Below are 144179 nucleotides of genomic sequence, written 5' to 3'. Positions count from 1 at the left end.
AATACGCATGACAAGTAGATTGCAATACTGCTAAACGTGTGATGTATAATTTATTTACTCCCACTAGTGGCTAGATGCAGCAAAATTGTACAATAAAAAGACCTGGATCCCTTCACAAGAGGGGTGATAATAGGGTGCAGGAAACACTTAACGGTATGACTGAGTATAAATGGCAACTCATTTTAATGGCTATATCATTTTTTTTTTTTTTTTTTTTATGTAAACCACAAACACGAGAGGTATTAGAACCTATAGTACTTAGTACCGTGCTTGGGTTGGAAGTTGAGAAGACGAAAAAAGATATTTGTTGACACCGGACTTTGAATTTCTGTAGACTGTAATTTTCAAGAAATACGTATGAAGGAAGGTTGTTCCAGAAAACGGCAATTGAATGAATAAACGAAGAAGATGAGAAGTTGGTTCTGTGAGTTTGGAGTTGGACAGTAAATGGATGTTGGCTGGCAGCGGCACGTCTTTGGACTGTTTTGAAAGAGAGAGTGGGAATTATAGAAGCCAATTCAGAAGAACAGTGCCCATGGAAGTATCTGTAGAAGAGGCATGCAGTAGAAACAGTACATCTATGAGACAGCAAGTGGAGAGACTCTGTTAGAGATGAATCATTAATTAACCTAACTGCCCTCTTCTGAATGGAATCAAGAAGCCTGAGAGAGGTTTTGGGGGCACCGCCCCAGATGTGGGAACAATATTCCATGACAGGGCGGATTTGCTATTTATACAGAGTGAGCAGCTGTTTGGAAGAAAAGTAATGCCGAGAGCGAAAGGGAAAACCAAGTTTTTTAGATGCAGAGGAAGCAATATTTGTAATGTGCTTGTGCCAAGAGAGATTAGAAGTCAGGGTAATCCCCAAAAGAGATATATCATTTGGCCTAGAAATCGGAGTGTCACTAAAGATAAGCATAGGAGCAGAAGAATCCTTTTTGCGAGATATAAGACAAGACTGAGTTTTAGAAGGGTTGAAATCAACTAAGTTGTCTTTACCCCACTGGAGAATTACCTGAAGATCGGCATTTAAGGAATTGGCAGCAGATTTTCGAGAAGTTGAAGCTGATTCAGCAGGACAAGGTTTCTCAAAATGGAAAGTGGAATGCAATGTGCTATCATCAGCAAAACTATGGATAGAATTTCCAGTAAATGGAAGAAGGTCATTAATATACAAGAGGAAAAGAGTGGGGGGAAAGAACTAAACCTTGGGGGACACTGGCATTAGTGGAGAAGTTAAAAGAAAGACAGAGAGCCATCTGCCATCACCCTCAGTGAAGGATCAGAGAGAAAACTGGATAACCAATTATTAAAAACAGTTGGCAAACCATAAGATGGAAGCTTGTTTAGAAGACCTTTATGCCAAACACGATCGAAAGCCTTTGAGATGTCAAGAGCAACTACTTGTGTTTCACTGAACCTTTCCATTGAATTAGTCCATAAATGGGTAACATAAGTCAGAATATCACCAGTGGATTGACACTGACGGAATCCATACTGGCGGTCGTTGATCAGATGGAAGGTTTCTAGGTAGTTTAAGAGTTGGCGGTTAATTGATTACTCCATTACTTTAGAAAGAGTAGAAGTAATTGCAATGGGACGATAATTGGATGGGAGGGATTTGTCACCCTTTTTAGGAACTGGCTGGATATGAGCAAATTTCCAAGCAGAAGGAAAAACACCTTTGGAATAAGAAAGTGAAAAAAGGCGGCAAAGAATAGGAGTAAGTTCAGGAGCACAGGTTTTGAGAACAAGTGGAGAAATACCATCGGGACCTGGAGCTTTCTTAGCATCAAGATTCTTCAGAATCCTTCTGACATCCTTTTGACAGAAGACTACAAGAGGCATTGAATGGATGTGTTGGGAATGGTGGGAGGTGTTTTACCAAGATCATTAATACATCAGTTGGAAGAAAAATGGGATGCTAGCAGGTCAGCTTTATCCTTGGCTGAAGTGACGACAGAACCATCTGGTTTGGACAGAGGTGAGAGCAGAGATGGGCAAAAGTTGCGGCCAATATTTATATAATGTGATGAAAGTATAGAGAACTGTCATACAAACTAAACTTTAAAAAAATACTGCAACAAAAATATGAAAAATTGTAATCTGATATATCGAAAGATATATATATATATAAGAATGTCCACTGAAGGTAAAAAAAAAAAGAAAACTAAGTAAAACCCATTATAAAATGGATAACGGTGGTGGGGAAGAGAAAGAGCAGTAAACAAAGATGACACAGATCAGGTCAGTACAATGCTAGTGTGTATACAACTTAAATAACTAGGGATAAAATTTAAACACTGAATTTAGAGAAGGGATGTACATACTAACACTGTGGAAAGAAGCAATAACTAAATGTAGTTAGAATATATAATATACAATTAATATTAAGTAGAAAGTGAAGATAAAAGCTGATATACCATAGTAAAGATCAACATTAAATATATGCATGAAGAATTGGGAGTGAACCAAAAGACTTGGACAGATAGTAATGTGCAATCCTGGAAATGAATCAGATCAGTCCACTTGATATCGATGGTTCAACTGTTGATGATCCTGTTCAGGTAGCTAACAAACTAAATGAATATTGTGCATCGACATTCACACAAGAGGAGTTATTCAGCGAGGGGAATGCCAGAGGTGTATTCAACTCTGGCAGTAAGCTAGATAATCTTGCAATAACTGAGAGTAAAGTGGAGGAGAAATTGTTGAAGATAAACACAAGAAAGGCACTTGGGGTGGATGTGATCTATCCAGTTATATTAAAGGAGGCAGCAAAGGAAGTAAGCAAACCCTTGGCCATAATTATGAGAGCTTCCTTAGACTCAGGGGAGGTACCCATAGACTGGAGATGTGCAAATGTGACCCCAATTCACAAAGGAGGATCAAAGGCTGACACAAGTAATTATAGACCTGTGAGTTTAACTTCTGTTCCAGGAAAATTAATGGAGGCACTGGTTAAAGAAGCACTGCAGGATCATCTACACAAGACTTCAGTTATAGCTCAGACACAGCATGGTTTTGTTAAGGGGAAGTCTTGCCTGACCAATTTGATTGGATACTATGATGCAGTCACAAAAGAACTGGATGCAGGGAATAACTTTGATATTATATACTTGGATCTTAGAAAGGCTTTTGATACTGTTGCACATGGAAGACTGCTGCACAAATTGGAGCAGTGTGGCATTGGAGGCAAATTGCTGCTATGGATAAAGGGATGGTTGAGTGGGAGAAGACAGAGAGTGGTAATCAATGGACACTGCTCTCCGTGGACTAATGTTATTAGTGGTGTCCCTCAAGGTTCGGTTTTGGGCCCATTGTTGTTTTATATCAGGCATAATGTTTAAGTTTACAGACAATATGAAGGTTGGCTGGGTTGTTAATAACACTAATGACAGTAATGGCTGCAACAGGATCTAGAAAAGTTGAGCAGATGGGCTGAGAGGTGGCAATTGAAGTTTAACATTGACAAATGTAAAGTACTGCATATGGGTAGCAGTAATCCCAGAGTAACATATCAACTCTGTGGTACTACACTGACAGTGGTAGAGAACGAAGAGGATAATTGTTCAGTCAGATATGAAGTTTTCTTAGCAGTGCAGACAGTCTGCAAGAGTAGATAGTGGTATCGTGTCAATGATATACAGGAATTTTTCTAGCAGGGATTGTTGTTGTTGTTTTGGTTTTTAGGAGCATTAGCAACTAAGGCCATATTGCTCCGTGAATATGCGGTGGTCATTCACTGACCTTTCCGCATCCTCCGTATTTGGTGGTGACGGGCTCGAACCCCAGTCTAATCAAGAAGCATATGCTACGCACTGCTGCTCCTTCCCACCTGGCTACGGAGGCGCCTTCCTTCTAGCAGGGATAAGGAGGTGATTATCCCCTTGTATAAAGTCAATGGTCAGACCACACCTTGAGTACTGTATACAGGTCTGGAAGCCTCATTTTAGGAAGAATGTAGACCCTGGAACGAGTATAGAGAAAAAGGCAACAAGATAAGTGAATGGAACAGATGGTTGCTCTTATGAAGAAAGGCTTAAGTTTTGCAAATTACAGTGTCTTTTGACCAGGCACCTGCAAAGTGATCTGATTGATGTGTATAAAGCCTTGAATGGTTTGAGCAATCTCCGTGCTGGTGGAATTCTTCCTCTTGCCCAGATTAATTTCCTGAGGGGACATTAATTCAAATTGAGGAAAGACAGTTGTAAAATAGATGTGGAGAAATTTCCCTTTAGCCAGTGAGTGGCTGATTGCTGGAACAAAAACTTCCATCTTTCATAGAAGTTGACAGCTTAAATAAATTCAAGGCAGAACTAGACAAACATTTATTTTTATTATTATTATTATCAACATTAGCCATATGGTGCAAGGAAGCCTGAAGCTTATGCTGCACCAGCCAAAAAAAAAAAAAATCTGAATTACTCAGAGAGAGAGAAAGAGAGCAAGAAAGAGTCAGAAGTAGAAGGGAATTATCAAGAAAGAGAAGAATGATGATATGCAGCTCAGGATCCTGGATGTGCCAAGCCCATACTCACCAGATGTGAGTACATTTGGAGCGAATGGATGGGTGAAATGGGAATGTTTTTTTTTTTTTTTTTTGTGGCTGATGCTATATAAGCTTGCTTTCTTGCATCATATGCCTCTGCTAATGCTAACTTAATTGTCTTTTTTGTGAAATTTTAGGTTCCATCATTCATTGGTCTAGTAGCTTTTCAAGGAATATAAGACTTGGTGGCTGACTTTTGTATATTTTCGTTGTGTACTTTATTTGCATTCTGGCTGGCTTACAGTCTTGGTTTATACCAGTGGTCTTTGACCTTCTGACGTTAAAAACGTGAGAAGGTCAAACTTAAACCCAAATTACATGGCATGCCTGGAATGTTGTTGCAGCACCCTAGGATGCTGCGGAACCCCCGATTTAAAACCACTGGTTTATACTGTTGAATTGCTATTTAATATTTCCTATATTTTGGACCTGGCTGGGCTGCTAAATTTTAATTCTTATATGCATTTGGCCTATAATTTAATATGTGGTATCATTTAATTAAGATCCATAGTTACATTATTATTAGTTGTACAAAACTACTACTACTTCTTCATATGTATTTTCAACTCTGATCTTTGTTTCAGTATTTTAGCTTTTGATCTCTATCTTCAGATATCCAATGAATTTGCAAAATGCAAATGCTGTAATTACTGCATATTCAATTGTATTAACTTAGAAGGTCAAAAGTTTTTGTGGAGCAGCACAAATCTTAGTTTCCAGTGTGCTTGTTCCATACACAGCAGTTCAGTGGGACTAAATACATTGAATACAGAGGCCACTCTTCAGCATAATAAGGCACTATGTTGATGGAAATAGATTCTACCAACATTGTTGCTTTGCTGCTCTTGCCTCATGATAGAGCACCAAGTCTTGTTAGTAGCTCTAGTTTTCATTTTTGAAGACTGGTATTCTTCTTGGATTGGTGATAAACAGTGCCATTTTGCCACTTGTTGCCACTCCTACCCAAACTGACCGAAGTTGGTTTCAACAACCAGTTTCTAAGATTTTCTGACAGTATTCTCTCATTTTGGAGTAAAAGACTCCTGTCTTTAAAAAATGAAGTTGATTTGTGGATATTTGAATAAATACATTTATACTTTTTAGAGGTTGTAAGGCTTCATCCTGAGCCTTATAACCACTAACTGTTTCTCAGCTTATACTGATATTTTTCTAGATTTACTAGTGATTGTTGAGGATTTCAGATTGATGTTTGATTTTGCAGGGTTATTGAACTGCGTTTACCAAAGAGAAAAGTTTCAAAATTTTTAAACAGAAAGAAGTTTCAAAATTTTTAAGCAGACTAATTGATGAAGAGAAAGTCACTAAAATTAAAGATTTGTTCAATAAATGTTGCAGATCATGTTAAGTATTTTGTATTGTTTTCTGTTTCTCACAACTCTACCTTGAAGTCAATTTAAAGAAATTATTTTAAAGGCCATTTAACTTTGTTACTATTGTGTCAATGTGTAATTTATTTAATGAAAACAATAATGAACATTGACAGATTGAATAGCTGTGTATTCTGTCATCATTGTACAACTTTTTAAGTTTGGAAAACATAAGGTTTTGTTTTTAGTTATCATTGAAGTCAGCTCTCTGAGAATTATAAATGAAAGAGTACATTTTGAACTAATATTGAACTTGAAAGTATTAGGGAAATAGTTTTTTCCCTAATGTTGTATGTTATCAGAGCGTTCAGCACAAAATGAAAGACTGATATTTGTTTATTTTTTATTTAGCATTGAAATGATTGTATCAAATTTTTTGTGCATGGCTTTACAATATATCCTTTACAGTTAGGGGTATAATAGGGGATTCCGTAGTCGATGTTCCCACGGCTAACACTATACGTTTACTATCTGTGTGGTTTAAGTGGAGGTTTAGTGTAGAATTTGTGAAGGGGAATTGCTGCTGACTTCACTAATAACCATGCACAGATATTTTGGTAGGGTCTCTATAAGAGAAAAAAGATGTTGACAATTTATAATACTTATCCTAATACACTAACTTATAATCATCAGCCATTGTTTTCAACCCACTACAGAATGAAGGCCATCCATTTACTGCCCACAAACCCTTGAATTTTATCTCTCCATCCAGGTTTTTTTTTTAGCTCCCCTTGGGTACCATTCTGTTATTTTCTTAGTCCATCTGTCATCATGTCTTCAAGCTGTGTGTCTTGCCTAGGTCCATTTCAATTCAGTTTTGATAAGAATGCCCTTTACTTGAATTTTCTGCCTAATCCAGTGTTTCTCTTCTTATCCAACTTATAATACTTGTGCCTAATACACTTCCATCTGGGACTCCTATAGGATTACCTCTAGTTAGAGAAGTAATCAAGGTGGTTTTCTAGTCCACTGGTGTCTTATCGTTAGCCTTATGTTGTGAGGGATCCACTGGTGTCTGATCATTAGCCTTAAGTTGTGGGAGGGGGGATTAGACTACTGGGTGAAACACTTAATTGAGATAAGGCAAGTGACATAAATGTGATTATTATTGTGTAATGCAAAATAGTTACAGAACTATTCATCTTTGTACTATCTTTATATGATTTTCATTAGCCATTTCATGAGCAAACAGATATTTTTACAAAAATGGATTACTGATTGTCATTGTTGAGATTGCACGCTGTTGGTAGAAGTGGTAGGTTGGTCAGAATTTTGTCATAGACTCGTGCCTGTTCATGGACAATCATTTGGAGATTGGTTGCACAGTTTATATTCAGTATTGTCATTTTTGGGTTTTTTTTTTTTTTTTTTATTAGATATTGTAGCCATGTAGTATGCATCTTGATATAATTGTGTAGAACAGTGTGATTTGTTTCTTTGAATATTAGAATATTTCTTCTAAAAGTAGATTAGATTTTTTTTTTGCATGCTTCATTAATAAGTTGATAATATTATTATTATAAGAGAAATTATCTTGTTTGTTGTACTGGTCTTAGACCTTAACCCTAGATCTTTTGTATGTCATGGTGTTCTCTGCATTTCTTGAGGAATATTAATTGTCAAAAATCTTATTTACAAAGAATTTTATTTTTTAAAGATCTTTCATCATCTGGACTACATTTCACAATTTCATAGTAAATTCATTTCATACAGCAAATAGTTCTCTGTAAAAACAGAGGTAGTGTTATTCAGAACTACACTGAAATAATGATTATATTACAGAATTTAATAAATATCAGTTATCTAATTTAATTTTTCAAAAAAATCCTTGTTTACAATAAATAATTTTATCATTCTAAAATCATTAAGGTTCCAAAAAATCCCGATCTGGGACCTGATTCTGCAAAAGTACAGAAAGAAGAACAGCAGAAAATAGATGATGGAGAACCTCTCTCAGAAGAAGAATGCTATGAGAAGGAGAAACTTCTGACAGAGGTATTTATATCATGAATTTTTCAGTAATTCAAAATGTTATTTAAGCAATTGTGGCTTCACTATATGGGAAATACTATAACTATTACTATGTATTATTTATGTGATACTGGAAATTAAGTTACAATTTCAGTATTTATTTCACTTGTGACATGATAGGGACATAATTTTGGTATTTTTGGAATCGACAGATCAATTGCCTTTAGAATCTTCAACTTTTGCCCCGGGAAAATAAATTACTTATTTCTTTTTGTTGGCCAATGTAATCAAAGCAGAAAATCTTTATATCAATAATAATACTAATTTTGACAAAAAATAGTTTGTATAACAATTAAACACAAAACAGAGAAACTAATTTCCGTAGCAGATCCCTGTGCTGCATGTAAGCCAATGTTCCAATTTCTGTCTAACTATGCTTATGAGCTACATGTTGTTTATAATACTCTGAAATCAAAAATAGCATATCAACTAACAGAATGTTTACTTAAGCAAGTTAGAGAGGTTACTGGTGGGTAATCTTGCTTAGAACAGTGATAAGAACAGAACCTGTCATATTTCTTTTATTTTTTTAATTTCAAGTAAACAATTTTTTTTTGTTTTCAACCATCTTGAAAAGAAGTTAGACTACATTTCAGAAGGTAGGAGGGAAAAAATTCAGATTTTTAATCATTAGTAGAGGCATTTGATGCAAGAAAGCAAGCTTATGCAGCATCAGCCAAAAAAAAATAAATAAATAAATAAAAAAATTACCACTTCCACTTCACCCCTCTGTTCGTTCGAAATACCTGTCCAGCTGAGCCTTAAACTTATTTAGGCTATCAACTTCCACGACAAGGGATGGAAGTCTATTCCACCAACCAACCACCCGCTGGCTAAAGGCAAATTTCCTCACGTCTATCCTACATCCGTCTTTTCTCAATTCAAATTTATGCCCTCTCAGGTGATTATTCTGAGCAAGAGGAAGAATTCCATCAGCATTGAGCATGCTCAAACCATTCAAGGCTTTATACACCTCTATCAGCTCACCTCGCCGGTGCCTAGTCTCCAGACACTGTAATTTGCAAAACTTAAGCCTTTCTTCGTAAGAGCACCCCTTTGTTCCATTCACTAATCTTGTTGCCCTTCTCTGTACTCGTTCCAGCATCTCTACATCCTTCTTGAAATGAGGCCTCCAGACCTGTATACAGTACTCTAGGTGTGGTCTGACCATTGCCTTATACAATGGAATAATCACCTCCTTATCCCTGCTAGAAAAATTCCTATATATCATCGACAATACACCATGAGCTACTCTTGCAGCCCATCTGCACTGCTCAGAAAACTTCATATCTGCCTGCACAACCACCCCCAGGTCCCTTTCATTCTCTACCACTGTCAGTACCACAGAGTTGATACGTTGCTCTGGGGTTGCTGTTTCCCATATATAGTACTTTACATTTTTTATGTTAAACTTCATTTGCCACCTCTCAGCCCATCTGCTCAACCTTTCCAGATCCTGTTGCAGTAGCATAGTGTCAGTAGTGTCCTTGACAACCATGCCAACCTTCGTATCGTCTGCAAACTTGGACATTAAGCTTGATATACCATCATCGATATCATTTATAAATACAGTAATACCCCGACTTACGCGAACTCGGAGTTACGCGGTTCTTGATTTTTTTGTTTGGCAACACTGCCGCCCACTATCTTCAAGGTCGTTTTTCATATTTTATCGATATACGGTGCGACGGCGGAGAGTGAGAGCGAAAGATGAACAAAATTCAACTTCAAATTCTTGTATATGTGTGAATGAGCTGCACACATATACAAGAATTTGTATTCCAACTGTCATATTTATATGTGTGCATTCGAATTCGTGCTCAACGTTTGTCGGAAATTACATCGTTTTCACGAGAGAAATGGATCGCGTCGGTCGAACCGTATACAGTCAGTCCTCATATAACACGTGTTTACACTACACGAATTTGATCATACACTATTTATAAATACGGTAATGATATCTTATAATATAACACTAACCGAATTGGCTTATGCATGATTCGCCTTTGTGTTTACAAGAAATAGCAGTCGAACGCAGAATCACCCCAACCGAACGCAACACGATAGGAATGAAGAGAAGATTCTGAAAATGTATTTGTTTTAGGGGAAACACATTTCACCATAATAACGTAAAAACCAACACAATTCCAGCTATCGGTATGCAATTAGATCGAGTTTACTACCAGTTTATAACAGATTCCACTAGCAGAAACGCAACTGGATTTTTATTGTTTTATGGTAGTAACCCCTAGAAATGTGAGGTGTTAATAGTGTATCTCTGCCTTTATGGTGTTGTTTATTCAGTTGCTACATGCGCGCAGCTTTGTTTATGCGCATCAAGCGTGCCTCCTCGTTTTGTAATTGTGCTTTGTTCCCTAAAAATGAGTAAAATACTTAAAAGGTGTGAAAAGGAAGCGTACTGGTGAAGACACTGCAGATTCAGAGAGAAAAAGAAAAGCAATTATCGATAAACAGAGGCGGACTGGGTCAAAAATTTATAGTGGCGTCATACTATGGTTTATGGCCAAAATCACACAGGCCCACCGGGGTTTCCCCAGTAAGGCTTATGGCCAGTCCACCTCTGTCGATAGAGAATAAATATGAAATTGTGAAACGCTCTGAGTGAAATGAAAGACCATGTGATATTGCACATGCTACAGGCCTAAATGAGGCAACGGCGAAAAGCACATGACAATTGCAAACTTGACAGAAGGTCTTAGCTCAATTGAAAAGGGCTTAAAAATTTTAGAAAACATAGACTACAACGAAGAACACGTTATAGCTACAAAGCAAGGAATAAAAAAATTATTAGCTTGCTAAGAAGAAATTCTGCGTGAAAAAAAGAAGTCTCTGTGTCTTCAGAAGAATTTGTTAGATTTTATGAAGCCATCGACATCGAAATAACTTTTTTACGTAACTCATTTATTTTTTTAATACATATTTTTTATTAATATGTATAAAGAACTGCAATTTTATTAATATTTTTCTTCTAAACTAGTGTTTTTGTTAGTCCTTGGTCCCAATTAAACAAAATTTACATGTATTTATATGCAAAGTTGTACCCCGACTTACGCGAATTCGACTTAAGCAATTTTCGTCGGACCCACCTATCGCGTAACTTCGGGGTATTACTGTACAGAAAACAATAATGGACCCAATACTGAACCCTGAGGGACTCCACTAATAATATTAGTCCACAATGAGCAGTGTCCATTGATTACCATGTGACCTTATTGTGTAGCATTATACAAAAGTGAAAGAAATAGGGCTTGGAGATGAGTGATTTTATTTGTTTAGTTAACGTGCTTTCATGCAGTCATTGTGCATTAGTTGTTGATTATTGCACCACTAATAGCTTCACTTATTGCACCAGTGACATTGGGAGGTTTTGGGGGGGTGGAGAGATGGAGTGAGAGAAAAAGAAAGAGAAAGAAAGTGTGAGAGATTCTCCATGTATTAATTTTTACTAGGATTAAACATTATTTTCATGTTAAATGGTATTTCACATAAACTGTTGTGCATTAAGTGAATAAATATACTTTGAAAATTACAGGCAGTGGAAAGGACCCAGTGCATGTTATGGGTTGAATGGGACCTAAAATGCAACCTAAGCTTTGCTTCCTTGCATAGTTCCACCACTTTAATTGCTAAACACTAATAAACATAAATGCTGATATTACTGAGAACTGAGTAAGAATTTGCCATTTCTCTTGTTTAATTATTTATTCACTTCTCTTTTAGGGCTTTACAAATTGGACCAGAAGAGATTTTAATCAGTTTATTAAAGCAAATGAAAAGTATGGTAGGGATGATACAGAAAATATTGCTAGAGAAGTTGAAGGAAAGACGCCAGAAGAGGTAACATAGTGGTGGTTTTATTTTTTTAAATACATTTTTCACAAAATATGCTTTATTTGTTTTAAGAAATCAAATTATTTATATATTATTTATATGAAAATAATATAAATCCCACGACATATTGTCCTATATACATTGTACAGGATTTTTATATTATTTTCATTTATATGACACTAATAAGGATATCTTTTGACTGATCAACAAGGTTTAGTAATGTTAAGGGAATTTTTAAATGTATTGTTTTATGTTAATTCACTCTGACACACGAATCCACAGCACATTGCAGTTGTGAGGGGAAGGAAAGCTTTGCTTACTGAATGAAGGTGAATTATAGAAGTAAAGGCAATTACTTGTAATCACGAGTTCTGTTAAGGGAGAGAACCTGCAATAATAGGTTTGTTTTTATAAGTAAATAGTTGTTACTTGTGCACTTTTGAGGCCATTTGTCTTTTATCATGTTATTTATTTATTTTTTTTTAAAATAAACTTTAAACAAAGTTGTTTTTTTCTGACAGTGAATAATGAAACTGGTTGAAAGGAATTTAGGAAAGCACCAATGAAAATTCACTTATATCTTATAGCACAGCAAATATTCTTGCACCCCAAATATTTAAGTATGTCGCATCCCTGTAAAAGCAGCGTACCTGTTAAGAATCACAGACCATGCTGAGAAAAATTCTACCCCACGAGCCTTGTGCAATCTCTCCAGGGCTAAATTGATTGACAAAGCTCTCAACACATACTCCCTCCTATCATGTCTGAGCAGAATTGAAGACACTTTCAAATTTAATCCTAACTAGCAACTTTTTCCCAACTTTGTCCTGCACTTATTATATAAGTCCATCCTGAGATGTACTCTTAATAACATTAGTGCCTACATGTATAACGATATCATTTTGTGCTCATAAAAGTTATCTGCTCTACAGCGTCGTCTACTCTGACATACCTTGGTCCTATTCCACCTATTCTTTTTGAACAATATATTTCCCATTTTCTTGACAATAGAATTACCAGTGAGACCAGCAATTCTGCTTTGGGGAGGCCACTGTGTTGCCTGATGCACTAGTGTAAGCACTGATGTTGAGTTGGGCAGCGAGAGCTTGATGAGTCCTCCATTTTAATTCTTTCGAAGCATCCACCCCTTTTCTTCAAGCTCTCATAAAGTTTGTGCCTAATTTTCTTACACTCTTTGCACCGAACACAGTCATCCCGCCTTCACTGTACAATGTTCTGTTACAGATGGGTCCGCAAATGTTGCACAATAAGTGCGTTTTGTAAGGCTGTGATTTGTATGAGAACAGTCCCCTTCAATTCTTCCCCAAACCACAGCACTCCCAATATTTTGAGGCGCCTCCATAGCCAGGTGGGCAGGAGCAGCAGTGCGTAGCACATGCTTCTTGATTAGTCCAGGGTTCGAGCCCATGACCACCAAATACGGAGGATGCAGAAAGGTCAGGGAATAACCACCACATATCCCTGGAGCAATATGGCCTTAGTTGCTAATGCTCCTAAAAAAAACCAAATAACCAATATTTTGAGCTCATTGCTTTGATTTGTTAAATTTAATTAAATTAAATTAAATATACCTAAATGTAGTAATATGTATTACGTTATATGTATTACACTCTATACTGTTACTTTTGTATAGTTTTAAATTAATGGAAATCGGTGAAATAATCACTTCAGCGTATGGAGTATAATCTGCCTTTAATTTCTTAAAGAATTACAGTACCACTTCTTCAGTGATAAAATTCTTTAAGAAATTAAAAAGGCAGATTACACTCCACACAGGTTGAGGTTCTCGTTATTTCACCAATTTCTATTTCTTGATATACCTGCGCACCACATACAAATACAGCACTATCCAAATTATAAGGCATGAAAATGCAGTCTCCAAACTCACCAACACAAAGAAATAACTAATTGTCCTAATAGCTTGCAGAAACAAGTACCTAAAGAGCCAGTCAGTGCAGTGTCTGAACTACCGTGAGATCACTCACTTAGCATCAAAAAACTTCTGAAGGTAAATCGAGTACAACAGGAATAGAGTTAACAGCTTATACAGAAAAGTCAAATCTTTGGAAGCAATGCTCAAGAATATCTCGATCACAAAGACTTTAGTTCTCTTATGAAAGTGCAAGATAAGTACAGTCGATTCTGCTATAATCCAATGTGTGTGTTATTAAAAATCTCCGTATTATGGTATTTCGCACATTAAAAACAACATGGCTTATGGAAAAAATAAGGATATATTTTCCATTTCCAGAGCACTCAAAAAAAAAAAAAAAAAAAAAAAAAAAGGTTCAGTCTGATAATTAAAATTAAAACACTAAAAGCAATTAGAAACCCAATAAAATTGCTAACACAGGTGTAATCATTTTAAATTTTTAATAAATAAATAAATAAATATAGTAAATATAGCACTTTACCTTGACAAGATACCTTGTATAGGTCACAGACTATGAATCTTATGTACATAGCTTAATTAATACTGTAATGTATAAATACTAATTGATATTTCTGATACTTTTTTTTTTCTTTTTTGGATTGTAAAATTCAAAACGTAAAAAAAATAAGCAATCAGTAACAACGACGAACACGGAACGCACATGTATCTCTTTATCTCACTTGTGAATGCAAGTGAGATATGGAGTAACGAGTTTATGAAGCTTAAAAAATAGGAATGAAGAGAAGATTCTGAAAATTTATTTTAAGTTTTTTTATGACTGCAGATTTCGTGGAAGAGGAAACACATTTCACCAAATAAGCAATCAATAACGTAAAAACCCACAGAATTCCAACTATCGGTATTATGGCAAATGCAATTAGATCAGGTTTACTACCTGTTTATAATAGATTGCACCTGTGTTTTTTTTTTTTTTTTTGGGTGGTACGCAACTGTACGGCATACCAGCACCGTTATTAACAGTGACATTTGGATGCAGTACACTTCGAAATTTAATATTGTGTAAATTTTTTTCACGTGTTTACCTACTATTCAAATAAGCTTAAAGTTATTTAACTAAATTTGCATTTTTCACTCTCTATTGTTAAGATATTTTCTATATAAAACTTTAAACCCTTTTTAGAATTCTAAATTACTCAGTTGGACCTCTGTGTTAAGCAGAGGTTTAACACAGTGGTAGCCCAATGGTTCCTTTTATAGCGAATTTTTTTTTTTTTTTTTTTTTAATTCCCATTGGAAATTATATTTAAAATAGTTTCCATTGAGCGAAAAAAGTTTTCATATGACGAAACGGCTTAGGAGAGACTTAATTGGGTATGCACTTCTGGCCTTCAGTCAACTTAGGAAATTAGTGCTGCTGCTAAGAATGAATTGAGAGAGCTAATGGGATTACCATTCTACAACTCAGTGGTACCTGGTAAGACCTATCCGACCACCTGTCCCATATACGGAGAAGTTGCACTGGTCAACAGTGAGCAGATCAAGGGTTATTCCCAATGGGCTCTGGTCCACCTTCTACTGGAGTAGTGTCCAACATTTTTCCGTACAGGGGCCACATTTAAAGTTAGATTTGAAATTATAAAAATATTACTTTCTTTTGTTTTTCAAAAAAATACCTTACTTTTGCCTTTAAATGCTCACTTTAGAGAGAATAACTCCTCATGTGTGAATGTAGATACAAAATACTCATTTAGTTAGGCAGCTATCTGAGAATGATCATCTACAGTCAAACCATTGATATCAAGTGGACCAATCTGATTCATCCCTTTCCTTTTGGAGTTTATATAAGGAATAGTAATCAGTTTACACAAAAAAGGCTCCAGTAATAACCCTAATAACTACAGATAACACTGCTGTCAACTGCTGCAAAGCTATACTCTAATATACTAAAGAATAAACTTAATAAATACAGTGAACAATTCTCAGAAGAAGAACAATGTGGGTTCAGGAAAGGGAGAAGCACAATAGATGCCATTTTCCCACTACAACAAATTTTGGAGAAAAGGAGAGAATTCAGTCTACCAACATTTCTGCTCTTTATTGATTATGAAAACGCATATGACAATGTAAACCGGGAAAAACTTTGGCAGATTCTACGTGAATAAAATATCCCAACCCAACTCCAGAAAGTGATCCAAAGCCTATGTGAAAACTCAAAAGTGTGTATAAAATATTCTAATGGCCAACTATCAGACCCAATTAACACCAATAAAGGAGTGAAACAAGGATGTGGACTATCACCAAATTTATTTAATATCTACATCAATAAAATTCTTAAAGAATGGAAACAAACAATTAACAACGGAATACAGTTGAACAACAGAAATAAAATCCAAACTATATTATATGCTGATGATCAAGTTATAATTGCAAAATCCAAAGATGAACTACAGATAGCAGCAAATGAACTTAATAAAATAGGTAAAAAGTACAAGATGAAAATCTCCACCTCAAAAACAAAATCAATGGGATTATGTGGAAAAAACATACAAAGAGTCAAAATTGTTATTGATGATAAAATAATAGAACAAATATCTGACTTCACCTATTTGGGAAATTTTAATATCAAATGAAGGGAAAGACATCCACGCTAAATTAAGACCATTATTAGACTTTACAAGACTAGACCACCAAAGAAATTTAGATATCCACGAGAAATTAAAAGTAGATAACAGTAAATGACATAAGGTGGTATCAGGAAAAATGGATCAGCCACATAGAAAGAATGAACCCAGACCGGATCCCAAAATTAGCCTTTCACTACAAACCTACAGGCAAGAGAGAGAGAGATGTTGATCGAACAAGACAATGATGGCGAGATCCAAGAGCTGCAACGGAACAGGTCTTAAAAGACCTAAGCCAGACCAAGTTCATGATGATGATGATGATAAGTAAAGAAGTCTTTGCTGTTTTTCTTTGTCCTTTGCCAAAGATTTTTCATAATCTGCCTTCGCTTGCCTAACCTCATTTTTGACATGATTACAGACCAGCTTGTATCTGCAATAGGCTTCTGTGTCGCCTGACAATTTATGTGCATCCCATGCATTTTTCTTCTCTGCCATGAGTCTCATTAGTTCATCTAACATTCATTTGGTGTGACATAAGCACTGGGAAAGGAAAAATGAGAGTAGGTGTGTGTTATAGGCCTAATGAGTATAATTAGCAATTGTGCAGAGAAATAGAGTGGGCCAGTAAATCAGAGTGGCTTATAATGGGAGATTTTAATTTCCCAGAGATTGGCTGGAATTAGTGAGTTGGTCACACACACACACACACACACACACACACACACACACACACACACACACACACACACACACACACACACTAGCAAGGCTTTTGTGGATTTATTGGATGATTGTTTTCTACAGCAGCATGTTTGGGAGGCAACTAGAGGGAGTAATACTCTTGATCTGATTATCAGTAGTGATTCTTCATGCATTAAGAATCTGCAGATAAAAGAACCTCTAGGTGGCAGTGATCACAGTGTGCTGAAGTGGGATTTACTCAAAGAGGTAACTACCATCAAGGGTAAAGGGGATTGTTTTTGCTTTCGTAAAGATGACTACGGTGGTCTGAGACAGTATTTAAATTCTATACAGTGGGACCAATTGATGATGTTACCAACAGCAAATTCGAAATGGGAAGCATTCAAAGAATTAATCTTGGAAGCTACTAGGCTTTTCATACCAACTAAGAAATATTGTTCAAGGTTTAGGCCTAAATGGATGTCAGATGAACTAATGAGATATGTGGCAGAGAAGAAAAATGCATGGGATAAATTTTTATAATAACAGGTGACACAGAAGCCTATGATAGATATAAGCTGGTCTGTCACAAAGGAGGTTAGGCAGGCGAAGGCAGATTACGAGAAATCTTTGGCAAGGGATGCAAAGAAAAACAGCAGAGTTCTTTACTTATGTAAACTCTAGAAGGAAGGGGATGAATCAGATTGGTCCACTTAACATACATAGATGGTTTGACTATTGATGATCCTGCTGAAGTAGCTGATAAACTGAATGAGTATTTTGCATCTACATTCAGCATGAGGAGTTATTCAAGGAAGGGAATGCCAGAAGTTTATAAAACTCTAACACAGAGTAAAGTGGAGGAGAAATTGTTGATGATAAACATAACAAAGGCACCTGGCATGTATGGAATCTATCCAGTTATATTATAGGAGACGGCAAGGTAAGTAAGCAAACCCTTAGCCATAATTATGAGAGCTTCCTTAGACTCAGGGGAGGTACCCATGGACTGGAGATGTGCAAATGTGACCCCAATCCACAAAAAAAGAGGATCAAAGGGAGACACTGGAAATTACAGACCTGTTTAGTTTAACTTCTGTTCCAGGGAAATTAATGGAGGCACTGGTTAAAGAAGCATTGCAGGATCATCTAGACTAGACTTCAGTTATAGCTCGGATACAGCATTGGTTTGTTAAGGTGAAGTCTTGTCTGACCAATTTGATTGGATACTATGATGTAGTAACAAAGGAACTGGACGCAAAGAATAATTTTGATATCATATATTTGGATCTTAGAAAGGCCTTTGATACTGTTGCACATGGAAGACTGCTGCACAAATTGGAGCAGTGTGGCGTTGGAGGCAAATTGCTCCTATGGATAAAGGGATGGTTGAGTGGGAGAAGACAGAGTGATAATTAATGGACTAATGTTATTAGTGGGGTCCCTCAGGGTTCAGTGTTGGGTCCATTGTTGTTTTCTGTATTTATAAATTATATTATATGATGATGGTATATCAAGCTTAATGTCCAAGTTTGCAGACAATACAAAGGTTGGCAGGGTTGTTAAGGACAGTATGCTGCTGCTGCAGCAGGATCGGGAAAGGTTGGGCAGATGGGCTGAGAAGTGGCAACTGAAGTTTAACATTGGCAAATGTAAAGTGCTGCATACGGGAAGCAGTAACCCCAGAGTAACGTACGTATCAACTCTGTGGTACTACACTGACAATGGTAGAGAATGAAAAGCACCTGGGGGTAATTGTGCAGGCAGATATAAAGTTTTTTAAGCAGTGCAGATGGTCTGCAAGAGTAGCTCATGGTGTCTTGTCAGTGATACACAGGAATTTTTCTAGCAGAGATAAAGTGATTATCGCCTTGTATAATGCAATGGTGAGGCCACACCGTGAGTACTGTATACAGGTCTGGAGGCCTCATTTTAAGAATGATGTAGAGCTGTTGGAAGAAGTACAGACAAGAGCAACAAGATTAGTGAACAAAGGTTGCTCTTACGAAGAAAGACTTAAGTTTTGCAAATTACAGTGTCTGGAGAGACTAGGCACCTGAGAGGTGATCTGATTGAGGTGTATAAAGTCTTGAATGGCTTGAGCATGCTCAATGCTGATGGGATTCTTTCTCTTGCTCAGAATAATTGCCTGAGAGGGCATAAATTCAAATTGAGGAAAGATGGTTGTAGGATAGATATGCGGAAGTTTGCCTTTAGCCAGTAGGTGGTTGTTTACTGGAACAAACTTCCATCTGTCATTGTATCAGTTGATAGCCTAAATAGATTCAAGGCAGAACTTCACATACATTTGGAGCGAGTGGATGGGTGAAATAAGGGTTTTTTTTTTTTATTTTGGCTGATGCTATATAAACTTCATTTCTTGCACATGTGCCTTTGCTAATGCTAAACCTAGAGTAGTATTTCTTAGTTGGTAAGAAAAGCCTAGTGGCTTTCAAAATTAATTCCTTGAATGCTTCCCATTTGGAATTTGCTGTTGGTAACATCGTCAGTTGGTCCCACTTTATAGAACATAAAAAATCTCTGAGAACACTGTAGTTGCCCTTACGAAAGCAAACATTTTGGTTAATTGTTAAACAATTAACCAAAATTAACAAAACAGAACAGCACTTACTTGAAAGAGATTCAAAAGCTGCATCTATACATACCAAAATTTCATGGAAATCCATAGTCAACACAAGATAAAAAAATTTTTTTTTTTTTAAATTGAGCTCTTCTTACTATTGCCTGCCATCCCTGCAGCCTCTCCGGACATAGTGTTGTTTGACTAGTGGCACAGGTGGATATCCACAACTCCATGTTTGTTTCTCCATGAAGCACATAGAACTCTGTGGAAGCCAGAATGTGTGTATGGTCTGGTTTGTGTAAGTGGTGTTTGGGTGATGGTTTGTGTTGTTCTTCTGGCCACTTTAGCTGTGGGTCCTTGGAAAGCAACATTGTGCACCAGATGGAATGAAATTTCTCTACATTCTGGCAAGAATGGCCTGGTAGACCAGGCTTCCGCACCATAAGTAACTATGGGTGAGACGACTGCCTTGTAGAGTAGGACTCCATCCCAGAGGCCTAATCAACACAAGTGATGTGTCCGATGAGAGCAGTATACTTTTGATTTTTGTACTCAGGTAAAGGGGGTTTGGTTGAAAGGTCAAATTGCTGTCAATAATTATTCCAAGATAGCTAACTTCAGCTACCAGTCCAATAGGAAAAGAAGAGTCAGTCTTGATGATTGTAGGTCTTTGAATATTGAGCTTGCCCTTAAGAAAGATTGCTTTTATCTTGTTCTGGGAAATCTTGAGCATACATTCTCTGACCTGGCTGGATAACTGGGTAATGGCAGAGCACACCCTATCCTCAAAGAGAGCTCTTGTATTGGCAGGGACTGTCAAAACTAAATCATTGGAAAAGGCAATGCACTCAGTTATCCACCTGGCTCAGATTCATAGAGAAGAACTCATCAAGGTCACAGGAACAGTCCGATGATGGAGCCCTGTGGGCAACCTCTAGAAATAGAGCATAAGACTTTCTGGAAAGCTGCGATCACACAGATATTTCTATTGCATACGTATCTGTTAAGATACGAGTAAGGGGTTCTTGGAAGCATCTGCATGATGCAGACATCTGAGGATAGAAGGCCACTAGAGATTGTTATTGAATGTCCCGCAGAAGTCCATGGTAATGGCAAGGAGATAACTTCTCCGGAGTGGAGGTAGTAGTTTGAATAAGTTGAAGAATGGCATCAGTAATACAACCCTTGAAACTATACTGTCTTGGTGAGTCAAAGTTCTTTACAGTGTAGTGAGTAGAGATGCGAAAGAGGAGTCACTCCAGAAGTTTCCCAAGACAGAAAGTAAAGTGATGGGGCAATAAGATCTGGGTGGGCTTCTCCAGATTTTTCTAGAGTAGTCTTATATTAGCAGGCTTCTATGCATCAGGGAAATGGGAGCCTCCGTAGCCAGGTGGGAAGGGGCAGCAGTGCGTAGCACACGCTTCTTGATTAGACCAGGGTTCGAGCCCATCACCACCAAATACGGAGGATGCGGAAAGGTCAGGGAATGACCACCGCATATTTCCGGAGCAATATGGCCTTAGTTGCTAATGCTCCTAAAAACCAAATAACAACAACATCAGGGAAATATTCTTCCACAAGGCATTTGTTATAGAGGGCCAGCAATGTATTACAGTGGATGGATTCCAGTTTCTTGAATATCTCAAGATCAAGACCCAGGCATTTTCATGCCATAGCAAAGTTGTTGTTGTGGCATTCATGATTCTGATGACAAGTTTTGATTTGGGAATCTGTAGTAGACTGGTATAATCTGGGAACATGGAATCTAGGAGGTTGCGAACTGGTCAGACCAGGTGCAGGTCATGGTGTCATCAGGAGCATGACATGTGATGTGTTGTGTCTTATGTATGGAAGCACCTAAACTTTAGTTCAACTACGCCATGGTACACTATGATGAATACAGAGCTCTGTGAAGTGTATTTCTTGTTCTGTTGTATCTGGCTACTTTGTAGCTAACTACTAGGGAGCAGCAATCACCAGGATTGATGCCTCCACACCACAAGGAGGCAGGCCACAACAACAGTATGTGTAATGTCAACGAAAGTGACAAGGTGAGAATCCTGCATCCACTGGAGGAAAAACAGTTCCAGTAGATGCCAGCAGATCCTGTACCACTTGGAGCCCAAACCGGTGGTACCATAAGTAAGATAAAAACACAACACAACATTAACCAATAAATTCTGTTCGGAGGCTAGAAATTATATCATAAGAAATTACAATTGAGTTATAATGCAGTTATCCTGATAGTAGGGAAGCCGTTTAGCTGGTGCTGTCTGTTAAAAATTTCTTGGAAGATTTCAAAAGTTTCCTTATTTGCAATTAAATCGTGTTCGTTTCCATGAACAAAGTGATGAGAGGTAGTTGAGATCAGTTGCCAAAGGTCTTGGTAAATTGGGCAAGAATAAATCATGTGTTGCCAGTCCTCGATGCCACCGCATAAGCAAGAATCTGTAAAGGTGAGATTAAACTGTAAAGAGCTTCACATTCAGTGATCCATGACCTGTTACTAAGTATGATGTGCAAAGATGAAGGAAGAACCATTTCTGTATAGTGTTGGAACAGAGCTTCACATTCAGTGATCTATGACCTGTTACTAAGTATGATGTGTAAAGATGAAGGAACAACCATTTTTGTAGTGTTGGAACAGATAAATATAAACGACTTAGTAATGATACCTTAGTAAACAAGGACCACCTGGATTGCCAACAGTTGGTGAGAAGATTCCAGCATTTCTCTTTTTCTTTCTTTGGGTCAGCAGTTAGATCAACAGTAATCGGTATCCTTTCCTAATATAATGGCAGAAACCTTTATAAATAACAAGGTCATAGGATAAAGTGCTTGTAGCACCGGTGTGGAGACTATATGTCATGTTCAAAGCAGTGCCAGGAGAAAAGACCTTTGTATAGTTTCCAATTGGAATTTTACAGTAAGAAGGCTGGCCCTTTGAAACCAAATCAGGAGGCATATGATAAAATTGGGATAAAGACATATGATAAAATTGGGATACAAGATACGGAGAGTAGTTTTTTAGTCCCCATTATTTCCTAAAAATTGATGTAAAGTTAATCTTTTTAGAGAGATGCTGTAAGTGTGAAAAGAAGGCTAGATGGTCATATAGGAGAACTCCAAGTGTTTGTGTGTAGACATTAGAGGAAGTAAATTTCCTTGATATTTTATTGCTGGAGGCCTACCATAATTTAGCCTTCCCTTAAATATCATCATTTTTATTTTTGCCACTGAAACTGTGAGCTTGTTTTTAGTGGATAATGTGGAAAGAATATTATTTGCAGAAGTTTTTAGATCCCTTCTGGAATTTCCGTGGACAAGAATGATAAGTCATCAGCGTAAGCTATTGTATTTATATTTGTCAGGTCATCATTGAGGAGAAGCCAATCATTTAGGACTAAGTTCTACACTAGGGGTCCAAGAATAAAACACTGGGGGGCAGCAACAAGTAATATGTCTGGATACAGATTGGTATTTAGTTTATATCAAGACAGAGCAATTACTAAAATAGTCTTTTATGTGAAGGTATAATAACTGAGGGCAATTTGCAACTCCTCTGACCTAGTGGCAGAGAAGACAGCGAAGGACACACCCCCACCATAGTGTATTGAAAGCACCTTCGAAATCTATAAAGAAAATTAGAGTATATATAAATGTAGATTCATCTGTGAGCTTTTTCATTTGAAACATTGCATCTTCACAGCCCCAGCCTGGTGTAAAGCCATATTGAAGGGGTGAATTTAAATTGGCCTCTGCAAGCAGTGAATTAATTCTGAGACTGATTAAACGTTCAAGTAGTTTTCCTAAGTGAGAAAGCAAGGAAATCGGTCTTTAAAATTTTGGGTCGTGCTGAGTTTGATCTGGTTTTGGTAAAATTTTAAGTAAAGCTGACTTCCAGATAACAGGAAAGGTATTAAATTCTAAGCACTTGTTAAAGAGGAAAAGCATGTGATTTGGTCATAGCTCATAGAAATGTTTAAGAAAAATACATTCAGTACATCTAGTCCAGAACATTTGTCCTTTTTCATGACATTTGTCCTTTTTGAATTTACTGCAGATTTTAATTCATTTAAATTTCTGATTTCAGCCTGCACAGGGGAGTCAAGAGTTGGATTGTCCTGCGGGAAGAGTGTGTTTAGTATTTGTCTAGCTTAAAAAGTCTTCAGTATTTGCAACTCCTCTGACCTAATAACTGTACTAAGGATATCTCCTGAATTTATTTTGTTTCTGCAGATTTTTAATTCAAACCCCGTGGATCCTTGTTACCAGCAGTTTTTACCAAATTCTGCCAGGATTCCAACTTTTTGTTTTTTGATGGTTTTGACATATGGTTTCTTAGTATTTTTAAATTCTTGGTTGTAGCCTTGAGAGTTCTGATGGTAAAATATTGTTGTTTCTTTGGCCTTTGTGAAAGGTTTTTCTAGCTCGATGAACTTTACGTCTTAGTATTGTGAGTTCCTGTGACCACCAAGGTGTGGTTTTGGTGGTTAAGAACTTCTTCCTTGTTGTCTGTCTTTTGAATGAGAAGTGCTAATGAGAATTCTTCAGGATTATAGTCAGACACAGCTTTAATATCATCTGAAGTAAAATCCTGGATTATTGATTTTTCAAAGTTACTCCAACGAATATTACAAAGCAAATATCTCACAAGGTCCCTTGGCGGTTGCCTTGAAACTGTAGCTGTTTTTTTCTAATAGGAAAGAGGTGACCCTATGGTCAGATGTAGTCAGATCAGTTTTTACCTCCCAGTTATGAATAAATAAGAGTAGGTTTTTAGTTACCAATATAATGTCTATATTTGATTGTCCTAAGGAGTTGGAAAAGGTATAAGGCTGGCCTGGAAGATTAATCACATTGAGTTGAGATAAAATGAGGTGCTGTAAAAGGCCTAATTATATATCTGTGGATTTGCTGTGACAAAGAGAAGATTTAGAATTTGCATCCATTAAAACTAGCAGAGGCTCTGGGTTAATAGCATGAAGCGGCTAGTTTAAATAATGAAGATGAGGAGCAATATCTGTAAATGGCAAGCAATACAGTGAAATAACATAAAATGAAAGTGTTGCTGTAGTAACATTAATGCACATTGCAAATTGTGTACAGAGACTGGAGGGGTGCCTCCGTAGCCAGGTGGGCAGGAGCAGCAGTGCATAGCACACGCTTCTTGATTAGACCAGGGTTCGAGCCCATGACCACCGCATATTCCCGGAGCAATATGGCCTTAGTTGCTAATGCTCCTAAAAACCAAATAACAACAACATCTGTAGCCAGGTGGGCAGGAGCAGCAGTGCGTAGCATATGCTTCTTGATTAGACCAGGGTTCGAGCCCGTCACCACCAAATACGGAGGATGTGGAAAGGTCAGGGAATGACCATCGCATATCCCCGGAGCAATATGGCCTTAGTTGCTAATGCTCCTAAAAACCAAATAACAAACAAACAAACAGAGACTGGAAACTGACAATATCAAGGTTTTATTGAAGATAATTATTGCAGATTTCAGATCCTCATGATTGGTTGAATTATTCTTGAAGTCATGGGGGTAACCCATAACTTTATCACGGGGAATGAAATGGCTCCTGTAGGCAAATCAGATCAAAAGGTGATTCGTCTACTAAATGGTGAACCTCATCGGCAACCAATCTTGCCCATTGAGCATTTAACTGTAGTATACATACTTTAGATACCAAAAGAAGTGATGCTGGTAAAGTATCACTTTGTGATTCCTTCCATTTCGGAGTGAATGGTTTGTGAGTGTACAGTTTCTGAAGCTCGTAAGTATTCTGGGCAAGAAGTATCGCGAATGGAATGCTTGTGATCCTTATTTTTGTATTTGCAATTTTAGCAGATGGGTGGTTCAAGGACATTCATTAAATATATGTCCTTGACGAGCACAGTACCTGCATGTAGGCACATCCTGCTTGCATGTGTTTGATGTGTGACTGACATCATCATCAGCCATTTTCAATCCACTGCAGGATGAAGGCCTCTCCAGCAACTTTCCAGTTCCTTCTGTTTTGAGCACTGGCCATCCATTTACTACTCAAAAACTCATGAATTTCATCTATCCATCTCCGCCTTTGTCTTCCAGGTTTTCTTCTAGCTCCTCTTGGGTACCATTCTGTTATTTTCTTAGTCCATCTGTCATCATGTCTTCGAGCTATGTGTCCTGCCCAAGACCATTTTAGTTCTTTAGTTTTGATAAGAATGTCCTTTACTTGAGTTTGCTGCCTAATCCATGTGTTTCTCTTCTTATCTAACAGTCTGATTCCCAATATAATTTGTTCCATTCTTCGCTGTGTAGTTCTTAGCTTCTCTTCCATTCTTTTGGTGAGTGCCCAAGTTTCACTTCCATAAGTCATGGTGGGGAGTATACATTGATTCATTATTTTACGTTTCAGACAAACTGGGATATTGCTCTTCAGTATGTGACTATATTTCCTGAATGCTATCCATCCTAAATTTATTCTTCTCTTGACTTCCAGCCATTTATCATTATTACAGCTAATAACTTGTCCCAGATAAGTATATGACTCCACCTTTTCAATTGCTGCTCCTTCAATCATTATTTCCCTTTCCGTGGCATACTTCTTCATCATTACTTTTGTTTTAGCCATATTCATCTTTAGTCCAAAATCCTTACTAACTGTGCATAACTGATTAAGATTTTCCTCTAATTCTTTGGGATCATGGCTTATGACCACAATGTCATCTGCAAATCGTAAATGGTTTAGGTACTCTCCGTTCACATTGACTCCTTTCTGCGACCAGTCTAATCTTCTGAAAGCTTCCTCAAGGGCAGCAGTAAACAGCTTCGGAGATATTGTGTCTCCTTGTCGAACTCCTTTCTCGATTTTAAGTTTCCTACTGTCTTTGTCTAGTCTAATAAAGGATGTAGCACTCTCATATATTTTCTTCAAAATCATAATATATGGAGTATCTATGCCTTGTCTTTCCAGTGCCCGAAACATTGCCTTATGCTGTATGGAGTCAAATGCCTTTTCATAATCCACAAATGCCAGGCATAATGGTGTTTTATATTCATTTGCTTTCTCCATTAGCTGTGATATTACGTGAAGGTGATCCATAGTTGAGAATCCTGTCCTAAAGCCAGCTTGCTCTTTCGGTTGATTCTCATCAAGTATTCTTTCTAATCTGTTAGTAATGACCCTTGTGAACAACTTGTAGATATGGGATAACAAGCTAATTGGTCTATAATTTCCAATTTCTGATTTATCTCCTTTCTTATGCAGCAAAACTATGATTGCATTATTCCACTGCTTAGGCATCACACCTTTTCTAATGCACTTTGTGAAGAGCCTTGCCAGTTTTTGTGTTATGTCTCTTCCTCCCAATATTAACAACTCTACAGTAACTTCATCTTCCCCCGGGGCTTTCCGATTCTTCATTTTCTTCAATGCATGTTCTACCTCATCAGGAAGAATATCGGGTATGTCGTATGTGTTGCTACTTTGCAATCCATCTTCCCCACTGCTGGTATCATTCCCTTGCTCCTTGTATAATTCTCTATAGTAGTCTTCTGCTATTTGAATTATGCCTTCTCTGCTGTTTATAAGTACACCATCGCTATTCTTCAGTTTCAGTATCATTTGTCTTTCTGTATTACTGCTCATGGCTGCTGATTTAAATCCTTTGTTTTCCCTTAATGCTTGTTCTACTTTCCTTGTGTTAAATCTTCTTATGTCCTCTCTGAGTCTCTTTCTAATGGCTTTGCATAACTCAGTATACTCAATTTTCTCCCTGTCAGTGTTTTTCTTGCTCTTCATTTGTCGTCTTTGGTTCATCATGACAAGTGTTTCTTGACTAATTTTTTCTTCTTTGGATTTCTGTTTCCCTATAGGTTTCTTGGGCTTTATCACTTTCAGAAAGTTGTAATATTCCTCATCGATATCTTTGTCCTGAGCAGTCTGCAGAAGCTCAAACTTGTTCTTAAGTTCCAGTACATATTGTGACTGGCATCAGACAGCAAAAACACTTTGTCACGACAGTGAAATTTTTAATGTTATGGGATGGGATGACCATCCAAGGAGATAATTGCTTTTGCCTTAAAATGAAAGCTAATTTCTTTTCCTATTTCTTATCTCATGATAGTAAAGTCTTTTAGATTTTTATGAAAGATGTCATCCAGAATTTCTTCTTTACTTAAATCGTTGCCTATATCAAAAATTAGGATTGTTGTGTTTAGTTCTTTTGGTGGCCCAGCCTCAGAGAGGAGTTTAAACCATCTTTTGAACTCGTTTCAATGATAACTCCATTGTTTTTAATTGTACAAAAAGCTTTTACTTTTACCTTCTTTAGGTTCTTTTTCAGTGTACTAATAACTTTTTGTCTTTCACTTCCGTGCTAGTTGAGCTTTGTGTTGCATCAGAAGCTCTAACTATAAGCAAATTTTGTTCCTTTTTCTGGATGGTTGTTTTAGTAGGAACATCCTGCTGTTCAACAAGAGCGGTCTGTGTCAGTTTCTTTTAATTCTTCAATATGGACTTGTTGCAAATCCACTTTAACCTTAAGCCTTTCATTTTCTATCAATAGAGCATTTGCCAGTTTCTCTAATCCACACCATGATCTCAGAATCATTTCTGTAGCTGACTTGGTAATATTATTATGTTCTTTGAAAATGTATCCTTCCAATTCTTTTCGAAGGAGGATCACCGTGTCCTGCTTGGCTAAGTCTTATGGAGCAGGAGCAAGAGTTGAATTTAGGACTTCACTTCTCAGGAGCTTGTCAGTCACTATGAGATAGACAAGACTCCAGGAATCAGCGGGGATCAGGCTATGCCAGGATTCCTTTTTTCTAGTTCTGATTAAGTTGGTATATCGGCTGCATAGTGTTCCATATGTTTCCCTGTAGGCATTGATTTCGGACCACAGGAGGGTTACCCTGGCATGTTGAAAATCATTTCTGAAGATTGGACTACTTTGTGAAGTTGCTCCAATTCAGGCCACTATTACAGAACAGCATTAGTAAATGGTTTCCTTTTCCTAAGCCCCAGAGTGCAGGCATACTCATTTGTTTTAGCTAGGAGGTTCAGGTGCTCAGTTGCAGAGAAATGGGCATAGGTATCTGGATTGTCATTGGGGAGGTGAGAAAAGATGGAGGCAGTGGACAATATTGTGGAACTGGGTCCACGGACCAGCAGAGAGAAAAAGTAGTCTGAGGTGGTCAAAGCCTCTTGGGTGTCATTTTTGGAAGGAGCGTAAGATGGCTTTAAGATGCCAAGGTGATATAGAGCTCTCCTAGAGAGAGAGAGAGAGAGAGAGAGAGAGAGAGAGAGAGAGAGAGAGAGCGCTGCTGAATGTAGGGAAATTACCAGGTTGGTTGAGTATATCCAGGTTGTTAGTGAAAAGAAAATCTCTAGGTAGCTGTCTGCAGTGGAAGCCAGCCCTGTCAGAGGTGGAGCTGTGCCACAAGGCAGAACAGCAATTCGCATCAATATCAATAAGCAGTCTAGCAGGAGAGAGAAATATTAAGGCAAACGGCAGATGTTGGATTGAGGTGGAGCATGCTCAGCTAAAGAAATTTGTGCAAAGATACCAAGTGGATTGCATCAGGTTTTTTTTTTTTTTTTTCCTAGGAGCATTAGCAACTAAGGCCATATTGCTCTGTGAATATGCGGTGGTCATTCCCAGACCTTTCCGCATCCTCCGTATTTGGTGGTGACGGGCTCGAACCCCGGTCTAATCGAGAAGCGTGTGCTACGCACTGCTGCTCCTTCCCACTTGGCTACGGAGGCGCCCAATTGCATCAGGGGTTAATCTTTGTGACTGTAAGATGAATATTGCATACAATAATAGCAACCATGGGAGTAACCAAAGAGCATTCAATTACTATAACTCCTGGGGGTAACCCTGGACTTTAGCAGAATTATTTCAACGTCTTGTTTCTCTGCAATAAGCTTAATTCGGTCTACAACAACTAGATCTTTGAGCAATAATTTATAGAAACTTGATCGTTGGGTGGTACTTGGGTTTATTGTGTACGACCATACTTGATTTTCTTTTGGAGGAAACTCTGTTTCAAGTATGCAGGACATGTAGAATCTGTGATGGAGTGCAAGCACTCCTCCAGCTTGGCGGCCTTGCAGTTTATGCAAACAGTGTCCTGGCTGTGATTTGAACATTTTGTATTAATGTCCCTTCTGCACACATTGGTCACAGGTGGGAAGGGTCTGAGCACAAGTATGAGTGGTGTGCCCAAATTTGAAGCACTTTGGGACTGGGAAATTCTCCCCAAATCTGTGGCTGCTCCACCACAAGTAAACTCTGTTCCGAACTTTGAGGATATTCCAGACTTTGGGTGAAAGTTTCAGGATCCAACTGCAGTAGGTTCCAGATTTGGTCTTTGTAGAATACTTGGGTATTATGTTCTCTAGGTGATCCTTATGGGCAGGATGCCCTATGAGGTTATGCTGATTATAATTCTTCAAGAAGATCATTAAAAGTAAGGGTCTTTTTTGATGTCAAAAACAATAATGGAGGGTCCCTTAAGCCTAGGGGCCTCTGCTCTGAGCCCAATGTTTGAGACTTCTGGACTGTTGAGGACATGCTGGGCCTCCTCTCTGGTTACTGTTTTAATAACTATCCCAGGGTTCAAACGTATACGCAAAACAAGGATGTCTTCCTTGTTTTGTGTTATACTTTTGATCCGCAGTGATTTCATTTGAGCTTTCAGTTTGCTGGTGATAGCATCTTTGACCTGCCTCACTAGTTTCCATGGAAGTATGCTCTGAGGGCCTGATAATAACCAGATTCTGAGGCCTGGAGGGAATAGTGGCTGATGGAGGTCAAGTTGTTCTGCTGGCGTCATCAACGAATGAGCAAGGGGTGCTGTGGCATTTGACTTGTCCTCCACTCATCCATAGATCTATTTGAACCTTGAATCATTCGTCATCAATGTAGAGATTAAGCAATGCAGTCTGTATAGTGATGATTTTGCAACAGTAATTCAATTAGATATGGGAAACAAATTCCTCAAGTTCACTTCTTATTTGCATCACCTGGGTGATGGGCACACCATCAGAGTTGTTATTATCCAGACAGATCTCTTCTGTAGTGCGAACTGAGGCCTTGTCCAAGTCCTCAGTTTGGACAGAAGCTTAATTTCCACAGTGGGTAGCATCATAAAGTTCGGAATCCACAGACTTAATATCACTGTCAGACATTATGGTTGAAGTTTGGTAGAATTTTGGTTTACCGAAAATATCCAGGGTAAGTGATCACCAAAAGTTACCAGGGTTACCATAGACAATAGCAATAGGTAGAAAACAATAAGATACTTGCTGGAGAGACCTAAAAGCACAAAACTGTGCTTACTGATAGAATCCATATGCTGTAATTATCCAATTACAGCATATGGATTACCCATAATATAGCCACAAAATACAGGAGCTAAAAATAATGTACCCGCCATGAAATCAACAGCCAAAATGGCAGTCTCCAGAGAGAGGGGACATCTAATTAAATTTTTTATGTATTGTATTAAATAAAAAATAAATAATTTCCCTTCCCTCTGGTGATCACTAGTAAGTCCGCTAAACAAAGGCAAGTTAAGAGAGCTTCCTGTACAGAAAACATGCTGTCATCAATTCCACAAAGCTAAATTACATTACTATTTCAGAAAGGATGCATAACATGTAAGTCTAGAACAGCATTGTGTAATAGTAGAATAAATAATTGCAAAGGGATTGATATAACCTTTTATAATTTGTCTTTTAGTTTCATTTATAATATGTGTTCAAGTTGTCCTCTAGTGCCTGCACTGTATTTTTATTTTAAAATACAGCATTATTAAAAAGATATTACAGTAACAGTGCAGTTGTCATTTGAAACCTTTAATCCATTTTGTCCACTGACAGCAAAATAATAAAATTAAAAGGGGGAGAAAATGTGCAAATTATGTTGCCTATATAAAAACTCTTGCTTAATAGGTTGTCTTTTATTGTATATTTGTGTTGGAAAATGAAATGGAGAAAGAACCTGGTTAAATTTCATTTTCAGCTATAATGGTGCTTTGCTTATATCAAGGGTGTTAAGTTGTCCCATCACTACTATGTTATATTGGTGTTGCACTGTATTAAGAATATATTGTCCAGTGTATTGATATTTGTTTTTATGTAGTTGGCTTTTTTCTAGGTAATGGAATACTCTATGGTGTTTTGGGAACGTTGCCATGAATTGCAAGATATTGAGCGAATAATGGCGCAGATCGAAAGAGGTGAAGCTCGTATACAGCGAAGAGCAAGTATAAAGAAAGCACTTGATGCCAAGGTATTTTTGTCAGCTTAAGTTTTGAAATAGAATTCTATCTTGAATTTTTTATTGATTATTTGCTGATTAGACGTTTCCTTTTATAGATTCTTTTGCTTTGTTATAGATGGCACGTTATCGTGCCCCATTCCATCAACTGCGTATTGCATATGGAACAAACAAAGGTAAAAATTACACAGAAGAAGAAGATCGTTTTCTGGTGTGTATGCTTCACAAATTAGGCTTTGACAAAGAGAATGTTTATGATGAATTACGTGCTGCCATAAGACAAGCTCCACAATTTAGGTTTGACTGGTTCATCAAGTCTCGCACAGCAGCTGTAAGTTTGTCATTTGTTTTTCACATAAAATGTTAGTTTGCATTCCATAGGGAACATAGGTTAATATTGAGATGCTTACTGGTGTGTTATATAATTTCTGATTAAAACATTTAAGGCTTTTAAAATATATTACCCTTGAAAAATTGCAAAAAGTTACCTTTAGTATTTAAAATTGCACCTTATTACTTCACTGTATAAACTGTATATTTTTGTAAAATTCTTTTAGAACTACTAATTAGCATTAGCTTTAATTGAGGCATATGATGCAAGAAAGCAAGCTTGTAGAGCATCAGCCAGAAAAAAAAAAAAAAAAAAACCTTCCCATTTCTTGCATCACATGCCGCTACTACTGCTACCCATCCGATCACTCCAAATGTTTGTGTAGTTCAGCATTAAGTTTATTTAAGCTATCAACTTCCATAACAACAGATGGAAGTCTGTTCCAGCAATCAACTACCCGCTGGCTAAAGGCAAACTTCTGCTCATCTATTCTACAACTGTCTTTTTACAATGTGAATCTGTGCTCTCTCAGGTTCTTAATCTGAGCAAGCCGAAGTCCTCTGTCAGCATTGAGCCTGCTCAAACCATTCAAGGCCTTGTACACCTCAATCAGATCACCTCGCAGGTGCCTAGTCTCCAGATGCTGCAACTTGCAGATTTTAAGCCTTTCTTGGTAAGTGCACCCCTTTGTTCCTCTCACCAATCTTGTTGCCATTCTCTGTACTCGTTTTAGCAACTCTACATTGTTCCTGAAATGAGGCTTCCAGACCTGTACACAGTACTCAAAGGCCAAGGTGTGGCCTGACGATTGTCTTATACAAAGGAATAATCACCTTATCTCTGCTAGCAAAATTCCTATATATCATTGACAAGACCCCATGATCGGCTCTGGCAGCCCATCTGACTGCTCAGAGAACTTCATATCTGACTACACAATTATCCCCAGGTCTTTTTCATTCTCCACCTCCCTGAGTGAGTACTACACAGTTGGTACGTTTCTGTTGGGTTACTGCTACCCATATGCAGTACTTTGCATTTGTCAATGTTAAACTTCAGTTGCCACTACTCAGCACATCTTTAACCACTGACTCCATTATTTTTCTTAGAACAGAAGTTAAACTAACAGGTCTATAATTATTTATGTCACCCTTTGCACCCTCTTTGGTGAATTGGGGATACATTTGCACATGTCCAGTCCATGGGGACCTCCCCTGACTCTAAGGATGCCCCCATAATTATGGCTAAGGGTTTGCTTACTTCCTTGCTGCCTCCTTCAATATAACTGGATAGATTCCATCTGTCCCAGATGCCTTTTTTATATTTAACTTCAACAATTTCTCCTCCACTTTCCTCTGAGTTGTTACAAAATCATTAAGCACCCTGTTAGAGTTTGATAAACTTCTGGCATTTTACTCCCTTAATAACTCCTTGTGAATGTAGATGCAAAATATTCATTGTTTATCAGCTACTTGAGCAGGATCATGAATAGTCAAACCACTTATGTTAAGTGGACCAATCTGATTCATACCCTTCCTTCTAGTATTTACATTAAGTAAAGAACTCTTTGCTGTTTTTCTTTGCATCCTTTGCCAAAGATTTCTCATAATCTTCCTTTGCTTGCCTAATCTCTTTTGTGACTTGATTACAGACTAGCTTATATCTGCTGTAGGCTTCTGTGTCACCTGATAATTTATATGCATCCCATGCATTTTTCTTTTCTGCCACAAGTCTTATTAGTTCATCCAACATCCATTTATGCCTAAACCTTGAACAGTTGGTATGAAAAGCCTAGTAGCCTCCAAGATCAAGTCCCTGAAGGCTTCCCATTTAGAATTCACCATTGGTAACATCATCAGTTGATCCCACTGTGTAGAATTTAAAACTGATAAGACCACTGTAGTCACCTTTACGAAAACAAAAAAGCCTTCCTTTTACCCTTAATGGTAGTTACATCTTTAAGTAAATCCCACATCAGTACACTGTGATCACTGTCACCCAGTGGTTCCTTTATCTGAAAATTCTTTATACATGAATAATCACTGCTGATAATCAGATCAAGAGTGTTAATCATTCTTGTTGCATCCGGAACATGTTGCTGTAGAAAACAATCCTCCAATAAATCACAAATATCTTGCTAGCGTGTGAGTGACCAACACACAAGTTCCAATTAATATCTGGAAAGTTAAAACCCCATTACAAGACATTCTGATTTACTGGCCCACTCTTTTTCTCTGAACAGCTGGTCTTTGTACTCATCAGAGTCATTAGGCCTGTAACACCCTCCTACTCTCATTTTCCCTTTCCCGGTGTTTATGTCACACCAAACAGATTGAACATTGCAGTGTTTTCTTAATTAACAGTACGACACCTCCTCCCTTCCTATCCTGTCTATCCTTTCTGTACACATTGTACTTCCCAAATTCCAATTCTGCATTATTAATATCAGTGTGACACCACGTCTCTGATATCCCAACAATATCCGCCTTTGATGTCTTGATTAGCACTTCAAATTCATCAAATTTATCTACTATACTTCTAGCATTGGTATACATGCAAGCATACATGCACCTATTCCTAGTTACCCTGACACAGCCCATATATTTACTTGTTCCATGATGATTCCCAGCAGCTCTTGAAATCCCCATCAACTTGCTCTCTAGGCTGCTGCTCTTTATGATAGAAGCAGTGCACGAATCCCTTTCGCCTCTGCCTACGGCTACTGTTAATCTTTTAGTCTGTGAATCCCCCATCTCCAAGCTAGCAGTTTTCTGACCCACCTAACACTGCCTCGATAGCATCAGCAAATATTCTTGCACCCCTTTTTATTTAAGTGTATCCCATCTCTGTAGAAGCAGTCTCTCCTTTTAGCAAGCACAGACCACGCTGAAAAAAATTCTGTCCCGTGAGCCTTGCACAATCTCTCCACAGCCGAATTGATTGACAAGGCTCTCATCATATGCTCCCTCCTATCGTATCTGAACAGAATTACAGACACTTTCAAATTCAACCCTAGCTTGCGATTTTTTTTCAGCATTAACCTGTATTTAAGTAAATCTGCAGATCTCTTACTCTTACTCTTACGGCCATTAGTGCCAACGTGTTTAACAGTTAATTTTTGTGCCCTTAAAAGATGATATCTGCCCTACAACATCATTAACTTTTGCCCCTGGCAGACATGCCCTAGTCCTGTTCCACCTATCCTTTTTACATAATATATTCCCCGTCTCCCTGACAATAGTCACCAACAATAACTACTTCCTGTGGGACCAGCGCATTCTGCCTTGGAGATTGCTGCTGTGTTGCCTGATATACAGGAGTGAGCTCTGGCATTGAGTTTGGCAGCCAAGAGCTTGATGGGCTCTCATATTAATTTCTTCGAGGGCATCTACCCTCCACCTCAAACTCTCATAGACATCCATCAGAATGCTGAGTTGGCACCTAATTTCTTCACAATCTCTGCACCTAGCACACACACACACACACACACACACACACACACACACACACACACACAAAGACGCTATTCCATATTGTATAACAATGGTCGCAAGTTACAAATGGTAAGAGCTATGGACACTAAGTATTAACTTTTAAAATTACTATCTAAATTGAAATAAACCAAGGAGCTTGACTAGGTCTATACCCACATGACCACTAAATAAAACTACTTATAGAAAATAATTTAGTATAACAATTAAGTCAATAAAACAACTAAATATATATAAAAACTTAGCATTTGCTAGAGCCTCGTACCCTTCTTCAATGGGTGTTTTTTCAAATGAATCAAAAAAATCACTTGGTGACAAATCGGAATCTAGTGTAGAAGGCGGAAGAGGGTGGGGGATATATGTCAGTGGTCTGTTGATGCAAAGATGATGCATTTAATTAAATCAAACAGGACTATAGTTGCATGAACAGTGGAATAGCAGACATTTGAGTTGACCATGGTTTGGGCCCATATGACTACTAAATAAGGCACGCAGTCATATGTATTGACATAGAAAAAGCCTTTGATATAACTTGGCGATATGAGATTCTTCATAAATCACACCTTTGGGGTCATCTCCCGAAATTTATTCAGACTTTCTAGGTAACAGATCTTTTCAAGTCCAGTTCCATCCCTCATTGTCTCGAGCATATATTTAAGAAGAAGAAGAAGTTCCCCAAGGCTGTACCACTCTTTTTTGCCATCAGGATTTGCTCTATAACCAAGTATATACTTGACACAGTTGATGCCTGCCTGTATGCTGACGATTATGCCATCTCATATCATTCTCAAAATATGTGTCTAATCGAAATAAAACTGCAAGGCACCATTAACTGAATAGTCCCTTGGGCCAAAAACAATGGATATCAACTTCCTAGACCAAAAACAACTGCAGAACACTTTTTTGTAAACATACTTTATATCCTGATCCAGACCGATAGTTAGATTCTCGTCTTATTACTTTCTGGCCTAGTATTAGATTTCTTGGTTTAATACTTGATAAAAAAAATTAAACTTCCTACAACATATAAAAGATATTTGTACCAGTTGTCTTAGGAAACTAAATCTTCTTGGAGTAATTTCCTCAGTGTCATGGGGAGTGCAGATTGTTAATATGTTGTTGTTTATGTACCATTCACTAATCAGATCCCAGTTAAGACGATTCTCCTGTATATGCCTCAGCCAGACCAATTGTATTAAAATGGCTGGCTCCTATACATCATGGTGCACCCTACAAGTGGCTCTGAGTGCCAAGCGAATGATCATAGGAATTTCCAAAGTGATGTGAAAAAAACATCTTCTCTCCAATCGACTGATTGAAGAGATTATTAGTCTTTTAATTTCCAAAGTTATTTCTTTTTGGCTCCTTCCACATAAAGAAGTAAGCTTTATTTTTATACCAAGAAAGAAAAGAACCTTTCTTTTTGTATATAAAACTAACTTCTCTAACACACTAACCTCTTATTGCTTGGTCATTGGTGGCACCGCTCCTGCCTCCCTTTAGCAGGGCAAGTAACCTAGGTATAAATCCAATACGCTGGGCAAAAAGGAAAAAACATGGACCTCTTAAACTTACCAACTGTGGAGCCTATAAGCTCCACAGTTGGTAAGTTTAAGAGGTCCATGACCATAAATCAACTCAACCAAAAAAGAAATGAAAAAAGATGATTCTTCAACAGACCTACCTGTTTTCCTAATCGTAACGTTCAATATCAACAAAACCTGATAGCAGCTTATCACTATTTCTTGTGCAGAAGAGCATAAAAGCTATAGCAAGTACTACTAAAATAGTCAAAAAACTCTGCCCAGGCAATCTTCCTTTTCCAATGTCTGAAACATCTCATCCAAACCATTCACGAAGAAGAAAAGAACTTAAACGTGCTAAAGAACTTAAAGTACTTAATGTGTCATCAGTGCCAACAGAATAATGACCAAACAGGATGGTGTTATTACCCCCCCCCCCACACACACAGGGAACATTATTCTAACATTCAGCACTCCAAATCTCCCTGCATCAGCTAAAGCTGGCTAATTGAGAGGGCGCTGACTCGCTTTAAAAATTACAGTTGCGAATTACAGGCTCCGAAAAGGCGATAAGTGTTTGCCTTTTTATTTACCTAATTGTTATTTTATATTGAACTTTATATGTACCCTTATAGTTACGCTGGTTATTTTTATTTTTAATTTAGATAAAGAGTTTTTGTAGATTACTACTTAATATACGTAAAACCATTATTTCATTTGAATCTTGCAGCCATTGTTTTTGTATAGAGTAGTAGGGAATTCAAATTTTTAATTGTGGTAACTAGGTAGCTCTAACGTTTAATTATATAACGTAACACATATCACTGCATTTAGGATTCTGTTAGATAGCGTAGTATTGACAATTACTTAATTAAATTTATTGATCCTATTAATTTAAAATATCATGCCCCAGACTAGAGCAGCAAAGCAACAGGCACAAAGTGGCAGGAGTGCTGTGACTCGGGGGAGAACTGAGGAGGACGATTCTCCAACGCACCACAGCCTAAAAAAAATGTGCAACTTGTGAAATGTTTGCCGAACTCTCTGGAACAGAACATGATCTAGCCAAGGAGGATGTCTTTGTGGGTGCCAGGTGCAGAGAGTGTCTAGAAATTAGGCATCAACTCAGCGTTTCTACTGGGCATCTATGAGATCTTGAGGTGTGGGGTAGATGCCCTCAAAGAAATTAATATGAGGGGCCCGTCAAGCTCTCAGCTGCCCAACTGAATGCCAGAGCTCACTCCTGGGCATCAGGCAGCACAGCGGCAATCTCCAAGGCAGAATGCACTGGTCCCAAAGGAACTAGTTATTGTTGGTGACTTTATTGTCAGGGAGACGGGGAATATATTGTGTAAAAAGGATAGATGGAACAGGACCAGGATATGTCTGCCAGGGGCAAAAGTTGATGACATTGTAAAGCATATATCATCTTTTAAGGGCACAAAAGGTGATATTGTTGTACACATTGGCACCAATGACATTAAGAGTAGGAGATCTGCAGATTTACTTTACAAATACAGGTCAATGTTACAAAAACGTTGTGAGTCAGGATTCAATTTGAAAGTGTCTGCAATTCTGCCCAGACATGATAGGAGGGAGTACATGATGAGAGCCTTGTCAGTCAATTCGGCCCTGGAGGGAATGTGCAAGGCTCAAGGAATAGAATGTTTTTCAGCATGGTCTGTGCTTGTTAACAGGAGAGACTGCTTCTACAGGGATGGGATACACTTAAATAGAAAGGGTGCAAGAATATTTGCTGATGCTATCGAGGCAGTGTTAGACGAGTCAGAAAACTGCTAGCTTGGGAGGGGGGATTCACAGACTAAAAGGTTAAAAGTAGCCGCAGGCAGAGGTGAAGGTGATACTTGCACAACTTCTATTAGAATAAGTAGCTACCTGGAGCGAGGGGTGCTGGGGGTTTCAGGGACTGATGGCAGTCATCGTGAAACAGGTGGGTATATGGGATGTGTCAGGGTGAATAGGAATAGGTGCATGTATGCTTGCATGTATAGCAATGCTAGAAGTATAGTAAATAAATTTGATGAATTTGAAGTGTTGGTCAAGACATCAAAGGCGGATATTGTTGGGATATCAGAGACGTGGTGTCACACTGATATTAATAATGCAGAATTGGAATTTGGGAAGTACAATGTGTACAGAAAGGATAGACAGGATAGGAAAGGAGGTGTCATGCTGTTAATTAAGAAAAACATAAAATCAAAAGAAGTGCATCCAGTTGATATTGATGAACAGTGCACTGTTGAGTCAGTTTGGTGTGACATAAGCACTGCGAAAGCAAAAATAAGAGTAGGAATGTATTATAGACCTAATGACTCAAATGAGTACAATGAACAATTGTACAGAGAAATAGAGTGGGCTAGTAAATTAGAATGTCTTATAATGGGGGATTTTAACTTCCCAGATATTGACTGGAACTTGTGGGTTGGTCACTCACACACATTAGTAAGACTTTTGTGGATTTATTTTTGTGACAGTGATCATTCGTGTATTAAGAATTTGCAGATAAAGGAACCATTAGGTGGCAGTGATCACAGTGTACTGATGTGGGATTTATTTAAAGATATAATTACCATCAGGGGTAAAGGAAAGGGGTTTTGCTTTTTAAAGTTGAGTACAGTGGTCTCAGAAAGTTTTTAAATTCTGTACATTGGGATCAACTGATGATGTTACCAACAGTAAATTCTAAGTGGGAAGCATTCAAGGAATTAATCGTGGAAGCTACTAAAAGTTTCATGCCTATTAAGAAATACTGTACAAGGTTTAGGCCTAAATGGTTATCAAATGAACTAATAAGACTCGGACAGAGAAGAAAAATGCATGGGATGCATATAAATTATCAAGCGACTCAGAAGCCTATGGCAGATATAAGCTAGTCTGTAATCAGGTGACAAAGGAGGTTAGGTAGGCGAAGGCAGATTATGAGAAATCTTTGGCAAAGGATGCTGAGAAAAAGAGCAAGAATTTCTTTACTTATATAAACTCTAAAAGGAAGGGGTTGAATCTGATTGGTCCACTTGATATCAGTGGTTCGACTGTTGACGATCCTGCTCAGATAGCAAACAAACTGAATGACTATTTTGCGTCTATATTCACATATGAGGAGTTATTAAGGTTTGAAAATGGCAGAAGGTTATCAAATTGTAGCAGGGTGCTTAATGATTTTGTAATAACTGAAAGCAAAGTGGAGGAGAAATTGTTGAAGTTAAACATAAGAAAGGCACCTGGGGTGGATGGGATCTATCCAGGTATATTAGAGGCGGCAGCAAAGCAACTAAGCAAACCCTTAGCCATAATTATGAGAGCATCGTGGGACTCAGGGGAGGTCCCCACGGACTGGAGATGTGCAAATGTATCTCCAATTCACAAAGGGGGGATCGAAGGGAGACACGAGTAATTATAGACCAGTTAGTTTAACTTCTGTTCCAGGTAAAATAATGGAGTCACTTGTTAAAGATGCATTGCAGGATCATCTAGACAAGACTGCAGCAATAATTCAGACACAGCATGGGTTTGTTAAGGGAAAGTCTTGTCTGACAAATTTGATAGGATATTATGATGTGGTTACAAAGGAACTGGATGCAAAAAATAATTTTGATATCATATATTTGGATTTCAGGAAAGTTTTTGACACTGTTGCACGTGGAAGACTATTGTACAAATTGGAGCAGAGTGGTATCAAGGGTAAGTTGCTACAATGGATAAAAGGATGGTTCAGTGGGAGAAGACAGAGGGTGGTAATCAATGGGTGCTGCTCTTCATGGACTAATGTTATTAGTGGAGTCCCACAGGGTTCGCTGTTGGGTCCACTGTTGTTTTGTATATTTATCAGTGATATTGATGAAGGTTTATCAGGCTTAGTGTCAATGTTTGCAGATGATACAAAGGTTGGCAGGGTTGTTAATGGCAGTAATGGCAGTGTGCTACTGCAACAGGATCTAGAAAATTTGGGCAGATGGGCTAAGAAGTGGCAACTGAAATTTAACCTTGACAAATGCAAAGTACTGCATACGGGTAGAAATAACCCCAGAGAAAAGTACAAACTGTGTGGTACTACAATTAAGGTGGTAGAAAATGAAAAAGACCTGGGAGTAATTGTGCAGTCAGATATGAAGTTTTCTGAGCAATGCTGCCAGGGCAGGTCATGGGGTTTTGTTAATGATATATAGGAATTTTGCTAGCAGGGAAAAGGAGGTGATTGTCCCTCTGTATAAGGCAGTGGTGAGGCCACGCCTTGAGTACTGCGTACAGGTCTGGAGGCCTCATTTTAGGAAGGATGTAGATTTGCTTGAGCGTGTACAGAGAAGGGCAACAGAATTGGTGAGGGGAATGAAGGGATCCTCTTACCAAGAGAGGCTTAAATTCTGCAAATTGCAGTGGCTGTAGACTAGGCACCTGCGTGGTGATCTGATTGAGTTGTATAAGGGCCTTGAATGGGTTGAGCATGCTGAATTCTGATGGGATCCTTCCACTTGTTCAGATTACGAGCCTAAGAGGCGCCTCAGTAGCCAGGTGGGCAGGAGCAGCAGTGCATAGCACACGCTTCTTGATTAGACCGGGGTTCGAGCCCGTGCCCACCAAATATGGAGCATGTGGAAAGGTCAGGGAATGACCACCACATATCCTCGGAGCAATATGGCCTTAGTTGCTAATGCTCCTAAAAATCAAATAACAAAAAAACGAGCCTAAGGGGGCATAAATTCAAATTAAGAAAAGTCAGATGTAGAATAGATGTGCGGAAATTTGCCTTTAGCCAGCGGGTGGTTAATTTCTGGAACAAACTTACATCTGTCGTTGTGGAAGTTGATAGGTTAAATAAATTTCAGGAGGAACTGGACAGGCATTTGGAGGGAATGGTGTGTTTTTTTTTTTTTTTTTTTTGGCTGATGCTTCATAAGCTCATACACTTGCTTTCTTGCATCACATTCCACTACTACTACTTTTCTTGCAAGATCTAGCCTTATATTTCAGAACCACTTAGATGCTTTGTCAGAAGTATGGGAGGCATTCCCAAAGAGTATGTCAAGATGAATCTATTTGCCGATCATGTGGCTCAAAAGACCACTCCCAATCTCAATTTACTGCTGCAAGACCACAAAGTCTGAATTGTCAGGGTGTTCATCCTGAATATTCCAAAGCTTGTAAATTATGGAAAACCAGTCCAAAAATTCTAAAGCATAAGGTAAAGAAAAATGTCTCACACCAAGCAGCACACAAACAGATATTAAACTTGATACCTTCCAAATCATATGCCAGTGCAGTCAAAAACACTAAAGAGTTTTTAAACATGCTGATATTACAATTTCTCCTAAAATATCTTTTTCTAAATGGGCAGATCTTTCCTCGTGGATGGTGAGACACTGAATGTAATGAATGCAAAGAATAATATCAAGTGGCTTTGTATTAGTAAAAATTCTAATACCAAGCCTGATAATACCCCCCCCCCCCCAATCAGAATCATCAATAAAGAAGAAAGACTGAAATCCTGCATGGAATAAACAATTAGATTGAAATATGGACATTGATAAGAAATCAGATAATGAGTTCTGCTACATGCCGATGATGAGGTGGATTTTGGTTAATTCTGTTTAAATTTATCTTGTTTCAGCAGTATTTTTGAAACAAAATAATACCCCTGATAATACTTTGCTCTATACCTCAATAATACCTCTATACTTTGCTCAGTGGTCAAAAAATACCATTCCATCAATTAACATCCGACAGCGAATGCCAGCCATGTTTCGGAACACACTGGAAAACTTGCCATCTGTATGGAAGGTTCTAAGTTATGTAGATGCTTTATTCCCATCGCTTCTCAAAATCCCTTCCAGTTGAGTACAGCATACGTTCTTTGCTAATATATTCTGAATTGGCCAGTTTGCCCCGTATGGCTATATTAGCCATACGGAGCAAACATCATTCTCATCATTCCCTCCCTCCTACAAGAAATTGGCATTCTAATCAACCTCTGTCAAAAAAATCACTCTGAAATAACTTTGTTGAATCCCAGGACTCCGGAATAGAAGGCACTGACAAAGCAGATAATGCAACAAAATCAGCATCACAACTACCAAAAAAAAACTAAAATAATTCCTTATGCTAGCTTAAGACTAATTATTAGTAGAGCAAGTGAAGACAAATGGGCCCAGTTTGGAGAAACCAAACCAACAATAAATTACATGAAATAAAACCTAATCCACAACTGTGGAACTGCAGCTTCAGAAAAAGTCATAGAGAAGTAATGCTTGCTAGACTGCAAATTGGCTACACACACATCTGTTAACTGATGAAAATAACACACTCTGTGCTCAATGCTAAGTTCAACTTTCAATAAAACACATTCTTTTGGCATGCACTCAGATCCCAGTTCCTTTGCTTTCAGAGTTTGTAACAATCATAATGCACTTAACCTTCAACAGATATTGGGTAACTCTGCAAATCTAGAACTATTTAATTTCATTCAGCAAATCTGCTTTGATAAATAAAACATGATTTACATTAAGAAACCTAGAAAGACACCTTTTGGCCTTTAATGCCCTTGTGTTGTAAACCCTTAAACAACAACAACAACACTATGAATTGTACTGAGGGAATTTCACACATCACAATTTTAAGTCTGCAGAAGGCTAAGAACCACCGCTACATCTTCAACAACGTTCTACTACTGAATTATGCAACCAAAATCAGCAGCCTTCCACATCATACCCATGTGGAAATATCTTTCATACCAAAATGGGAAACCTCTATCAACCTAAATCACACCTCAACAAACCATCTGGCATTAGGATTCAAATTCTAAACATAAGCTGGGACCTGAACATGACTAACACACTTTGAAATACTAGTGTGGAACCCAGCCATGGAAAATGCTCCCAATACATGTTGATGGACATTAGGCAGTTACATCTGGCCCACTCCGCTCGGTTTAGAAGTTTTGTTCAGCTGTATACAGATGGACTCCAACCCTGTGTTGGGCAGATTCTGTACATCCTAGACAGTATTATTCAGACTGAAACTGGGGAACATTCCCCCACCCAGCTAGACATTATAAAAGAAAACACTGAATATGACAATGCCAATATTGAACCTCTGTTTACTATACAAGACTTAGAAATAGCACTATCTAAAACCAAAAACAATAAATGCCCAGGTCTCTTAGAGGTTGAGATTATCAAAAAATTAGCAGAAAAATAGCACCAGAAAAATAAATAGCATTAGCATTAGTAGAGGCATTTGATGCAAGAAAGCAAGCTTATGCAGCATCAGCCAAAAAATAAAATAATAAATAAATAAAAAATAACCACTTCCACTTCACACCTCTGTTCGTTCGAAATACCTGTCCAGCTGAGCCTTAAACTTATTTAGGCTATCAACTTCCACGACAAGGGATGGAGGTCTGTTCCACTAACCAACAACCCGCTGGCTAAAGGCAAATTTCCTCACGTCTATCCTACATCTGTCTTCCCTCAATTTGAATTTATGCCCTCTCAGGTGATTATTCTGAGCAAGAGGAAGAATCCCATCAGCATTGAGCATGCTCAAACCATTCAAGGCTTTTTACATCTCTATCAGATCACCTCGCTGGTGCCTATTCTCCAGACACTGTAATTTGCAAAACTTAAGCCTTTCTTCGTAAGAGCACCCCTTTGTTCCATTCACCAATCTTGTTGCCCTTCTCTGTACTCGTTCCAGCATCTCTACATTCTTCTTGAAATGACGCCTCCAGACCTGTATACAGTACTCTAGGTGTGGCCTGACCACTGCCTTATACAAGGGAATAATCACCTCCTTATCCCTGCCAGAAAAATTCCTATATATCATCGACAATACACCATGAGCTACTCTTGCAGCCCGTCTGCACTGCTCAGAAAACTTCATATCTGCCTGCACAACCACCCCCAGGTCCCTTTCATTCTCTACCACTGTCAGTGTAGTACCACAGAGTTGATACGTTCTCTGGGGTTGCTGTTTCCCATATGTAGTACTTTACATTTGTCAGTGTTAAACTTCATTTGCCACCTCTCAGCCCATCTCCTCAACCTTTCCAGATCCTGTTGCAGTAGCATAGTGTCAGTAGTGTCCTTGACAAACCTTGACAACACTATAATAACTGTATGACAGAAGGTATATTCCCAAAAATATGGAAAAAAGCTGTGTTAAGATTAATTCTCAAAAACCCCAAGAAACAGCCTACTGATCCCAAATCATATAGACCAATAGCACTACTCCCTGTGCTAGGGAAAATACATGAAAGATTAATATATAGTAGATTAGCTCAGTACTACACGGAAGCAGGTTTACATTGTCACAATCAGTATGGTTTTAAGCAGGGCAACTCTGCGGAGGATGCCATGCACTACCTACTGACAACAGTTAAAAACTCAGAGGAAAAATATATACTGGCAATTTCTATTGACTTTGCTGGGGCATTTGACTCACTCTGGTGGCCTAGTGTCCTTAGGAGACTCCGCCAGGCAAATACACCACGAAACCTCTATAAGGTAATAAACAGCTACCTTACAGACAGAAGTGTCTCAGTACGCACAAGGTTCCAGGAATTGACATGCCCTGTGAATAAAGGCTGCCCGCAGGGTTCAATCCTTGGCCCTTTCTTCTGGAACATTGTTTTGAACGAATTTCTGGCCTTGGATCTGGGTCCCGTAGAAAGCCTGGCCTTTGCAGATGACATGGTTTTCCTTGTAAAAGGTAACATGCGAGTGGTTGTAGAGCAAAGATCAAATGCCACCCTCTTGCAGCTGCAGGAGTGGGCACAAATGCACATGCTCAAAATATCGCCTGATAAAACCAAATATTTTTAAAAGGCAATTTGGACATAAGAAGATATCCACAAATCAAAATTAACACAACCACTATAAAAATGGTAACAGAACTAAAATATCTTGGAGTGGTCTTTGATTCAAAATTAACTTTTTTACCCCCATTTGATCTACTTGGCGAAGAAAGTGAGAAATTATGCAGGTACGATTGCTAGCATCAGCCGAGCAGACTGGGGGCTCAAAAGAAAGATCCTGGCAATCATATACCGTGCAATGTTCCTACCTGTTATCACCTATGGAGCTGGTGCGGGGTTCACCCACTTGGCCATAGTAAGAAATAGAAATAAATTAGAATCAATACAAAGGACAATACTACTCACTATTATCAGAGCATGTTGCACAGTAAGCACACTTGCCCTACATTTGCTGGCCGGAGCTCTTCCACTTTACCTGGAAGTAGCCAAAAGAGGCTTATATTATAGATTTAAAAAGGGCATAGCCACAGAATTTCTGGGGATAGCCTTTGATACAACCAACACCTTCAATGATAAAAAAAAAAAGAATAGCCACAAAGCTCCATGAGCTATGGCAAACAAAGTGGGAGCAGGAAACCAGAGGACCAAGTTTCCCACCACACCCAGACGATGACTTAAAAACTGTCAGGATAGCAGTATTCTGCACCCTGACAGAAAACCTGACATGACAAACCTCCCCAGGACTACCCTCCCGTAAGTAACCACATAGGGGAGGGAGATGTAGAGGCAGCCAAGGAAGCAGACTAGCTGAAAAATATCAGTAAGCTAGTAGCAAAGGGATGCAATGTAGAGTGAATGAATGAATGAGAATGAAAGATAGATTGAACAGGCTGGGCACTGAGTGAACTAGGAATTATGGTAAAAGGGAATAAATGGCAGTTTTGGTGAAAGAAAGAGTGACTTGGCATGAGGGAAAGAGAGAGTGAATGGGAATGAGTGGAAGAGCAAATGTAATTGGCCGAAAGAATACAAAGTTAAAAATAACTTACACTACTTTATATTTACTAACAACACAAACACTATCACTGCATTCTCCCCTGGCCTGCAAAAATCTTGCGGCTAGGCCTGTACCACAACTGAAGAATAGCAGTAAGTTGAGATGCCCAGGGAGTGCATTGCATAAAGCAAGAGTTGAATAAATGAAATGAAAGTGTAATTGTGTGAGAAAAAGAACACAAACCATAAATTTTACAGTTAAGTACACACAAATCCTAGTTTTAATTAGTATTTAAATTTACATTACACGTCATTGCATCCCCCCCCCCCCCGATGTGTGAGGAAAAGATGAATGAGTGTAAGTAAAGATGAATGAGTGTAAGTGGGAAACAAGAAGGGAAAAAAGTGTGTGTGTGTGTGTGTGTACAGTGGATTCCGGTTATTTGGGCCACCGGTTAATCGGGGCAGCCGTTTATTTGGTGCAAATCTTAAAAAAACAGAAACCAATCGAGAAAATAGCCAGGGTCTACTTCGCTTAATTGGGGCAGGAGACCATGGCACTGGAGTTTACCCTACAATGTCTCCGATGGTACCATGTGGTTCGGTCGAAATTCTGGAGGTCACAACCATAAAAACAATAAAAACAATTAGCAGTCACCTGTTTATTGGGCTTTTCTGTTAGTGAAATCTATCATAAACGGACAGTAAACTCGATCTTACTGAATTTGCGATAATACCGACAGCTGGAATTCTGTGGGTTATTATGGTGAAATGTGTTTACACTTCCATGAAATCTTCAATCATATAAAAAAATTAATTTTCAGATCTTCTCTTCATTACTATTTTTAAATTAGTTACTCCAGTCTCGTTACTCCATTCTCACTTACGTGTTACTTACAATTTGTGTGTGCCGTGTTCTTTGTTATTGATTGCTTATCTTTTTACTGTTTTAAATTTTAACCCCTACCCACAAATATCAGTGAACAGAAATGCCAACTAGTTCATATGTACATATTAATTATTCCGATTTTCATGTATCATTTAATTTTTTAATTGGTAAGGTAATAAAGGGTAAATTTGTGCTTAATATATCTTTGTTTTTATAGCCTGTGGATAACATTCCTCCTACTTTCGCTAATTAGAATCGCTGTTTAATAGAATTAAAATTCAATTCAAAAATGTGATCACAATGACCGGCGCTTACTGCACATCATATAGTGAACGGTTCTTTACTATGGTGAGTTCGTCATAACGTGATTTGATTGTACAGTGAACAAATTGTAAAGGGGGAGTACATTGTATTTTTAACTATTTACGTGAAACTTCGGATAATTGGGGCAGCCGCTTAATCAGGCCAAAATGCACTAGTCCCGATGTGTTCCAAATAACCGGAATCGACTGTATATGAAACTTGAAAAAAAAGTAGAATGCAAGTAGAGTGAGAATGCAGATTATGAATGAAGTAAATGTGTGTCTCTCCCCACCCACTGCCAACTAACATATCCCATCCCCAGAGCGGGATGGGCAGCTTGACCATCCTACCGGATTTGATACTACTTTGCCAATGAAGACATTCTGCAGCTTTGCTGCCGACACACCATTGGCGATCTGAACTGGGTACTCTAACCCGGTTCTCTTTAAAACCCCATCCCCGGGCAGGGGAGGGAGGAGACAGGTCTCTGTCTCCTCTCCTCCCTGCCTACCCTATTGTCCCTATTCTTCTATCTGTTTTCCCCCTAGTCTTCAGTCTCCCCACCCCTCTCTCTCTAACTTACAATTACTAGGGTCCAAACCATTGTTAAATTGCTTGAGCCCTACACCCAAAAACTTTATAACATCTATTCGCATAAATAGTACTCCTTTTGGCTGAGATAGTACCCCTCATCTATAATGGGTTTTTTTTTTTTTTTTTTTAGGTCCTAGCCACTGAAATCTCAAGAAATTAGGTGGCAGGACCTGCCGGAGAAAATTACTATAATAGTGGTGTACCTGCCTCCACAAGGCGGAGTGTGGACAATGTTGGGTCCCATTAGGGGCCCAGCAGCTAAATGACCAGAGGAACAACGATACATGACATGTACAAAATCCATACACTTTTAAACTTCAGGCATTGACAGTGTTCTGTTTCACACCCACAATGGACTCACACTCACACCTACACGGAGATTGCGGAAGACCCTGGTGCCTTTTGACAATAAAAACACTCTACACTCCACTCTGTATACAGATGGATCAAGGACTGGCAGTAAAGTTGTATAGCTGTAGTCCTGCCAAATGCCATCATCTCCAAACAGCTCCCCTCAGAAATCTTTAACAAGAAGGCATTGAAAACTTTAACCAAAAAGACAAGAAGATGGAAAAATAGAATAGAAATAAAATTAGTGGAGCAAACATTAGTGGAATAGAAATAAAATTAATGGAGCAAACATTAGTGGCTGCTTAAAGAGCTATTTGCTATGCTACTGACATTTGTTTCATTTATTTTAATTTTAATTTATTTATACACACAGGAATTTTTCCAATATAGATGAAGAAATAATTATCCTGTACAAATCAACGATCAGACCATATCACAAATACCATTTATAGATCTGGAAATCTCATTTCAGGGAAGAACCTGACTTGAAAGGGTAAAAAAAGGGCAGCAAGACTAGTTGTAGATGCAAAGAAATATTCTTATACAAAGAGACTCCATTTCTGTAAAGCTTCCTTTGAAACTAAGCGTGTGCATGGGGATCTGATTTGACTTATTAACAGCTTTAAAGAGTTTGAGAAAAGTTAAGGGAATTATGTTATTTTTTTACACTGATACAAACAAGAGCATATACAGGTAACCCTCGTATAACACGGTAATTAGGTTCCTACAAAATCTTGTAGTGCGAAACCATGTCATGCGGGACTAAGAACCAGTACGAAAAGGGGAGTTACGTTCCAAAAGCTAACAAAAATACATATTTTTATAACTATCGGAAACTTAATTTTTATTAAAAATAGTAATAAGTGACAAACGCCTTACAAACTGTGATACATATATGTCAGATGTGATGTGCGTTCATTTTAATTTTCTTCCTTTTCATTGCACAGTATATTCACCTTTTGAACTTTCTTCTGCAGCATCTAGATTTCTTGTATCTTTTCTGCTCTCTTTAAAATATCAGTATTCTGGGATTATTTGCTTTTACTTGATAGATCTTTGTAAATTGCATGGAATGGAGCTAAGTATTTTTGAAGCTCCCTTTTGAACTTTGTGTTCCTTTCAGTCAAAGGATCTGCATTCAAAAAATAAGATTCTCATAGCTCGGTGAAGTTTATGTATGCTTTTTAGTGTAAAATTTGGAACTTCAAATTTTTATCTGTGCTATCATCTGAATTGATTTGGTTTACCTCTGATTCTATTTCCACCAAATACGCCTTGCCAGCCTCTTTTTCTACCAGTAATTCGTGAATGTCTTCTGTAGTGATATCATCAAAACTTTCTCCTCCTACCGACTCAGCAAGTTCTACTATTGCAATAGATTTTCTACCGGTAGAAAATAGATTCTACTATTTTCTGCCGGTTCCACCATATTTCCTGAATGAACTGACTCTGGCCATACATTTTTCTAACACACATGTAATGCTGATGGTTTTATTTCTTTGAGCGATAAAGCTATGATTCTGATACAGTAGTCCACAATTGAAAAATGTTCGGAATCAATTTTTTCCAAAATCCATTGTAATGTTTTTTTTATAAGTAGATATAATGCCTTGATCTAATGGCTGAATTAAAGTTGTATTAGATAGTAAGAACGTTACTTTAATATTTTGGATGACTTAAATCTTTGGATGGCCTGGTGTGTTATCCACTAGTAATAAAACTTTGAAATCTAGATTTTTTCCGCTTTAAATAGTTTTCCATAGCTGGCACAAAACAATTTGGAAATCATTCTTTAAATAAATCAGCTGTTACCCAAATTATGCCACAGTTCCTTAGCATAATTTAGGGCTGTAATTTAATTCACAATAAAGAAATTATTCCAAACATTCAACAGGGTTTTCACCACTCAAAAATACCATGTTGTGGGGGAATTGCCGTAATTTATCAATCATGTTAGAGCGAAACCGTGTTGTAGAAGTACTGTGTTATAAAGGGGTTGTCTGTATATTAAACGAGAGCTAATTGTAGAATGGGAGGAATGAAAATTTCCCTTTAGTCAACTGCTGTTGAAAGGTCACTACTTAGCCTGCAGAGCTGATAAGCATATGTAGATTTAAAGACCTATTAGAAAATGTGAGGGAAAGAATTTTTTTTTAACAATAGATTCTATATAAACTTTGCTTTCTTATGCTGTTGTTCCATTTCAGTACTAACAAACTTAGAATAAGGACAATTGAATAATGCCAAGTAACATTGGCATTATTCGAAATTTTTTTACAAAAATTCATGTGGGTTTTTTTTATTTATATATATATATATATATATATACACATTTTTATATACAGGAACTGCAGCGCCGTTGCAACACATTAATCACTTTAATAGAGAGAGAAAATCAAGAATTAGAAGAGAAAGAAAAGGCTGAAAGGAAGAAGCGAGGCCCAAAGCCTGGTCAACCTAAGGTAGTGTGTTTTATATCTTTTTGTTGTAACTGCTATTATTCATGGAGTAGAAATTTTTTTCAGTGTGGTCTATGCTTCCTAAGAGGAGAGATTGCTTCTACAGGGATAAGATACACTTAAATAGAAAAAGGGTGCAAGAATATTTGCTGATGCTATCGAGGTCGGAAAACTGGTGTCAAGGTGTGTCCTGCCATTGCCTTATACAAAGGGATAATCACCTCCTTATCCCTATTTGCAAAATTCCTGTATATCATTGACAAGACTCCATGACCTACTCTGGCTGCCTGTCTGCATTGCTCAGAGGACTTTGTATCTGACTGCACAATTACCCCCAGGTCTTTTTCATTCTCCACCGCCCTGAGTGCAGTACCACACAGTTGGTACGTTTCTCATGGGTTACCACTACCCATATACAGTACTTTGCATTTGTCAATGTTAAACTTCAGTTGCCACTTTTCAGCCCATCTGCCCAAATTTTCTAGATCCTGTTGCATTAGCACACTGCAATTACTATCATTAAAAACGCTGCAACCTTTGTATCATCTACAAACTTGGACTTTAAGCCTGATATTTATCAGTATCATTGATAAATATACAAAACAACAGTGGGACCAACACCTAACCCTGGGGGACTCCACTAATAACATTAATCCACGAAGAACAGAGTCCATTGATTACCACTCTCTGTCTTCTCCCACTCAGCCACCCTTTTATCCATTGTAGCAACTTACCTTAATACTATTCTGCTCCAATTTGTACAGTAGTCTTCCATGCTCAACAGTGTCAAAAGCTTTCCTGAAATCCAAGTGTATGATATCAAAATTATTTCTTGCATCCAGTTCCTTTGTAACCACATCATAATACCAATCAGATTTGTCATACAAGACTTTCCCTTAACAAACCCATTCTGTGTCTGCATTATTACTGCAGTCTTGTCTAGATGATCCTGCAATGCTTATTTAACCAGTGCCTCCATTAATTTCCCTGGAACAGCAGTTAAACTAACAGGTCTGTAATTACTTGTGTCACCCTTTGATCATCCTTTGTGAATTGGGGTTACATTTGCACATCTCCAGTCCATGGGGTGCCTCCCCTGAGTCCAAGGAAGCTCTCATAATTATGGATAAGGGTTTGCTTACTTAATTTGCTGCCTCCTTTAATATAACTGAATAGATCCCATTCACGCCGGGTGCCTTTTTTATGTTCAATTTCAAGATTCTCCACTTAGCTCTCAGTTATTGCAAAATGGCTAAACACCCTTTTACAGTTTGATAAACTTCTGGCATTTTCCTCCCTTAATAACTCGTGTGTGAATGTAGATGCAAAATATTTATTGATTATCAGCTATCTAAGCAGGATCATCAACAGTCGAACCATCAATATCAAGTGGACCAATCTGTTCATCCCCCTCCTTTTAGAGTTTATATAAGTAAAGAAGTCCTTGCTCTTTTCCTTAGCATCCTTTGCCAAAGATTTCTCGTAATCTGCCTTTGCTTGCCTACTCCTTTGTGACTTAATTACAGACTAGCTTAAATCCATCCCATGCATTTTTCTTCTCTGTTACGAGTCTCATTAGTTCATCTGGCATCCATTTATTCCTAAACCTCGAACAGTATTTCTTAATCGGTATGAAAAGCCTAGTATCTTCCACGATTAGTTTCTTGAATGCTTCCCACTTAGAATTTGCTGTTGGTAACATCATCAGTTGGTCCCACTGTACAGAATTTAAAAACTGTCTGAGACCACTTTAGTCTCCTTTAAGGAAGCAAAAACCCTTCCCTTTAACCCTGATGGTAATTATATCTTTAAGAATTCCCACATGAGTACACTGTGATCACTGCCACCTAGTGGTTCCTTTATCTGCAAATTCTTAATGCATGAATAATCACTGGTGATAACCAGATCAAGAGTATTACACTCTCTGGTTGCCTCTCAAATATGCTGCTGCAGAAAACAATCATCCAATAAATCCACAAAAAAAATTGCTAATGTGCGAATGACCGCACAAGTTCCACTCAATATTTGGAAAGTTAAAATCTCTCATTACAAGACATTCTGATTTACTGGCCCACTCTATTTCTCTGTACAATTGTTCATTGTATTCATCCGAGTCATTAGGCCTATAACACACTCCTACTCTCATTTTACCTTTCCCAGTGCTTATGTTACACCAAACTGACTCAACATTTCACTGTCGACCCATATCAACTGGATGTACTGCCTTAGATTTTATGTTTCTTAACTAACAGTATAACACTTCCTACCCTGTCTATTATTTAATATTTGTTATTCTTGATTGATGAGTTATTGCTGTATTTAATAAAATAGAATATGTACATAACAAATATTAAATATTTTTTACATTTGTTGGTCTAAACTTAAACTGATCTAAAGTGCTTATAAAAATAAAATTACATTATAATAAAAAAATGAATTCCTGGAAAGTGCTTCTTTTCAGAAATGCATATGTTTTCATTCTTATTAAGCAAGGGATAAACTTGGATTCAGTTATGGCTTGTAAATTACATTTTAAATTTACTGTTTTTATTCCTAAGCTCGTAGGGCCCCCTGGCTTCCAAACTATATCCAGAATTTAATTCTCTACAGAATTTTGTACTCGTCTATATAATAGCTAATCTTAATCTAAGAGGAATTTCAAGTTTTATTCACAACTTTTGGTTTTATATCATTTTACCAAGCTTTCTCTGTAGCTTAGTTATGGCAAAACCAATAGAACAGATATCATGAGTAGCGCGCGTGCACACACACACACACACACACACACACACACACACACACACACACACACACACACACACACACACACACACACACACACACACACACAGCGAAGGGGATGCCAGAAGTTTATCGCACTAACGAAATTATGAGAGCATCCTTGGATTCAGTGGAGGTCCCTATGGAAAAATTTCAAATAAATCTCCAATTCATAAAGGGAGATAAAAAGGCGACTTGAGTAATTATAGACCTGTTAACATCTGTTCCAGGCAAAATAATGGAATCACTGGTTAAAGGAGTAATGCAGGACTGTTTTGACAGGCATGCAATTATATTGCATTCCCAGCATGGATTTTTCAAGGGGCAGTCTTGTCTAACCAATCTGATAGGTTACTAAGATGCAGTGACCAAAGAACTGGATGAAAACAAAATTTTCACATCGTATGCTTGGATTTCATGAAGACTTTTGATACTGTTTTACATAAAAGACTGCTGTACAAATTGGAACTATGTGCCATTAAGAGCAAGTTACTGCTATGGATAAAAAGATGGTTAAGTGGAAGAAGACAGAGAGTGGTTATCAATGGACACTCCTATTCGTGGAACTAATGTTAGTGGAGATCCCCAGGGCTCAGTGCTGGGTCAATTGTTATTTTCAATATTTATCAAATGATATTGAAATTATGTCAGGTTTAATATCTAAGTTTGTAGATGATACAAAGGTTGGCAGGGTGGTTAATGACAGTCATCGGGGTAAGCTTCTGCAACAAAATCTAGGACAGTTGGGTCGATGGGCTGAGGAATGGCAGTTAAAGTTTAACATTGACAAATGTAAAGTACTATACTTGGGGTTGTGGAGAATGAGAAAGACCTGGGGCAAACTGTGCAGTCAGACATGAAATTCTCTAAGCAGTGTAGACGTGCTGCCAAAACAGCTCATGAGGTTTTGTCAATGATATACAGGAATTTTTCTTGCAGGGATAAGAAGGTGATTATCCCATTGTGTAAGGCCATGGTTAGGCCGCATCTTGAGTACTATATACAGGTCTCGAGGCCTCAGTTTAGGAAGGATGTAGACCTGCTGGAATGGGTGCAGAGAAGGGCATCCAGATTGGTGAAGGGAAAAAAAGGGCTCTCTTACCTAGAAAGGCTTCAGTTCTGCAAATTGCAGCATCTTGAGGCCAGGCACCTGCGGGGAGATCTGAGGTGTTTAAAGCTGTGAATGGATTGAGTAAGCTGAAGGTTAATGATATTCTTCTACTTGCTGAGACTACACACATGAGAGGGCATAAATTCAAGTTGAGAAGTTGAGGAAGGATGGTTGCAGGATAGATGTGCAGATGTTTGTCTTCAGCCAGTGGTTGGTTGGTTGTTGGAACAGGCTTATATCTGAAGTGGATGGATTGAATGAATTCAAGGGAGAACTAGACAAATTCTTTGAGGATATGGATGGGTGAACTCTGGGGTTGTTTTTTTTTTTTTTTTTGACATGCTATATAAGTTACTCTCTTGCATCATTTGCCATTACTACACTACATGTATAGCATCTTTTGTAGGGCAGTTCCAGAACTTTAGTTCAACTCTGCTATGGAACACTATGATGATACAAAACTCTGTAAATGGCCAGAGAGATATATAATATTGTGTTTGTGCAGTGTAAGTGTTTAGTTGTTTCTGGCCATTTGGTCACCAGGAAGGTGATCACATGGAAAGCCTTCCCTGTATTTGCCTACACTGTGAGGAGGTGATAGACCACAATTATGTATGTACTAGCCCACCTTTACAATCTCATACCGAATGCCTAAAGAGAGCTTGGGATAACTCAAATAAAAAATTATGTACCAGGTACATAATGAGTTGCTGCCACTCTTCTCTGAGACTGATAATGTCACAGTGGCAGCCGTTAAAACGTCTTTACGCAGGAACTCATTATGTGAAACTGGTACAGTAAAATAAATAAAAATAAGTATTGCTGCATTACTTTTATTGGAAAAATAATTTCAGTACAATGAATGGAATTTTTCATTGTACTAGTGTACAATTAAATAATTCGTATAAAATATATTATAATAACACTAAAATTATTGGTCTGTGGTAACTGAAATAAGATATATAATTTTGACACTCAAATGATTTTAATTCCTGAGTGAGTACTCCATCGATTGTCGTTCCATTAGTATTTACTAAAGTATTTGACTTAATATCTAAATTGAAGACATCTTTCATAAATTCACAAAGCTTCTTTCCAGCCTCGGAATTTAATTCTAGATTTAAATCGCCAGCGAGAACTATAGGTATAAGATCCAGTGGCTCTTCCAATAATTTTGCACCTTTACGGCATCAAATTCTTGTTTATGAATTTTTGAATAATATCTAACGACATCCTTGGAGTTGATGTATATGGCAAAGATGAAATTAGATTCACTTGAAATTTGTACAAAGATCCACAAATGTCTCCAATTTCACTTGATACTGCTGTTGCATTGCTGCTATTATATTACGAACATCCGACCTTTTAAATTGAGTCACACATTGGAATGGTTTAAATAATATATGTTCATCATTATCCAACCAGGTTTCACTTAATGCCAATATTTTGGATTGCTGTAAGATTGTGTCCGTTTCGATATCTCGAAAATGGGCCCATAAACTTTGTACATTTCTTGACAATATAGATATACCACTTGTATGAAATCTTGCAGTTCGGCATGAAGTTCTATATTCAAAAGAAGTGCATCCAGTTGATATAGATGGACAGTGCACTGTTGAGTCAGTTTGGTGTGACATAAGCACTGCAAAAGCAAAAATAAGAGTAGGAGTGTGTTATAGGCCTAATGACTCGAATGAGTACAATGAACAATTGTACAGAGAAATAGAGTGGGCCAGTAAATCAGAATGTCTTATAATGGGGGATTTTAACTTCCCAGATATTGACTGGAACTTGTGGGTTGGTCACTCACACACTAGTCAGACTTTTGTGGATTTATTGGATGATTGTTTTCTGCAGCAGCATGTTCGAGAGGCAACCAGAGAAAGTAATACTCTTGATCTGGTTATCAGCAGTGATCATTCGTGTATTAATTTACAGATAAAGGAACCACTAGGTGGCAGTGATCACAGTGTACTGATGTGGGATTTACTTAAAGATTTATTTACCATCAGGGGTAAAGGAAAGGGTTTTTGCTTCCGTAAAGGCGAGTACAGTGCTCTCCGACAGTTTTTAAATTCTGTACAGTGGGATCAACTGACGATGTTACCAACAGTAAATTCTAAGTGGGAAGCATTCAAGGAATTAATCGTGGAAGCTACTAGACTTTTCATACCGATGAAGAAATATTGTTCAAGGTTTAGGCCTAAATGGTTATCAAATGAACTAATGAGACTCGTGACAGAGAAGAAAAATGCATGGGATGCATATAAATTATCAGGCGACGCAGAAGCCTGTAGCAGATATAAGCTAGTCTGTAATCAGGTCACAAAGGAGGTTCGGCAGGCAAAGGCGGATTACGAGAAATCTTTGGCAAAAGATGCTAAGAAAAACAGCAAGGATTTCTTTACTTATATAAACTCTAAAAGGAAGGGGATGAATATGATTGGTCCACTTGACATCGATGGTTCGACTGTTGATGATCCTGCTCAGATAGCAAACAAACTGAATGAGTATTTTGCATCTACATTCACACGTGAGGAATTATTACAGTTTGAAAATGGAAGAAGGTTATCAAATTGTAGCAGTGTGCTTAATGATTTTGTAATAACTGAGAGCAAAGTGGAGGAGAAATTGTTGAAGTTAAACATAAGAAAGGCACCTGGGGTGGATGGGATCTATCCAGTTATATTAAAGGAGGCGGCAAAGCAACTAAGCAAACCCTTAGCCATAATTATGAGAGCATCCTTGGATTCAGGGGAGGTTCCCACGGACTGGAGATGTGCAAATGTATCCCCAATTCACAAAGGAGGTTCGAAGGGTGACACGAGTAATTACAGACCAGTTAGTTTAACTTCTGTTCCGGGTAAAATAATGGAGTCACTGGTTAAAGATGCATTGCAGGATCATCTAGACAAGACTGCAGCAATAATTCAGACACAGCATGGGTTTGTTAAGGGAAAGTCTTGTCTGACAAATTTGATTGGTTATTATGATGTGGTCACAAAGGAACTGGATGCAAAAAATAATTTTGATATCATATACTTGGATTTCAGGAAAGCTTTTGACACTGTTGCACATGGAAGACTACTGTACAAATTGGAGCAGAATGGTATTAAGGGTAAGTTGCTACAATGGATAAAAGGATGGTTAAGTGGGAGAAGACAGAGGGTGGTAATCAATGGGTGCTGCTCTTCGTGGACTAATGTTATTAGTTGAGTCCCACAGGGTTCGGTGTTGGGTCCACTGTTGTTTTATATATTTATCAATGATATTGATGAAGGTATATCAGGCTTAATGTCGAAGTTTGCAGATGACACGAAGGTTGGCAGGGTTGTTAATGACAGTCATGGCAGTGTGCTACTGCAACAGGATCTAGATAATTTGGGCAGATGGGCTAAGAAGTGGCAACTGAAGTTTAACCTTGACAAATGCAAAGTACTGCATATGGGTAGAAGTAACCCCAGAGAAACGTACTAACTGTGTGGTACTACACTTAAGGTGGTAGAAAATGAAAAAGACCTGGGAATAATTGTGCAGTCAGATATGAAGTTTTCTGAGCAATGCAGACAGGCTGCTAGGGCAGGGCATGGGGTTTTGTCAATGATATATAGGAATTTTGCTAGCAGGGAAAAGGAGGTGATTGTCCCTCTGTATAAGGCAATGGTCAGGCCACGCCTTGAGTACTGCGTACAGGTCTGGAGGCCTCATTTTAGGAAGGATGTAGATTTGCTTGAGCGTGTACAGAGAAGAGCAACACGATTGGTGAGGGGAATGAAGGGATCCTCTTACCAAGAGAGGCTTAAGTTCTGCAAATTGCAGTGGCTGGAGACTAGGCACCTGCGCGGTGATCTGATTGAGGTCTATAAGGCCTTGAATGGGTTGAGCACGCTGAATTCTGATGGGATCCTCCCACTTGTTCAGAATACGAACCTACGGGGACATAAGTTCAAATTAAGAAAGGATAGATGTAGAATAGATGTGCGGAAATTTGCCTTTAGCCAGCGGGTGGTTAATTGCTGGAACAAACTTCCATCTGTCGTTGTGGAAGTTGATAGGTTAAATAAATTTAAGGAGGAACTGGACAGGCATTTGGAGGGTATGGTGTGATTTTTTTTTTTTTTTTTTTTTTTTGGCTGATGCTGCATAAGCTCCTACACTTGCTTTCTTGCATCAAGTGCCACTACTACTACTAGTAGCTTTGCCGTGGTGAAATGTGAAATCGTCGTGGGGATTTGTAATATATAAACCTTGCAATGAGGTCACTTGAGATAATGCCACGTAAACAAGTTGCTGTTGATCTTTCTCATAATTGTATACAACGTTGTCGAAGGTCCCTCCTTGAGATTTATGTATAGTCAAAGCACAAGCACATACTAAAGGAAATTGTATATGTCTACATGTTAATTTTCTATTGTTGTTGTTGAATGGAATCATAGTTGATCATTTTATAATAGGTATGGATTGACTAGGTAAATGTTTATCTTTCACATATTTTTTATAATGAGATTGAAGGTTATGCCCTGTTTTTGACTCAGGAAATTTCATCCATATTCGTTTAACTGTTTCTTCATCCTCAGATTCAAAATATACTAAAGTACTGTTTGCACCGTTTACCAATCCATCGACCACATCTCTATTTGTAGTAATGATGTACAGTTTCCTTTCAATGGTAGAATATATGGAAGTTCTGTAGTTTCAGTCACTGACATTTTATGAATTTTATTTTGAATCCCTTGCGGACATAAATTAGTAGCATCTTTGGTAATAACACTTCTCCATTTTTGTAAGAATTTTAGAAAATGTACTATCGGACTGTCGAACAGCTTGTACTAATTCATGAAATTTTAGTGAATGCCATAATTCTGGAGCAATCTCTAATAACTTGTTTATAAATTCTTTCGATTCCAATTTAGAACGAGTAATATTAGCTGTTATTCCTACTGATTTAAACGCAATTTGCAAATTTTCTGCAGTATGCATTTGCATAATTTTCATTGTCATATATAGCAAATGTTGGGGGAGTTACTCCAGGATGATCAGATCTACGAATTTCACTCAATGCCATCATAAAGGGAGTAATTTTCAATCCATTTTTAAATTTTCTTGCATGTCCCAAATATATAGCTGGAAAAGAAAGTTCTTCTGCATGTATATCAAATATGAAACTTGTTGATGATTTCTAACCCGGTGCTATACATAAATATCTTCAGACTATAATAATGTTTGTTGCTGAATTAACAATAGTTCATCATCATTTATCCCCAAGAAATCGTCACTCGCTTTTATGCCGTAGAATTTATCAAATACTGTAACCATATTTTCACTATTTTCTTCTGACATATCCTTGTAGGTATGATGATTTATGTATGAGTCTTTGTTTTATATGTACATTAATGGCATAATCTTCATCTAATTCTTAGGTAATTGATGAACCATAGTATTTACGTTAGCTGGTACATTTATTTGTCCAATGATCCCAGGGCGCCTCCGTAGCCAGGTGGGAAGGAGCAGCAGTGCGTAGCACACGCTTCTTGATTAGACCGGGGTTCGAGCCCGTCACCACCAAATACGGAGGATGCGGAAAGGTCGGGGAATGACCACCGCATATCCCCAGAGCAATATGGCCTTAGTTGCTAATGCTCCTAAAAACCAAATAACAAACAACAACCAATGATCCCATATTGTCCATGTTCATAATGTAAACGACGAATTTGCATAAAGGGTAATCATGGTGATATCAAACACTCAGTTACAACATCCAGCGGAGGCAAATGAGTATAAATCCATTTGACATGGCCATAGTTGGTATCCATCCTCTTTTAATGAAGTATGACATGTATTATTACACATTGTGAAAGTACTCACTTCTTGTAAATGAAATTCATTTTAAAGTAATTCATATGAAGTTGTTGGAAATGGTTTAAAATCTAATTGAAACCATAAACGATCACAAACATTACAACTAAATCCAAATGGGTTTTTGTACACTAGTTTTTCAAACTCACTGTCAGCTTGTGTAGACACTATAGGGATGTGTAATCAGGAATCTCATTATTAGCCATTTCTAATTTTGCTATGGTTGAATTTCATTATTATTTGGAATAGTTTGAATTTCCTTTTCTTCCATTCACAGTATTCCTTCATTATTTCAGCTTGAGTTTTTTTGGGTGCAGTTTGAGAACTCACAGGCATGACGAAACACTCTTGCTGAATTTCATCTGGATTCACATTTCTGTCCAACTTCCCTTTCTTTCTTTTACGATATTTCTTCAAACGCTGGGCTGTAGATTTTGGCACAGTCACTCGCATTTTAATCATTATGCTGATATAATGGTATAATGTAGCACGTCCCTGCTCAATTATACTTGTTGTGTCACTGCACTTATTGTAGACAATTCGGTTTTCTTGGGCGCATGCGTTGTTCTTGTTGTGTCACTACAGCAACAAGTACAATGCATGTGCATCAGGTTTCGTGACGATTTCTAGGTAACGTACTTTTTTCCAAATAACGGTGGTAAAAACGTTTTTAACGTCAAAAAACCATAATCCTGCTCTGGAAACCTGAAGCCAGAAAACTCCCTCACTTTAGCACACACCTGATAGGATAGACAAAAATGAAATGACAAGATTATAAAATCAAAATATGAGGAGCAATTGTACACAAGTGAGTCTATGCCAGCAATGATAATGGAGGTCCAGAAAGGATGCAGTAGAATTCAGCACAGAGTTGTCGCTCGGCAGTAGATGGCAGTATTGAGTTGTAGTCTGGGTAATTTCTTCAGCTGGGACTCAGAGAAGAAGGAAGCTGGAGTAGATGAATCACTAGAGTATCTAGAAAGTGTAATCTGTTTACAGTGGGTAAATATCTTGCAAGCAGGAGAAAATGAAGTCCAAGAGATAAGAGGCTGATGAAGTTAACTATGAAGTGGACAATCAAAGAGGACATGCTCCCAATCCTTGGGTTGTGTTGTCCATAGAAATACATAAAAAGGAAAATCCAGTTTATATGAAAATGTGTTTTATGGCCTATCCAGCAATAAAAACTGTAAGCATAATGATGCACAAAATTATATGTCAACAGAGTTCTCACTAGAAACTTTCAAGTATTGTTACCATTTTACTTTTTATAATGTTGACATACTAATTTTAAAATATTAAAATTGTTACATTTTAAATATTAAAATTGTTACATTTTTGTTTCTCTTTTTGGCATGCAGGCCAGCCAGAAATGTTTCACCATCACTGGCTAGAGTACTCTTACATTAAATTGATAAAACCAATCTAGTGCCAAAGTACCAATATGGTTTAGGTTGCTACATTACACAGTCTCACTTTAGTGATCACAAGGTTATGGGTCTTTACCAATTTTTCATCTTGGAAAATTTGCATAACCCACAAGTTACATCTAAGCTTTGAATTAAAAATTTTACATTTTGCTTTTACCTTATCTCTTTCTCTATATATATATGCATCTTCCTTTGCATGAGTTAACTTTCTACTGTTTCTCCATAGGGAGCCCCAAAACGTAAAGCTGATGGAACTCCTGACGGTCGAGGAAGAAAGAAGAAAAAGCAGCAATAATAGTGACTTATTATAGGCTTTATAATGAAATCACAGATGTGGGGAGGGGGGGTAAATCCAAAACTATCCATTTCTCATCTGTAATTCAAGTAGTTTTGTAATGTGAACATACATACTGTATAGCATAGGATGCTATATTGTCAGTGTGCTTGGAGAAAGAACTATTTTCCAATTTTTATTTCATGTAATCTCTTCATGAAATCTGTACACATCTGCTCACATACTGTGTATTTATGTATTTTATGTACAGTTTGTCATCTGGGACCTAATTATTTTGTACTGCTGGGAGCTGTAGTATATTAAAATGTATATTATGTCATTTAGATTAAGAGGATTTAATTTTACTCATAGCATTTCATAAAAATGAAACTTTGTAATCATGTGATAATTGCACATTGTCAGCCATTTTCTCCCCCCCCCCCATACAGAATGTCATTGCAAAAACTTTAATTTCACAAGTCAGGAGGTCACTTCGCTCCCCTCTGATTTGTGTCACACGAACCTGAATTATGTTTTTTTTAGTGTGGAAAAACCCCCCCACACCCCTTCTAATAATCAAAAGATGTACAAAAATTATATTACATTATTTTATTATCTAAAAACAAATTAATAACAAGACCATCATTTATATATTTGATTATAAACATTTCTTGTCCAATTTTTTTGATTCATTTTCCGTTAATACAAAGAGGTTTTTAGCTGCCTTCACTCTACTTAATGTCATGTACAATTGTCTATCCAAAAAACATGGTGATGTTAAGCCAACTTTAGATAATGTTTGACCTTGACTGTTGTTTTTTGTCGTACTAAAAGCCAATTTCACAGGAAACTGTGTTCGTTGAAAAATGAAGTTATATTCCCCTTCTTTTGAATACATATTAATCCGTGGAATATATGCTTTCGATCCAGCTCTGTCACCTGTGACGTGTTCACAAACCAAACATTTCTACCTTATGTAGTCTTGTACCATTGCAAAATAATAAGCTTCTTAAAACCATAACAGTTACACCTTTAATAGTAATTTATGCGGAGGTAAACCTGAAGGCTCCAGAGAATAAAGCGTTTCGGGTATTACAGAGTTGTATTCTTAAACATTACAACTATCTAGCCGCCATAGCCTAGTGGTCAGGCGCGTGGGTGCATAAGTACACGTGCCTTGAGTGACCGGGGTTCAAGCCCGTGACTGCTGAATACGGTGCTGTTTCTTGTATTCTGTGTATCTTGTAAACTCCTCTGATCGTTTGGTCGTCCTGGAGTATAAACCAAAAATTTATTTATCTAGCATAATTTGGTCTGATGAATAAAGTATTTAATTCTCCTGGAATCTTAATTTCGGATAATTTTTTTTTCATTTATTTGTTGTGGCTAAAATTGCACATCTTCGTATCTGTAAAAATTAGAAGTACTATATATAAGCAAAATATTCCTTTATATATATTCTTTTTTATATTCAAAATATTATTTTATAAAATTTAAAGACTGCAAAAAAAAATTAAGAGTTCATAAAAGTTAATGTATCTATCCTTCTTATTGCACTGTCTATATAAAAGTCTTTGAGACAGACCTGTCAATCACTTTGTAGTATGACGCAGTAGTGGTTAGCCCCACCTTGCGGAAAGCAAAAAGAGTGCACATGAAAATCCAAAATATTCTTTTATATATAGATTTAATTTCATTTATTTCCTTTTGTTCTTGTAATTTTTAAAAGGATATTGAGCTGCCTATACCTGTATCGTTTCTTTACACTTAAAAATGCTTTCGGTGATACGTGGACCACTCTGACCCTGAAGCATGGCAAATGAAAGTTGCTAACTCATATTTAATTATAATTGGCCATGAGATCCCATAATATGCTAATGTGACAATAAAAAGGATACAAATTTTCAAATTCAAGGGACTGTAATTAAATCAAATATAATATTTCCCAAAATTTTATTTGCTAATTCTTTTATAGGTGTAATTATTTAAGAGGACATTGTGCACTATTTCTTTTCTAAAATCAGCAACCATAACACTCTATATTGATGAGGCTAAGGGATGACCAACCTCTTCCAACAGTATGCTGTACATTGTTGGAAATGCCTCATGTGCCACCTACTGAATCAGTAATTCCCCCCTTTCTCAAGCTATGGGAGAGTCTAGACTCTCCCATAGCTTGAAGTTTATGCCCTAAATGCTTTAGTCTAAACAATTTTGCATTTATAAAATAAATTTAATATCGATTAACAAATCATCATTTTTCCATACAGAATCAATGTCGTACAGAGCTCACTAACCTCACTCCCTCTTACGTATGCTAAATTAACACTAAGCAGGGTTACCACCTTTTTATGGTATCATTACTGAACACCCTCCCCCCCCCATTTTTTGTTTTTTATGAATAAAAGTGACTAATTTTTATAATATATTTGATCTTCATATGAATACTAATTGCAAATATTACATGTCTTTGGTAAATTTGTATTTACCAAAGACGTAATTTTATTTCCAATTTGTAATTATTATTCATATGAGGATCAAATATATTGTAAAAATTAGTCAATTAGACTAATTTCAGTGAAAAACAAAAAGATGGGCAAGTATTTGGTAATGACACCATAAAAAGGTAAATAGTATCACATCATTTGATACTTAATATAGTAAAAAAAAAAAAAAAAAAAAAAAAAATCCTTATTTAACTTAAAAGAGATACAGTAAAAAAATACATTAGTAATTTTTAATACTGTAATTTTAATACTATAATAAAAATTACAGTATTAAATCATATTAGATAGCATTAAAAAGTGTTGCAATATTAATACATTATTAATATTAATACAATATTAATAATGCATTAAAAATTGCACATATCAATGAGTAAAAAACTGGATACAGGAAAAAACATATTAGTCATTTTCAAACCCAAGTATTAAATCTCTGTACCAGTAGCATTTGAAAAAAAAAAAAAAAAAAAAAATTAGAGAACTTATTAAAAATTGCAAACAAAAATGAATCTTTGGTGACTAGTAACTAGAGTCAATACATAAATAAATTTAATCGACAAAAAACAGTACTGAAATATCAATTAATGTAAAATAATTTATTTTACTTCTTTCCATGCATATTTTTTATTGTTTTTAGCAGCCTGTAGAACCTTTGGTTTTTTTTTGTTATAAAAATCTGAGCATGGCATGTCAGAATTTTGTTTTACTTGTAATTCAGATTTGATCAAATCTGATTTTAATCAATTTTTTTATCCATCCAAATGTTCCCCATAATCAAAAATACTCACAGGAATTGAATGCAAAAACATGAGCATTTTTTTTTAAATTGGGAAAGATATTGCACTAAAGCCTTTTTAAACAAAGTTTTTCACTTCTCAATGTCAGGCGCCTTTCGTTTTATAATTTCTGATAATATTGCTGACAAGATTCATACTGATGAATTATATTCATCAGTATGAATCTTGTCAGTTAATTTGACACAATCAATACACAACCAACTCCAGTTGTGACCATTGAATATCATCTTTCAGTTCAAAATTCCCCAAATGTTTGAGTGGGGATTATATCTAAGTTTGCAGATGATACAAAAATTATCACAATTACCCTTTCATAAAACGTATTGAACGCTTGTTTGACAGATGTCAAAGCATCCGGCATTATCATTAAAAAAGATGAATTTTATCTTTTTTACTTTGATTTAACATTAGTAGAGGCATATGGTGCAAGAAAGCAAGCTTATATAGCATCTGCAAAAAAAAAAAAACTTCCCATTTCACTCATCCATTCACTACAGAAGTTTGTCCACTTCTTCCTTGAATTTATTCAAGCTATCAACTTCCATGACAGGTGGAAGTTTGTTCCAGCAATCAACTACCCACTGGCTAAAGGCAAATTTCTGCACATCAATTCTACAATTGTCTTTCCTCAATTTGAATTTATGTCCCCTCAGGTTTGCAATCTGAGCAAGCGAAGTATCCCCTCAGCCTGCGCAATCCATTCAAGGCCTTATACGCCTCAATCAGATTACCTCACAGGTGCCTTAGTCTACAAATGCTGCAATTTGCAGAACTTAAGCCTTTCTTGGTAAGTGGACCCCTTTATTCCCCCTCGCCAACCTTGTTGCCCTTCTCTGAACTCGTTCTAGCAACTCTATATCCTTCTTAAAATGAGGCCTCCAGACCTGTATACAGTACTCAAGGTGTGGCCTGACCATTGCCTTATACAATGGGATAATTACCTCCTTATCCCTGCTTGCAAAATTCCTGTATATCATTGACTTATAAGACCCCATGACCTGCTCTGGCAGCCTGTCTGCACTGCTCAGAAAACTAATGGGATAATCACCTCCTTATCCCTGCTTGCAAAATTCCTGTATATATCATTGACTTATAAGACCCCATGACCTGCTCTGGCAGCCTGTCTGCACTGCTCAGAAAACTTCATATCTGACTGCACTGCTCAGAAAACTTCATATCTGACTGCACAATTACTCCCAGGTCTTTTCATTCTCCACTACCCTAAGTGTAACATCACCCAGTTGATACATTAGTCTTGTGTTACTGCTAACCATATGCAGTACTTTGCATTTGTCAATGTTAAACTTCAGTTGCCACTTCTCAGCCCAACTTTCCATTTAATTAATCAATTAAATCCTTTTTAATGACAAAACGTTTTCATGAAAAATATCTGGGTGAACAAAATACAGTGGACCCCCGCTTTACGGTATTAATCCGTTCCATAGACACCATTGTATCGTGAAAATATCATGTGAACCCAATAACACATTGTTTTTTGGTAATTTGTTCCAAGACCTCAGAAGTTGAAATATTCACTATTAACTAAGCTATTTATCTCTCTAAAAGGTCATTTTTATAATGGAAATTGTACATATTGATTAAAACCATGAAATTGATTAAAGCATAACACAAAAAATCATTCAACTAAAAGATGCAAAAACAAAACACACAGCCAACACATTTACAAGGAAGGACCGTGTGGTCTGTCGGAGCCAATCATCAGCTAAGCCCATCGTAAAATTAAGTACTCTTAACATGGTCGCTGGTTAGTAGAATCAGCCACTTTATAGAATCAAATTTCAGAAACCAATTTAAATCATTAAAATGCAATACACTTTCATCATTATATGTTTGGTTATAAGAATCAATTTTGAATGCCTTTGTGATATTTCTGGTTTATTGGGCTTTTCTGTTAGTGCAATATTTTATGAACAGGTGGTAAATTCGATTTTATTGCATTTGCGATAGTACTGATAGCTGGAATTCTGTGGATTATGATGTGTTTCCCCTTCCATGGAATCTTCAATCATATAAAAAACAAATAAATTTTCAGAATCTTCTCTTCATTCCTATTTTTCAATTTTCGTAAACTTGTTACTCCAAATCTCACTTGTATCATGTTAGTTCCATTTTTATGCGTGCTGTGTTCTTCATCATTGATTTCTTATCTTTTTTACTGTTTTAAATTTTGCAACAAAAAAATAAATAATTTATTTATTTAATAAATAATAATAATTAAGCTATGTTCATAAATGTAAATTTATTATTTTGCTAACTGATGGAAAATATTCTTTCGATTTTTGCGTATCATTTAATTTTGTTATTTGGCAAAAATAAGAGTAAATTTGTGCTTTGTATCTTTACTTTTATAGCCTGTGGAAAATATTCCTCCTATTTTCGCTTATCAGAAGCACCGTTTAATAGAATTAAAATTCAATTCGCAAATGGGATCTGCAATAATCAGCACTTACCACATTTCACATCGTGAGTGGAGTCCATCGTAAAGCGGGAGTCCACTATATAAATGAATCTCTTTTAAATGTTTCAGCATCACCATCATAGGCAACAAATTTCCATACCAATTATCACAGTCTTATTATAAATTTTAATTGTTAGTTTCCACATTCATATATAAACATTGACGCAAATCTAGCAGCATTGCCATCGTTCAATGGCGGCGGCAGCAGGGCTAAGACCTGGAATTACAGCAAACTCCATATTTAATGCAGCAGTCATCTTTATTATTGCCTCTGTTACATATGATCTGAAATATTGCAAAATAAAACAATGATCTCAAATGTCACACCTACTTGTATAGAAAAGTGTTCAATAAATCCAGAAAAGTGTTGCAGTTGTGTGGATGACCAACCCATATGTCCCAGTCAATATTCGAAAAGTTAAAATCCCACAGTAAATCAGAATGCCTTATCAGGATTTTAACTATAGATATTGATGGAACTTGTGGATGGTCACTCGCACAGTACCAAGACTGGATTTAATGACTGAGGGGCAATGGGAGAAAACAATGCCCTTGTTCTGATTATCAACAGTGACTCTTCATGCATTAAGAATCTGCAGATAAAAGAACCACTGGATGGAAGTTACCACAATATTAACAGCCACTCCTCGACTTACGTAAGGGTTGCATTCCACAAAACTCTATGTAAGTCGGAATTTCCCACATGTTTGTGCAGAACTTACTGAATTGATTGAATCAAAAAAGAAATGTTTGAAGAACATGTAAATAGAATTATTTATTCAATTTTTTATCTCATGCACAGGAAGAATTACAAAAGTGTGCAATTTAAAAAATTACAAAAAAAAAGAGGAGACAGGCATGTTTTACCTCTCGAGCATCATTGCCAGAATCGGCGTCTTCAGCGGATAAGTACGGAAATTTAGAAGGGGTTGGCCGCTCAACCTTACGAAAGAACATATTAATGGATGACTGGATGGTGGCTTTTTTTCGTTCATTGTAAATTTCTTTGTAGCAAGTAACCATATCATTCACCATTGCCATCTCTCTGCCGATGAAGTGTCTCGGCTCCTCATTTGGTTCATCTTGAGCTTCGTCAGCATTTTCTTCTTTCACTATCACAGCCTGCAAGTCAGTAAGTTTTTCGTTAGATAATTCCATCTCTTCTTCCTCGATGAACTCCTCGTCTTTGGCAACAACCTCCAACTGAAGTAGCTCTGCAACCTTTACAATCTTGTCTGTAACCTCTTTGTATGATTCATCTTTTTCAAATCCTTCGAAGCCTTTTATGTGCCATGGGCATATTTTCTTCCATGCACCATTTTAAACAACTTTTAGTAATTTCTGCCCAGGTCTTATTAATGTTTAAGATGGCGTGGTAAAAATTGTAAGATTTCGAAGTCTCTTAATGTAAAATTTTATTCACCATTTGCTGCAAACAATGCCTGAGCAAATGTTGTGTGTAAATAGTATGCTTTTAAATTCAAAATAACACCCTGATCTATAGGTTGGATGAGTGAAGTCATGTTTGGTAGTAGAAATATGACTCACGTGCGAATTGAAATCATCTATATGATAGGATTATCTAATAGAAGCAAAATCTTGAAAGGAACATCGTCTTTATAATATTATTTCAACGGCAGGAATGAAGCAGCATTAAAACCAACCCTCAAAGAGAGATTGTTATCCATGCTCTCTGGTTTGATCAGAAATGCACAGGCCGGGTGGCTTTATTGATGCCCATAAATGCACAAGGATTTCCAGAATGGTACACAAGCAGTGCTTTTAATCTGTAATCTCCCACTGCATTAGACCCAAGCAAGAGCGTGGTCCTATCTTTTTAAGCCTTGAAACCTGGCATCGTCTTTTCCTCTTTGGCAATGTATGTTTGATCCGGCATTTTTTTTCCAATACAGAGCAGTTTGCTGCATTAAATAGCCGCCTCCATCAATAATTTTTTCCAACACATCACAAAATTTCTCTGCAGCTGCAGAATTGACACTGGCGACTTCACTGCATACTTTAATGTTGTGGAAACCAGTGTAATGCTTGAACCTATTAAACCACCTGTTGCTTGCCACGAACTTGGCTTGGGGTTAGCCATACTTATCCTTAATATCTTGATAAATACTTATTGCTTTTGCTTGAATGGTATTAGACTCAGGGGCACTTGCTTCTGAATCTGATTTTCCATCCATATTATTAATAGCTGTTCCATCTTTGATATGGCACCTGAACACTGTTTTGTTATCACTGTTGATCTTAAGTGTGTTGATCCTTTGACATCTTTTATACATGCACTGTCCTTTAAAATAGTATTCACTGTTGAAGCAGCGAGACCTCTTTCCCTTGCAATAGATGACAAAAAACTGTCCTGCTTTGTACTTCTTAATCATTTTCATCTTCATTTCTAAATCAATTTTGTTTCGTTTCCTGGGGAAAGTGCAAGCACTGCCAGCACTTGCACTTTCTGTTGGTCACTTTCCCTTCATCATTGTAATACGTAAATAGGAATGAAGAGAAGTTTCTGAAAATTTGTTTTTTATATGATTGAAGATTTCAATAAAAACCCACAGCATTCCAGTTATCGGTATTATAGCAAATGTAATAAGATCAAGTTTACTACCCATTTATAATTAGATGCACTACAGAAAAGCCCAATAAACTGGAAAGTGCAAATTTTTTTTTATTGTTTTATGGTAGTGACCTCCAGAAACATGCTTTAAAAAATATCACAAAGGCATTCAAAATTGATTCTTATAATGGGAACATATGATAACGATGAAAGTGTAGTGCAATTTCCATTATAAATATGACCTTTTAGAGAGATAAATAGCTTAATAATGTAGCAAAATTTTCAACTTCCAAGGACTTGAACCGAATTGCAAAAAAAAAAAAAAAAAAAAAAAAGGGTTGTTGGGTTCACATTATGATATTTTCACAATACCTCCATTTATCCCTACAGATGCAAAATACATTTTTTTTTTTTTTTTTTTTTTTTTCAGTTTGCACTGGCTGGCAAAAACTTACATAAAGTTGAATTGTGTAAGTCGGGGAATTCCTGTATAAGATTTACTTGAAGATATAATTACTCTCAAGGACAAAGGAAGGGGATTTTGCTTTCATAAAGATAACTACAATGGGCTCAGACAGTTTTTAAACTCTATTCAGTGGGACAAATGATCTTTTACCAATTCTAAATGGAAGCATTCAGGGAAGTAATCATAAAAGCTACTAGGCTTTTTATATTATCAAAATGAATTTGAGGTTTATGCCTAAATAGATTTCATATCAACTGAGGAGACTAGTGACAGAGAAAAATTATACATGGTATGCATATAAGTTATCAAGGGATACAGAAACCTAAACTAGGAATAAACTAGTCAGCAATCATGTCGCTAAGTGGGGGTTGGGCAAGCTACGGTAGATCACGAGGTCTCTGGCAAAGAAAAGTAGTAAAGACTACTTATGAAAACACTAGAAGAGTATGAATCACTTTGGTACAACTGTTGATGATCCTGCTCAGTTTCCTGATACACTGAATTGATATTCTGCATCATCTTACCAAATACGGAGGATGCAGAAAGGTCAGGGAATGACCACCTCGTATTCCCAGAGCAATATGGCCTTAGTTGCTAATGCTCCTAAAAACCAAATAACAAGCATCATCTTCCACACATGAACTTTTTATTGGTGGGGATACCAGAAGTATATCAAATTTCAACAGAGAGTGGGCAAATGATGACTTTGCAATTACTGAAAGGAAGGTGCAGGAGAGGTTTCTGAGGCTAAGCATGAAACAACAGGTACAGATTGATCTATCCAATTATATTAAGAGACAAAAAAGGTAAACAAACCTTTAGTCATAACTATGAGAGCATCCTTGAAGTGAGAGAACGTCCCTATGGGCTGTGCAAATGTATTCCCCATTCACACAAGATGAAGTGAGTAATTACACACCTGACCTGTAAGCTAGACTTCTGTAATATTCAGTAGGCCCTCATAATGTGGTTCGCTATAACACTGTTCTTATATTATAAACCATATCTCACTATAACGCTTTTTTACCAGCATTATATCCAACTGATTGAATTTTTGGCATGTTTAACGAAAACATTTCATCTGATTATAGTCAATAGCATGAGAATGAATAGCAAAACAGCATTAAAACGTTTTCCATGCTGACTTGAGAAATTTTCCCACGCTCAGTGAAATTCTATCCCACGCTAATTTAAGTGCAGTACAGTGACTTGTTACTGTACTGCAAGTAGCTCCCAGATCAACATTTGAAAAAATTATCAAGTTAAGGAATAAGCAGTATTACTTGTAATATTTGCGTTATGCATTTATCCAAAGTCTAGTCATCACTCGGTACAGTGTTAGACGTCGTCCATAATGGACAGTTTACTCTAACATCGTATCATAATTAATGCAACACAGCATTTTCGAAGAGTTAATAATGGCGGATAAGGCAACAACGTCTGGATGCGGTTACAAAGGTAAGAAAGGACTGAGTTTGAAAATTAAATTAGGCGTTTTGAAGCAAATCGATTCCGGTCAGTGACAAGTGGACATGTGCACAATAATTTAGGACTGACAGGTTCAACTGTAAGAACAATTATAAAAAATAAATAATTTTAGCAGCAGGAAAGACAGCTATTCCATTACTTGTTAGAAATATCCTATGGTACAGACCACAACTGCCTGTGACCACCAAATACGGAGAATGCAGAAAGGTCAGGGAATGACCGCCGCATATCTCTGGAGCATTATGGCCTTAGTTGCTAATGCCTTATGGGAATACGGTGCTCGCTCAGCACTGTTTATCCAGAACAAATTATCAGCGTTAAGCAGGATTCCCCTGTACTCATATTACATAGATTTCTCAAGAGCTTTTGACACTGTTGCACATAAGACTGCTGCACAAATTGGAGCAGTGTGGTATTAGAGAAAAGTTACTGATATGAATAAATGGATAGTTGAGAGAAGACACAGAGTGGCTATTAATGGGCACTACTTTTCCTAGACTAATAGTAGTAGTGGCATGTGATGCAAGAAAGCAAGTGTATGAGCTTATGAAGCATCAGCCAAAAAAAAAAAAAAAATCACACCATTCCCTCCAAATGCCTGTCCAGTTCCTCCTTAAATTTATTTAACCTATCAACTTCCACAACGGCAGATGGAAGTTTGTTCCAACAATTAACCACCCGCTGGCTAAAGGCAAATTTCTGCACATCTATTCTACATCTGTCCTTTCTTAATTTGAACTTATGTCCCCGTAGGTTCGTAATCTGAACAAGTGGAAGGATCCAATCAGAATTCAGCATGCTCAACAAATTCAAGGCCTTATACACCTCAATCAGATCACCGCGCAAGTGCCTAGTCTCCAGCCACTGCAATTTGCAGAACTTTAGCCCCTCTTGGTAAGAGGAACCCTTCATTCCCCTCACCAATCTTGTTGCCCTTCTCTGTACACGCTCAAGCAAATCGACATCCTTCCTAAAATGAGGCCTCTAGACCTGTATGCAGTACTCAAGGCGTGTCCTGACCATTGCCATATACAGAGGGACAATCACCTCCTTTTCCCTGCTAGCAAAATTCCTATATATCATTCACAAAACCCCATGACCTGCCCTGGCAGCTTGTCTGCATTGCTCAGAAAACTTCATATCTGACTGCACAATTACTCCCAGGTCTTTTTCATTTTCTACCACCTTAAGTGTAGTACCACACAGTTGGTACTTTTCTCTCGGGTTACTTCTACCCATATGCAGTACTTTGCATTTGTCAAGGTTGAACTTCAGTTGCCACTTCTTAGCCCATCTGCCCAAATTATCTAGATCCTGTTGCAGTAGCACACTGCCATTACTGTCATTAACAACCCTGCCAACCTTTGTATCATCTGCAAACTTCGACACTAAGCCTGATATACCTTCATCAATATCATTGATAAATATACAAAACAACAGTGGACCCAACACCGAACCTAGTGTTGTTGGTGGAGTCCTCCCCAGAGATGAGTGAGAGGCTCACTGTTGTTTTCAGTATTTATTATGATATGAAGGTATATCAAGCTTAATGTCTGTTTGAGCTAATACACTCAAAGGACAGAATTCATGGGATACCTGGTTGCTGGGCAACACAATGGTGTCACTCCTCTTGCTAGTGGATGAACCAACCATTTGGCAGGTATATAGGTACACTGCATTCGCGTAGACAATAATTCGATGGCAGTAGGGATAAACATCATGCGTTAACTGACTTTGAAAGAGGGGTGATAGTGGGTGCCCGACTCATGGGTCACTATCAGTGAGGTGGTACAGAAATGCACTATCCTTGTTTGACAGTATCAAGAGTGTATGGGGAATAGGCCATTTCGGGAATAACATCTCATCGTGGGCAGTGAACTTGTGTGTAATTCACAGATGGGAATGCATCCAATTCTCCATTACCAACTCACTTTTGCCACAACTTCATCTTAGCATTAGTAGAGGCATACAATGCAAGAAGGCAAGCTTATGCAGCATCAGCCAAAAAAAAAAAAAAAAACGCTCCCATTTCACCCCTCCATTCTTTCCAAATACCTGTCCAGCTCGGCCTTAAATTTATTTAGGCTATCAACTTCCACAAGAAAAGATGGAAGTCTGTTCCACCAATCAACTACCCGCTGGCTAAAGGCAAACTTCTCCAGATCTATCCTATGACTGTCTTTCCTCAATTTGAATTTATGCTCTCTCAGGTGATTATTCTAAGCAAGAGGAAGAATCCCATCAGCATTGAGCATGCTCAAACCATTCAAGGCTTTATACACCTCAATCAGATCACCTCGCAGGTGCCTAGTCTCCAGACACTAATCTGCAAAACTTAAGCCTTTCTTCGTAAGAGCAACCCTTCATGCCCTTCTCTGTACTCGTTCCAACAGCTCTACATCCTTATAATGAGGCCTCCAGACCTATATACAGTAGTCAAGGTGTGACCTGACCATTGCCTTATACAAGGAGATAATCACCTCCTTATCCCTGCTAGTAAAATTCCTGTATATCATTGACAAGACACCATGGGCTACTCTTGCAGACTGTCTACACTGCTCAGAAAACTTCATATCTGCCCTGCCTGCACAATTACCCCCAGGTCCTTTTCATAATCTGCCACTGTCACAGTTGATACATTGCTCTGGGGTTCCTGCTTTCCATATGCAGTACTTTACATTTGTCTATATTAAACTTCATTTTCCACCTCTCGGCCGATCTGCTCAACTTTTCTAGACCCTGTTGCAGCAGCATACTGTCATTAGTGTCCTTAAACCTGCCAACCTTCGTATCGTCTGCAAACCTGAACATTAAGCCTGATATACCATCATCAATATCATTTATAAATACAGAAAACAACAATGGACCCAAGACTGAACCCTGAGGGACTCCACAAAAATTACATTAATTCACAAAGAGAACAGTGTCCATTGATTACCACTCTCTGACTTCTCCCACTCAACCATCCCTTTATCCATAGCAGCAATTTGCCTCCAGTGCCACACTGCTCCAATGTGTGCAGCAGTCTTCCATGTGCAACAGTATCAAAAGCCTTTCTAAGATCCAAATATATGATAAAGTTATTCCCTGCATCCAATTCCTTTGTGACCACATCTTAGTATCCAATCAAATTGGTCAGACTAGACTTCCACTTAACAAAATCATGCTGTGTCCGAGCTATAACTGAAGTCTTGTGTAGATGATCCTGCAGTGCTTCTTTAACCAGTGCCTCTATTAATTTCCCTGGAACAGAAGTTAAACTAACAGGTCTATAATTACTTGTGTAGCCCATTGATCCTCCTTTGTGAATTTGGATCACCTTTACACATCTCCAGTCCATGGGTATCTCGCCTGAGTCCAAGGAAGCTCTCATAATTATGGCTAAGGGTTTGCTTACTTCATTTGCTGCCTCCTTTAATATAACGGGATAGATCCAATCTACCCCGGGTGGCTTTTTTATGTTATCTTCAACAATTTCTCCTCCACTTTCCTCTCAGTCATTACAAAATCATCTAGCTTACTGCCAGAATTTAACTCACCCCTGGCGTTCCCCTCACTGAATAACTCCTCATGTGTGAATGTAGATGCAAAATACTCATTTAGTTTGTCAGCCACCTGAGAAGGATCATCAACAGTTGAACCATCGATATCCAGGACCAATCTGATTCTTCCCTTTCCTTCTAGAGTTTACCTAGGTAAAGAACTCTTTGCTGTTTTCTTTGCATCCTTTGCCAAAAATTTCTCATAATCTGCCTTTGCTTGCCTAATATCCTTTGTGACTTGGTTACAGACCAGCTTATATCTATCATAGGCTTCCATATCACCCATTAATTTATATGTATTGCAAGCATTTTTCTTCTCTGCCATATGTCTCATTAGTTCATCTGACAACCATTTAGGCCTAAACGTTGAACAATATTTCTTGGTATGTAAAGCCTAGTAGCTTCCAAGATTAATTCTTTGAATGCCTCCCATTTTGAATTTGCTGTTGATAACATCATCAGTTGGTCCCACTGTATAGAATTTAAATACTGTCTCAGACCATCGTAGTCGCCTTTACAAAAGCAAAAACCCTTCCCTTTACCCCTGATGGTAATTACCTCTTTGAGTAAATCCCACTTCAGCACATTGTGATCACTGCCACCTAGTGGTTCCTTTATCTGCAGATTCGTAATGCATGAAGAATCACTACTGATAATCAGATCAAGAGCATTACTCCCTCTAATTGCCTCCCGAACATGCTGCTGTAGAAAACAATCATCCAATAAATCCACAAAAGCTTTGCTAGTGTGTGAGTGACCTACCCACAAATTCCAGTCAATATCCCCAAAATTAAAATTCCCCCATTATAAGACTCTCTGATTTACTGGCCCACTCTATTTCCCTCTACAATTTTTTATTATACTCATCAGAGTCACTAGGCCTATAACACACTCCTACTATCAATTTTGATCTCCCAGTGCTTATGTCACACCAAACTGACTCAACACTGCACTGTCCAGAGATGTCGACTGGCTGCACTTTCTTGGATTTTACGTGTTTCTTAACTAATAGCATAACCCCTCCTCCCTTCCTATACACATTGTACTCCCCAAATTCCAGTTCTGCATTCCTTATATCTGTGTGACACCACATCTCTGATATCCCAACAATATCTGCCTTTGATGTTTTGACCAACACCTCAAATTGATCAAATTTATTTATCAAGCTTCTAGCATTGGTGTATACACAAGTATACATGCACCTGTTCCTATTCTGCAGTGATTCCCAGCAGTCTGAAATACGCTACATCTTGTTTTCCAGGCTGCTGCTCATTCCAATAAAAGGAGTGCAAGAATCTCTTTCACCTCTGCCAGCGGCTACTGTTAATTTATCAGTCCGTGTATCTCCCCAGGTTAGCAGTTTTTTGCCCCACCTAACACTGCCTCGATAGCATCAGCAAATATTCTTGCACCCTTTCTACTTAAGTGTATCCCATCCTTGTAGAAGCAGTCTTTCCTGTTAACAATCACAGACCAGGCTGAAAAAAAATTTATCCCTTGAGCATTGCACGATCTTTCCAGGGTCGAATTGATCGACATAGCTCTCACATCATATACTCTCTCCTATCGAGTCTGGGCAGAATTGCTTTTATTCCAAAACTTTCATTAAGAAAAACCTTTGGTTCATTCCGAAGTTCAAATGAACGAGTTAGAACTTTTCCACAAGAAAGCCAACAAACCTTGGTATGGAAAATAAGTTGTTTATAATTACTACCCATTTCTTCACATAGTTGTGAGAAAAGTCTGGCATTTAAAGGACAGCCTTTAATATAATTTATGATTTTTACAGCTTCATCTCCAGAACCTTTTTTAGGTCTGCAGGCATCATATACATATCTAAAGCCTCTCTGTGTATGCAGCAATGTGTATGAATAAATGGATGGTTGAGTGAGAGAAGACAGAGTGGCTATCACTGGGCACTGCTTTTCCTGGACTAACGTAAGTTAAGTCCTCCCCAGGGGTGAATGAGAGGCCCATTGATGTTTTCAGTATTTAATATGATATGAAGGTATATCAAGCTTTATGTCTGTTTGAGCTAATACACTGAAAGGACAATTCATGGGGTTCCTGGGCAACGCAATGCTGTCACTCCTCTTGCTAGTGGATGAACCCACCGCTTGGCAGGTATATAAGTATACTGCATTCACATAGACGGTAATTTAATGTCAGTACAGATAAACATCGTGAGTTAACTGACTTTGAAAGAGGGAGGATAGTAGGTTCCCGGGTCACTCTATTACTGAGGTGGTACAAAAATTGCATTATCCTCGTTCGACAGTATCAAGAGTGTATGGGGAATACGTCATTTCCGGAATAACATGTCATCTTGGGCGGAGAAAGGCGGTTGGTGAACATAGCCGTCGACATCTGTCTCGCATTGTTTCGGCCAACTAGAGAGCAACAGCAGCACAAATCACCTCCGACTTCAACGGAGGAGGTGCCCAAAACATCTCCACCAAGACCATCAGGCGATCATTAGCCACAATAGGTTATGGGAGCAACCAACCCACCAGAGTCCCAATGCTAACAGCACGACACAGCACTCTACACCTCACCTGGGCAAAAGAACATTGGCACTGGACCTTGGATGACTGGAAATGGGTCTCCTGATCCAGAGTTCAGTTTTCAGTTATTTTGAGTGGACGGGAGGGTGCATATCTGGTGGTGGTGGTTGTTGTTGTTATTTGGTTTTTAGAAGCATTAGCAACTAAGGCCATATTGCTCCGGGAATATGCGGTGGTCATTTCCTGGCCTTTCCGCATCCTCCGTATTTGGTGATCACAGGCTCGAACCCCGGTCTAATCAAGAAGCGTGTGCTACGCACCGCTGCTCCTGCCCACCTGGCTACAGAGGTGCCACATCTGGTGGAAACCGAATGAAACTATGCACCCATCGTGTCAACAAAGAACTGTTCGAGCAGGAGGATGATCGGTAATGGTTTGAGGTGTGTTACGTTGGGACCTCTGGTAAGTCTAGACTCATCTCTGAACGGTCCAGGTTACATGTCCATCGTACACCCACAGGGCAATGGACTTTTCCAGCAGGACAATGCACCTCCCCACAGCTGTGGTGACTAGAACATGGTTTGAAGAGCATTCTGTAGATTTTATTACCATGGAATGACCTCTCCATTCACCAGACATGAACTATGTCGAGCATCTTTGGGATGCTGTGGAAAGATCCATTCGAGCTTTGGATCCTCCACTCAGGAATGCAACGGAATTATGGACAGCAGTGCAGCAAGCATGGATGGAAATACCTGTGGAACGCTTTCCTGAACTTGTGGACTGAATGCCTCACCGTGTGACTGCCCTTATCCAGGTGAAAAGTGGGCCTACCCATTACTAGGTAGATATCCTATGATTTCTGTCCACTCAGTGTACAAATACAAAGATTGGCAGGGTAGTTAATGACAATAATTAGGTTATGCTACTGCAAAAATAAGCAAGATGACCTGAGAAATGGCAACTGGAAATGGAACTAAAGACATCACTGCATGCACCTAATAACCACAAGACAGGAGAATTTTAAGCAACATTTTCCAGAACAAAAACTGCATATTATGGTCCAGAAAATACAGTAAATTCATTTTTAATAATTGTCAAAATAATTCTACAAAATTAAAATAATACAAAAAATTTTATCTTATTGATTTATTATATTTAATTCAGCAGATTGACCTTTTGCTGATGCAGACACAAACATGTATACAAACACAAGGAAGGAAGGGGGGCAGTCATGCACTTTGCACCACAGTTTGGTTAGGTGCTGTATCTCATAGCCTTAGTTGCTTTGAGTTAAACACACAAGCAACGCAACTAAGGCTATGAGACATCACTGAGTACACTGCATTACACATACGGGGAGGGGGCCAGCATGCAATTTTTACTGGGGCCTACTTTAGCTGTCAACATCCATGACCGACATATACTGTAATTACAAAATGTATTTTTTTCAGAAATAAATTAATTTTATAAATTACTGATTTCCAGATTTTGTTAAAATACTGTTACATGTTTAATATGTAAATTATTTTTACAATAATTCAGAAGATATTCCATTTCTCTGAAAAAGGTCAATCAGTTTCTTTTCTAGAATTTCATTAATGCCAGTTAAACCTCTGACAACTTGAGCTGACCATATAAAATATTCCTGGACACGGTTATCAGACCATCCTTTTGGAGGGCCTTGTTCTAGATCTCTTAAATTATACAATTTGTCAGCTAATTTCACTAATTTGGCATCATCACTGCAGTTTGGTGCATTCTTAATCTGGAGCATTTTCCTCTCCTGAGAATCCAATGATTTGTCATCTGTTACTTCAGCTACAATATTCATGACAGTTCGTCCAAAGTGTTCTTCAATTTCATTAAACGTAGTATCAGTATCCTCAACAGTATCATGTAATAAGGCTGCCTATAATATCAGAAATAAAAAATTAAAAAACAGATAGTTGAATTGTGCACATAAAAAGAAGTTTACCTCAATATAGTACGCAGAACACTTCACAGGAATTTTCATTCCTGTGATCACGACGTACAGTCGAAAAGCGTTGGCAACTTCAGGAAAGAAAATCGTTTTGCAATTTTTTTTGTTAAATTTTCTTAATTAATTTTCTTATTTTTAATTGCATTAAATTGATTTTTAATTTTTTTTTTTTAATTATTTGTTACTCTAATGTAAGTTTTTCATTTTAATTTCTGGAGAGTATCATACAGAAGTATTCTATGAGGTAAACTTCTCTTATTATTTTACAAATATTGATATCAACGTAGAACATATTGAGCATTACAGCTCTGGTTCATACTATCTAATAAAAAGAAAGTCAAAAGAAGGCCAATAAACAATTAAAAACTAAAGATGAGCATATTAAACAATTAAAAACTAAAGATGAGCATATTAAACAATTAAAAACTAAAGATGAGCATATGACAATTTTGTAAAGAAAAAAAAAGGTGAGCCCACTGTGTTAGGCAGAAGTTGGAATTTGAAGGCCTTGCGTGAAGCTGAAATTCAGAAAACTTTTAATTCTGAATTTTAAAGTATTTTGATTGCTATTGGCATAATTATAGAAGAGCCTCCTTTATATCTTCATTTGCCTGATAGTGAGTGTAGTGGGAAATTACCGACCAGTCAGTCTAACTTCAGTAGTAGGGAAAATGATCAAGGGTGGAACTCGGGATCATTTGGATAGAAATGGAATTCTGAAGGATAATGCAGCATGGTTTTGTAAAGAAAAAATTAACAAATCTCGTTAGCTATTTTATAGGGTCACTCATGAGCTGGATTTAGAGAATTTTGACATTGTTTATATAGATTTCAGCAAAGCATTTGACTCAGTCCCATATGAGTGGTTACTTTATAAGCTGGAACAGGTTGGAATCACAGGGGAAATCCTTAGATGGATAGCAGGATAGCTTCGGGGCAGGAGGCAGAGGGTTGTGATAAATGGCTATTCCTCAGATTGGGCTAATATAAGAAGTGGGGTTCCCCGAGGATCAGTATTGGAACCACTGTTGTTTTTGAAATGACATCGATGAAGGAATAAAGGGTGTGATGTCTAAATTTGCAGATTATGTAAAGACTGGTAGAGTAGTTAATGATCACCACCAAGCAGAGTGACATAGATAGACTTCAGAGATGGTCTGAAAAGTGGCAGCTATGCTTTAATACAGTCAGACAAGAAATTTTCCAAGCATTGTAGACAGGTTGCAAGGAAGATTCATGGTGTCCTATCGATTTATCGAACATTTGCTAATAGAGATAAGAGATTGTTGTAAAGCTACAGAAAAGCTTCCTCTTCATAGCCCACCATAGTCAACATCTTCGATTCGCACACCGGTGCAAGGCTAACCGCATCATTCCAAGAGGCTTCTGCTACAGAACACCGTATCCCCACAAACGTATGCAACGTGCCTGTCGGAATTTCAGTTTCAAAACTCTTCAAATCTGGACCAGCTGTCTTCATCAGCAAAACCGTCCTCAAGCTTGAACTTAGGGACCTGGTCCCATCCTCCATATATTCCAGTATTGTCCAGGCTTTGTTTCCAAGTGGTCCGGGAATTTGACCGATTTTGCTTATGACAACAGGGCAAGTTCAACGATCTAGTTTGTGAGGCCCATGCAATCAGTTGTGTGCAAGGAGCCTCTATCGTGGACTGCTCTCAGTTTGTGTTCAAGTAAAGTGACAGGCACTTGTCCATGAGGTGGTGGAACTCCTAACCCTGGGGATGAAGTTCACCGTTCTTGCCCCCACAGAACTCGCCGTGGGTGTCAAGGCATCGCTGACACATTTACCTGAAGAGACGGCAAATACGATTTGCCTCGACTGGTAATCCTACAGCGTGCCGGTCCAGTTAATTCCAATCTTAACCAATGCCAAATCTATGCTCTCAACTCATTGAAAAGAGAGAATTCCATCGTCATCCTACCAGCAGATAACGGACACTGTACCACTGTTCTGAATTCATCGAACTACCAAATGAAAGCCTTATCTCTTTTTCAAGACACCTCGGTTTACGAACCAGTGTACAACCCTCCCAACTAAGATCTTGGAGCGGTGGGAGGCCGAAGTCACACTCTGGTCTACGGTTCGTTTGTCTGGTAAGATTTCTGCGTCAATGCACTGGCATTTACATGCCTCCGGATGCCAACTCCCACAGTTCTAAGGTCTGACGAAGGTCCACAAGCCAGCTGTCCCCTTATGACCTGTTGTCTCCTGCTGTGGCTCCCCGACATGAGTTGTCAATTTGTTGCCAATCTACTTTCACCTCTGGTAGGCAACACTGTCCACACGACTTCAAAGAGCAGAGAGAGTTCCTACACCTGGTTTCCGGTGTTACCATTTCAGAAGATCAGATTATGGCCTCATTTGACGTGGTGTCACTATTCATGTCGGTTCCCGTCCAACTAGCCATCACGTGCGCCAAACAACTTCTCGACAACCCCACTCTGAGCAGCAGAACTTCACTATCTGTCAATGATGTTTACACCGCCCTCAAGTTGTGCCTGACCGATGGTATTGTCATGTTCAGTGAATTCCTCTACCGTCAAATTCATGGTACGGCTATGGGTGCACCCATCAGCTCGGTCACAGAAACATTGCAATGGAATAGCTGGAGGGTCATGGATTACCAGATCCTACAGCCTTTTGGTGTCGCTATGTTGATGTGTTTGCCGTCATTCCCCCGCGGTCAGAGGACAGACTCTTGCGACACCTGAACTCTCTGTCACCCTTTATTCAATTCACCATTGAACTGGAATCAGACAATACTCTCCCATTTTTAGATACTCTTGTTTGGTGCGAGGGCACGCATTTAAAAACTTCAGTTCTCCGCAAACCAATGTCTGGTGGCCAATTCACCAACTACCAGTCAGTAGACGCTCATAGCCAGCTTCTCGGTAAAGCACGAGCCCTACTAACCCACGCCTAGACTCATTCCAGTTCAATGGATGAAAGACGTGATAAGATTGTTAAAATAAAAACAGATCTGGCTAGATGTGGCTACCCTGCCAGTGCCCTAGATAAGTGTGACCTGCAGGCCCATGACTGCACAAGCACACCCTAGGGCCACCGTTGTAGCAATAACACCGCCTTTATTCCCTACTACTTAGGCGTATCACAACAGATCTCTAAAATCTTACGGACCCGCAGGATAAAGTGCTTCCAGCTACCAATCAGGAAGTTGCAGTCCTCCTCTCGATGGTAAAAATGTCAGAACTCTTTTAAATATTGATGACATTTGTAAGGGTGTAGAGTTTTGCCTTTCCAGTACTACTATGGTTTTCAAGATATTATGTATAAGCAGGTCCATGGCACAGCCATGGGTTCCCCCACTAGTGCCATTGTAGCTAATTTAGCCATGGAGGAACTGGAAAATAGGATTTTTGATGGATTGGAATTCCCCATTGAGAAAATCATGGTTGCAGGACTAACACATATATACAACAGCAAGAATATGCCAGCAGAGTCCCAATATATGGATTTATTCCTGGGAAAAGTACAGAGCAAGCAATATACCAGCTACAACAGATACAGAAATCAACAGAGCAGAAGTACCTTCTTGGGCTCTTTTGTGGACTTAAAAGGGGCTTTTGACACCCTTTAGTGGCAAAGCATCTTGGCGAGGTTCAGGAAGGCCGAGCTCAATGTACAAGTTGGGTTACCAGCTACTTTACCAATAGACCGGTCATGATAGCCACTAATAATAATAGGATCAGCAAAGAAGTTAAGTGGATGTCCACAGGGATCCATTCTGGGACCCTTCTGCTGGAACATGGTCTTTGACAAATGCCTCAAACAATCATTCCCACAAACGAAGTTCATTGCCTATGCTGATGACCTTGTCATCCTGGTTGCAGGGAAATCACATGCATCCCTAGAGGCAACAACATCATACAAGACTTAGCCCAATGGACCAGCAACAATAAACTAACAGTCTCAATAGGAAAAACAAATTACTTGTTAGGTTAGGTTAGGCCAGCTTTTCCCAAACTTTTTTTAGTCACAGAACACTTTTCATCTCACAACATATTTTCCATTGTATGCCTCAACGATTTGGTCCTCAGCACCCCCATCTTACCAAACCAGGTTCCTATCCCTGGAATACTGATTTAAAATGGCTAAATAAGATTGCATGCCTACCACCTACAAGCTGAAAATCTGTCATGCTCTCTAATCTAATGTAATCTAAAAAAAAAAAGTAATCTAATCTAATCTAAATATGCTACCTTGGACGTATCATATAATCTCCAGGAACCTCGTGATCTTCGCCCAGCTTCTCTCCAGAAAATTAAGCTCACCTGATATCTGGGATATCATTGCTAGACTGTCAGATTGTAATATAATTCATACCAGTGCACTGTCATACTGATCCAAGCTCAGTAGCATGACCTCCCTGGATAACAAGGAAATATTTAACAGGCTATCTATTGACTGTCAGAAGCTCTGCAAGGCCAAAACGTACAGATCTGCCTCTCTGGCAGATACATATGCCCTGGTCAAACTGTAGGTGATATAACTTCTGAGATGCTATATTATCCACATTGTTCTATTTATGTATCTACGATTATGTATTTATGTAATTAGATGCTGTTTTAGGCCATGTATTGTATCAATTCATTTGAGCACTCTGTATATAAATTGTAAATAATATGGCAATATTTATTCATTATTATCATGTAACCCGTGTCCTCTAGCTGGATAGTTGTAAAAGGACATTTCTTTAGAAATAAAATTGATATTAATTATAATAATAATATTCACGGAACACTTAACGAAACACAAGTTTAGAGCCAAAGAACTGTTCGCTAATATTTTATTACATATGATGTACTGTGCATCAGGAGCATCTTTATTTCCAAAACATGTAAAGCCGAAATTCAAATAAGTGTCATTTTACTTTTGTTTTGGTCTTTTATTAGTTGGTTCCTGTTTTTTCAATTCGGATTTTTGGGGTACAAAAGGCTGCGATTGTTCATCCTCACTTTGAAGTGTGACAATATTGTATTCTTTTTCATCGACCACATTTGCATTACCAGAAGTACTTTGCTTCTCATTTTAAAGTTCCTTTTTTCAACCACAAATCCATGGTCATATATTTTAATAATAATATTTCAAAATACTAATAATTATCAAAAAAAAATTATACAAGGAAGTGAGTTCAGTTATGATATTGGCTCGCTTCCTCCTCTCCTTCAACCAGTGTACTCCAGGCTAAATTGCATACAAATGGCATATTAGATCACTGCATTGCATGGCTACTTTTCATAGATGTAATTACCTCTATGCATACTTCTCTATACAAAAGCCTGCCAAAATAAAGTGTTCCGCAGTCTATTTGATTATTAGTCTATGCCAGTATATTAATAACCAAAAAAAATGTTAAAAATTATAATGATACAAAAGTGGTGTACGCTACAAAATTTCAAAATTTATTTGTTTTTTTTAATTATTAATTACGATTTTTCACAGAACACTAGTGTTCTGCGGAATACAGTTTGAGAAACGCTGGGTTAGGCAAATAAGATAGGCCAGAATCAGGTTAACTCAAACACAGAAAACTAAATACCTTGGAATGACAGTAAACCCAAATCTAATATTTCTCCCGCATGCCATCTATCTAAAGGACAAAACTAAGAAGATAATAGGAAAAATAAGAAGTGGCCAAAAAGGAATGGGATCTCAAACCCAGAACACTCCACCTCTACTATAAAACACTGATAGTACCATACTCACTTATGCAGCAGGAGCCTGGGGACACAGAGCAAGCCTGTTTGCCCCTGTCAGACATCTTCAGCAGGCAGAATGGTCATGACGGCTGTTGGCCAAGTCCAGAGCATGTAGGACAGTGGCCACTTGTGACCTGCAGGTTCTAATGGGAACACTTCCAATCAACTTGGAAGTAGAATTTCATTACCTAAAATACCACCACAGAATGGGCATTGCCATAACCCATAACGGCCCTACTAAAATAGAAATGACAAGAATCAGAAGTCTATTCATTGACAAGTGGCAGAGGAATTGGGATTCTGGTTCCTTCGTGTATTGATCACATCATACGAAAAAAATAAACATATCCAGTGTTGATTGCTTTTCTCTCTTTTTTAAAGAGGCTCCTGAAGTAGTGAAGCACTATGTCATTGTAGAGGTCCCCACTCTGTTCACTTTAGCTGTGTTGGAGAGCCACTCCAACACCATGTTGTGAAGCTTCTTCCAATCCTGAAGAATCTTCTTGATAGTAGCTGAAGGCATTGGACCTTTGGTGATGTTTTCCTCTTTCTCCTCCTCTGAGGAAACATTTTTTTCCGCTTCCCCAACCTGATGTTTATGCAGCTCCTTCAGTTCTTCTGTGGTCAGCTGCACTGCATGCTCCTCTATTAACTCCTCTACATCTTCTTCTTCTTCCACTTCCAAGTCCAGGTCCTTAGCTGCTGCCACAATGTCCTTCATGACTTGGACTCCATTATCAGGTTCTTCTCCTTGAACACAGGCTGGCCACAGGTTTCTCCAGGCAGAGTTCAGGTTACTGACTGACACTTCACACCAAGCTTTTTCTATGAGTCTAATGGCATGCACAATGTTAAATTCTTCCTTCCAAAATTTCCTCAACGTCATGAAGCTGGAAGCATGGCAAACTTCAAAGCACCTGGTGAAAAGTGCTTTGGTGTAGAGCTTCTTTAAGTGTGCTATGACATTCTGGTCCATTGGTGTAGTGTTGGGAGGTAAGAAAACAATCTTTAGGAAGCTGAACTCCAATTCCAGGGCATCTTCTAAATCAAGTGGGTGGCCAGGTGCATTATCCATGGTGAGAACAGCTTTCAGTGGCAAGTTCTTTTCCTCCAGGTATTTCTTCACTGTAGATGCAAAGACTTCAAGACACCCAGTCCTTGAAAAGAAGCTTAGTAAACCAAGCTTTTGGGTTAGATTTCCAGTAGACTCCAAGTTTACCTTTGACGATTGAGTACTTCTTAAATGCTCTTGGTGTTTCAGAATGATACACCAAGAGAAGCTTGATCTTCAGGTCTCCACTAGCATTGGCAGCAAAGAGGAAGGTCAGCCTGTCCATAGGCTTGTGGCCTGGCAGAGCCTGTTCTTCCTTTGTGATGTAGGTTTTACTGGGCATTTTTTTTCCAGAAAAGCCCAGTTGCATCACAGTTGAAGACCTGTTGTGGTAGATATCCTTCATCTTTCATGAGCTTCTGAAATTTCTTGGCAAATTTATCAGTGGCTTCTTTATCAACACTTGCTGCCTCCCCATGCCTTATGACACTGTGAATGCCAGTCCTTCCCTTAAACTTCTCAAACCACCCCTGCTTGCCTTAAATTCAGATTCTTCAGATCTTGGCCCTGGAGTTTTTTTCCTTCAGGTCAGCATAGATGTGCTTGGCTTTCAGACAGATAACTTCTTTGCTGATGGTATCTCCTGCCATTTGCCTTTGGTGGATCCACAGTAGCAGCAAGTTCTCCATTTCTTCAAATGATGGGGTTTCTTAGGGTACTTAATCTGATCACTCCCTTTGCAACCTCAACATTCTTGATGGTCTCCTTGTTCTTCAAGATGGTTCCAATGGTGGATTTGTTGACTCCATATTCAATTGCCAGATCACCTACACTAGCTCCTTTTTCATGCTTGGCAATGATATCTTTCTTGGTTTCAATAGTGATTTTCTTGAGTGTTTCCTTGGGCTGACTTACACTGACACTTTTCTTAGGACCCATTTTTTGAACCTTTTCAAAATCTTTTTTAAACTCTTTTCAAAAGAAACTTTCAAAAAACAAATAATTTTGAACTTTCCTGAAACAAAAGAAAGACATGGTGAATAAAACAGAATGTGTGGTGTGTTTGTATTAACCACTTCCCTGATTATCCCGAGTTAACTCGGGTTAGAATTTTAATGCCATAAATTATTATCCCGAGATATCTCGTGGTCATGTACGAATTTGTGTTCTTTCGATACTTACCCGAGTGAAGCCGTCAGAAGCAGTGAAGGGTCACCCGAGTGAAGCCGTCGATGCATGGTAAAGTAGTGCATTCATCACAATATGGCTCTTGTGGCCATTCGCCGGTAGGTGCGTTTCTTGGAATATTTTTATCTAAGACAAGCGTCAGATGATGCCTGCTGATACCTTGCTTTTGTTGTCGCCTGGTGTTCTTTCCTGAGAACTGTGCTGCATGAGGTTGTCCGTTCATTTTCAAGAATTAATTATGGATAAGAAATTATGGATAATTAATAATGAAGAATTAATTATGGATAATGACTGAAGAATACTGCAGTTCTGATCGGGATAATAATTCTAGGAATATACAACACTGAATATCTCATTGAATACTTCAATTTGTTCCATAATCAAGCAACATATTACACAGCATAAAAGCAATAAAAATCGTTATTTAAAAAATTAGTATTTTTTTGACATAAAAATAGGGAAAAATAGTAAGGGAAGAGGTTAAAACCCGGGTTCGTGGTACGGAAAATTTGTCATATGGGGTGTTCGCCGTATGAGACCCCACTGTACTTGGATAATGGATCTTAGGTAGGCTTTTGATACTGTTGCACATGGAAGACTGCTGTATAGATTGGAGTGGTATGGCATTATGGGTAAGTTGCTACAATGGATAAAGGGATGATTGAGTGGGAGACAGCAGATAGTGGTAATAAATGGACACTGCTCTTCGTGGACTAATGTTATTAGTGGAGTCCCCCAGGGTCAGTGTTGGGTCCATTGTTGTTTTCTGTATTTATTAATGATATTGATGAAGGTATATCAGGCTTAATGTTTCAGTTTGCAGACGATACAAGGTTGGCAGGTTTGTTAATGACACTAATGACAGTGCGCTACTGCAACAGGATCTAGAAAAGTTGAGCAGATGGACTGAGAGGTGGCAACTAAAAAGTTTAACATGGACAAATGTAAAGTACTGCATATGGATAGCAGTAACCCCAGAGTAATGTATCAGCTGTGTAGTATTACACTCAGGGTGGTAGAGAATGAAAAGGACCTGGGGGTAATTGTGCAGTCAGATATGAAATTTTCTGAGCAGTGCAGACGGTTTGCAAGAGTAACTCATTGTGTCCTGTCAATGATATACAGGAATTTTTAGGCGTCTCCGTAGCCAGGTGGGAAGGAGCAGCAGTGCGTACCACACGCTTCTTGATTAGACCGGGGTTCGAGCCCGTCACCACCAAATATGGAGGATGCGGAAAGGTCAAGGAATGACCACCGCATATTCCGGAGCAATATGGCCTTAGTTGCTAATGCTCCTAAAAACCAAACAACAACAACAACAACAGGAATTTTTCTAGCAGGGAAAAGGTGATTATCCCCTTGTATGAGGCAATGGTTAGGCCACACCTTGAGTACTGCACACAGGTCTGGAGGCCTCATTTTAGAATGTAGAGCTGCTGGAACGAGTACAGAGAAGGGCAACAAGATTACTGAATTGCTCTTACGAAGAAAGGCTTATGTTTTGCATATTACAGTGTCTGGAGACTAGGCACCTGTGTGATCTGGTGGAGGTGTATAAGGCCTTGAGTAAGCTCAGTACTGCTGGGATTCTTCCTCTTGCCCAGATTTTAATCGCCTGAGGAGACAAATTCAAATTGAGGAAAGACAGTTGTAGAATAGATGTGCGGAAATTTACCTTTAGCCAGTGAGTACTTGATTGCTGGAACAGACTTCCATCTGTTGTTGTGGAAGTTGATAGGTTAAATAAATTTAAGGCTGAACTAAACAAACATTTAGGGTGACCGGATGGGTTGAAATGGGTTTTTTTTTTTTGGCTGATGCTGTTTTTTTTCTTTCTTGTATCATATGCCTCTACTAATGCTAATGATAGTGATGAAGGTATATCAGGCTTAATGTTTAAGTTTTCAGCTGACGTTATAAAGAGTTGGCAGAGCAGTTAATGACAATAATCTACATAAACTACTGCAATAAGATCTAGAAAAATTAGGCAGATGGCTGAGAAATGGTAATTGAAGTTGAAACTGTAACAAATGCAAAGTACTGCATATGGGTAACAGTAATCCCAGATTTATTGGATGGTACTACACTCAACATAGAGGAAAATAAAAACAAAGGGAAGAGATAATTGGGCAGTCAGACATCGTGTTCTCTGAGCAGTGCAGATAGGCTACCAGAAGAGTTCATGGGATTTTGTCAATGATATACAGCAGGGGTGGCCAACTTAATTTGTGATGCGATCTACTTTTGTTCTTCAAAATGTACCGCAATCTACCATCTCAAGAATTTCATTGCACATGGTTAAAAAAGTTAAACACATATTGAAATATGTTGTTTATAAATTTTAAAATTAAATACAATTAAGAATTTTTATTTTAAATTCATACGTATTTAAATTTTTAATTTATGTGAAGTTTGTGACTTCGTGTCATCTTCCAAGCTTTCAAAATCGGGGATATACTGTGATAAGGCCAACCGTAAAGAATCTTCTGTATGCAAGTCTGTAAGAGTAGAGCGATTCTTCGTCTTTGTTTCAAATACGAAAAGGCCAATTCACATAAATATGTGGAACCAAAACAGGAAGTTCACTGCATTTTTTTACATTTGGGTACTTTTCTCAGCAAACATATTTCCAAAAGTCCTTATTTGATGACCTGGCTTTTAGGAAGATATCGTTTTGCAATGTAATAATTTCATTTTCAAGTAATATTTTCTGCAATTTGTTTCATATCTAAGTCGACATTAAATATATTGAACAATGCCTTCAATTGTTTTAAAATCACTGAATCTGGTTTCAAAATCATCCACAACTTTCTCAATTTCAGAAATATATTTCTCACTATTAAATTTAAAAACGGGACATTTTTGCAAATGACCTTGCATATTTTGCAAAATGATCGAATTTTTTTTTCTTTGAAATCCTTAGTTGTTGCTAAAAATTGATATCTATATGCAGAAATACTACTAATCATGTCACCCACATTTTTATTTTTTCCTTGTAATTCCAAATTCAGATCACTTAATTTACTGGTGAAATCTGCCAAAAAAGCCAGATCACACAACCACTCCATATCTTGTAGTTGCTCATAATCATCACCCTTTGATCAACAATTTTTTTTAATGTCATTCAGCAAATTTCTAAATCTCTGTAGAAACTTACTCTGACTCATCCACCTCACATCTGTGCGTAATATCAGATCTGGTTCATTTTCATCAAGTTGCATTTTGAAAAGTCTCCTATGAAAAGAGATCTCCTCTGATGGAATTCACAATTTTTGAAAGATATGTCCATAACACTTTTAGTATTTAATCTTTTGCTGGCTAACACTTTTTTTTTTTTTTGTTAGTTGTTGCCGCATCAGCTTCTGTGGCCATAATGAACCTCCCAAAGTTTTTGCATTTTCTACTCTGATCCAAGCCCGAGGCGGGATTCGAATCCGCGACCTTTGGGTTGCCAGGGGGGCACTTTACCTACCCGGCTAGCCTGGTCCGCCTAACACTTGTTGGTGGATGATACAGTGGTAACTCAAAAAATCTAGGAATTCATCATCCTTTTGGCACAATGCGACGAATCCGTTAAGATGTCCCATCATTGCTTTAGCTCCATCTGTTTTTAATGTATGAGCTTAAATAGTGGTAATTTTATTTTTTCTAAGGTCACTATTAGGTGGAAAATCCTATTGGTATTTACCATGGAGTGCGTTGAAGTGCCTTTCTAAATTTCCTTTTTTGGGTATAGCCACGGAAGCATTGCAAATCAAACAACAACATTTTTTTTTTATCATTACAAAAAAGTATTCTAGTTCCGACTCTTGATGAAAATGATACGTTTTACTCTTTTTTTGTAGTATCCATTTTAAATCAAAGGATATTAAATTAACGTATAAGTACTCTCCTGTTGTTAATATTAAGTAAGCTTAATAAGAATTCAACACATACACTGCTCTCCACTTCATAACTGCATGAATTTTCACTAGACAAGCCTAGCGACTGCACGGCAGAAAGAGTAGTCACGTGGTTCAACGGATTTGTAATAAGCGTATGCAGTGGGGTGCATAATAATAACATTTAGATTTTGACTACTCTATTTTTTATATATATTTAAAATTCGTCTTGATCGACCTGTTGGCCACCCTTGATATACAGGAACTTTTCTAGTAGGGATAAAGAGGTTATTATCCCATTGTACAAGGCAATGGTTAGGCTGCATCCTCAAATACTGCATACATGTCTGAAGGATGTAGAACTGCTGGAACAGGTGAAGAGAAGAGCAACAAGATAGGTGATGGGAACAAAAGAGTGGTCTTACCAAGAAAGGCTTCGGTTCTGCAAATTGCACAGGAGACCAGGCACCTGCTTGATATCTGATTGAGGTATTTAAGGCTTTGAAGGGATTGAGTAAGCTCAACGCTGATGGCATTCTGCGTCTTTCTCAGACTACATGTGAGAGGACATAAATTCAAATTGACATGGGATGGCTGCACGAAAGGTGTGTGGAAGTTTACATTCAGCCAGCAGGTGGTTGAGTGTTAAAACAAGCTTTCATCTGTTGTTGTGGAAGTGGGTAGTTTGAATAAATTCAAGGAAGAACTAGAAAAATTATTGTACAGAACAGACAGGTGATATTGGAAGGTTTATTTTATTTATTTTATTTTTTTTGGCTGATGCCTTATGAGAATGGCTTTTGTACATTGTTTGTTAATACTAATACCAAAACTGATATCATTACCTTGCCAGCATAAAGAACCTACTTAGTTTTCTTTGAATATGGAGAAGAGCTTCATTTCCACTATTTGGGCTGCTCCTTTGTCTCTGGCTGAAAGTGGTGGCTCCACGTCTCATCCATGATCACAAATCTAGCAAGGAAATTTGCTTAATCTACTTGAAAGTGATGCAAATATTCACTTGACTTGACAACTCTTGTACATTTTTGATCTGTTGTCAACAATTTTGAGCCACATTGTGCTGACATCTTTTTCACACAGCAAGAACCCTCTGTTATTATGTGGTAGACACATTCAGATGAGATGCCCAAGATATTGGCAATGTACTGAACTATCATTCATCGATCACTCATCATACAAGATCATGCACAGTGAAGAACAGGTATATCTTCCACAAAGTGGATTGCCTTCCAGGCTCTCCCTCCCTCGTTTAAATTCTGCTGCACTTCCTAACCACCTTATAGGAAGGGGCATCCTTCCCCCAATGTTGTAAGCATATATCCTCATCAATTGCCATCAGTCCCTTTTTTCCCAAATTTTTAAATGACTGCACAGTGACTAATTCTGTCCATCATTCCTCATTCACACAACTTTGTTGACTTGCCTTGAAATTAAAAAAAAAAAGACATAACTGAAACTGCATGATTGGTTGGGTTAGTTTAGTTAGTTTAATTTCTTCTGGTACATTGGCAGCTTAGGTCATAATGCACCACAGCATGGATTTGTCAAAAATAAAAACAGTAGTATATATGTTTGATAACTTATAAACAGGCTACCTTGTCAAAAGGTAAATATGATGTCCTAAGATACAGAGTAATAAGGCAAAGCTAAAGTTAAATAACAAAATATAAAAATATAAATTTAAATATTTGTATATAGATTAATAGAGTGTATAAAGTTAAAAATGTCAGACATATTGTCTCTGTCATCTAAAATCTGGCTGAGTGTAAATGGTTAGCTAAATTATTAAAAGTGGTAAAACATAAAAGGTGTGCAATCCCTAAACATAAGACATTCAATAAAAACATGATAAATGGTTCAAATAGTTTCACAATTCTTGCACATACGCAGATCATCTGCCTTCAGCAAAAAAGGAGCATGTCAGATGACTGTGATCTGTGCAGAACTGAACAACTTCTCTCTTTGGATTGGACTGCCATTGCATGATTACGGACTTAATCTGATGTAGTTATGTAGTTTAATTGTGACCTGCTCACGCCAAGAATCTTGCCATTGAGAATATAATTTGATGTGTATTATTTGCCTGTAGTTGGTATAGGGGACCGACACGCAATGGCTATTCAGGGGAATGGCTGATTTGGCTGTTGTGTCAACTAATTCGTTTCCCCTGATCCCTTTTTTCCAACATGGCTTGGAATCCAGCAGAAGCGAGATGTCAAATCCTGATTCAAAGACAGAAAAAAAAACAGCTACTGACTCCAGGACATGACTGGATGAGAGTTATAACTCTGATAATAGAGCATGTAAAATGTTCAACAAATCAGCATATATCATATACCTTTGATAACTGCAGTCTTTAATGTGATCAAGGGCTATTTCCATTGCATGTAACTATACAGTACATATGCTAGTTTCTTGGGGAATCATATTAGACACTGGAAGGATGACAGCTTTTTTTTTTTTTTTTATATGTACACCCCAAACATGAGAGGTATTAGAACTTATAGTACTTAGTACAGTGCTTGGATTGGAGATTGAAAAGACGAAAGAAGATATTTGTTGACATTGGACTTGAACTTCTGTAGACTGTAATTTTCAGGAAATACGTATGAAGGAAGGTTGTTCCAGAAAACGGCAGTTGAATGAATAAATGAGGAAGATGAAAAGTTGGTTCTGTGAGTTTGAAGTTGGACAGTAAATGGATGTTGGCTGGTGGCAACGCATGTTCGGACTGTTTTGAAAGAGAGAGTGGGAATTATAGAAGCCAATTCAGAAGAACAGTGCCCATGGAAGTATCTGTAGAAGAGGCATGCAACAGAAACAGTACGTCTATGAGACAGCGAGTGGAAAGACTCTGTTAGAGATGAATCATTAATTAACCTAACTGCCCTCTTCTGAATGGAATCAAGAAGCCTGAGAGAGGTTTTGGGGGCACCACTCCAATGTGGGAACAATATTCCATGGCAGGGCGGATTTGTGATTTATACAGAGTGAGCAGCTGTTTGGAAGAAAAGTAACGCCGAGTGCGAAAGAGAAAACCAAGTTTTTTAGTTGCAGAGGAAGCAATATTTGTAATGTGCTTGTGCCAAGAGAGATTAGAAGTCAGGGTAATCCCCAAAAGAGATATATCATTTTGCCTAGAAATCGGAGTGTCACTAAAAATAAGCATAGGAGTAGAAGAATCCTTTTTGCGAGATATAAGACAAGACTGAGTTTTAGAAGGGTTGAAATCAACTAAGTTGTCTTTGCCCCACTGGAGAATTACCTGAAGATCGGCATTTAAGGAATTGGTAGCAGATTTTCGAGAAATTGAAGCTGATTGAGCAGGGCAGGGTTTCTCAAAATGAAAAATGGAATGCAATGTGCTATCATCGGCAAAACTATGGATAGGATGTCTAGTCAATGGAAGAAGGTCATTAATATACAAAGGGTACTAGGAAAGTTTTGCAATATGACGCAACAATGAATCACAGGAAGCTGCTTGTTGCTGCATGTTGAGACATGTTCATACGTGCATAGTAGCCGCCGCGCCAAGTCGATGGGCTCACTTATTCATTAGTAGTGAGAGTGTAAAGTGCTTGCGATGGCATCGCGGTCACGAAATGAGATAAGGACAGTTTTGCGGTATAATTTCGTGCGTGGTTTAACCATAGACCAGTGCTTAGAAGAAATGACTCTTGCACTAGATGATGATTGTCCACATCGTACAACGATATTCAGGTGGTATAGAGAATTCCAAAGGGGAAATTTCACTCTGGAGGATTCGGAGAGGCCGGGAAGGCCACGAACGTTAGTTACGGAGGAAAATGTTACTGCTGTGAGGAAAATGCTTGACGAAAACAGGCGAGTGACCAACCAACAGATAGAGGATACTTTGGGCCTAAATGCACCAGCAATTCGTTCGATTCTGCAAGATCATTTGTACGTGAAGAAACTTTGTTCTCTCTGGGTGCCGCATCAACTGACTGAAGAGCAGATGACACGACGTGTGACTTGGTGCCGGGAGATGTTAAAAAAGTTTGATAAGGGACAATCTCGGTATGTGAACAACATCGTGACAGGTGACGAGACTTGGCTGTACTGCTACGATCTGCCGACCAAGGCTCAAAACAGTTTGGGTTTTTGATGATGACGACACACCCGTAATTGTCAGAATATCCCGATCTGTAAACAAGAAAATGATAGCTGTATTTTTCAAATCGAGTGGAATTGTGGAACGTGTCGTTTTGGACACGCAGAAGACAGTCACAGCTAAGTGGTATACTGAACAATGCCTGCCTAAAGTCATTGGATCTATGAAGAACCTGCGGCCAAAGTCAAGAATGGACACCTGGTACCTCCATCACGATAATGCTCAGCTCACCGCGCCAAAGCCTGCACCGAATATTTGACCACGACAGGACTGAAACTTCTCGAGCACCCTCCCTACAGTCCAGGCCTTGCTCCCTGTGACTTTGCACTGTTCCCGCATGTGAAAATGAAGCTAAAAGGGAGGCAGTTTTCCAGTGATGAGGACCTTCTACGGGCTTGGGACAACGAGTGTGCTTTACTCCCTAGTGAAACTTGGCAGAACTGGTTTAAAGATTGGTTTTGGAGGATGGAGAGGTGTATTGAATGTAGAGGAAATTACTTTGAAAAAATTAAATAAACAAAGCTGTATTGCAAAACTTTCCTAGTACCCTTTGTACAAGAGGAAAAGAGTGGGGGAAAGAACTGAACCTTGGGGGACACCGGCATCAATCAGTGGAGAAATTATAAGACAGAGAGCCATCTACCATCACCCTCGGTGAGCGATCAGAGAGAAAACTGGATAACCAATTATTAAAAACAGTTGGCAAACCATAAGATGGAAGCTTGTTTAGAAGACCTTTATGCCAAACACGATCGAAAGCCTTTGAGATGTCAAGAGCAACTACTTGTGTTTCACTGAACCTTTCCATTGAATTAGTCCATAAATTGGTAACATAAGCCAGAATATCACCAGTGGATCAACACTGACGGAATCCGTACTGGCGATCGTTGATCAGATGGAAGGTTTCTAGGTAGTTTAAGAGTTGGCGGTTAATTGATTTCTCCATTACTTTAGAAAGAGTAGAAGTAATTGCAATGGGACGATAATTGTATGGGAGAGATTTGTCACCCTTTTTAGAAACTGACTGGATATGAGCAAATTTCCAAGCAGAAGGAAAAACACCTTTGGAATAAGAAAGTGAAAAAAGGTGACAAAAAACGGGAGTAAGTTCAGGAGCACAGGTTTTGAGAACAAGTGGAGCTTTCTTAGCATCAAAATTCATCAAAATCCTTTTGACTTCCTTTTTAATGGAAGACCACAGGTGGCATCGAATAGAGCATGTTGGGAATGGTGGGAGGTGTTTTACCAAGATCATTAATACATGAGTTGGAAGAAAAATGGGGTGCTAGCAGGTCAGCTTTATCCTTGGCTGAAGTGACAACAGAACCATCTGGTTTGGACAGAGGTGGGAGCAGAGATGGGCAAAAGTTGCATCCAATAGCTTTGGAAAGACCAGAATGCTCGGTTACCATTAGGGCAAGAAGCCAGTTTTCTACTCTTAGCCTGTTCAAACTCTAGTTTGGACTGATTAATAACTGCTTTACAATTGTTGCGAATTCTTCTCTTGAACAGCCTTAGCACATTTATTGGAAAACCAAGGTTTAGATAAAGGACGAGATTTTAAATTTGAGTGTGGGATAAAGGATTCCATTCCTGCAAGAATAATTTCACTGACATGATCTGAGCAAACGTTGACATCAGAAGTTTTGAAACAGTAATCTGACCAAGGAAAAGAAGAAAAATCTCGCAGGTCATCTCATTTTGCATTCTTGTAATGCCAGACAACACAAGGTTGGGAATAGCCATGAGATAAAGGCTCCATTGGAGAAGAGACAATCACCAAGTTGTGATCTGAAATGCCTAAAGGACCTCTCACTTCGACCATGTACTTAGAAGGGTTGTTTATGAGAAAAAGATCAAACGTGTTGGCTGTATGATTAGGATTGTCCGGTATTCTTGTAGGTAAATGAACAATCTGTGCAAGGTCATTAGTAATTGCAAAAGCCTCAGCATCTCGACCAGCTGGATCGGTGTGACTAGAAAATGGAAGCCAGCTGGAGTTGTGAACATTAAAATCACCAAGGAAAATTACCTCACTGTTAGGAAAGTTGGACTGGAGAAAGTCAAGTTGCAAAGAGAGGAAGTCAAAGAGCTCCAAGTAATTAGTTGGGAGAACGGTAGAGACAACAGATGAATTTGACACAATGAGGTAGAGAGATTTTAGCATTAGCATTAGCATTAGTAGAGGCATTTGATGCAAGAAAGCAAGCTTATGCAGCATCAGCCAAAAAAAAAAAAAAAAAGTAACATAAATAAATAAAAATAACCACTTCCACTTCACCCCTCTGTTCGTTCGAAATACCTGTCCAGCTGAGCCTTAAACTTATTTAGGCTATCAACTTCCACGACAAGGGATGGAAGTCTGTTCCACCCACCAACCACCCGCTGGCTAAAGGCAAATTTCCGCACATCTATCCTACATCTGTCTTTCCTCAATTTGAATTTATGCCCTCTCAGGTGATTTTTCTGAGCTAGAGGAAGAATCCCATCAGCATTGAGCATGCTCAAACCATTCAAGGCTTTGTACACCTCTATCAGATCACCCCGCTGGTGCCTAGTTTCCAGACACTGTAATTTGAAAAATTAAGCCTTTCTTCGTAAGAGAACCCCTTTGTCCCATTCACCAATCTAGTTGCCCTTCTCTGTACTCGTTCCAGCAGCTCTACATCCTTCCTGAAATGAGGCCTCCAGGCCTGTATACAGTACTCTAGGTGTGGCCTGACCATTGCCTTATACAAGGGAATAATCACCTCCTTATCCCTGCTAGAAAAATTCCTATATATCATTGACAATACACCATGAGCTACTCTTGCAGCTCGTCTGCACTGCTCAGAGAACTTCATATCTGCCTGCACCACCACCCCCAGGTCCCTTTCATTCTCTACCACTGTCAGTGTAGTACCACAGAGTTGATACGCTGCTCTGGGGTTGCTGTTTCCCATATGTAGTACTTTACATTTGTCAATGTTAAACTTCATTTGCCACCTCGAAGCCCATCTGCTCAACCTTTCCAAATCCTGTTGCAGCAGCATAGTGTCAGTAGTGTCCTTGACAACCCTGCCAACCTTCGTATCGTCTGCAAACTTGGACATTAAGCCTGATATACCATCATCAATATCATTTATAAATACAGAAAACAATAAAGGCCCCAATACTGAACCCTGAGGGACTCCACTAATAACATTAGTCCACGATGAGCAGTGTCCATTGATTACCACTCTCTGTCTTCTCCCCCTCAACCACCCCTTTATCCATAGCAGCAACTTGCCTCCAATGCCACACTGCTCCAATTTGTGCAGCAGTCTTCCATGTGCAACAGTATCAAAAGCCTTTCTAAGATCCAAGTATATAATATCAAAGTTATTCCCTGCATCCAGTTCTTTTGTGACTGCATCGTAGTATCCAATCAAATTGGTCAGGCAAGACTTCCCCTTAACAAAACCATGCTGTGTCCTAGCTATAACTGAAGTCTTGTCTAGATGATCCTGCAGTGCTTCTTTCACCAGTGCCTCCATTAATTTTCCGGGAACAGAAGTTAAACTCACAGGTCTATAATTACTTGTGTCAGCCTTTGATCCCCCTTTGTGAATTGGGGTCACATTTGCACATCTCCAGTCAATGGGTACCTCCCGAGTCCAAGGAAGCTCTCATAATTATGGCTAAGGGTTTGCTTACCTCCTTTGCTGCCTCCTTTAATATAACTGGATAGATCCCATCCACCCCAGGTGCCTTTCTTGTGTTTATCTTCAACAATTTCTCCTCCACTTTGCTCTCAGTTATTACAAGATTCTCTAGCTTACTGCTAGAATTGAATACACCTCTGGCATTCCCCTCGCTGAATAACTCCTCATGTGTGAATGTCGATGCAAAATATTCATTTAGTTTGTTAGCTACCCGAGCAGGGTCATCAACAGTTGACCCATCGATCTCAAGTGGACCAATCTGATTCATCCCCTTCCTTCTAGAGTTTACATAAGTAAAGAACTCTTTGCTGTTTTTCTTCGCATCCCTTGCCAAGGATCTCTCGTAATCTGCCTTCGCCTGCCTAACCTCCTTTGTAACTTGGTTACAGATCAACTTGTATCTATCATAGGCGTCCGTGTCACGTGTTAATTTGTATGTATCCCATGCATTTTTCTTCTCTGCCATATGCCTCATTAGTTCATCTGACAACCATTTAGGCCTAAACCTTGAACAATATTTCTTAGTTGGTATGTAAAGCCTAGTAGCTTCCACGATAAGTTCTTTGAATGCTTCCCATTTTGAATTTGCTGTTGGCAATATCATCAGTTGATCCCACTGTATAGAATTTAAATACTGTCTCAGTCCATTGTAGTCGCCTTTACGAAAGCAATACCCCTTCCCTTTACCCCTAATGGTAGTTACCTCTTTGAGTAACTCCCACTTCAGCACACTGTGATCACTGCCACCAAGTGGTTCATTTATCTGCAGATTCTTAATGCATGAAGAATCACTACTGATAATCAAATCAAGAGTATTACTCCCTCTAGTTGCCTCCCGAACATGCTGATGTAGAAAACAATCATCCAATAAATCCACAAAAGCCTTGCTACTGTGTGAGTGACTAGCCCCCAAATTCCAGTCAATATCTGGGAAATTAAAATCCCCCATTATAAGACTCTCTGATTTACTGGCCCACTCTATTTCTCCGAACAGTTTCTTATTATACTCATCAGAGTCATTAGGCCTATAGCACACTCCTACTCTCAATTTTGATCTCCCAATGCTTATGTCACACCAAACTGACTCGACACTGCACTGCCCAGCGATGTCGAATGGCTTCACTTCCTTGGATTTTATGTGTTTTTTAACTAATAGCATAACCCCTCCTCCCTTCCTATCCTGTCTATCCTTTCTGTAGACATTGTACTCCCCAAATTCCAGTTCTGCATTTCTTATATCTGTGTGACACCACGTCTCTGAAATCCCCACAGTATCTGCCTTTGATGTTTTGAGCAATACCTCAAATTCATCAAATTTATTTACTAAACTCCTAGCATTGGTGTACACACAAGTATACATGCACCTGTTCTTTTTCTTAGCTACCCTAACACAACCCATGTGTTTACTTGTACCCCAATGATTCCCAGCAGTCTCTGAAATATCCTGCATCTTATTTTCCAGGCTGCGGCTCATTCCAATAGAAGCAGTGCAAGAATCACTTTCACCCCTGCCAGTGGCTACTGTTAATCTATTAGTCCTTGTATCCCCCCAATCTAGCAGTTTTCCGCCCCACCTAACATTGCCTCGATAGCATCAGCAAACATTCTTGCACCCTTTCTATTTAAGTGTATCCCATCCCTGTAGAAGCAGTCTCTCCTGTTAACAAGTACAGACCAGGCTGAAAAAAATTCTACCCCTTGAGCCCTGCACAATCTTTCCAGGGCCGAATTGATTGACAGGGCTCTCATCATATACTCCCTCCTATCGTGTCTGGGCAGAATTGCAGACACTTTCAATTTCAACCCTAATTCACGGCTTTTTTTCATCAGTGACCTGTACTTGTCAAGTAATTCCGCCGGTCTCCTACTCTTAATGTCATTAGTGCCAACGTGTACAACTATATCACCTTTTGTGCCCTTAAAAGATGATATCCGCTCTACAACGTCATCAACTTTTGCCCCTGGCAGACATACCCTGGTCCTATTCCACCTATCCTTTTTACAAAGCATGTTTCCCGTTTCCCTGACAATAGAGTCACCAACAACTACTAGTTCCTTTGGGACCAGCGCATTCTGCCTTGGGGGTTGCCGCTGTGTTCCGCGATGACCAAGTGCAAGCTCTGGCATTGGTGTGGGCAGCTGAGAGCTTGATGGGCCCCTCACTTGTAATCCTTCGAGGGCATCCACCCTATCCTTCAAGCTCTCATATAGGCCCATAACAACGCTGAGTTGTCGCCTTATCTCCTTACACTCCTTGCATTTTAAGCCAGAGAAGATCAAAGAGAGGAGATTCCAAATTGCCAAGTCTCTGACAGGGAATATCAGAATGGACATATGCACAAATACCACCTTTGAGGTGAAAGGAATCATACAGCGAATAATTTGGGCATCTGAGATGAGCAGTAGTTGAATCAACCAATAACTGAGATTCTGTCAGAAAAAGTACATGGGGTTTGGCAGACTGCAAGTGGAAATGGACATCGTTGAGATCAGAATTGAGACCACGTATATTTGTGAAATGAATTAGGAAGTGAAGCTGATCCCACATATCATTCTGACTTCAAGCTATCTGTGTAGGTTGGTAGGAAGTCAGAATACTATGCTCGACATGATGCAAAAAAGTTGCTGGTATGGTTGGTAAATGGGCATGCCATGGTGGAAAGAACTTGTTGTTATTGTTTGCTATTTGGTTTTTAGGAGCATTAGCAACTAAGGCCATATTGCTCCGGGATATGCGGTGGTCATTCCCTGACCTTTCCGCATCCTCCATATGTGGTGGTGATGGGCTCGAACCCCGGTCTAATCAAGAAGCGTATGCTACGCATTGCTGCTCCTTCCCACCTGGCTACGGAGGCACCGTGGAAAGAACTGCATTGGTGACTGAACAATTTTGTCTATTGTCATGTTTAGTTCACTTAACATGCCCTTAGATTTGAATACCCAAAAATCAGTTGGCAGTGAGACGGGTGATATTTTCCAATCATGGCTAAAAAACTGATGCCCACATGGGATTGTCAAGCAGGGTTTAAATTTGAAAGCATACTGTAGAGACAGAGGTGGTTCATTTGCTACGACATAAAAGCGTTGGCCAAAACACTCCAGTGGCAGTCCGAATGGCCTGAATCTAACCACCAAAGTGCCCTATCTCAAGCAGAAGAATAAACCTAAGAACCACAACTGAGGTTGGAATGGACAAGAGCTCAGCAGAGAAAGAAGGGTACAGCAATCTGCACTCCATGCAGTTGATGAAAGGGCATGAGGGATGTTAAGCCCTTTAATGCACCTTTTAGCTGACAAATATGTTCTAGACATTACCATTAAGAAGCTTATGATGTAAGAAAGCAAGCTTATGCAGCACCAGCCAAAAAAAAAAAAAAAAACACACCTTCCCATTTCACCCATCCAGTTACTCCAAATGTTTGTCTAGTTCAGCCTTAAATTTATTAAATCTATCAACTTGCACAACAGATGGAAGGCTGTTCCAGCAATCAACTACCTGCTGGCTAAAGGCAAACTTCTGCACATCTATTCTACAACTGTCTTTCCTCAATTTGAATCTATGCCCCCCCCCAGGTTCTTAATATGAGCAAGCGGAAGTATCCCGTCAGCATTGAGCCTGCTCAAACCATTCAAGAACTTATAAACCTCGATCAGATCACCTCACAGGTGCCTAGTCTCAAGATGCTACAACTTGCAGAACTTAAGCCTTTCTTCATAAGAGCACCGCTTTGTTCCCCTCACCAATCTTGTTGCCCTTCTCTGTACTTGCCTAGCAACTCTACATCCTTCCTAAAATGAGGCCGCCAGACTTGAATGCAGTACTCAAGGTGTGGCCCGACCATTGCCTTATACAAAGGGATAATCACCTCCTTGTCTCTACTAGCAAAACTCCTATATATCACTGACAAAACTCCATGACCTGCTCTGCCAGCCTGTCTGCACTGCTCAGAGAACTTCTTATCTGACTGCACAATCCCCCCCCCCCAGATCTTTTTCATTCTTCACCTCCCTGAGTGTAGTACCAGACAGTTTGTATATTTCTCTTGGGTTACTGCTACCCATATGCAGTACTTTGCATTTGTCAATGTTAAAATTCAGCCCATCTGCCTAACTTTTCTAGATCTGTTGCAGTATAGCATACTATCTTTACCGTCATTAACAACCCAGCTAACCTTTGTAATCACATTGCAAACTTGGATATTAATCCTCATATAACTTCGATATCATTGATAAATACACAAAACAACAATGGGCCCAGCACCGAATGCTGTGGGACTCCACTAATAACATTAGTCCACGTAGAACAGTGTCCATTTATTACCACTCTCTGCTGTCTCCCACTGCTGTCAACCATCCCTTTATCCATTGCAGCAACTTGCCCATAATGCCACACCGCTCCAATTTGTAGTACAGCAGTCTTCCATGTGCAACAGTATCAAACGCTTTCCTGAAATACAAGTATATGATATCAAAATTATTTTTTGCATCCAGTTCCTTTATGACCACATCGTAGTATCCCATCAAATTGGTCAGACAAGACTTCCCCTTTACAAACCCATGCTGTGTTGGAACTATTAACTGCTATCTTGTCTAGGTGATCCTGTATCACCTCCTTAACCAGCGACTCCATTATTTTCCCCAGAACAGAAGTTAAACTAACAGGTCTATAATTATTTGTATCACCCTTTGCACCCTCTTTAGTGAATTGGGGATACATTTGCACATCTCCAGTCCTGGGCACATCCCCTGACTCTAAGGATGCTCTCATAATTATGGCTAAGGGTTTGCTTACTTCCCTTGCTGCCTCCTTCATTATAACTGGATAGATTCCATATGCCCCACGTGCCTTTTTTTATGTTTAACTTCAACAATTTCTCCTCCACTTAGCTCTCAGTTATTGCAAAATAGTTAAGCACCCTGTTACAGTTCAATAAACTTCTGGCATTCCCCTCCTTTGCATCTACATTCACACCTCATGTGGATGTAGATGCAAAATACTCATTCAGTTTATCAGCTATCTGAGCAGCATCATCAACAGTCGAACCATCAATATCAAGTGAACCAATCTGATTCATCCCCTTCTTTCTACAGTTTACATAAGTAAAGAACTCTTTCCTGTTTTTCTTTGCATCATTTGCCAAAGATTTCTTGTAATCTGCCTTCACCTGCTTAACCTCCTCTGTGACTTGATTACAGACTAACTTATATCTGCCGTTGGCTTCTGTGTCGCCTGATAATTTATATGCATCCCATGCATTTTTCTTTCCTGCCACAAGCCTCATTAATTCATCCGAAATCCATTTTATTATTATTAGCCTTATGGTGAATCCGACATCCATTTTATTATTATTAGCCTTATTAGCCTGAAGGCATCCCATTTAGAATTCGCCATTGGTAACATCTTCAGTTGATCCTACTGTATAGAATTTAAAAACTGTCTGAGATCACTGTAGTCACCTTTACGAAAACAAAAACCCTTCCCTTTACCTTTGATGGTTACATCTTTAAGTAAATCCCACATCATTACACTGTGATCACTGTCACATACTGGTTCCTTTATCTGCAAATTCTTAATGCATGAATAATAGAATGTAATATAATCAGTAATATAAAATAGAATGTAAATATAATCAGATCTAGGGTATTACTCCCTCTGGTTGCCTCTTAAACATGTTGCTATAGAAAACAATCATCCAATAAATCCACAAAAACCTTGCTAGTGTACGAGTGACCAATTCACAAGTTCTCTTCAATATCTGGAAAGTTAAAATCCCCCCATTACAAGACATTGATTTACTGGCTTATTCTATTTCTCTGCACAACTGTTCATTGTACTCAGAGTCATTAGGCCTATAACATATTCGTACTCATTTTCCCCTTCCCAGTGTTTGTTACACCAAAAAGACTCAACATTGCACTGTCCACCCATGTCAAATGGATGCACTTCCTTATATTTTATGGTTTTTTTTTTTTGGTTTTTTTTATGAAACCCCAAACATGAAAGGTATCAAAACCTATAGCACTTAGTACCGTGCATGGGTTGAAAGAGAAGTATGGGGGAGGGGGTGCCGGAAACTTTGCTCTAGAGACTAAACATAGGTTTCACCACTTCAGGCCTCCAATAAGCAAAGTGGTGGTATTTGACCGGTTGATGAAAGACATCTACCATGTTTCTTAACTAACAGCATAACCCCTCCTCCCTTCCTACCCTGTCTGTCCTTTCTGAACACATTGTACTCCCCAAATTCTAATTCTGCACTGCTTATATCTGCCTGACACCATGTTTCTGATATCATAACAATATCTGCTTTGATGTCTTGATCAGCACTTCAAATTCATCAATTTTATTTACTATACTTCTAGCATTAATGTACATGCAAGTATATATGCACTTGTTCTTACTCTTAGTTACCCTAACAAAGCCCATGTATTTACTTGTTCCATGAGGACTTCCAGCAGCTCTTGAAGTCTCCAGCAACTTGCTCTCTAGGCTGCTACTCATTACAATTGAAGCAGTGCAAGAATCACTTTTGCCTCTGCCTGCAGCTACTGTCAATCTTTTAGTCTGTGAATCCCCCCCCAATCTAGCAGTTTTCCCTCCCACATAACACTGCCTTGATAGCATCAGCAAATATTCTTGCACCCTTTCTATTTAAGTGTATCCCATCCCTTTAGACGCAGTCTCTCCTGTTAGAAAGCAGACCACACTGAAAAAATTCTACCCCGTGAGTCCTGCACAATCTCTCCAGGGTCGAATTGATTGACAAGGCTCTTATCATATACTCACTGCTATCGTGTCTGGGCAGAATTGCAGACACTTTCAAATTTAACCCTAACCCACGACTTTTTTCGCGAGTTAGGGTTAAATTTGCTATCACCTGTACTTGTTAAGCGAATCTACAGATCTTTTACACTTAATGTCATTAGTGCCAACGTGTACAACAATATCCCCTTTTTGTGCCCTTAAAAGATGATAGCTGGCCTACAACATCAACTTTTGCCCCTGGCAGACATACCCTGGTCCTGTTCCACTTATCCTTTTTGCATAATATATTCCTCGTCTCCCTGACAATAGAGTCACCAACAATAACTAGTTCCTGTTGGACCAGCGCATTCTGCCTTGGAGATTGCCTCTGTTTTGCCTGATGCACAGGATTGAGCTATGGCGTTGAGAGCTTGATGGGAACCTCATATTAATTTCTTCGAGGGCATTTACCCTACACCTCAAACTCTCATAGACACCCATCAGAATGCTGAGTTGGTGCCTAATTTCTTCACAGTCTCTGCACCTAGCACACACAAAGACATCCTCCTTGGATAGTTCGTGTCCTGTTCTAGACAGGTCTGCAAATATTTCACATTTCGCGTATTGTTTTAGACTGTGATGCATTGGAGAATCATCCCCTTCGGTTCTCCTGTGAGCCACAGCACTCTGGCTATTCCATGAACGCTGCTTTGCTGCTCTAATCTGGGTCATGATTCCGTTAAGTATAATTTAATTAACAATGAACTTTAATAAGATTAATAAATTTTACTGATTAATTGATAATACTATAGTAATCTAACAGATTTCTAACACAGTGCTACATTTTTCGCTATCTAGTTTTACATTAACCTTACACTATTCCGTATCGTATAACAATGATGGCAAGTTACGAACGTAAAATCTACGGACACTAAGTATTAACTTTCAAAATAATTATATAATTTCAAAAATAAATCATGGATCTTGGATAGAACTATAAAGCTACTTATATAAAATAATTTAGTATAACAATTAAGTCAATAAAATGACTAAATATAAATGAAAACTTAGCATTTGCCGGAGCTGCAAAAATCTTGGTCAACAACCAAGATTTTTGAAAGAACTAAATTTAATCTTATGAAAGAATTAAATTTAATAATTTAAATTTAATTCTTTAAATTTAAACAATGCACAAAACAATGAGCAAAGATCGCACGGATATTTTATCCTTACTCTTGACAGCAATCCATTCAATTTGTTTGCCATTGTAGTAGCACCACCATCATAAGTTTAAGCAATTAACTTATTCTTGAAGTTCACAGTTTCAATGTACTGAAACATATGGTCAGCTAACACATTTGCTGAACTCTCTGCACTCACATCTGTAAAACTAATAAATCGCCCTACAACAACTTTATCCATAGTAGCCTATTAAAAAATGGTCGACAATTCTGAATAATTCAATGCTTCAGAAGTTTGTATTTTATTTACATCAATCAAGTAATCTTGAATTCTTTTTTATAGTCCGAAAAAAACTGGCTGTATTTAAATGATATGCCAATCTTTCATCATATTGACTGTTTAAATACATGTTTCTGTAATTTCCATGATTTTTGGAAACAGCAGATTCAATATGTCCATGAAATGACAATTCCTGGCAATCTAGGAACATCTAGGATGCAAAAATCTCTATTTTTGCTAACCTTTTCATTATGTTGCTGTATATGAAGTTTTTTCCTCATCCAATTTCAGTTCTATGCACATTACTGAATAATTTCAGACTGATCCAAGATTTTATGTATCTTTGAGATCATTTGCCTTTTTGCATGCCAGTGTCTAAATTATTTAAATCACTATATCCTTTTTGCATTGCAAACATTTTTTCTGAAGAAAATAGCAAGCATGGCCAGCAGAACAGATTATCTAATTTTGCACTCCCGGTCAACCATGTTTTTTTCTCATACATACTACTCTGAAAAAGGCAAACAAAATTGTTACTTTCAGTGCGCAAATTACATAAATTTGGCATTGGCCTACCATTTATTACTAATGCTTTTTTCTCTTTGAAAAACTATTACTCAAAATCTCTGTGACAATGTACACTTTACCAGCCATTATGGGTTATGTAATCAAATACACATTTATTAAAACATCCCTGTCTATTTGACCAAAGTGCAACATACCATCATAAAAGCTGTTGTAAAACTGAAAAAGCTATATGATAGTTGCATGACGTGGGCAGTATTTTGCTGCATATATGTGACATCATCATGCAGTTAACAATACTTCTTTTCTATGTATGTGAATCATGCTAAAACTTTTCAGCTTTTTTGAGAGTTTGGTGAAAGTAATCTAAGTTTTCTGAAACCTCAAAAAGGGAATTTTGTATGTTTCTTAGTAAAAAAAAATACAAAAATAAATAATAATAAAAGTAAAAAATTCTTACCTTTATTACTTGAAAAGGTGCTTAAAACATTGAACGTTGTTCTAAACAAACAATTTGAATTTAATAGTAAGTTAAAAACATTTTGCTATTAAAAACACAAATAGAAATTTAAATAGTGCAATTGCTTGTCATTACTGGTCATGCAGCACATGGTTTGCATGCCTGGAATGCACACCACTACATTTTACTGGATATCTGGCCCCACATTGCTTGCTTGTGACCGAATGAGCACTGCACAACTCTTCCTGTCTTGATGTATGGTTCAAGCCTTTTTGAAGAGAAGTTCCACTTTTTTCCTCACTTTTTTTTTCATGTTTTCTCACTTTTTTCTTTTAAAGCCAAGAATCTCTGGGGGAAATAATGTTATTGCAGATTTCCTATAAAGTATTTACATCCATTATGCCCTAGAATCACTGAAGGGTATAGTGGATATTTTCCCTTCATTTTTCGAATCTTATCCCAGACTACTTTTGAATTAGTAGCCTGGATTAGAAGGTAAAGCGGATCCAAGGTTCCCTTTGGCTTGGCATCATATATACCGTGCTTTTGCACAGTTTAAAGGATATAAACAAGCATAATATGTTTATATCCTATACCCTTATATAAGATAATATGCAAGTTTAAAGGATATTAAATTTTCAGTGGTGAGATATCAGCAGAATATCCCCCATTCCTTTTTTTGCCAGCAGCAAGAAAAGCCAGAAGCTTTTCTTGCTGCTGGCTGTGCATTCTGAATTCCACCAAGGTTTAGGAAATCGTGGGAAACCTACAGATGTTTTTGGAACTGCTGAAATTTGCAACTGCTGCTGCTGCATGGACAACACCTTCTGTAATGTATGCAACTGCATCATTTATGAGCTGTTGGTTGACTCTTGTAACGTCAAATTGTGCCAGATGTTCAAAGGCGTTCCAGTCAGCCTTATCAAACTTCTACTGATATATTCGTGATGGCTGACATGGTCTTTTTTCAATCAGAAGGGATATCGCAGGGAAGTGATCCCTCCCCCATAGGGATTTTCTTCAACCTCCCACGTGGACAAAGGGGAGGGAGAGAGAGAGATAGCAGATGGAGAGATCAATACCATTAAACATATAGATAGGTGAGTGGGTAGAAAAAATGTGTTCATTCCTCCATTTAGGAAAAAGAGCTCATTTTTTAGCCTGCACTCTATTTTACAGCCCCTCACATTAGTGTCTGCACTGCCCCAGAAAGTATTATGTCCATTAAAATCTAATAAAAGAACAGGCAGTTGTGCAATGAGATCAAGGTCTGTCCGGGAGATGTTGATCCCAGATGGCAAATATACTGAACAACTGTTCGAAGAAACCCTATAAGGAGGCGAATAGCAATCACCTCTATGGCAATTGTAGGAGGGATTACTCGAAAAGGGGTATGGCTGCCCACTAGTATGGTGGCTCCAGTGTGAGCAGGTCTATGCCCAGTTCAGTCTTTATGTATTATGCTGACATTACATAAGGTAAGGTCTCTAATGCATTAAGGGCTTATGCCTCAAGCTGCAAAAGAGTTAGACTATGTATATCTTAGTTCACTTGCATCATTAATACACAGCCAATTATAGATTAGCAAATATTTGCAATAGCAGCATCGTTTATTGCAAATATTTGCTAATCTATAATTGGCTGCGTATTAATGATACAAGTGCACTAAGATATACATAGTCTAACACTTTCGCAGCTTGAAGCATAAGCCCTTAATGCATTAGAGTCCTAACTTATATCATACACCATCAGGCATCTCTCGTATTGTGGAGATATACTTCACAACTGTTATGTCATCATTACATCACTTGGGTACCTACCCACCCACCAAAGAAGGGCCAAATAGCTCTGAAACGGTGCCGTCTGGGTGGTGGTGGTATCCACTGAGAATAAGTAACAACAGTCTTCTCCTTCGGGTGAAGTGGTACTTATTCGAAGTAGTGCAATGTCAGGCAACTCGTCATGAAGGTATTCACAATATGAGATGTAACTTAAACGATGCTGCTATTGCAAATATTTGCTAATCTATAATTGGCTGTGTATTAATGATGCAAGTGCACTAAGATATACATAAGGTAAGGTCTTCATTTGCCTTTAGATATGTCTCCTGCAAACAGAGGCACAAACCACTGTGCCTCTGTGCCTGCAAACAGAGGCACAAGCCACTGTGCCTCTGTTTGCAAGGAGGGTTTTGATGCCATTAACATTGTTGGAATCTACAGCAATTTCACCACATGAATTTGGCCATTATTTGAAATTTGTGGGTCCACCAGATGGCTTCCACTGCTGAGGGCTTTGCCTACTCAGTCTTGAATTTATCCTTTTTGGGGAAGTATGGACACTGTCCAGTGTCCATGTCTTCGTCTGCAAAAAAGCTCCAAGACCGCATTTTCATTTGTTTCCTTCAGCTCTACCTCCATGTTTTCATTTGTTGCGGGTAGCGAGTCAAGTTTTTCAGTTTTCTCTGTATTAATTTTTTTAGTTAGAGGTGGAGCAGTAAGTGGTATCAATATGGTGAAAGAGGCCTATGCGCTCTGGATTCATATTATTGAAAGAATCCAGTAAAAAAGAATTTTTTTATTGGTTGAGTGTTCAATAAATAGTGTACAAAGGGAACAAAAGATTCTTTTGGTGGGATTCTCATATCTGTGGTTGCATGCCCAATGGATTGCTTCCCTGCAGCCTTCTGAGCATATGTGGGCTTATTGCTATTTATCGGCAGTACCACTTTTCTCACCTCCTGATATGGAACATTCAGCTCAGTTTTGTGTCATTGTATTTGCTTTTCTTGTTTCCACTGCTGGCATATCCTTGAGTATGCAGGGTGCTCACCTTCACAGTTGACACAAGTGGGTTTCGGTGGCTGTAAATGCATTGCTTTCATGGTCTTTTGCACCGCCTTGAGCACAAGTAGACTTTCTATGGCAGGGCCATCTGCAAATGCCCATACTAATGACATTTAAAACACCACAGTGGGTTTGGGATGTATGGCCTTACACTGCAATTTATGTACCCAGCTGTTATCAAGTTTAGAGAAGTAAATTCTAAGTGGGAAGCATTCAAAGAACTAATCATGGAAGCTATTAGGCTTTTCATAGCGATTAAGAAATATTGTTCAAGGTTTAGGCCTAAATGGACATCAGATGGGAAGTCTTGTCTGACAAATTTGATTGGATACTACAATGTGGTCACAAAGGAACCAGATGCAAAAAATAATTTTGATATCATATACTTGGATTTTAGGAAAACTTTTGATACTGTTGCACACGGAAGACTGCTGTACAAATTGGAGTGGTATGACATTAAGGGCAAGTTGCTGCAAGGGATGATAGAGTGGGAGATGCAGAGAATAGTAATAAATGGACACTGCTCTACATGGACTAATGTTATTAGTGGAGTCCCCCCGGGTTCAGTGCTGGGCCCATTGTTGTTTTGTGTAATCATCAATGAAGGCTTAATGTCCAAGTTTGCAGATGATACAAAGGTTGGCAGGGTTGTTAATGGCAGTGTGCTACTACTGCTACTAGGATCTAGAAAATTTGAGCAGATGGGCTGAGAAGTGGCAACTGAAGTTTAATACTGACAAATGCAAAGTACTGCATATGGGTAGAAATAACCCCCAGAGAAATGTACCAACTGTGTGGTACTACACCCTAAGTGTAGTACCACACAGTTGGAGACGGTTGACCTTGAAAAATATCGACACGGTTGACCTTGAAAAAGATCTGGGAGTAATTGTGCAGTCAGATAAGAAGTTTTCTGAGCAATGCAGACAGGCTGCCAGAGCAGGTCATGGGGATTTGTCAATGATATACAGGAATTTTTCTAGTAGGGAAAAGGAGGTGATTATCCCTTTATATAAGGCAATGGTCAGCCCACGCCTTGAGTACTGCGTACAGGTCTGGAGGCCTCATTTTAGGAAGGATGTAGAGTTGCTTGAGTGCGTACAGAGAAGGGCAACAAGATTGGCGAGGGGAACGAAGACGTCCTCTTACCAAGAAAGGCTTAAGTTCTGCAAATTGCAACAGCTAAAGAATAGGCACCTGCGAGGTGATCTCATTGAGGTGTATAAGGCCTTGAATGGGTTGAGCATGCTGAATTCTGATGGGATTCTTCTGCTTGCTCAAATCACAAACCTGAGGAGGCATAAATTCAAATTGAGGAAAGACAGTTGTAGAATAGATATGCGAAAATTTACCTTTAACAAGCGGGTGGTTAATTGCTGGAACAAACTTCCATCTGTCATTGTTGAAGCTAATAGCTTAAATAAATTCAAGGAGGAACTGGACAAACTTTGAGAGAATGGATGTGTGAAATTGTTTTTTTTTTTTTTTTTTTGGCTGATGCTACATAAGCTCATACACTTGCTTTCTTGCATCACATGCCTCCATTACTACTACCACCATCACCACCTATTACTAAACATAAGGATGAGGTTTCTAGTTAGTACTAATTCCTATCTCTTATACGTGGAAATTCTTTTAACAGCTATCACCTTATGGCTTTAGTTCAGAGTAGATATCCTCCTCAGTAACCTTAAGGACGTCCCACTCTGGGATGATATCTCTTGATGAATTTAGTTATTTTTTTTTGTTATTTGGTTTGTTTTTTTTAGGAGCATTAGCAACTAAGGCCATATTGCTCGGGGATATGTGGTGGTCATTCCCTGACCTTTCCGCATCCTCCATATTTGGTGGTGACGGGCTCGAACCCCGATCTAATCAAGAAACGTGTGCTACGCACTGCTGCTCTTTCCCACCTGGCTCAGTGCACAGCAAAAACACTCATTCTGATTCCTATAATGTTAGCCTGGAACCTAGGCTTGTGGGTGCTGGATCCCAGTGATGCTAATCTGGAGGACCAGCAGCATCACCACTGGGAGGTCCTGTCGCCATAGATGCCTACGTCGAGGTGGAAACTGCATGAAACTTGGTGGGTTACTTATTTGACGTATTACAAATTAAGGCTGTACCACTATCCTTTCACACTCTGGTCACGAACGTTTCCAACTACCCTCATACAATTATGTACTCCTACATTACCAAGCCAATTGATTTAACAAATATAAAGACATTTTGAATGCATTTTATCCTTTTCTTCAAAACCAAACAAAAGGATAAAATAAAGGTCTGAAGAATAATTCTATGTAAAGAAATTCCTATTTCAAAAAAAGTCAAAACCATAAGATGTTAAAGGCAAAGATAGCTCTTTAGTACACCATGAAACAAATATTTGTTGAATAGCAGTAAAGTGCAATCATTGTTTACCCATAGGCACTAACAGAATCAATTTCAGCATCTAGAGAAAGTTCATGAAACTACAATGAATAATAAATTCGGAGAGCTCTTCCTTGTTTTCAGATTTGTTGTGAAAATATTACTCCTTGATAATACTCCTTGACTTCCTAATACTCCTTGACTATAACTTTCTGACGTTTTATATTAGGTTAAGGCAGGGATTCTCAAACTCTAGGTCATTACCCCCTTCCCTTTGGAGAAATTCTTAGAGGCCTCTTTAGTCAATAGTTAGCCAATCTCAAACACAGGGAGTAAGAGTTATTCTTTCTAAGTTTTTGCATCCACACTAATGCAAATTTGCCTGGGAAAAAAAGAATTCACGCATGCATAATGTATTGCTGAATTGCCAAGAACAACAACAACTATGATCATATTTTTCACAGCACTCTATCCCTTTCCCCATGTTTTATGACATGAAGTTTGATTTGCTATTGATACATTTCCAAGTAATCTGCTGACATTATCTAACTACTGTCAATAGATGATGCCAAGTAGCCCACTGACAGTGACTATAAGTCACTGTCAATGAATGATTCATAATTACTACCTTCTCATTTTCAAAAAGCTGGAGATCAGAAAATTATAAGTGGGAGAAAAACAGGAGATTTTTCGGAAAAAAACCAAGAGGTTTTTTTGAAATTCACACTGCACTAGATTTTATATTAAAATTCAGCCATGGAATTGTTTACAAGTACAGAATGCTTTCAAATACTAGCTTACCTAGGAATTATCTGTATATGGATTTCTATTCAGATTATGACTGCTCAAACTTGGATGAGCAAACAATCTGAAACCACTATCAGTCAAGAGCATTTACAAAGCCCTGCCAGAAAAAGAAGATTTGAATTCACTGGTTTTTTTTTCATCTAATTAAATGTTCTTCTCTTACACTTGGAACTGCTATTAGGAATTCTTAAAATGCTAAGCCAACTACAGACAATTATGTCAACTGTATATCCAGGAGTAGGAAAAGGAGTCAAATTAAGTCAAAAAACTCTCTGTTGTAAACCCAGAGTTGGTAACTGTAACGGTATGCAATCCTTTTATCAAATCATATCAGCCAACAGTTTATACAAATATGCTTCAGACAAACTTCAAGTAGAATGGTTAATTTTTGACCATAAAAGGGGCACTAATAAATTCTGTGCAGTCATTTCTAATCTAAAAACTCCAAAACCGTAATGACTTGGGATAATTTATATTTCATGCATCTTGTCAGTTCATCAGTTCTTTCTTCTTTCATAACAGGTTTTCACACCAAAACTGGAATGACTGATACTACAAAATATCAGTTTCTTTACCTTCAATAATATTGAAAAGCACTAGAAACTTCATGCTTTTTTTTTTTTTTTGTTCCAAAATCAACATTTCAATTGGGTTCAAAAAAATTTCTTCTCCAAATATGATATATTTAATTGAAGTTAAATAATATTTAACTTAATATGTCCAAAGACTCAGTTGGGCACATTGCTATCTATGAATCCTCTCTGGAGCCAGCAGACATTTCACTGTCATAAGGAAACATGCTTTGGTTTTAAAAATATGTGATGGAATGTCAGCTGGCCATCAAACTAAGTTCACAATTTATATAGTTTATTCATAAAGTCATGCAGTTTCTGATATGAATAAATTAAATATTTGAGGCTGTAAAACTTTAATGGATCATACATCAGCAATGTTGGTAGAACTGCTAGCACTTTTTTTTTACCGTATGTATAGAATAGCTTAAATTTTGCTGTGTTGACCAGTTTTGAAGTTCCTAATGTCTCTACACTTGTCTTTTATTGGTTTTTTTTTTATTGTGATTAACAAGGAAGGTAGTATTTACTAATCTATTGACAAAAGGGGGTGGTATTTTGGCTCTTATTTTCTAGACTATCAGCAACATGGCTAGAGGAGTTGAAACCTGCAATTTATTTTCTTTGAAAATAAATCTTTAATGATATTAGTTTTTACTTTAAATTCTTTTATTAATCTTTACTGCTTTCTAAATTGAAAAAGGGTTTTGTCCGTGGGGCATAACATACGCAATGCACTAGAACTGAAAAATCTTCAGAAAAAAAGTTCACTTTTGAGGGGGGTGTGTGTGTGTGGTAGAAATCTGCTTAATGTTTTTAAAACCTTCGTGAGCAAAAACTTTGTGTCCAAACTGGAAAAAATCCTGTCTACCCTTCCAAGTTCCAGGTACAGTAATTTATGAGGTCTTGACTGGAAGCAACTAAATATTTTTACTTGTGGTGATAATAAATATAATGGGATCAAGGTCACATAATACTTTTATAGCTAGAACAGATACAAATGAAACATACCTGAATTACATTAATATCTGTTACACCAGCCTCTGCTGTTAAGATATTTGCTACACCTACAAAATATAATAAAATTGATAAAGTTTTTCTGCACAAACTATATTGCTCATTTGTGGATCTAAGAGAAGTGTAAATTTAAGGGATTTTTGAACATCTATAACCATAGCCAACTTGTAACAGAGATTAACATTTTCAAAGAATTAATTTTCAGAGAAATAAAAATTAAAAAATTATGAATGCTAACTATTTGATTTGTGTGTCTGTGATTATATACGAGTGGATGCCTGTATGCTGACAATCAGTTTTAAATTGATCAGATAAACTAAAAAATAAGAAAGCGACTTTAACTCTAAAAATTTTTCAATGTTTAATCTTTAATTAAACATTGAAAAATGTTTAATTAAAGATTAAACATTGAAATATACAAAACTTAACATTAAAATATACAAAAATTACATTAAAAGACATTTGTGCATTTATTTTCTTCAAGGGTACCAATTATTTTCTTCTGAATCATTTCCAACTGATGGCCATGAAATATCTGTGCATGGCCCTCAAGTCTTGTCAACTTTTAAAAGTTCACAGCATTAAACCAATATGAAAACAATCAGGGCTGGACTGGCAAGTTTTGGCCATGGTGGTTTGCAACAATTTTTAACCCATCTGAATCACTTATTATGTCATGACTATTAGTCGATGACTCACATTTGCTGCTAGCCATGGTGGCAATCACCACCCAACTACTTGTGTCAGTCCACCCCTGAAAATAATGGTAAAAAGAGATACTCGAAAGAGATAAAATTTAAAAATTCATAAATTATAAGAACCTTCATAAATATTGCTGGTCACTGGAATGAATATTTTAATGGATAAAAAAACAAAATTTAAATATGGGAAATGTACTGCAGGGACATATTTCAGCTTATATTTTTTAAAGGTATCCAGCATTTCTTTAACAATATCACCATAGTTTTCTGCTTGAACGTTGTCAAGGTAATTGGCAAGGATCATCTTACACTTTGTTTAGGATTATCACTACCAATTACCTTGACAAAGTTTAAGATAATCACTGCAAAAACAAAAGGTACCAACCAATTATCAGGTGATAAAGAGATCTACAGTAGATATAAACTAGTCTGCAATCAAGTCACAAAGAAGGTTCGGCAAGCTAAGGCAGATCACAAAAAATCTTCAACAGAGAACAGAAAGAAAAGCAGCAAAGACTTTTTTACTTGTATAAACAGTAAAAGGAAGGGACTGAATCACAATGGTCCACTAGATATGAATGGTTTAACTGGTCAAGATCCTGTGCAGGTTGCTGACATACTGAATTGGTACTGTGCATCTACATTCACACACGAGAAACTTTTTTAGGGATGGGGATGCCAGAAGTGAGTCAAATTCTGGCAGGAAGCTGAATGATTTTGTGATGACTAACAGGAAAAGTGGAGGAGAAATTGCTGAAACTAAATGTAATTATATTTATAATCTATCCAATTATATTAAAGGAGGCAGCAAAAGAGATAAGCAAACCTTCAGCCAAGGCTATGAGCGCATCCTTGGATTCCAAGGAGGTCCCTACAGACTGAAGATGTGCAAATGTAATCCCAATTCACAAAGGGGATCAAGGGAGATATGAGTACTTCCAGATCTGTCAGCTTGACTTCTGTTCCAGCAAAATTAATAGTCACTGATTAAAGAAGTATTTTAGAGCCATCTAGACAAGAATGCAGTTATACACTGCACTCACAGGATGGATGTTAAGGGGCAATCTTGTCTGACCAATCTCATTGGATACTATGACATGTCATAGTATCCAATTGATGACCCTGCTCAGGTTGCGGAAAAATTGAATAGGTATTTTGCATCTACATTCACACATGAGGAATTCTTTAGGGAAGGTGATGGCAGAAATTTATCAAACTCTAATGAGGACAGCAAAATTACTTTTGATAACTGAAACGCGAGTGGAGGAGAAATTGTTGGAGATGGACATAAAATATAGATTCCATTTACCTGGGTGAATGGAATCTATCCAATTATAATAAGGGAGGTAGCAAAGGAGGTAAGGAAACCCTTAGACATAATTATGAGAGCATTCTTCAATTCAGATGAGGTCCCTATGGACTGGAGATATGCAAATATATCCTCAATTCATAAAGGGGGATCAAAAGTCAACGGAAGTAATTACAGAACTGTTAGCTTAATGTCTGTTCCTAAACATGTATAAGGCCATGTTTAGGCCACATCTTTAGTCTGTATACATGTCTGGAGGCCTCACTTTAGGAAGGATGTAGATCTGCTGGAACAGGTGCAGAGAAAGGCAACCAGCCTAAACAAAAGGGTGCTCTTACCTAGAAACACTTCAGTTCTGCAAATTGCAGCGTCTTGAGACTAAACACCTTGAGGAAGGAAGGACGGTTGCCTTCAGCCAGTGGGTGGTTGATTGTTGGAAAAGGCTTCCATCTGTTGATTTGGAAGTGGATGGGTTGAATAAATTCAAGAAAGAACTACAAAAATTCTTGGCAGATACAGATGGATGAACTGTAGGTTTTTTTTTTTGTTTTTTGGCTGATGCTATATAAGCTTACTTTCTTGCATCATTTTCCATTACTACTACTACTATTAACAAAGGAACTGGATGCAAAAAATTATGACTTCATATACTTAGTTGTAGGAAAAGCTTTTGATACTGTTTCACATAAATAGACTGGGTCTCTATACAAATTGGAGCAGTGTGGCATTAGAAACAAGATTGTGAGAAGACAGAGTGGATATCAATTGTCACTGCCAACCTTTGTATCATCTGCAATGGATTTTCTGGAAATCCCTTTGGATTTCCATTGCTGTTTTCTATATTTATTAATGACAGTGATGCAGACATATCATCAGTGGTGTGCTGGAGCCGGCTCGCACTGGCTTGCGGAAGCCAATTGTTAAATTCTCAAGAATTTTGCAATGTGATTCTTCCTCTTGCTCATATTATGAACATGAGGGGGCATAAATTCAAATTGAAGAAAGACAGTTGTAGAATAGATGTGCGGAAATTTTCCTTTAGCCAGCAGATAGTTCATTGCTGGAACTTCAATCTGCCATTGTGGAAGTTAATACATTAACTAAATTCAAGGAAGAACCAGACAAACTATTAGAGCAAATGGTTGGGTGAAATGGGAAGCACAAGATTTTTTTTTTTTTTTGGCTAATGCTATATAGTCTTGCTTTCTTGCATCATATGCCTCTTCTTACAATTTTTTCACCTGATGCAGGTGCCTTGGTCACTATATATGGCTTCCAGCACAATGTCTCTGACTTCGATCATGTATGTTTGATTGTTCTTCGTTTGACTTGTGTATCTGGATTTTCTTCAGAGATAAAACTTCATACAATACGCAAATTTGCTATCTGCATTCAACCACAGGCTCATTATGAGAACCTATCAATACCTCAGCCACCTGCAGCAATGCATCTATAATTTAACTTTAGTAGAGGCATATGATGCAAGAAAGGAAGCTTATATAGCATCAGCCAAAAAAAAAAATACCCGTTTAACCCATCCATTCACTCCAAAAGTTTGTCCACTTCTTCCTTGAATTTATTTAAGCTATCAACTTCCACAACAACAGATGGAAGTTTTTTCCAGCAATCAACTACCCACTGGCTAAAAGAAAATTTCCGTACATCTATTCTACAACCGTCTTTCCTAAATTTGAATTTGTGCCCCTCACATTCATAATCTGAGCAAGAGGAAAAATCTCATCAGCATTGAGCCTGCTCTCAAACCATTCAAGGCCTTATACAGCTCAATCGGATCACCTTGCACATTCCTAGTAGAGGCATATGCCTCTACATATTAAGTTCCGCAAATTGCAGCCAGATGCTGCAATTTGCAGAACTTAAGCTTTTTTGGTAAGTGCACACCTTGGTTCCACTAACCAATCTTGTTGCCCTTCTCTGTACTCATTCTAGCAACTCTACACCTTCCTAAAATGAGGCCTCCAGACCTGTATGCAGTATGCAAGGTGTGGCCTGACCACTGCCTTATGCAAAGGGATAACACCTCCTTATCCCTACTAGCAAAATTTCTGTATAGCATTGACAAGACAAGATAGGCTGTTTTGGCAGCCTGTCTGCACTGCTCAGAAAACTTGATATCTGATTCCATAATTACCCCCAGATCTTTTTCATTCTCTACCACCCTGAGCATAGTACCACACAGTTGTTACGTTTCTCTGGGGTTGCTGTAACCCATATGCAGTACTTGGCATTTTTTAATGTTAAACTCGACTTCTCAGCCAGTCTACTCAGCTTTTCTAAATCCTGTTGCAGTAGCATACTGTCATTACCAACCCTGACAACCTTTGTATTATCTGCAAACTTGGACATTAAGCCTGATATACCTTCAATATCATTGAGAAATATACCCAACACCAAATCCTAAAGGACCCCACTAATAACATTAGTCCACGAAGAGCAGTGTCTGTTGATTACCACTCTGTCTTCTCCCACTCAACCATCCTTTTATCCATTGTGGCAATTTTCCCCTAATGCCATACTGCTCCAATTTGTACAGTAGTCCTCAATTAGATAGTATGAATCAGAGCTGTAATACTCAATATGTTCTACGTTGATAATATTTGTAAAATAATGAGAGGAGTTTACCTCAATATAGTACGTAGAACCCTTCCATATGATACCCTCCAGAAATTAAAACGGAAAAAACGAAAAAATCGACAACTTACCGGTACATTAGTGTAAATAATTAAAAAAACCAATTTAGCACAATTCAAATCAATTTAAAACAATTAAAAATCAAATTAACGCAATTAAAAGAATCTAACAAAAAACGAATGATTTGAATTGTTAAATTGGTTTTTTTTAATTATTCAATTATTTATATTTTACACTAATGTACTGGTAAGTTGTCGATTTTTTTGTTTTTTCCGTTTTAATTTCTGGAATGTATCATACGGAAGGGTTCTACGTACTATATTGAGGTAAACTCCTCTTATTATTTTACAAAGTAGTCCTCAATGTGCAACAGTATCAAAAGCTTTCCTGAAATCCAAGTATATATCAAAATTATTTTTTGCATCCAGTTTCTTTGTGACCACATCATAGTATCCAGACCCTGCTGTGTCTGAATTATTACTGCAGTCTTATCTAGATGATCTTGAAATGCTTCTTTAACCAGTGACTCCATTATTATTTTCCCTAGAACAGAAGTTAAACTAATAGGTCTGTGATTACTTGTGTCACCCTTTGATCTCCCTTTGTGAATTGGAGGTACATTTGCACATCTCCAGTCTGTGCAGACCTCCCCTGAGTCCAAGGATGCTCTCATAATTATGACTAAGGATTTGTTTATTTCCTTTGCCACCTCCTTTAATATAACTGGATAGATCCCATCCAACCCAAGTGCCTTTCTTATATTTAACTTCAACCATTTCTCCACTTTGCTCTCAGTTATTACAAAATCATTTAGCTCCCTGTTAAGAGTTTAATAAGCTTCTCTACAACATTACTCATGTGGGAATGGAGATGCAAAATACTCAGTTGGTCAGCTATCTGAGCAGGATAATCAACAGTCAAACCATCAATAATATCAAGTGGACCAATCTAATTCATCCCCTTCCTTCTAGAGTTTATATAAGTAAAGAAATCTTTGCTGTTTTTCTTTGCATCCTTTGGCAAAAATTTTCGTAATCTGTCTTCACTTGCCTAACCTCCTTTGTGATTTGATTACAGCCTAGTTTATATGTATCATAGGCTTTGATATATTCAGTTTCAGAGTAATTTTATTAAAAAAACAGGACTCATCATAGGCTAATTACTGTCGACAGACATTTTCTTACCCTCAGCAAGAGTTGCAATAAAAGAGTATATCAGTGGAACATTAATCACAAACAGCTACCTCTGGAGGGGAATACAGCTACTGTTTGTCAAATACATTACGTAAGTTACAAAGTAAATTGTTGTAAACAGCAGCACATGACATCCTTTCTTCGACAAGAGGTTACAATTAGAAAAATCAGCAAAATTTTTCAATCAGTTACAATCAGCAAAACCTGCTAATGGCTAAACTATACAAAATCACGTGACTTCATTTGGTAATATGATAGTCTGGACAGTTTGGTTTTGATTTAGTTTCTTAAAAAACAGTTAATTCTAAGGCATCGGAAATAAAAACATGGCAAAATCAGTAAATCAGAAAGACTGATGAAATGGCCACCAAAAGAAAAAATTACACAGTTGAAGAAGTTAAAGATTATCAAAAGAGTCAGAGTTTCAAAGCCAAATGAAGTATATTTTGCAAGTGTGGAATTCCAGATGGAACAATCAGAGCCAGCCCCAAAACTTGCAGGGCCCTGTTCAAGAATTACTTGTGGGGTCCTGTGCAAAACTTGTGCAGAGTGTTTTTGTAACAGTGATTTTATTTAATTTTTCAAATTTTACAGTAACTAAGACATAATTAAATAATTTTAAATTATACTGAATAAATATTTTAAATATGAATAATATTTAATACATTAATCAACAATATTGTTTGATCATTTGAGTGTGGGGCCCTGTTTGACAGAACCGGTTGAACATTCTTGTGGCCAGCACTGGGAACAATCCATGGCTGGATGAAAGAGGAAAAAAATCGTATTCATTCATAAACTCTGTAGAAGATGAAGTGGTCTTCCAAATAAATAAAACTAGATTTTGTGAAAACAGTGATGTGGAGGGGCAAATGCTTATACAATTTTTCTACAGAAGCATAGTGAGGGAGTACTGATGGGGTAATTTCTAAGTACAGGCACTTAAATTTCATAAACTACTTGGTGGAGATGATGATACATTTAAAGCGTCTGAAGGGTTTTGGAGATAGAAGGCTCGTCATGGGATATTCCAGGTTAGCCTTGTAGGCAAATCTGCATTTGGTGACATTACAGCAGCAGAAGAGTTTCTTGAATACTGTACTGCATAATGTGAATTCAAGATGGTGAATTCAGATAAATAGTTGTTCCACTGTGATGAAGCAGCACAGTACTATACATTACTGTAACCCATATGCAGTCCCATACTGTAACCCTGACAAGTCACTGGATATTAAAAAGGCACCCAACAAAATAGCATGAAAACTAACAAAGAGAGAGAATTACTGTGTTACTGCATGCAAATTGGTAATTGTGAATCATTAAAAGTCTCTGGTGTTTTTAGCATGTCAACATGAAATCTCTATCTGTGATTTATAAAAATAGCTCCAGCACTTGGATGATGAGTGATATTTTTGCTTTATGGTTTGAAAGTGAATTTTTACCTTCAGTGAGATGCCTTACTTTCTTACTTTCCAAAAAATGTGAAGAAAAGGCTCTGTTACTGTAGGACTACTGTCCAGCTCATCTTTTGGTTGACGGCCTGAAATTGAAAGATGGTAAGATCAGAGTCGCATTTCTGCCAAGGAACACAACTGCACTAATTCAGTCCTTGGATCAGGGCACTATTCAAGCATTCAAAGCCTACTATTGTAGTGAGCTACTTGCTAGTGTTGTGAACTCAGAAATTCAAGTTCTAGAATTTCTGAAAACATTAACACTGAAAGACTTTCCCTACAATATTGGATTAACATGGTTCAAAGTAAGCCCAAGAGTAATCAAAAACTGCCTGGAAAAGATAAGATCAACTTGAATTAGCAATGTTTTCAGAACAAGAAGCAAAGGCTGCTTTTAACATACTTGGTGGCAGTGTTGGAGCAAATGACTTAACTGCTTGGATTGAGATGGATGTGGAAGCTCCAGTTGTTCATTACTTGAGCGAGAAAGAAATCACAGCTTCTGTGAACAGTGAGAAGACAATCGACAAATGGAAGGCCTATAACATTGTGGGAAGACAATCGACAAATAGAAGGCCCATAACATAGTGGGAAGTAGTAGTAGTGGCACGTGATGCAAGAAAGCAAGTGTATGAGCTTATGCAGCATCAGCCAAATAAAAAAAAAAAAATCACACCATTCCCTCCAAATGCCTGTCCAGTTCCTCCTTAAATTTATTTAACCTATCAACTTCCACAACGGCAGATGGAAGTTTGTTCCAACAATTAACCACCCGCTGGCTAAAGGCAAATTTCCGCACATCTATTCTACATCTGTCCTTTCTTAATTTGAACTTATGTCCCCGTAGGTTCGTAATCTGAACAAGTGGAAGGATCCCATCAGAATTCAGCGTGCTCAACCCATTCAAGGCCTTATAGACCTCAATCAGATCACCGCACAGGTGCCTAGTCTCCAGCCACTGCAATTTGCAGAACTTAAGCCTCTCTTGGTAAGAGGATCCCTTCATTCCCCTCACCAATCGTATTGCTCTTCTCTGTACACGCTCAAGCAAATCTACATCCTTCCTAAAATGAGGCCTCCAGACCTGTACGCAGTACTCAAGGCGTGGCCTGACCATTGCCTTATACAGAGGGACAATCACCTCCTTTTCCCTGCTAGCAAAATTCCTATATATCATTGACAAAACCCCATGACCTGCCCTAGCAGCCTGTCTGCATTGCTCAGAAAACTTCATATCTGACTGCACAATTACTCCCAGATCTTTTTCATTTTCTACCACCTTAAGTGTAGTACCACACAGTTGGTACGTTTCTCTGAGGTTACTTCTACCCATATGCAGTACTTTGCATTTGTCAAGGTTAAACTTCAGTTGCCACTTCTTAGCCCATCTGCCCAAATTATCTAGATCCTGTTGCAGTAGCAAATAGAAGGCCCATAACATAGTGGGAAGACAAATAGAAGGCCCATAACATTGTGGGAAGACAATCGACAAATAGAAGGCCCATAACATTGTGGGAAGACAATCAACAAATAGAAGGCCCATAACATAGGGGGTGATTCAGAAGATAATGTTCATGACTTGTGTAAGGAAAAGCATCAGAAATTAAAAACATGCTTGAAAACATTACTGAGGTGATGCCAAGGTTAGAACATCAGAGTGATAGTGAACATCATTTATTGCATCTGACTACTATTAAGAATTATGTACTGAAAAAAAAATGCTGTCATCAGTTCTGGCAAACTAAATTACATGCCTATTTCAGAAAGAATGCATAAAACATAACACTGTACAGTAATACCCCGAAGTTACGCGATAGGTGGGTCCGACGAAAATCGCGTAAGTCGAATTCGCGTAAGTCGGGGTACAACTTTGCATATAAATACATATAAATTTTGCTTAATTGGGACCAAGGACTAACAAAAACACTAGTTTAGAAGAAAAATATTAATAAAATTGCAGTTCTTTATACATATTAATACAAAATATGTATTAAAAAAACAAATGACTTACGTTAAAAAGTTATTTCGATGTCGATGGCTTCATAAAATCTAACAAATTCGTCTGACGACACAGCGCGTTCTTTTTTTCACGCAGAATTTCTTAGTAGCAAGCTAATAATTTTTTTATTCCTTGCTTTGTAGCTATAACGCGTTCTTCGTTGGAGTCTATGTTTTCTAAAATTTTTAAGCCCTTTACAATTGAGCCCTTTTCAATTTTCAACCTGTCAAGTTTGCAATTGTCATGTGCTTTTCGCCGTTGCTTCATTTAGGCCTGTCATATCACATGGTCTTTCATTTCGCTCAAAGCGTTTCACAATTTCATATTTTTTCTCTATCGACAGAGGCGGACTGGCCATAAGCCTTACCGGGGAAACCCCGGTGGGCCAGTGTGATTTTGGCCATAAACCATAGTGTGAGTGTGAGGCCACTATAAATTTTCCCGGGTAAGAATTTTTGATCCAGTCCGCCTCTGTTTATCGATAATTGCTTTTCTTTTTCTCTCTGAATCTGCAGTGTCTTCACCAGGACGCTTCCTTTTCACACCTTTTAATTAAGTATTTTACTCATTTTTAAGGAATAAAGCACAATTACAAAACGAGGAGCACGCTTGATACGCATAAACAAAGCTGCGCGCATGTAGCAACTGAATAAACAACACCATAAAGGCAGAGATACACTATTAACACCTCACATTTCTAGGGGTTACTACCATAAAACAATAAAAATCCAGTTGCATTTCTGCTAGTGAAATCTGTTATAAACTGGTAGTAAACTCGATCTAATTGCATACCGATAGCTGGAATTGTGTTGGTTTTTACGTTATTATGGTGAAATGTGTTTCCCCTTCACTGATATAAAAAACAGAAAAGCAGCAAAGTTGAATTTTGTTCATCTTTCGCTCTCAATCTCCGCCGTCGCACCGTATATCGATAACATATGAAAAACGACCTTGAAGATAGTGGGCGGCAGCGTTGCCAAACGAAAAAATCAAGAACCGCGTAACTCCGAGTTCGCGTAAGTCGGGGTAGCGTAAGTCGGGGTATTACTGTATTAGTAAAACATGAAGGGTATGATATAGAGTTGAATACTTTATATCTTGTAGTCTGTATATTCAAAATATTAGTAAATAGAGTAATTTACTACGTAAAAAAATTGGGAAAACATTGTGAAATTTTTTCTGCTGATGCAAGAAAGCAAGTAATGAGCTTATACAGCATCAGCCAAAAAAAAAAAAAAAAAATTTCACACCATTCCCTCCAAATGCCTGTCCAGTTCCTCCTTAAATTTATTTAACCTATCAACTTCCACGACAGATGGAAGTTTGTTCCAGCAATTAACTACCTGCTGGCTAAAGGCAAATTTCCGCACATCTATTCTACATCTGTCTTTTCTTAATTTGAATTTATACCCCCTTAGGTTCGTAATCTGAACAAGTGGAAGGATCCCATCAGAATTCAGCATGCTCAACCCATTCAACACCTTATACACTTCAAGTTGTCTCTTGACACCTGCGTTATATTGAGGTTGAACTGTATTTACACCTTACAAAATTTTGAAGCACTGTCTGTATATTATGTTTCTTGCTGTGTGCTAATTTGAAGATGAATGGGAATATAGCGGATGCGTAAAAACAAAATGCTTTAGGGTCATACATAAAAGTCGATAACTTTTTCCTTGTCTTTTTTTTTTTTTTTTGGTTTTTTAATAAATCATAAATTGTTACTACTTTCTGACATCTGAAATGTAACGAACTACACTGTTAAATCACCATTTCTTACGATTCACTCATTTTTTGCTGATGGTTTCGATTTTCAATATTTTAATATGGGCACACATAAATCAAAGAGTAGTAACATACTACTCTGTGATATCTTATTATTTATGATATCTTATGTTATTAAGATATAACATATATCTTATTACTCTGTGAAATAAATGATAACACTAACCAGTGACGTAAAGCTAAACTGACCAGATCCTTAGTATTTCAATGCGGGACATCTGGGGGGGGGGATTTACAACCCCCTAGAAACAATGTACACATTTTTTTTCTTTTTTATTTATATGGGTTTTTTTTTTTTTTTTTAGGAGCATTAGCAACTAAGGCCATATTGCTCCGAGATATGCGGTGGTCATTTCCTGACCTTTCCGCATCCTCCGTATTTGGTGGTGACGGGCTCGAACCCCGGTCTAATCAAGAAGCGTGTGCGACGCACTGCTGCTCCTTCCCACCTGGCTACGGAGGCGCCTTTTTTTTTTTTTTTTTTTATTTATAAAAAATATTCACATACAAAATATAAATTAAATACATATACTTCTTTGAACAAAACTTATAAAATAAAATATCACACTTCTTAAACACAAAAAAACAAATAGCCAATATATATATATATATATATATATATTTTTTTTTTTTTTTTTTTTTTTTTCACAGAAAGGCTGAAATTCAGTATACAGTGGCAGACAAAAAAACTGCATACCCTTAAAAAAAAGCAACATTTGCAGTGAAACGTATAAGATATTGATTAATGTAAATCGTAATCGGTCATTTTGTTTGTTGCAAAGCAAAGGTATTGCATCAGATAACACTTCTATTGCATCAGACAGTAGTTGCAAGGTATTGCATCAGCTGTTTCTATAAATATGTCGTTGGAAGGGTATACATGTCCATTAGTATCTTGTTTTGCGGAGGTATAATCATTGCTCCATATGTTCAGTTGACACCAAGAAAAAACAGTAGCTGTTTCTCTGTCCCAGGAAGGGCTGTCTACGCATGCTATCGCTAATAAAATAGGCTGCCACCAGTCAACAGTATCCCAGGTGCTGGAATTAAGGCATGAAACCGGTGATGTGAAGAGAAGACCTGGATCAGGCCGTAAGAGAATGATTACGCCTTCCCAAGATCAATATTTGAAACGGCTATGCCTTCATAATCAACATGATAGTGCTCCTGATCTAAAACTGGACTTTGATGTGCCTCTGGTGTTGAAACAAGTGCACGAACTATCCAAAGACTACTTTCGGAATGTAGTCTGCATGTTTATCGGCCCAAAAAGAAGCCTTTGTTGACCCAACAAATGAAGAGGCGACTTGCTTGGGCTAAAACGCATGTTTCATGGACAAAAGAGCAACGGGACACCATCACCTTTTCTGATGAATCGAAATTCAACTTGCATGGCTAGGATGGAAAGCGATATGTCAGAAGATGAAAATTGGAGGCATACCATCCTGACTGCATAACACCGACAGTAAAGTTCCCCACCGGTCAGATGATCTGGGAATGCATAACAAGCAAAGGGGTGGGGCAAATTACGTTTCTTAACAGAACGGTGAATACAGAAACCTACACTGCTATCTTGGAAGAGTGCCTGAAACCTGTTATTAGGGATCACCACGCAGATGTCCAAAACTGCATTTTTCAACAGGACTCAGCACCTTGCCACACAGCAAAATTAGTAAGTTTTATGCTATTTCGATTTAATGATGAGTTTGCCTTCTTGTCTCACAAGGCTTAAAACATACTTTCTCCCTTAAGGTGCAGTCATACCTCAGAAATACTGGCATTACAGTATTGGACTGGACTGGCAACAGTCAAATTGCTGGTACAAAATGTCATCTAAAATTGCTCAGAAGAAGCCAACAAGTAAGATTCAGCTGCAGGAGAGCATTGTATGGGTGTGGTACCATTAAATTGGGCAACCTTATATCCAAAAGTTGATTAACTCTATGCCAGTTCGTTGCAAGGCTGTAATTGCAGCTCGAGGAGGAACAACAAAATATTGAGAACTTATTTTGCTGATTTACAGTACATAATACTATTACATTAACTTGTCATTTCAGTTTGTACATGTAAATGCAATAAAATGTATGCTTGGTTGTCAAGATTACCATCTGCATGATTTCTCTTATTTCCATTAATTACACATTTTAACCTTTAGGAGGATATTTATGGCAATTAGGTATATCAGGTGGAGTCTTTTTTGGATTTTATTCATAGAGTTATATATCCCATCTAATGCATGCATTTCAAACTTTTCTGCAACCCACAATGCAGCACAAAACACATTATTTGCAAACTTAACATGTGATGCAGTTTTTTTTGTCCGCAACTGTAGGTATCCCTCATGTTGGACAGACAACTTGTGTGATCAAGACCCGCTAATATTCGTAAAATCGGACAAATGCTAACTTATTGTGATTTTCTCTTGTAGAGAATCTGTCTTCATTTTGAATTTAAAATGATGTTTTGAATTTGGACCAAATAAAAATAGGATAATAAATATAATGTATCGGATATTAAGAAATATTAAAATTTTGAAATATTATAGTTTAAGTCAGGAAAGGTACCGCTCGTGTTACGCTACATGACGAACAGCATGAAGGACATGAACTGAAAAAAAAAATAGTTATTAGAAGGGAAAAAAAAACCACTTATTAGAGGGGCCATGTTTTTAATCGACTTTCATTTTTGTTTAGTGAAAAAAGGTTAAGTTTTTTCCTGTGGAATAATACTAATAATAAAAATACATACTTCTTTAAACAATAAAAACAAGAGAAATTAAATAATATAATTAAATATATTTTTCTGTTGAGTGAATTTTTCTTAATAATTCTTCATTATGTTATAGTATTGCTTTCAGAATTTCTACGGTCAGTTTTGTTTTTTTTTTTTGAGATGTTTTTTTTTGTTGACGTCCACAACTTATTTACTACAGAAAAAACTCTTTTCGTTGTACCACTGGTTCCCGGCAAACATAATGCAAATGATTTGCATTATTGAGGCAACATGTCCAATTCGGGACAGTTTGCAATGCAAGGAAAAACGACTGAAATCCGGGACATCTGGTCACTTTACGTAAAGCTTGTTGTCAATACACTGGAAATGTGATGGCATGTGAAGTTGCTGTTATTCCAACAGGAAGATTACACTGTGTATGGGATAGCGTTAATTGGAATGTACTCCGAAATATATCGGATGAGGAAGAAATTTGGAATCTGAAAACTGCCATAAATACTTGTTCACCTGACATCCGAAAGCATCATCTACTGGAAAGTGGGATACAGATAGTGACCAGACGTCCCAGATTATGCGGGACAGTTCCGGATTTCAGTCATTTGCCCCGCATTGCAAACTGTCCCAGATTGGACATGTAGCCTCCATACTTAATGGCAAACATAATGCAAATCATTTGCATTACATTTGCTGGGAACCAATGGTACAACAGAAAGTGTTTTTTTGATAGTAAATAAGTTGCAGACATCAACAAAAACACAGCTGACCGCAGAAATACTGAAAGCAATACTACAAGTTAAGTGCAATTTTGCTAATTCTTGTGAACAATTTTACGAAGAAATAGCAAATACACAGTACTGCCATAAATACTGTGACGTGTTACTGCATGTAGCCACAAAATAAAAAGACAGAAACTCAAATCTCTGTGGGTTTATTCTTGAATACCCAACAAATGAAGCAACACAACACTCATTCAAAATGCAACCTTGTTTTTTACACAAGACCTCAAATGTTCCGGCCATTCATCAACAGAAGTACGCACAACATCCAGCAGGAAATTGGCCACCACAGCATGCTCCAGTGATCTCTTCATGCTCTCCAATGTGACATGCCTTTTACCACAGACTATACCTTCCAAAATAGACCACAAAAGGCAATAAAGTGGATTAAGATATGGACTGGCAAGAGGCCATTTGTCATGTTTGATGAACTCAGGCACATTCTCAGTCAGCCGTGTTTGGGCAATCTTTGCCTTGTGGGCAGGCACTGAGTCCTGTTGGAAGATCCAGTGCTGACCACTGAAGAGAGTCTGATTGAGAGGTCTCATATGCAACTCCAGAATATCATTCAGGTACACCCTTGCATTGGTTTTTACCCACTGAACACAAAAATGCATCTTTGTTGCACCTTCGTAGGAGACTCCACCAAACCATCACTAATGATATTCCCATTTCTATGGACATGATTTTCTGTTTTCGTAGGGGGATTCCTATGAATTCTCTTCTCAACCGCCTTGATAGCTGCAGGGGTCCTCACAGTTCTTGGGCGGCCAGACCAAGGCCTGTCATCAATTCTCTGTTGTTCATTGTACCTATCAATTGCCCTGTAGAAAAATCTTTGGCTTATTCCAAGTGGTTTCAGAAGTTTGAAAATTGTAGGTGCATCATGTCCTGCTTTATGAAGACCTATGACAGTAGTCCTGTTTTCTTTATCTCCCCATTTCATTTTCACTGGCTTCCTTTACTAGTTGATGATGCCTGTTAAAGAAAACCATACATTAGTACTACACATGATGCAAAATCCACAGCTATGTGACATGACTTTCTATTTTTATGGGAGTCTTACTTTTGTGACAGTATTTATGGCAATACTGTGTAATGAAGAATTATGAAAAATTCACTCAGTGGAAAAATATATTTAATTATATTATTTAATTTATCTTGTTTTTATTGTTAAAAGAAGTATGTATTATTATTATTTCACAGAAAAGAACCTAACCTTTTTTTCACTAAAGAAAAATGGAAATCGATTAAAAACATGATCCCTCTAATAAGCGAGGTTTTTTTTTTCCCCTTCTAATTGTACTATATACTGTATGCTAATATATATATATATATATATATATTTTTTTTTTTTTTTTTTTTTTTAAGAAGCTTGATATTTTTTTATAAGTTTAGTTCAAAGAAGTCAATGTATTTAATTTGTATTTTGTACATAAATATTTTTTATATATAATTTTTTTTTTAAATATGTTTTTTTTGGGGGGGGGCGGAACAATCTCCCCTCCAGATCTCCTGCATTGGAATGCTAAGGATTTGGTCACTTTAGATATAGAGCAACCCTGGCGAACAGAAATGAGTTAATACTAATATGTAGTTAATAAAGGTAATAATTAATAATCATTATTGAGAAGCAGTTTAATTTAAACGAAGTATTTTGAAGAATAACTGCTCAAGGCATAATACGTTATGGGTTGAAATTAACTATATATCGGTGTAAATATACCATAGTTTACCCATAAGTTTAACTGCATAAGTAGTGTAACTGCATCGTTTACATTTTATCTCATATTGTGGTTGCCTTCACAACAAGGTACCAGGTACTGCACTACTTCAAATAAGCAACGCTTCTCTAGTAGAGGAGACTACTGTTATTTATTCTCAGTGGGCACCACCCAGACGCGTTTTGGAGCTTGTTGGCTCACTCATCAGTGGGCGGACAAGTACCCTGGTAATGCAGACATGCCATTACGGTTGTGAAGTTAATTCCACAATATGAGAGATGCCAAATGGTGAAGATAATGATAATATTTTGAAGACTAAATGCTCAAGGCTAAAAACATATTATCAAAAAAAATATCATTATCTTCACCATTTGGCATCTCTCATATTGTGGAATTGGTTTACGAGAGTGATGGCATATCTGCATTACCAGAGTACCTACCCGCCCACTCATGAGTGAGCCAACAAACTCAGAAACGCGTCTGGGTGGTGGTGGTGCCCACTGAGAATAAATAACAGAAGTCTCCTCTACTAGAGAAGCTTTGCTTATTTGAAGTAGCGCAATACCTGGTATCTCGTTGTGAAGGCAACCACAATATGAGATAAAATCTACACGATGCCGTTACACTACGTATGTAGTTAAACTTATGAGTAAACTATGGTGTATTTACACCGATATTATAATTAAATGAAGTGTAAATAGAAGACTCACCAATAGGATGATTAATATATGGTGTTTCAGAACTGTCCTTTCGTCTTTGATTTCTGTGCTTTATCGCAGCGAAATTGACAGCCTTGATTATTTCTAAAACTGGTGAAGCCATAGCCCTAAAAAATATTATGAATAATCCGTTTCTATAGTGACAAATTCCCAGACCACCTTGCACATCAGCTCCAACCTGTGATTTCTCCGTTCTGTTACCATACCACTGCAAAATTCTGTTATTGGTCAGAACTTACGAGTCGCATATTCTGTTATAGTCCTAAAATTCACCTTTCACTGCATGCTTTTCTAGGATATTGTTATCATTACGGTACTTATAAAATATTCTGGGCATTCCCCTTACATTTACCTACATAATTCTGCATAACTACATTGTCTACATAATTACCTACAATCTGCATTACCTACATAATTAATTACTTAAGAGGGAGCTTAAGGCAATTAAGTAAGATAAAAATATCTAGGGTACTAGTCCATATTTCGACAAACGGACAAGAACAAAGCAGTGCTTGGCAGGTGCCACTCACTGCTTTTCCCGTCCACTGGCTTCCTAGGCACGATTACAGCATAGTAAGATATCTTACTACTGTAGTAGTGGCATGTGATGCAAGAAAGCAAGTGTATGAGCTTATGCAGCATCAGCCAAAAAAAAAAATCACACCATACCCTCCAAATGCCTGTCCAGTTCCTCCTTAAATTTATTTAACCTATCAACTTCCACAACGACAGATGGAAGTTTGTTCCAGCTTGGTTGATATGCCTAGGGTGTTTCCCACAGAGAAGTAATATGTTACTTCTCTGTGGTATTTCCCCGGTAATCCTCCAATATAGCCTCATGGTCATGGTTACATCGCAAGTCGCCGTCAGCTCCAACTTGGAACAGTTCCGACTTGTCACCGACCTGTAATTCTGACGGAGTATGCGCGGCAATCGCTGAATTAAAAATAATGAAAAATAATATCTCTCAGTAATTTTTTATTTCAAAATGAAATGCACAAGGCATAATTCTTATGGGTTTCGGTAATTAACTACATAGTATCGGTGTAAATACACCATAGTTAACCCATAAATTTGAACTACGTAATTGGTGTAGAAGACATAGTTTTAATTGTATCTCATATTGTGGTTGCCTTCACAACGGGATAGCGGTATTGCACTACTTCAAATAAATAACGCATCTTCAGTAGAGAAGACTACTGTTATTTATTTTCAGAGGATATCACCACCCAGACGATCGTTTCGAAGCTATTGTGAATTTAATGTGAAAAAAAAAAAAAAAAAACATTGGACCAGATCTATTAAACCAAACAAATGAATTATAAAATCCAAACCTAAATCATGAAAAATCTTAATTCAGACGATCGTTTCAAAGCTATTTGTGAATTTAATGTGAAAAATAACCCATTGGACCAGATCTATTAAACCAAACAAATTAATTATAAAATTCAAACCTATATCATGGAACTGTTTTGATTAGAGCCTAAGAGATCTAGATTTTTATCAAGATTTTAATAGCCAAAATTCAGAAAACTGAATTTTGTATTAAACGGAAAAAAAAAAAAAAAAAACCAAGTGCTTTCCCCCCCCCCTCAAATAACTAAAACTAGTACTTTAGATGAACCTCATCTCCAACCAAACTGCACAGAAGATGTGGCTCTCTCCACCTTTTCAGAACCTAGACCCTAAACGCCATTTTTCCAACTGTAAAAACCTTTGCATGGAAGCAGACATTTTTTGTTTCAAGTCCCAAAGAGATCCCCTAAATGTCCCAAACCTTTTCCGTTTTCGAAGCTTCCACACATAATATTTTGCCTCTGTAATTAAAAATATCGTGAACATTTTTTTTCTTGCCCAAGGGATGATCGAATTGCAAGTAAATTACCTCCTCCAGCGTGAACTGTCTTATCCTCAAAAATCTACAAATTCTCTTCCAAACTTCCTGCGCGAATCGACGGTAATAAAATAAATGGTACACGGTTTCAATTTCGTACAAAATTGGCATAATCTGTTGCCTGTCTGACTAAATCTATATGTGATATCGTTCACTGGTATGTTTCCGTAACCAACCCTCCACGAAAAGGCAATACGTGATGGGTAGTTTCCGCCAATTTTTAGATTTTTAAAAAACTGCGCATTATGGTTTCCTAAATTCGGGATATGTGCACGCAGTGCACATATCCCGAATTTTTTTGGCCCTAGATAATTGCCGCCTTTAATTAAGGCTGTATTAAATCCCATAAAACATTTTATTAGTTCCGCTACTAAATGGTTAGATTGCACCATATTAGCCACGTCCAGCAGTCTCTTACAGCTACACCTCAAATTAATTTTTGGAATACTTATTCCCCCATTTTCCCACGGTAAAAATAAAAATTCTGCGCTATCTCTTGCCGTTTTCCTCCCCATTGAAACTGAAATGTTGGAACGTAAAATCGTCTCATTGTCCTAGCTGTGATTCCCGTTATAAACACATTGTATAAGATTATAGGAAGAATTACGGTTCTAACAATGATGGATTTGTTTTCAAAAGAAAATTATCCCACTTCCCACTCTTTTACCTTTCCCGTATTTTAGTGGTGAGCCCTCCTACAGGTAGCATGGGACTCTCTCTAAACGGAACTCCCAGTATTTGAATCGATTTATTCGACTACACTTCTCGTTGTGCTAAAGGCCGATGTACCCATTCCCCTAATAATTTGATCCTAGTTTTATCTTCGTTTATGTTTGACCCCGACTTCTTACCAAAAGATCTAACTAGTAACAAATTCTTCCACCGCATAACTCGTAGTGAGAGTGTCAGTAACATCATCCGCCTACACTATACATTTACACCGCCCTGCCGGCTTTGGTAACGGTGTTCCCTGAATGGCTTCAGTTCTGTCTATTCTTCCCAGTAGTGCTTTTAGTGCTAACGTAAATAACAAAGGACTAAGCACAAAGGACAAAGAACATCCTTGTTTTACTCCCCTATCAATTTTAATGTTTTTCGAAATTTCTCCATTTATCAAAAGTCTTGCAACTACGTGTATATAGATTTCTCAGGACTGTAAACAACTAAGATCCTATGTTCGTATCTTTAATTATAGAGAAAAGGTAGTCGTGGTCGATTCTATCAAAAGCCTTTTCTAGGTCGATTGCTACTAACGCTAAATTGTAACTCTTTCGTTTCCGATAATCTAATATATCCTTTAATAGCCAAAGGTTAAATTCTATCCGACTCCCCGGTATACGGTAGCACTGCGTGCTTCTAACTACCTGGGTTACGTCGCGTTTTAACTTGGCTGTCAAAATTTTTTCAAATATTTTGTAGTCACAATTAGCCAACGTTATAGGTCTACAGACTCAAGCGTTTAGGGCATAAGCCTCAAGCTATGAAGGAGTCTAGACTATGTATAAATATAGTGCAAATGCATCAGGAATACATAGCTATATCTGAATAAATCAGATTATTAATAATAAAACGGCATCATTTTAAGTTATATCTCATATTGTGAATACCTTCACAACGAGTTGCCATGATATTGCACTACTTCGAATAAGTAACGCTTCATCTAAGGAGAAGACTAATGTTACTTATTCTCAGATGGATACCACCACCCAGACGGCACCGTTTCAGGGCTATTTGGCCCTTCTTCGGTGGGTGGGTAGGTACCCGAGTGATGCAATGATGGCAAAACAGTTATGAAGTATAACTCCACAATATGAGAGATGCCTGATGGTGTATCATGTATTTAGACTCAAGCGTTTAGGGCATAAGCCTCAAGCTATGAAGGAGTCTAGACTATGTATAAATATAGTGCAAAAGTAACATTTGAGAATAAGTAACATTAGTCTTCTCCTTAGATGAAGCGTTACTTATTCGAAGTAGTGCAATATCATGGCAACTCGTTGTGAAGGTATTCACAATATGAGATATAACTTAAAATGATGCCGTTTTATTATTAATAATCTGATTTATTCAGATATAGCTATGTATTCCTGATGCATTTGCACTATATTTATACATAGTCTAGACTCCTTCATAGCTTGAGGCTTATGCCCTAAACGCTTGAGTCTAAATACATGATACACCATCAGGCATCTCTCATATTGTGGAGTTATACTTCATAACTGTTTTGCCATCATTGCATCACTTGGGTACCTACCCACTCACTGACGAAGGGCCAAATAGCCCTGAAACAGTGCTGCTAGGGGGAGCTTGATGATGTCCGGAGTTTCCGAGAATAGGTAACAACAGCCTTCTCCACTGGGGAAGCGTTGCCTATTCGAGGAGTTTATGAGTTTTTGAGTGGTGTGAGTTGAAGGAGTTACTGTCCCTTTCATTCTTCTACACTGTTTCTTTTCCTCTTCCACTCCTACTGTAACTTTCCCTCTACCTTTTTTGCTTTTCTACGTCTAATAGGGACAAGTGGATATTCGAGTAGATATTCACATACATACATCAAATAGCCCTGAAACAGTGCTGCTAGGGGGAGCTTGATGATGTCCGGAGTTTCCAAGAATTGGTAACAACAGCCTTCTCCACTGGGGAAGCGTTGCCTATTCGAGGAGTTTATGAGTTTTTGAGTGGTGTGAGTTGAAGGAGTTACTGTCCCTTTCATTCTTCTACACTGTTTCTTTTCCTCTTCCACTCCTACTATAACTTTCCCTCTACCTTTTTTGCTTTTCTACGTCTAATAGGGACAAGTGGATATTCGAGTAGATATTCACATTACATACACAAATAGCCCTGAAACAGTGCTGCTAGGGGGAGCTTGATGATGTCTGGAGTTTCCGAGAATAGGTAACAACAGCCTTCTCCACTGGGGAAGCGTTGCCTATTCGAGGAGTTTATGAGTTTTTGAGTGGTGTGAGTTGAAGGAGTTACTGTCCCTTTCGTTCTTCTACACTGTTTCTTTTCCTCTTCCACTCCTACTATAACTTTCCCTCTACTTTTTGCTTTTCTAAGTCTAATAGGGACAAGTGGATATTCGAGTAGATATTCACATACATACATCAAATAGCCCTGAAACGGTGCCGTCTGGGTGGTGGTATCCATCTGAGAATAAGTAACATTAGTCTTCTCCTTAGATGAAGCGTTACTTATTCGAAGTAGTGCAATATCATGGCAACTCGTTGTGAAGGTATTCACAATATGAGATATAACTTAAAATGATGCCGTTTTATTATTAATAATCTGATTTATTCAGATATAGCTATGTATTCCTGATGCATTTGCACTATATTTATACATAGTATAGGTCTACAGTTACCAATCTTCGTTAAATTCTGTCCATGCTTCGGAATGAAAGTAGTACAGGTTTTTAAAAAGCCTTCGGGTACAACCCCTTCCTGAAAAAAAATGTTAAAGATGACCAGAAGAATAAGCGCTAACAAGTTCCAAAATTTCTTATAAAGTTCAACCCCCAAACCATCCGGTCCTGGCACGCGTCGTAATTTACACGATTTTAGAGCCACAGTTAGATTCCCTGTCCTGTAATGCTTTTTGCTCGGGTGTGAATTGTCCAATCGTCCAAATGGAGTCGTCTCTCTCTCTCTCTCTCTCTTTTTTTCTACAAAGCAAGCTCTTTTTCATAGTAATTTACAAAACGATTCATAATAGTGAGCGTTGTTGAATGCGTGTTGTCATCGTCTTTAATTTCCTGAACCGTTTTGGCTAAATTATTTATCCTTAGTCTTCTTTGGTAAAACGCAGCTGAAGGACTATCAGCCTCCCTAAATTTCAGCTGTGTTTTTCGCGCCTTTTTTTTCTTTTCTTCCAATATTATACCGTCAATAACTGCTTGTACTTCTGCTGTTGCCCTTTCTTCCCTGCATCGTTGGTAAATTCTTTTTTCTTGTACGAGATCTATCACTCTATTTCTGCGCTGTTCGCTTCTTTCCTTAATTTTTCAGTAATAAAATGATTTGGCACTTTCTTTAATTTTCGCCCACATTTCCCACTCATTTCCACCTTGCTCTACTATCCTTTTAATAACTGTTGTAAAGTCTCAGTCTTCTCTCTCCAGAACTGTTGAGTTGAGCTTCCAATAGCCTTTTCCCAGACTAACGTTCGTAAATAAATCTCCCTTCCACATTACTGCCATGTGATCAGAAACTTGTCGATCTCCCGCAAATTTCACATGCTGTATCATTGTTATCTTATCCTTCAACTGACTCGTTGCATAAGTGCGATCTATCCTAGTTCCTATATTATTGGCTATTCTGGTGGCCTCTCCTTTCCTCGGATTTTTTTCCCTCCAGACGTCTACCAAGTCCCATTTAGTACAAACCTCGATTAATTCACGAATCCCCCCCCCCCTGTACCATGATGCGGGGTACCCCCCAGAATTTTGTCCATGATGGTGTCAGGAACGCAGTTCCAGTCCCATGCCATTACAACCCATTGCACCCCCCTCATATAGTTGCCCAGTCCCTGAAACAGAGTTTTCCTTTCTAAAGTGGAATTTGAACTACAGACACAGATTAGTCTAATTGTGCGCCCCCCATAACTCCAATCCCCTGCCACAACCCGACCTTCTGTATCACTGTCCGCCAGTCGTATAGTCCCTAAAATTGGAGGAACCACTACTATTCCCACCCATGCAGATCGATTTGTCCCAAACCTCCAAAATCCTAACAAACGGTATCTGTTTTGAAACTGCTGGACGTCTGCTAAACTTGCGAAGTGGGTTTCTTTTAGAAACCAAATTTTCACTCCCATGTTCATCATAATTTGCCATATCATCCTTTGTTTGTTAACCGCTCTCAGACCCTATACATTTAACGACATAAATGCTATTCCGGACATTATGAGCAGAACTTTACTAGAACTTCTGCTAAAATATTCCTATGTTCAGCATTTAACATTAATTTGTTATTGGTGAGCAACACAGTGAGATCTCCAACAGTCTTGTTTCTAATATTGGAAATAACGAAATCTTCCCACGCGAACTGTATATTTACTACTTCACCTTCCTCGTTTTCATTCCAAAGAAAAACCGGTTCTCCTCGAGTTTTAACAATTTCCGCCTATATTCCCTGTATTCTTTTGTGTTTCCTACTACATTTAACCATTCTATTCCTTCGTATTCCCTTGTTTGTATGCCATCTGAATCTGAATCCGAAAGTGTTTTGCAATCTTTCTTACCGTCTGACAAAACTGATACCTCTTTCCCCTCTATTTGTTTTGTTTCGGTCTCTTCCAGTGGTGAGCAGTGAATATTTTAAAAATGGGCTTGCATTTTTTCCGACTTTCTGCCCAGTAAATTTGATCGGTCACTTCCGTCAAGAGTCATTCTCTACCGTATTTCATAAAAAATTTCGACGGAAAAAAATTTCTAATTCAACCAGAGGTGGACCGTTAACTTTGGGGGCCCTGGACTAACACTGTTTGGGGGCCTACCCAATTAACCAAAATTTGGGTTAGTTGTGGCGACTCATTCGCCATTTTGTCGAAAAACTGTTTTTTTTTTCCTTTTTTAAATAGGAAAAATTATAGGCAACAGACATTGAAGAAATTTTTTTATTTTATTTGATGCACTTGGATATACAAACTTTTATATACAGTTATAATGAAAAAAGGTTTTGTATACATAACAAACACCAAACATAAATAAAAAATAAAATGTATTAGATATTACTTTTAGTAACAAACAAAAAAACACGAAACAACAAACTCTCAGGTCAAGAATAAAGACTAAGAAAAAAAACAAAAATAATACTTATTCTTAAAAATAAAATAAAGAAAACGTTCTGGGAGTTATATAATGTAAGTATTTTTAATACATGAAAGGTATATAAAGAGTAACTCTTCTGCATTTTTTTGCTGCAAATTCTTTTATTTGATCATCACATTGTAATTCTTTGGTTAAATCACAGTTTATGGAAAGAATTGATAAATAATTTAATCTTATATTCGTCATTGTTGTCCTATATTTGTTTTCTATATAGGACATCCTGGAGAAGGATCGCTCCGCCTCACAGCTGGTGATTGGCAACGCCAGAAAAATTTTTAAGATTGTATAGCAATTCGGAAAAACATCGACGAGTTTCTTTTCATTAATTAGCTTGAATATATCACCGCATGAGTATGGCTTAGTCTGTAAGTAGGATTTTAACTGAATGCATTCATTGACTAAATGTTCTAAATTATTCTAAATTGACTAAATTAATGTCATCCGAATAATAATCAACAACATTACGTGCACTTTCTAAGTCAATATTTTCGATATTAATGTCTTGCAAATCCATTAAAAATTTGAATCTTTTGCTAAATTCCCCATAGACATGGCCTCTTCTGTATAAATCCATAATCAACTTATCGAATGCAACGTTTAGCGTATCCAGTTTAAATTTTTCTGCTCCATTTAGCGAAACTTTCTCTGTAGATTTATCCGAAAATTTTGAATTATTACGTCTCTTTTTTAAATCACTGTATTCTTTTTCCACACTAGTACTTAATTTTTTGGCTGTCTCCTCGTATTCGTTTAGTTTCTGATTTGATTGTTCGCTTATGTTGCTCACGAACGCTCTAATGACGTAATTAATTTCTCACCTTCACATATGTCTAAGTCTGGGGTCTGCACTTTTTTCTTAACTAAATTGAATCTCTCTAAAATTCCTTCCCAAAAAACAGTTAAAACTGCAGTTTCAAGTTTCACCAAATTATTATATAAATTCCGTGCCTCTCTTCGAAAATCAAGTTTCTCATCCATATTGTCACTAAACGTTTTTAATATGTTCATGATATCACCTTAACTATTTTTTAAAGCTCTAACAGCATCATAGTGACAAGACCATCTAGTCTGGCTTAAACTTTTTATCGAAAATTTTAGTTTTGTTTCACGATTTAGAAGCTCCCACCTACAGGTAGTTGCAGAAAAGAAAATACATATTTGTTGCACTACTCCAAAAAAAGTTCACAATTTGAGTTGCAACTTTAACCGTATCCCCACCAACTAGATTTAGGGAATGCGCAGCACACGGCACATAATCAGCACATTTATTTTTTTGTTTGAGATGTGCTTGCACACCATTGTATCGGCCGGACATATTTGCAGCGTTGTCAAAAGACTGTCCTCTACAATTGTTTGCTGATGCTATCGAGGCAGTGTTAGGTGGGTCGGAAAACTGCTAGATTGGCGGGATACAAGGAATAATAGATTAATAGTAGCCACTGGCACAGGTGAAAGTGATTCTTGCACTTCTTCTATTGGAATGAGCAGCAGGTTGCCAAATAAGATGCAGGA

The 144179-nt window shown here is 38.0% G+C and overlaps 2 protein-coding genes across 2 annotated transcripts in view; one reads left to right on the top strand and one right to left on the bottom strand.

Moving 5' to 3' along the window:
* The window catches only part of Iswi (nucleosome-remodeling ATPase imitation SWI), a 473510-nt gene extending 410106 nt beyond the window's left edge, over positions 1-63404 (top strand). The window contains exons 19-24 of the mRNA XM_090385082.1: positions 7810-7935; positions 11713-11829; positions 31786-31920; positions 32027-32239; positions 51499-51615; positions 63017-63404. Of these exons, the coding sequence (XP_090241208.1) occupies positions 7810-7935; positions 11713-11829; positions 31786-31920; positions 32027-32239; positions 51499-51615; positions 63017-63085 (777 nt within the window). The 3' untranslated portion in view covers positions 63086-63404. The remainder of the gene's footprint in view (positions 1-7809; positions 7936-11712; positions 11830-31785; positions 31921-32026; positions 32240-51498; positions 51616-63016) is intronic.
* A 17241-nt stretch (positions 63405-80645) lies between these two features.
* On the bottom strand, positions 80646-135497 carry Mesh1 (Metazoan SpoT homolog-1). The gene is made up of 3 exons (XM_090385538.1): positions 134938-135497; positions 117896-117951; positions 80646-81328 (listed from the first exon to the last, which is right to left on the bottom strand). The coding sequence occupies exons 1-3, from the start codon at positions 135047-135049 to the stop codon at positions 80948-80950; spliced, it is 549 nt and encodes a 182-aa protein (XP_090241664.1). The 5' UTR covers positions 135050-135497; the 3' UTR covers positions 80646-80947.
* Between the last annotated feature and the right edge of the window lie 8682 nt (positions 135498-144179).

The sequence above is a fragment of the Mastigoproctus giganteus genome, chromosome 11 (assembly GCF_048544385.1).
Source record: "Mastigoproctus giganteus isolate SK-2022 chromosome 11, ASM4854438v1, whole genome shotgun sequence".
NCBI classification, from domain to species: Eukaryota; Metazoa; Arthropoda; class Arachnida; order Uropygi; family Thelyphonidae; genus Mastigoproctus; species Mastigoproctus giganteus.
This window is presented reverse-complemented; position numbering and strand designations above follow the sequence as displayed.

Bases quoted from the DNA above. Each gene is read 5' to 3' on its own strand.
- Mesh1 (XM_090385538.1), bottom strand. From the start codon at position 135,049: ATGGCTTCACCAGTTTTAGAAATAATCAAGGCTGTCAATTTCGCTGCG. The intron at 117,952-134,937 runs GTGAGTCTTCTA...TATATTTTGTAG, and splicing joins ATATATTAATCATCCTATTG to GTGTAGCAAATATCTTAACA. The intron at 81,329-117,895 runs GTATGTTTCATT...CTGATATTATAG, and splicing joins CAGATATTAATGTAATTCAG to GCAGCCTTATTACATGATAC.